The sequence below is a fragment of the Ovis aries genome, chromosome 2 (genome assembly GCF_016772045.2).
Source record: "Ovis aries strain OAR_USU_Benz2616 breed Rambouillet chromosome 2, ARS-UI_Ramb_v3.0, whole genome shotgun sequence".
NCBI classification, from domain to species: Eukaryota; Metazoa; Chordata; class Mammalia; order Artiodactyla; family Bovidae; genus Ovis; species Ovis aries.
The window spans coordinates 188556161-188700339 of NC_056055.1; the positions used below are offsets into that span (position 1 = coordinate 188556161).

Consider the following 144179-nt stretch of genomic DNA (forward strand, 5'->3'; position numbering starts at 1 on the left):
GTAGGCAGAAGTTTTGGTAAACTCTGGGAGTTGGTGATGAACAGGGAGGCCCGGCATTCTGCAATTCATGGGGTCACAAAGAGTCAGACACGACTGAGCAACTGAACTGAACTGAACTGAAATGAGCAATTGATGAAGGCTTTCCAGTTGGTGCTAGTGGTAAGGAACCCACCTCTTGCCAAAGCAAGAGACATAAGAAATGTTGGTTCAATGCCTGGTAAGATAACTCTGGAGGAGGAAATGGCAACCCACTCCAGTACTCTTGCCTGGAGAACCCCATGGACAGAGGAGCCCAGCAGGCTACAGTCCATAGGGTTGCCAAGAGTCAGACAAAACTGAAGTGACTTAGCACACATGCATGATGATGACAACCACCATACCTTCTTTTTTTAGAGTGTTTACTAAAAGTGCAATTGCAAATCTCCCTCTTTTTTTTTTTTTGTACCTTTGAGATGCACATGCATCTCAAAAGTGTCTTTCTTAAGAAACTGAACATGTTACTGCTCTCCTGCTATATAATCAAGAGAAAATTTATCCCCCTTTCTTGGTCTCTGTTTCCTTATTTGTAAAATAAGGGGCATAACTAGATAACATCTAATTTGCCCTGGCATGTTCTCTTATTTCTCAACATAATGGTGAAGAAACGATTTCAGGTCTTCCTCAAATGTGACCCAAATAATGTTTCTTATCATTTCAATTTCAAGCTTATATTTCCTAATTTGCAGAATGAATGAATGAATCTTATCCTTTGTCTTATATCCAATCATATGGCCAAATATTAGATTCTTCTTTGGCTAACCTATCTCCATTTGTGTATCTATTATAAGTGTTAGATGCTCAATTGTGTTTGACTCTTTGTGACCCTATGGAATGTAGACCTTCAGGCTCTTCTGTCCATGGAATTCTCCAGGAAAGAATATTGGAGTTGGTAGTTCTGTCCTTCTCCAGAAGATCTTCCCAACCCAGGAATAAAACCTGGGTCTCTCCCATAGCAGGAAGAGTCCTTACTGTCTGAGCCACCAAAGAAACCCATCTCTATTTGTGCTTATATAGTTTTATTCTAATAAACAGGCAGCAGATAATTCTTAAATTGCAAATATTTTAGGTATTTGCTAATTAAGACAAGGTCATTTTTACAAGTTATGATTCTGCCAAGGTAATAGAAGTCCATGAACAGCAGCAGAGAAAATTTTAGAATTAAATTTACCTATATTGAACATTCTTAGTGCCAAAACACTGAGATTGTTTTCCATGGTTCAGTTCAAAAAAAAAAATTAATGACTTCTTTTCAGAGTAAAATTATATACTGGCCATCATCAATAAAAAGACTGTAAATCTAAGCCTATGGTTAGTGTATGCTTGTGTAGTAGTGCATATACATGTATAGTTTGAATCTGACTTTTCAGAACTCATTCTGAAATGCAAGCCACACTAGAGCAATATTTGAGGGACTCTAAAATTGTATTTATATGAATCAAAGATTTTGTTTATATATTTACCACTGTTGTTTCATAGTGGGATTAAAATTCAAACCAGTCCCATAAATTGAGCCAATACAGAATAAAAGAGGAAATTGATTACCAAACTCTTTATGCATCAAAATCACCTGGGTCTTTGTTAAAATAGCTCCCCTGGCCCCACCTCTAGAGTGTCTGAAGTCTGGGAACAGACACAAGAATTTGTATTTCTAACAAGTTTCTAGCTAATTCTGCTACTCTAGGTGCAACTCTCTGAGAACTACTAACAATGATCTTAGAGAAAAAGATGTATACTCTTGATTATGTTTCATATGCTGAGATATAAAGGTGCTGGTGTCTCAGACTTTGACAGGATATCCAAAAGATAAATCAAGTGTGAATTCTTGCCCATCTGGAAGATGGAGCTGAAATCGTTGCTAACTCCCTGACTCAGCCCACTCAAACCACATGAGGAACTGGAATTGAACTGAATCTGTAAGTAGTTGGGAAAGAGGTATTGACTTGAAGTTCAGGTGGAGATTTTGGGGAAAGAAGAGGTGTTTGAGAGATACTCTGAAGTTTAAAATACTGTACTCCTTATGACTAAGGGCGCAGTAGCAGCTAATCCTTTAAAAATGCAAATGACAGAAACACTGCCAACACAGAAACTTGAAAACTCACTGCAGCAAGAGAAAGCAACCGCAGCAAACTAACTCTGCAATATGAAAGCATAATTTTTTAAGAGTGACATTTGCAGGAAGGCTTAACTTTCAGGGATATATCCTGATTTCTCTTGTGAAGAAGCTGTGGTTTGGGGACAGAAGGCAGGTTCCAAAGTCCATTTTTTATTGACTGAATGGTTTTGGGCAACCTGCTTGACTTCTTCAGTCTTCCAATGATACATGAAATCTTTTTGTACAATGTAATTTGTGAATGATAAGAACAGTTGATCATAGTAAAGGACATATAGACAGTTTGTGAAGTTCAGTTGAAATTACTAAGCTTTTATGTTATTTTCTAGCTGTATGATGTATCAGTATTTTGAAATGTCAGGAGTTAGGGTAAGTAGCCATAGCTACAAGCACAGTATGAATATATCAGTTCTTCCTTATTTCTTAACACTGAGAAGAGAGAAAATTAAGGACAGACATTTATTTCTCCACATGCCTGATTTTCGCAAGGAGTCAATACCATCCTCTAATGCAGTAATAAAAAGAAAATCAACATGACATTCACAATTTACTAGGCAAGTCAAAATACCTTCCTAGGGGGGTTTCAATAATGAAATACAGCCATTTACTTCATCCATTTCAAAATCAGATTGAAGGCCTAAGGGAAAATTTCCCTGAAGAATTCACATTTTTCATGTTGCATATATTTAGAATACAATAATTCCGCACATGGAAGCAATTTTTTCTTCAGTGTCATAAAAAGTGGATGAGAATAAAATGACCATTTTCCAGTTTGTATGAGCATGAAGAGTTCCAAGTTCAGCATCTTCTAATTCACAGTTTCTAAGCTCTATTTACAATGGCGTTCATCTCTCACTGCAAGATAAGTGGCTTTTCCCCCTACTCGTATGGTGGTTAAAGCTGCTTCTAATGATTCCCATCTTGTTAATAATGTTGAAAATAGGTTCAAAACAGGCACTTTCATTGTTCTTTCCCTTCATTTGAATGAGTTCCATAGAGCCCTACACATAGTAAGTATTTTCTACATGTCTACCCAAACTGTGAGACTAGCAACAAGAGAAGACAAAAAAATGAACATTCTTTACTATTTCATTCAGTCCTTCTTGTGGAAGATTCAGATCAAATAAGGTGCCTCTTAAGCAACCTGCTTTCACATTCTTTGTTGTGTCATGTTGTAACGTCTTTCAGTCATGTCTGACTCTTTGTGACTGCATGGACTGTAGCCTGCCAGGCTCTTGTCTATGGAAATTTCCAGGGAAGAATACTGGTGTGGGTAGCCATTCCCTTCTCCAGGGGATCTTCCCAAACCAATGATCACATTTTTTTTTTTTAGAGAAGGAGAAATCTTTTTTAGAGAAAGGGAAAGCGTCTGTGTTTAAAAATACAAAATCATTGCAGCTGATGTTGGACAACTTCATGTTAACAGAGAGAGGAAGAAAGATGGCTATTTTCTTCTTTTCTGGATTTGTTCATAACTGTGCTTTGAAGAAAATTCTGATTTTTGACATGTTAATCATCATCAAATGTAATGAAAGAAAAAAGTCATGGTACCTGCCTTTGATATGCTCATAGATATGACTGAATTATCTTGCTTTTCCCAGAGTTAAACTATTTTATAATACTATGTCTAGAACAAAAGATATACACACACAATCCTGGCATTTTACTGAATGCTAATTTCTATTGTCTGTATGGAAAGAGAACAAAACATATCTAAACTATGAATTATGATTTTTCTGTCTTTTTTCAGTTAATTTTTTATGGTGATGTCTAAACTATTGCAATTACCATTTCTTCACGTGCATTCACCATAATCTTCCCTAAAAACAAAGTCAAAGTCAGAAATCACTCCCTCCCCTCTGATGCAAGTTTTCTTACTCCTATGGAGCCTGCTCACACTCTTTTTCATCTCTCTAAGGAGAGTCCTCTTCTCCAGTTAAAAGCCTTAATTCTGAACACATTTTAGGTGAAATGAAACTATGTAAAAGACTTCAGTCAAAGGAATCCCCTTCCCTCATCTGTCTGATATCCCAGATCTGCTCCCCAGAGGTGGCCAGTTTTTATTTTGGAACACTGAATAAATGACAACTAATTTTATTGTGTTTCAAGCTTTTCTTCCTTCATTCATTCACTCGGAAATATTACTTGAGTGACAATTACATGGCGGCCATTATGTTAGGCACTAGTCATTTGAACCTGAAATAAACCACAGATGGATGGTGACTAAAGGCTATAGAGCAGGGTTTTCTAGCTGTCGTGGGGGAAGGATGAGATGGACTGACACTATTATATATATTATGCCATGTTGAAATAGAAACATGAAACTAAAGACATAAAAATTACAAACAATTATTGCAGTCAACAAACATCCAATCATTCTGTCAATTTGCTGTGCAAGGTTTTAAACGCTACAGAGCAGAGTTCTAAAGCCTTACTCTGCATTTTTTTCCTCCAAGACAGGCAACATGACATTCCTGCACTAGCGAAGGACAAGAACTACATTTGAGAAGCATTTGTATTGGTTCCAGAACATAAACATAGTGGGGGCCAAGTTCCTCTATTTCCTCTTATCTGTTAGGGTCAAGGATATTTTTTCCATTGCTCCTCAGGGTGTTGAGGGCTCTCCTCCCTTTAGAAGATAAACTTGCTAATTGTTTTCCTTTTCTATTAAAAGGAAGGATGTATTCGAATAACCTTAGCAAGGTCTCCTAGCAGAGCCTGGCATTCAGCTTTTGGGAGTTCATAGGCAGTGGAGGTAGACACTTTTAATTAGCTGCAAATAATATTTTTATGCCTTTATTGGTTTATTCATGAATTTAGCAATTATATGTGGATTTTCTTATGAAATTTGCTTAAATGTCCTCATCCCCTTTCCTTAGGTTCCAAATTTGTCACTGTATCTCCACTCTTTCTTCTTCTTATGGCTTCATTATACAATATACATACACCACCATGTAGATTACCCACATGTAATATAATTGTGTATTTCTTATTCTACTAGTTTTATATCTCTTAACCTCTTCCTTTATGAATTGATATATTCACATTCTAACCTATCTGAATCCCTCTTATTCACTGCTTCTACCTCTTGACTTTGTCATCTGCATTTTTTTATTTTAAGGATGACATTACTTACTTAAATACTTAAATATTTAGTTTCATAAAAATTTAATCATAATTAAATTTTCTGCACTTTTAAAATATTTAGTTTGCAACATGAAAATCACTATATGATGACTTATTGTTAGTTTTTTTAGAAATAATGTATATGATAAAGCCAAATATATTCCTTGGATTGCATTTTCTTTTTTATAAATCCAGTGCACAACTCTTATGACAATCAGAATATTTGGACTGCCTTTTCCCTCCACTGAAAATATGACACAGCTTGGTTTGCTTTACTTGAGCAACAAGTCTCTTGTGTCTTTCTTAGCTTTTTTGTTAGTTTCCACCGGAGTTATTTTTTTCAGCTTTGTTTCTCTTTATTGTTGTTGTTCAGTTCCTAAATCATGTCCGACTCTTTACAACCCCATGCACTGCATTATACCAGACTTTCCTGTCCTTCATTTTCTCCTAGAGTTTGCTCAGACCATATTCATTGAGTTGAAGATGCCATCCAACTATCTCATTCTCTGTTGCCCCCTTCTCCTTTTGCCCTCAATCTTTCCCAGCATCAGGGTTTTTCCCAATGAGTTGGTTCTTTGATTCAGGTGGCCCAAAGTATTGGAGCTTCAAATTCAGCATCAGTTCTTCCAGTGAATATTTAGGACTGATTTCCTTTAAGATTGACTGACTTGATCTCCTTGCTGTCCAAGGGACTCTCAAGAGTCTTCTCCAGCACCACAGTTCAAAAGCATTGCTTCTTTGGTGCTCAGCCTTCTTTATGATCCAACTTTCTCATCCATACATGAGTACTGGAGAAACCATAGCTTTGACTATATGAACACTTGGCAGCAAAGAGATGTCTTTGCTTTTTAGTATGCTGTCCAGGTTTGTCATAGCCTTCGTTCCAAGGAGCAAGCATCTTTAAATTTAGTGGGTGCAGTTACTCTCCACAGTGATTTAGGGCATAAGAAAATAAAATCTGTCACCTTTTCCACTTTTTCCCCATCTATTTGCCATGAAGTGATAGGATCTTCATTTTTTGAATGTTTAGTTTTAAGCCAGCTTTTTCACTCTCCTCTTTTGCCCTCATCAAGTGGCTCTTTAATTCCACTTCATTTTCTGCTACTGAAGTGGTATTATATACATATCTGAGGCTGTTAATATTTCTCCTGGCAATCTTGATTCCAGCTTGTGAGTCATCCAGCCTGGCACTGCCCCAAATTCCTCGGTGGCTCAGATGGTAAAGAAGCTCCCTGCAATGTGGGAGACCCAGTTTCAAACCCTGGTTTGGGAAGATCCCCTGGAGAAGGGGATCACAACCCATTCTGGTATTCCCGCCTGGACAATTTCATGGACAGAGGATCCCGGCAGGCTCCAGCCCGTGTGTTTGCAGAGTTGGACAGGACTGAGCAATTGTCTCTAGCTCACGCCCTAGCACAATCTACATATTATTTTTTTTCTTTTTAAAATTCATTACATCGTGGATATCTGGCAACATTAGTTATGTTATCTATTTTACTGAAATCATTCCATTTTTATCCTGACAAACATGTTTCATGCAAGTCTTTCAATTTGCATCCTACCTAAGACCAAATAAGATACTAGCCAGAATTATTGGCACTGGCTACCTGAGATTTCCTCATTAAAATCTGTGATTATAATTTACATGTTTCACTTTGTGACAGTTACTTTGGTTAGATACATCTTTAAGTATCCCCCTAAGAAAGTGTGCATGAATAGATATATCTTTGTAATTGCCACATTTTGAATACATATTTTAGGAAGCTTATGCTCAAGTTTATTTTCAAATTTTTTTCCTCAGACTTTTGTAGGCACTTTATTGCTGGTGGTTTGTGGGCAATGGGGACAGAAACTTTTCAATAATTCTAAATGTTATTATTATAATACCTTTGTTTTTCACTCAGAAACTCTAGCTATCTCTTAAGGATTTTCTTGCTAAGTTCAGCTGCTGATGTTATTCATTAGATGTGAGGGCATGTGTGCTAAGTCACTTCAGTTGTGTCCTACTCTTTGCAATCCTATGTATTGTAACCCACCAGGCTCCTCTGTCAAGGGGTTCTCCAGGCAAGAATACTTGAGTGGGTTGCCATGCCCTCCTCCAGGGTGTCTTCCCCATCCAGGGATCAAACCTACCTCTCCCTCATTGTGGGTGTATTCTTTACCACTGAGACACTGCAGAAATCCATTCATCATGTTGTAGCCATGCATTCTGGGAAACAAACTCACTCAGAAGGACAATGCAGATAGTGAAGTGCAGTTTATTACACTGGTGGGCCCAAGGCAGAGTTTCCTCAGCCAAGAACCCCGACCGGCATTTGTGAAAATCTTTTATACCCCATGTGTACCTGTCTGAACCCATGACTCCAAATTCCTAAAGACTTACAAAACAAAGGAAGGGTAAATACAATCCCAATAACCCTAACATTCATGTGTTATGTGCTCAAACAGTTAAACAATTGCCCAATAATCAATAAGCCTGAGGTTACATTCTGATAGGTACAAAAAATTTTATGAGCTATCTGGAGGTGGGGGGATTAGTGTATGTTTTCTCTTAGGCGATGAGTAACCAGGATACCTTTTCATACTGTTGATACTGTTTATGGCAAAATAATAGGATACTGAAAGAAGAACTTCCCAGGTCAGTAGGTGCCCAATATGCTATTGGAGATCAGTGGAGAAATAACTCGAGAAAAAAATGAAGGGATGGAGCCAAAGCAAAAACAATACCCAGTTGTGGATGTGACTGGTGATAGAAGCAAGGTCTGATGCTGTAAAGAGCAATATAGCATTAGAACCTGGAATGTCAGGTCCATGAATCAAGGCAAATTGGAAGTGGTCAAACAAGAGATGGCAAGAGTGAACTTTGACATTCCAGGAGTCAGCAAACTAAAATGGACTGGAATGGGTGAATTTAACTCAGATGACCATTACATCTACTACTGCGGGCAGGAATCCCTTAGAAGAAATGGAGTACCCATCATGGTCAACAAAACAGTCCAAAATGTAGTACTTGGATGCAGTCTCAAAAATGACAGAATGATCTCTATTCGTTTCCAAGGCAAACCATTCAATATCACAGTAATCCAAGTCTATGCTCCAACCAGTAACACTGAAGAAGCTGAAGCTGAATGATTCTATGAAGACCTACAAGACCTTTTAGAACTAACACCCAAAAAAGATGTCCTTTTCATTATAGGGGACTGGAATGCAAAAGTAGGGAGTCAAGAAACGCCTGGAGTAACAGGCAAATTTGGCCTTCGAACACCCTCTTCCAAAAACACAAGAGAAGACTCTACCCATGGACATCACCAGGTGGTCAACACTGAAATCAGATTGTTATATTCTTTGCAGCCAAAGATGGAGAAGCTCTATACAGTCAACAAAAACAGGGCCAGGAGCTGACTATGGCTCAGATCATGAACTCCTTATTGCCAAATTCAGACTTAAATTGAAGAAAATAGGGAAAACCACTAGACCATTCAGGTATTACCTAAATCAAATCACTTATGACTACATAGTGGAAGTGAGAAATAGATTTAAGGGACTAGATCTGATAGATAGAGTGCCTGATGAACTATGGACTGAGGTTCGTGACATTGTACAGGAGACAGGGATCAAGACCATCCCCATGGAAAAGAAATGCAAAAAAGCAAAATGGCTGTCTGAGGAGGACTTACAAATACCTGTGAAAAGAAGAGAAGTGAAAAGCAAAGAGAAAAGGAAAGATATAAGCATCTGAATGCAGTTCCAAGGAATATCAAGAAGAGATAAGAAAGCCTTCCTCAATGATCAATGCAAAGAAATAGAGGAAAACAACAGAAAGGGAAAGACTAGAGATCTCTTCAAGAAAATTAGAAATACCAAGGGAACATTTCATGCAAACAGGGCCTCGATAGGACACAAATGGTATTGACCTAACAGAAGCAGAAGATATTAAGAAGAGGTGGCAACAATACACAAAAGAACTGTACAAAAAGATCTTTACAACCCAGATAATCATGATGGAGTGATCACTCACTTAGAGCCAGATATCCTGGAAGGTGAAGTCAAGTGGGCCTTAGAAAGCATCACTATGAACAAAGCTAGTGGAGGTGATGGAATTCCAGTTGAGCTGTTTCAAATCCTGAAAGATGATGCTGTGAAAGTACTGCACTCAATATGCCAACAAATTTGGAAAACTCCGCAGTGGCCACAGGACTGGAAAAGCTCAGTTTTCATTCCAATCCCAAAGAAAGGCAATGCCAGGGAATGTTCAAACTACCACACAATTGCACTCATCTCACATGCTAGTAAAGTAATGCTTAAAATTCTCCAAGCCAGGCTTCAGCAATATGTGAACCATGAACTTCCAGATGTTCAAGCTGGTTTTAGAAAAGACAGAGGAACCAGAGATAAAATTAGCAACATCCGCTGGATCATGGAAAAAGCAAGAGAGTTCCAGAAAAACATCTATTTCTGCTTCATTGACTATGCCAAAGACTTTGTCTGTGTGGATCACAATAAACTGTGGAAAATTCTGAAAGAGATGGGAATATCAGACCATCTGACCTGCCTCTTGAGAAATCTGTATGCAGGTCAGGAAGCAACAGTTAGAACCGGACGTGGAATAACAGACTGTTTCCAAATAGGAAAAGGAGTACGTCAAGGCACATATTGTCACCCTGCTTATTTAACTTGTATGCAAAGTACATCATGAGAAACGCTGGGCTGGAAGAAACACAAGCTGGAATCAAGATTGCCAGGAGAAATATCAATAACCTCAGATATGCAGATGACACCACCCTTATGGCAGAAAGTGCAGAGGAACTAAAAAGCCTCTTGATGAAAGTGAAAGAGGAGAGGGAAAAAGTTGGCTTAAAGCTCAACATTCAGAAAACTAAGATCAGGGCATCTAGTCCCTTCACTTCATGGGAAATAGATGGGAAACAGTGGGAACAGTGTCAGACTTTATTCTGGGGACTCCAAAATCACTGCAGATGGTGACTGCAGCCATGAAATTAAAAGACGCTTACTCCTTGGAAGAAAAGTTATGACCAACCTAAATAGCATATTCAAAAGCAGAGACATTACTTTGCCATCGAAGGTTCGTCTAGTCTAAGCTATGGTTTTTCCAGTGGTCATGTATGGATGTGAGAGTTGGACTGTGAAGAAGGCTGAGCGCCGAAGTATTGATGCTTTTGAACTGTGGTGTTGGAGAAGACTCTTGAGAGTCCCTTGGACTGCAAGGAGATCCAACAGTCCATTGTGAAGGAGATCAGCCCTGGGATTTCTTTGGAAGGAATGATGCTAAAGCTGAAGCTCCAGTACTTTGGCCACCTCATGTGAAGAATTAACTCATTGGAAAAGACTCTGATGCTGGGAGGGATTGGGGGCAGGAGGAGAAGGGGATGACAGAGGATGAGATGGCTGGATGGCATCACTGACACAATAGACATGAGTCTGAGTGACCTCTGGGAGCTGGTGATGGACAGGGAGGCCTGGCGTTCTGTGATTCATGGGGTTGCAAAGAGTCGAACACGACTGAGAGACTGAACTGAACTGAACTGAACCAGGATATGATCTTCAAATTTTCCCTCTCTGGAGGGGTTCTTATCTTTCTGTTGTAGTTTCCATAGGCACTAAACACAGAGTTCAGAGTCCGTTGGATAGGTGGCCAAGCATGATCAGCATGAACAAGCCTAAGATGGAGTCCCGGCCCTATGAATTCCCTCTTCAGTCAGATATCTTATATCAAATGTTTCACATTCCTCTACCATGCTAGAAGAATTTTAGGACATCATTTTATTGTGGTAAATTTCATAGCAATAGCCTAACTGTTGATCATTAAGAAAATATTTATCCTCACTGGTATTCAGCCCTTTTGATCTGAAGTCTTACCAGTTGAGAAAGACTTATGACAACAGATATATTATTGTATCTACACATGAGTTATTTAAGCTACTAGAAATTATATTAATTATTTTCTCTGCATTTTTTCTGTTATCTCCTCCCCCTTTAAATTCATATGTGGAGTCATTGGAATCCTTGAATCTCTCCTTTTCTCTCATATTCTGCTTATTTTCTTCTTTTCTAAGTATTTTTGCAAAGACTACTCCTTCTTTTGTGTGTTCACTGAAGTTCCTGTTCTTTAATCCCCTGTTCAGCTAGAGTTTTGGCAGAGATGTCACTCTGCACCATGCAGCTCAATGGGTATTGACAAATGCATAATGTCCAGTGTCTACAATGGTACTGGGGAGGATAGTTTCACCTCCCTAAAAATCCCTGCTGAGCTATGTATCTTAAACGGTTATACTCTCCCAATTTTATCTCTACCCTGATACAAGTTTCGTGTGCTTTTATCTCAGCCTTTTCATATTAATGATTTCCTTCAAACATACATTGAAACTTGTATGTCCACTTTTATGTTATTTTATTTATTTTTAGTGAAGTGTGTTGAAGTATATTATTATATGTTACAGATGTACTACATAGGGATTCACAGTTTTAAAAGGTTATACTCAATTTATAGTTATAAAATATTTTCTATATTCCCCATGTTGTATAAGTAGCTTATTTTATATGTCCACTTATTCTTTAGAGTGAGGGAGTAGGAATCCTATGCATGGAAACTGATATGACAGAACACACAGACCTTATGGACTGGGCTTTGCATTAGTGGTCGCTTGTGCAGGGATCCTGGAACTCTCAGAAAATGATGCATCTAAGTTGGGATTACAAAACATACAGTACCTATTTCAATTTAGATGGGATGGATCAGTTACCTCCCAGATATAGTCTATTATCAAGCTGGGACTTGTGCTTCCAAATTTTGTTGAAATCTCTAATCTAATGAGGGACTACTTTCTCATTGTTTCACATATATACATTTATAAAGTTTTAAATTATTATTTTATATATAAATTTATAAAGTTTTAAATTATTATTTTAATTTCAATAGCATCTTGGTAACCATGAGAGAGTTTTATGTGCAAAGTCTGCCGTGCGGTAAGTAAAATAGTATAGCCTATACCAATTTGTACAATACTTAGCACTCACTGTATGCATTCTGCATTATAAATATGTTTGCTACTATCTTCTATTTTCTTTGTGTATTCAAGACTGAAATTGCTTACACATTAAGACTTGTGGCTTATATATTAAAACTATATGCGTCATCTAGTAAAGGTAGAAATATTATGGGAGTTGTTATCAAGCACCTTTGTACACTCTGTCATCTAGAAGCATACCTTTATGTGGCATGTCTTATTTTTCAAATAAATAATTCATTATTAGAACTGCTTATCCATATTTTATATGGGAAAGAAGAGTATAGTTAGGATGAGATATCTGCTGTTAGTCTTATCAGAGTTTCCATGTACAAACTGAGTGATACTAATCTGGCTACTTGCAAAATTTTCTGTTTGTCCTTCAATATGTTACCAATAATGGGTCTAGGTGTATAACTCTTTGATGTTCATATAACTCCTTTGTTGTTCAGATGGGTTATTTTTATAAAAGTTGAGAACTTCAGCCATTATGTGTCCAAATATATTTTTACTTTTTGCCTTTCTCCTCTCTTTTTGTGCCTCTATTTTGCTTATGTGGATGCCCCTGGTGGTTTTCACATTTCTCTGAGTTTCTGTTCATTTTTCTTCATTTGGTTTTCTCTCTCGTCAACTAAAAAAATATTAGTCAAAACTTGTAAATAGAGAGTTGTTTTATTTGGTGGGGATGTTAAGGACTCCGAGCCCAGAACGCAACGTCTCAGTGCCTGCAGGCATGCCAAGTCTCTTCAGTCGTGTCCGACCCTGGACTGTAGCCCAGCAGCCTCCTCTGTCCATGGGATTCTCCAGGCAAGAATACTGGAGTAGGTTGCCATGCCTTCCTCCAGGGGATCTCCCAAACTGGGGATCAAAGCTGCATGTCTTAAATCTCCTGCATTGACAGGTGGGTTCTTTATCACTAGCACCACCTGAGAAGACCAGCATCACAGTAGCCCGGAGAAAATTATTCTCAGGAGGTAGGAGAGGGAGTTAGACTATACACAAGTTTGCAACAAAGGAGGCAGGCAGTCTAAACAGTGAAGATTCTTAAGTAGCAAGGAAAACAAGATATCAAGTGAAGGAATTTAGCGTTCTGTGTATGGGAAGATGGAAGCCTCTGGGCTCACTGAATTCATTCCTTTCATATGTATCTCAGCTATCTGGAACCAAATCCTGTTTCCTGTCACTGTAAGGGGTTGCAGGTGAGGTGGATAGGTGCCTCTTGCATCCCTCACCCCCAGCTCATTAGCAGGCACCCTGGGGGTAGTGGTGGCATCTGCTGGATTGCAGCCCTTGTGTTCGCTTTTGGGAGCCCTCATTCACATCAGGGCTGCCCAGGTGGCACTAGTGGTAAAGAACCTGCCTGTCAATGCAGGAGACATAAGAGATGCAGGTTAAATCCCTGGGTTGGGAAGATCCCCTGGAGTAGGAAATGACAATCCACTCTAGTATTCTTGCCTGGAAAGTCCCATGGACAGAGGAGCCTGGTAGGCTACAGTCCATGGAGTTGCAAAGAATCAGACATGACTGAAGTGACTTAGCACGCATTCACACTAGGAGGCCAGAAATTGCAGATAGCTGTGGCTTTTTTTTTTTTTTTTTGCCTCTTGATATGGCAGGAAGTATTTCATTTCACACTCTGTTCTTCAGAATGTATATTCTCAATCTTCATATTTGTAGACACTCTCTTCTTTCAGCTCAAATCTACTAGAGTCTCCTAGTGAATTTCCCATTTTGATTAGCATATTGTACTTTTCAACTGCAGATTTTCCATTTGGTTCCCTTTGTAATTTCTAGCTCTTGCTATTTTCCTTTTTATAAGACATTGTTATCACCTTCATTCAATTACACAAACACAGATCCCTTTATTTCTTTGAATATAGCTGTAAAAGCTGCTTTGACATCTTTGCTAAGTTCTACATTTGACACCTTCAAAGGAAGTCTCTATTGCTTGCATTTTGTTTTTCCTATCTATGGATCACAATTCCTTATTCTTTGCATGTCTCTATTTTTGTTGAAAACTGGACATTTTCGATAATGAATTGTAGTCACTCTCTAGATACCACATCCTAGTCCTCATCCTCACCCCAAGGGCCTGTTATTGTTTAAGAACTTGGCTGCAGCCTATTTCCCCCACACTTTGTAACTTCTGATGGGCTTGTGCACAGTCATCTGACCAACAGGAATAAGTGTGGTCTTAGCCAAACTCTCTCAAGAGAGTTCTATCTCTGAAATTCCAGTGAAACTTATAGATGGTCTGCCTCTTTTGGTATGGAAACCCAGCTGTTACCCTCCACAAAGTGCTAACTGACTGTACTATTGTTTTTGAAAACACCCTGGGGATACAAATTGTTCCACAATCTAATCCAATTGAAGTGGCAATTTTGTGTGGACAGAGTGTTGCCTGTCTCTGAGACTTCCTCAGTCTCAGGAGGGGACTTCTTAGCTGTTTCTTTTCCTACTTCTCTTTGCATAATTTTGAGCCAGTTTTACTACATCTTGCTTATTGCCAGCACTATTTCAGAGCTACTAACATTTTCTTCTCTGCTTACCACCTAAATATTCCTTAAGCATAAACTTTGCAAGCGATGTTCTAAATAAAGTCTACCTCCTTAGGAAGAGCTACAGAAATCTCTGTTCTTCCATTATGCCTTGTCCTTGGGCAGAATACCTATGTCATTGCATTGGGCCTGAAGCTCTGGAACAAGGGTCTGCTCCTCCCAGATGAACCTGCTACTCTACAGGTGGAGTATTTCATGGTGATGAGAGTCCCTGATCTTCTTGGTTTACCCTTTCATAATGAAACTACTAATGTATTATACAAGGAAGCTGGGGTAAACAATAAATTCCAAGTATTCTCAAATGGCTGCACCTGGGTTATAGCTTTTTCCCCATGAATGGGGGTTTAGTGGGTGAGGAAATATGGATTCTCTTGGTTCTGAGGCAGGAGATAGATGGGCTCCAGGTAAGGCATTTTCAACTAGTCTGCTGTTTGCATTTCCTGAGGCAGGAGGCAAGTGGTCTTCAGGCTAGATATTTATGACCAGCCTCCTGTCTGTTTGAGATAGAAATAACAACAGGGACAGGATAAATAACTGGACACTTTAAGATAACAGTAATAGCTGGGACAGAGAGATGCTAAACTCTGTTTGGTCACATATTTCCCATCCTAGGCTCCTTGGAGGTGAAGAAAGAAGGGGCACCACCCCATAATAGGTGATGCCAAGACCCCTCCCAATAGGCCTCTGAGCTGGACTTCATCTTGGAAACCTGTTGTGCTTGCATGTTAGGGAAGGTCATAGGGCAAGGCAAGTGTGGAAAAAGAAACCAGATAACTGGTCAACGGTAGCAAAGACCCAGAAGAACTGCCCTATATAAATGACTTAACCATCTCTTTTCTGTGATTCTCTTCATTAGGGGGGATGCTTACACCCTTTCTCTCCAGGTGTGTCTCTCTGCCTTGCTTCTGTGTGTGCTTTCCCACTTGCGCTGCATCTCTAATAATAAACTTTGCCTCTGTTTTTGTTTTTTTCCTCCTTGAGAAATGCATTTTTCACTAGGACAAATAGCCAGGGAATTTTCTTTCTACCTTCTAGGCCCTGATGAACTAGCGACTGGGGTTCCTGGTTTTTATCCAGGCTGCTGCTGCTAAGTCGCTTCAGTCGTGTCCGACTCTGTGAGACCCCAGAGATGGCAGCCCACCAGGTTCCCCCATCCCTGGGATTCTCCAGGCAAGAACACTGGAGTGGGTTGCCAATTCCTTCTCCAATGCATGAAAGTGAAAAGCGAAAATGAAGTCGTTCAGTCGTGTCTGACTTTTCGTGACCCCATGGACTGCAGCCTACCAGGCTTCTCCGTCCATGGATTTTCCAGGCAAGAGTACTGGAGTGGGGTGCCATTGCCTTCTCCCAATTCAATTCCTGGGCAGGGAACTAAGATCTTGCTTCAAGCCACCACTCACTGCTATTTCTTCTGAGATCAGTCCCAGCTACCTAGAATAGATGCAATACACTGCTGAGGAGAAAGACGAGAGATTCTGGCTGCCTATGCCTCCTGGAGACAAAACGTGGCTCTAAACTAGGTGCTGGGAGAACAGGGTGTCGTTGATCATAGTCAAAGTCATCTAGAGTAGAATTTCCTTCACACTGAGTTGGGTATGGGGGTGGGTAGAGGGGTAGATCATGGCTTAAATTACCTCTCTCTCCCAAACAAATTTTTACTATTCTTATACATATTTAGTAGATTTTCTTGATTAAACATTTCTTCATTGTCTATGTGCTCTTAGGAAATGGTTGTTTCACTGGGAGAAGCAGGGAGGGGGTAACTCAGATGGGTAAAGAATCCGTCTGCAATGCGGGAGACCTGGGTTCAATCCTTGAGTTGGGAAGGTCCCCTGGGGAAGGGATTCGCAACCCACTGCAGTATTCTTGCCTGAATAATCCCCATGGACAGAGAAGCCTGGCAGGCTATAGCACATTGGGTCATAGAGAGTCGGACATGACTGAGTGACTAACACTTTCACTTTCACTTCACTGCGAGGTGGGTTGCTGAGCTACTCACATGTCCATTCTGAAGTGAGAAAGCAAATTTTTGATAGAAGAATTTATTCTAAGGGTAGTGAGATTTTGGAAGAAAAATAAAACATATTTACAGGACTTAATAGCTACAAAATTCTCTATAAATGGCTGAGGACTAGAGCAAGTCTTTGAAGATGAGATTGTGATATATAGAGTACTGAAGTCAGCACACACAAAGGGTCATTAAAGCCCTGGATAACTTAGCTCCTAAATATTGTCTTATTGGAAACCATTCACAGTTAGTCCCCTACATATGAACTTTCAAGTTGCAAACTTACAAAGATGCTAATATGTGTTCAAGTGTCCTTTCACGTGCGTGGCTTATATTATCAAGACATGCATCCTTTGCAAGTGGTTGTGCTTTTGTGTACATTACAAGAGAAAAGACAAAGAGAGGGAAGAAGAAGAAGAAGTAACTGATGAACCAAAGAGATTCACCATGCAGGAAATGGCAAGATTTTCTTTATTTGAGGAGGTACTGTTAGTTTTTGAGACATAGAACCTGAATGTAGAATGGTACATGAAACTTGCAACAGCCATTTAGAATGCAATCCATTGCTACTTGCTACCATGTCACCTATGATGAGAAAAAAGACCCACAATCCAGATATTATTGGATCATTCTTTCAAGAGGGTAGATAGAATTGAATCCAGCAAGGAACCGGACAGAACCTGTGTTTTCAAATCAGGAGTGAATGGAATTGCAGCTTACCCTCCATCTCCTGTTTCTTATAGTCCTTCAGCTCTACCATCTCCCACCTCCCTCTTCCAGTTGGTAACTCATCTTGCCTGTTCACTTGATGCCAGCCCCTGTGTGCTGGCTATTCTATAGTACATTTTCAAAGTATTTTACCATGAGATTAATTTTTTCTGTTTTTTTTTTAATATATTATCTGTGTGAAAAGTACTATAAATTTATTATAGTACAGTACTATATAGCCAATTAGAGTAGTTGGATACCTAGGCTAACACTGTTGGACTTACAAACAAATTAGATTTATGAATGTGCTCTTGCAATGGAACGTGTTTGCTTGTAGGATACTTACCATATTTAGCTTATGTAAAATATCTGTAATACATCTAGAAGTAATACTTAGAATACTGCTAGAAACTGCAGGATGTAATTAGTCACAATTATTTTTATAGATTGTGAGAAAAAAGACACATCATACTTAAACAGTAAGGAATGTATAGAGTACATATTTTATTCACATTCATCCTCAATTTGGAGGTTGAGGATGGTGCACTTAAATAAAAATAGATTTCTACGTCTGACCACAATTCTGAGTTTGTGTACTCTGTAGAGGTCATGAAAGACAGTGGGTCTCTTGGGTAAAAGATTCGTGTAGATTAATTCATTAACATCTCATGATTAAAGGTGTGAAAGAACTCATAATATGTGCTTTCATTTCGATTACAATACTTAGGATATGCTCCTGCTGCTGCTACTAAGTTGCATCAGTTGTGTCCGACTCTGTGCGACCCCATAGACAGAAGCCCACCAGGCTCCTCTGTCCCTGGGATTTTCTGGGCAATAACACTGCAGTGGGTTGCCATTTCCTTCTCCAATGCATGAAAGTGAAAAATGAAAGTGAAGTCACTCAGTCGTGTCCGACTCTTAGCAACCCCATGGACTGTAACCTACCAGGCTCCTCAGTCCATGGGATTTCCCAGGCAAGAGAACTGGAGTATAATCACCTATTATTTCAGTTACATAGGTGTTTTTCATGATAGTTTTGTATTTTGATTTTTGTGAGTTTTCAGTTTGGCATAATTATCTTTTTAAATTTTATTGAATGATAGTTGATTTACAATGCTGTGTTAATTTTTGTGCAAAATAGTGATTCATACATACATTCCTTTTCATATTGTTATTTGTTCATTCTATATATAATAGTTTGGATCTGCTAGTCTCAAACCCCTAATCCTTCCTCCCCCGCCTACTCCTTCCCTTTGTCAACCACGAGTCTGCTCTTTGTCTGTGAGATTGTTTCTGTTTCATAGGCAAGTTCATTTGTGTCATATTTTAAATTCCATATATAAGTGGTATTTGTGTTTTCTCTTTCTGACTTACTTAGTGATAATATCAAGGTCCATCCATTGTATTATTTCTTTTATCAGTTTGATAGAATATCTTCCCAAAATTTCTCTTCTTTAGTTATTACCACTAATTGGACACAAAAATGCTGATTTGTCCTATTGTCATAGTTTCTTATTCCTTTCTTTTTCCTCTGGTAACCCTGCCATTGACACTGCTGACTATGTGACAGCTGAAACTGAAAACATTCTGGGGTGATATTTACCCAGTTGTTTGGATTTGGTTTACTTGTGGCTGGGTCCTGGCATTTTCCGAACTCCCAGTGGGCTTCTTCCACATGACTCCCTGAGGCAGCCACAGTTACTGATTCCAAAATACCTACTCCTCTGTGTCAAAATCAATATTTGATTCTTCATCACAGACTCTGCCTCTTCACTAACTCCTACTGACTACTGCCTTCACTTGCCACTCTCCTAACAACAACAGAAATGCCTCCTGTAGCTACTTTTGAGCACACTAAAAGTAAGATAAATAAAGGCATTCTTTTTGTAGTTTCTTTGCCTGCTTGCAATAGAATTCTCTACCATCTTCTAGCTTTAACTTGTCTGAATTTATTGAGACTGTGAGATGGGACAACTGTAACCTCTCAAAGAACCGTTGTCTCTAGATTCTTGACAACTGGAGAAAATGCTACTTTCCATATGGTAGGAGACAGGTGATAGGTAGGGCTTTAGGTTCCTATAAGGTCTTCACTGATCAGAAGTGTGAAGTGGTGTGTTAGTCTTGGCAGATACAGTCTGAAACTTAATTCACATTAACTTTAAAACATAAAGATGGTATGGACCCAGAATTGAATCAAGATAGCTCTAACTCTACAAGCAAGAGAATTTATTTTCCAATTATAGGAATAGATTGACTGAACAAATGGAGAAAAAAAAGAAACCCCAAATATTTAAATTTACAGATGTCTTGGTAAAGAGTTGATCTCCCAAATGTAATCTTAATCTTCTGGCTTGTGGCAACTGTTGAGACTCTTCCAACAAACAAAACACTAGATTGTACTCTAATTGAATCAATGGAATTAACAACTAGGAAGTCTACTTTGGAGGAATTACCCTACGTCCGAGGTCAGGGGCAGCGGCCGAGAGTGCCAGGCTGTGATGGTGCAGGATTGTCGAGAGGAGTCACCCTGTGCCCAAGGCCAGGGGCGGTGGCCGGGAAGAGCCACCCCATATCCAAGGAGCTGTGACTGCACGGGCGCAGGAGGGCCTAGAGGAGCTATCCCACTTTGAAGGTCAGGAAGGGCAGCAGTGAGGAGATATCTCTCGTCCAAGGTAAGGAGCAGTGGCTGTGCTTTGCTGGAGCAGCCTTGAAGAGATACCCCATGTCCAAGGTAAGAGAAACTCAAGTAAGATGGTAGGTGTTGCAAGAGGGCATCAGAGGGCAGACACACTGAAACCATACTCACAGAAAACTAGTCAATCTAATCACACTAGGACCACAGCCTTGTCTAACTCAATGAAACTAAGCCTTGCCCATGGGGCAACCTAAGACGGGCAGGTCATGGTGGAGAGGTCTGACAGAATGTGGTCCACTGGAGAAGGGAATGGCAAACCACTTCAGTATTCTTGCCTTGAGAACCCCATGAACAGTGTGAAAAGGCAAAATGATAGGATACTGAAAGAGGAACTCCCCAGGTCAGTAGGTGCCCAACATGCTACTGGAGATCAGTGGAGAAATAACTCCAGAAAGAATGAAGGGATGGAGCCAAAGCAAAAACAATACCCAGCTGTGGATGTGACTGGTGATAGAAGCAAGGTCCAATGCTGTAAACAGCAATATTGCATTAGAACCTGGAATGTTAAGTCCATGAATCAAGGCAAATTGGAAGTGGTCAGACAAGAGATGGCAAGAATGAATGTCTACATTCTAGGAATCGGCGAACTAAAATGGACTGGAATGGGTGAATTTAACTCAGATGACCATTATATCTACTACTGAGGGCAGGAATCCCTCAGAAGAAATGGAGTAGCCATCATGGCCAACAAAACAGTCTGAAATGCAGTACTTGGATGCAATCTGAAAAAGGACAGAATGATCTGTTTGTTTCCAAGGCAAACCATTCAATACCACAGTAATCCAAGTCTATGCTCCAACCAGTAATGCTGAAGAAGCTGAAGTTTAATGGTTCTATGAAGACCTATAAGACCTTTTAGAACTAACACCCAAAAGAGATGTCCTTTCCATTATAGGGGACTAGAATACAAAAGTAAGAAGTCAAGAAACACCTGGAGTAACAGGCAAATTTTGGCCTTCGAACACAGAATGAAGCAGGGCAACGACTAATAGAGTTTTGCCAAGAAAATGCACTGGTCATAGCAAACACCCTCTTCCAAAAACACAAGAGAAGACTCTACACATGGACATCACCAGGGGGTCAACACTGAAATCAGATTGTTATATTCTTTGCAGCCGCAGATGGTGAAGCTCTATACAGTCAACAAAAACAAGACCAGGAGCTGACTGTGGCTCAGATCATGAACTCCTTATTGCCAAATTCAGACTTAAATTAAAGAAAGTAGGGAAAAACGCTAGACCATTCAGGTATGACCTAAATCAAATCCTTTATGATGATACAGTGGAAGTAAGAAATAGATTTAAGGAACTAGATCTGATAGATAGAGTGCCTGATGAACTATGGAATGAGGTCCATGACATTGTACAGGAGACAGGGATCAAGACCATCCCCATGGGAAAGAAATGCAAAGAAGCAAAATGGCTGTCTGGGGAGGCCTTACGAATAGCTGTGAAAAGAAGAGAAGTGAAAAGCAAAGGAGAAAAGGAAAGATATAAGCATCTGAATGCAGTTCCAAAGAATAGCAGGAAGAGATAAGAAAGGCTTCCTCAGCAATTAATGCAAAGAAATTGAGGAAAACAACAGAAAGGGAAAGACTAGAGATCTCTTCAAGAAAATTAGAAATACCAAGGGAACATTTCATGCAAACAGGGCCTCGATAAAGGACACAAATGGTATTGACCTAACAGAAGCAGAAGACATTAAGAAGAGGTGGCAAGAATACACAGAAGAACTGTACATAAAAGATCTTTACAACCCAGATAATCATGATGGAGTGATCACTCACCTAGAGCCAGATATCCTGGAAGGTGAATCAAGTGGGCCTTAGAAAGCATCACTATGAACAAAGCTAGTGGAGGTGATGGAATTCCAATTGAACTGTTTCAAATCCTGAAAGATGGTGCTGTGAAAGTGCTGCACTCAATATGCCAACCAATTTGGAAAACTCAGCAGTGGCCACAGGACTGGAAAAGCTCAGTTTTCATTCCAATCCCAAAGAAAGGCAAAGCCAAAGAATTCTCAAACTACCGCACAATTGCACTCATCTCACACGCTAGTAAAGTAATGCTCAAAATTCTCCAAGCAGGCTTCAGCAATACGTGAACCGTGAACTTCCTGATGTTCAAGCTGGTTTTAGAAAAGGCAGAGGAACCAGAGATCAAATTGCCAACATCCGCTGGATCATGGAAAAAGCAAGAGAGTTCCAGAAAAACATATATTTCTGCTTCATTGACTATGCCAAAGACTTTGACTGTGTGGATCACAGTAAACTGTGGAAAATTCTGAAAGAGATGGGAATACCAGACCACCTGACGTGCCTCTTGAGAAACCTATATGCAGGTCAGGAAGAAACAGTTAGAACCGGACGTGGAATAACAGACTGTTTCCAAATAGGAAAAGGAGTACGTCAAGGCTGTATATTGTCACCCTGCTTATTTAACTTATATTCAGAGTACATCATGAGAAACACTGAACTGGAAGAAACACAAGCTGGAATCAAGATTGCCAGGAGAAATACCAATAACCTCAGATATGCAGATGACACCACCCTTATGGCAGAAAGCAAAGAGGACCCAAAAAGCCTCTTGATGAAAGTAAAAGAGGAGAGTGAAAAAGTTGGCTTAAAGCTCAACATTCAGAAAATGAAGATCATGGCATCCGGTCCCATCACTTCATGGGCAATAGATGGGGAAACAGTGGAAACAGTGTCAGACTTTATTTTTGGGGGCTCCAAAATCACTGCAGATGGTGATTGCAGCCATGAAATTAAGAGACGCTTACTCCTTGGGAGAAAAGTTTTGAGCAACCTAGATAATATATTCAAAAGCAGAGACATTACTTTGCTGACTAAAGTCTGTCCAGTCAAGGCTATGGTTTTTCCTGTGGTCATGTATGGATGTGAGACTTGGACTGTGAAGAAGGCTGAGCGCCAAAGAATTGATGCGTTTGAACTGTGGTGTTGGAGAAGACTCTTGAGAGTCCCTTGGACTGCAAGGAGATCCAACCAGTCCATTCTGAAAGAGATCAACCCTGGGATTTCTTTGGAAGGAATGATGCTAAAGCTGAAACTCCAGTACTTTGGCCACCTCATGCGAAGAGTTGACTCATTGGAAAGGCCTTTGATTCTGGGAGCGATGGGCGCAGGAGAAGAAGGGGACGACAAAGGATGAGGTGGCTGGATGGCATCACTGACTCGATGGACGTGAGTCTGAGTGAACTCCGGGAGATGGTGATGGATAGGGAGGCCTGGCCTACTGCGATTCATGGGGTCGCAAAGAGTCGGACACAACTGAGCGACTGAACTAGCTAACTAACTTCTTCTTCTGACAATGATATCAATCCCTTGTTCATTCTGAACCCACTCTTATGACCTCATTTTTCTTAGTTAGCTCTCTCAAGGCCCCATCTTCAAATATATTTGCCTTAGTTAGGGCTTCAATATACAGATTTTGAAAGTGAAAGTGTTGGTTGTTCCGTTGTGTTCAACTTTTTTTCACCGCATGGACTATGAGGAATTCTCCAGGAAAGAATACTGGAAGGAGTAGCCATTTCCTTCTCCAGGGGATTTTCATGATTCAGGGATCAAACCAGGGTCTCCTGTATTGCTGGTGGGTTCTTTACCATGTGAGCCACCTGGAAAACCCACAATATGGATTAGACTTATTTGACATGTTCTTTCTAGTGAAGGAAGATCACGCATTCCTCCTAAGTCACTTCAGTCGTGTACTGGACCCTACGGACTGTAGCCTGCCAGGCTCCTCTGTCCATGAGATTCTCCAGGCAAGAACACTGGACTGGGTTGCCATGCCTTCTTACAGGGAGTCTTCCCCACCCAGAGATCAAATTCACGTGTCTTATGTGTCTCTTGCATTAGCAGGCAGGTTCTTTATCACTAGTGCTACCTGGGAAGCCCATATAGATTTTTTGAGCACATAATTCAGTCAGTAACAAGGTCATTGCCTGCACATGGAGGTTGGCTCATTTCTTCACTTTTCTAGTTTCTAGCCAGGCAGAAAATTACTTAAATCCTTCTTTTGATTAATCAGATAACTAAAGGATCTCTCACACCTGCCTTAATTCCCCTTCCCAACTTTTATCTGAATTATTTTGCTAGTGCTGAGTAAGCAGGTAGAAAATGGCTGAGGGAAGGAGGTTCACCAATTAAAGGCAGCATGTTACTGCTGAGTAATACATAATCATATTAACAAATGTTGTTAATTTATTTTATTTCCTAGTCTTAGTGTCTGAAGATATTCACCAGTTTTCTATGTATAGTAATGCAGTGTGCTAAAATGCTTTTATTCAATTTTGTATATCTGAAAACAGCAGTTTGATGGTTACCTGCAATAGCATCTTGGGTGAAATATAAGCACTTATTGACCAAAAAAAAAAAAAAAAAGTGATAACCAGTTTAAAATCTATAAACTCAGCCACACAGTAATATTTTAAATTGCAGTGTGTCAAAATTTCAGATCATGTTACAATCAGATTGCATAAGCCACCATTATATACATAACTTCTAGTCTTCGACAACACTGTGGAGTGTTTTGGTAACCACAGGAAAACTGTAACACTAAACAGTGCTGTCTGCTTTGGAGACCCATAGATCACTGCCATAAACTGTGGTAGGTGCTCAAAAGATGGGTATAGATGAGAATGGAACCTGGCATTAATATGCCTCTGATAAGAGAACATGAACTTCAGGCATACTTGGATGTAGGCAACTAAACTGGGGGTATCAACTCATTTCACTCATACATTTATTCAATAACTTGGGAACCGATTTCATTCCATCTACTAAATGTGTCTACTTATGACAACCCATTCCAGTACTCTTGCCTGGAGAATCCCATAGACGGAGGAGCCTGGTAGGCTACAGTCCATGGGGTCGCAAAGAATTGAACACAACTGAGCGACTTCACTTTCACTTTTCATTTTCATGCATTGGAAAAGGAAATGGCAACCCACTCTAGTGTTCTTGCCTGGAGAATCCCAGAGACATGGGAGCCTGGTGGGCTGCCATCTATGGGGTCTCACAGAGTTGGACACGACTGAAGTGACTTAGCAGCAGAAGCAGCAGTACCATAGAGCTATAATACAGTTTATTAGTTGGAGTCATGTTTTTGTTTTATTCTATAAATTGTTTTTAATCTTCAGTTTTACATTTTGTTTTAAAATATGCTAGAGTTCAGTGATTAGACTTGGAAAATATCAGGAGTACAAATGCATAACACTGAAGATGAGCATAAAGTTGATAATTGTGCAAATTTGCCTCAAGATATTCTACAGTTACCTTAGACTCATCTATTTGATCACACAAATTTACTAATTCAGGGCGATTCTAGTACTACAAAAATCTGTGCTTGGTAGTGAAGATATAAAGACAATTATGTCAAATTTTTTAATGAGAATACAATTAATCTATAACATATTTCTAAGCAAATGCTTCTAAAATCAAACAGAATATGTTTAATTTTATGGTTTATAAAAAGAACTCTAAACATCAAAAAGAGAATTAAAAACAACTGAAAGCACTTTTTTGCCTGTTGGATTAAAGTTCAGTATATAGTTTAATATAAGTTTGGATCTGTATTGCAAAATAGTGATTTATACTTAAATGCATTTCTTGACAATACATGCTCTTAAAAAATAAAAAAAATTCAAAGTAGCACTTGTAATTAAACATTGTATATTTTCCTTTGCATCAAAAAATGTTAAGAATTTTGTTTAAGTGAACTTTGTAGAAAAATTGTAATATATTTTTCTTAAGTATTATTTATTTTTTACAACTTTAACTGTGTGACAGGCATGATTTATATGCTTTAAAATGTAATAAAATGAATCAACTTAATAATATCATAAGACAGGTACCATTTTATTCCCATTTTAAAGATGAAAAAAGGCAAATTCAAACAACTTTTCCAATTATTTCTGTTTCATGCAATAATAATATTTTTAAATCCATATGATATTTATAACTAGAATATACTACAGTAAAAGGGGTATGAAGCTACAATTATTAGGGAAAAACTAGATTTAGATGATCTCAAATACCCATTTATGTCATTCATGGATAATTCATGAATTCTCTGAACTTCTCAGCTGCAAGTAAAATAGTGTGGGAAAAAAACGAAGCCCTCAGATTTGGCATTCTCTGCTTTCTTCTAGAATGTTAGACATCAGATGGTAGGTACTCTGTTTGTAAGAATATATTTCTGCCCTTTATTTTTAATTGAAAGATATTAAATGTGTAAGTACTATATTTAATTAGAAGGAAGATTTGAGCATGTTCTATGAGGATAAGGAATAGCTGCCGTGTCAAAGGAGAATTTCATTCGAGATACACAGTGTACACATCTAATGAGAGTCCTCACAGTTTAGGTCCAAGGAATCCACAACAAAAGTAATAACATGCACACACAAAAACACCCACACACAGAAAAACAGAGATGGTACCTACCACCACAGGACAATAACCCAAAGTTTAAGTTCTTTACTGTCCAGGCAGAGTTGATTTTCCACAAACTATCATTTAGCATCATAATGATTCAAAACAGGGACCCCCCAAAAAAAAAAGCAGAGCAAAAGGAAAAGACTTTTGAAGTGTTATTTGGGGGTCTGTGTTTCATTTATGGGCTTCCCAGGTAGCTCAAAACAGTAAAGAATCTGCACGCAATGTTGGAGACCTGGGTTCCATCCCTGGGTCTGGAAGATCTCCTGGAGAAGGGCATGACAACCCACTCCAGTATTCTTGCCTATAAAATTCCAGGGATAGAGGGGCCTGGCGGGCTACAGTCCATGTAGTCACAGATTTGGACACAACTGAGCGACTGACACTATGGTCACTATAGTGTTTCATTTAACCAAAAGACAGCAAACAATACATATGGCGAACGACGTATGGCACTCTCAAGTTATTTTGCCAAGTGATGAGATGCTGCAAAACTCTGGTCATACTTCTGTTCCTTCCATTGGTTAACTGCTGGTTTGGATAGGTTATTTACTTTCACAAAATATACAAAAAATACTTTTCCACATTTGAGGGATCTCATTAGACAAACCAAAATTTGAAAATTGCTGTCTTAAAAAATGTAGAACAGAACTTAATTAGGAGTAACACTAATAAGTAGAAGGACAAACTTCTCTCCATTATTAAGTCAGGTTTCTATTTTGACCGAAACTTGTTTGGAAATGGTTTAAATTTGTATAGGAAGATGGACATGTTTTGTTTGTTTGTGTTTCATATCTGTGTATGTATAATAAACCATTGTATTATATGAGATATATAGGAAATAATTTGAAATTCAAGTCTGCAAGCATTATTTGTTTCCTATCTTGAGCAAACAATTAAGAATACCCATTTTGTGCACTGTTCCTAGTAAAATAGAAAGTCCCCATCCTCTGGAAACTTATAACCACACAGATGAAAATCACAGAGATAATTCACTCTAATATTTATCAGGGTATAGTAGACAATATTTAATGCATAGATGGTCTGTATTGGGAGACTGCCCCAATTAGTAATTTCATGATGGCTGCAAACATAGCCTCCACTCCAAACTCATGGGAGAGGAAATTGAGGATTTTGAAAATATTCTTGAAAAAGGTGAACACTGAGCTGTTGAACTGTTTGTTGAAGGATAGGCAGGAGTTAATCAGGCAAATATGAGAGGAAGATGATTTCATGCAAAGGTGAAGAAAATAGACGTGGAAACATGAAGACATTGGCATACACAAAATATTGTAATGTTATATCACCTATGAATTTATTTTTACATAGCTAGGCATCTCTCTTTCTCTGAATGTGTGGCAATATGTATTTGAAGCTTTTGAATTTGTCATAATTCACTCGTTATAACACAGTTTGTGTTAATATCCATTATTCAACTTGACCGTCAAAGTATACATATGACTCTCAGAATTCTTCTGTTTCTTTCTTTATCTATTTGTGTTGCCTATTAAGCCAACTTCAAAAGGAATTGTTTCTCTACAAACAAGATCATCATCAATACTAGCACATACAAAATACTTTTTGGTGAGAAGTGGCAAGGAAGTACAAGATCATTGATTGGTGTCTGTATTAAACATAAATATGTCTTTATTGATGGTACATCATTTTTATATATAAAAATTTTCTAGCAACTAACCTATATTTTTAACACTTTAATTCTTACTCCTTACAATACATAGGAAAGCAGCTATCAGAAATCAGATAACACTATTTTCCTTTGCCAACACACATCAACTTACTTTTTGGTGAAAGATGCCATACATAATATAAATTATTACTTAGGTGTTGCTCATATTGTCGGAGAAGGCAATGGCAACCCACTCCAGTACTATTGCCTGGCAAATCCCATGATTGGAGGAGCCTGGTAGGCTGCGGTCCATGGGGTTGTTAGGAGTCGGACACGACTGAGTGACTTCACTTTCACTTTCACTGGAGAAGGAGATGGCAACGCCCTCCAGTGTTCTTGCCTGGAGAATCCCAGGGACAGGAGAGCCTGGTGGGCTGCCGTCTCTGGGGTCGCACAGAGTTGGACACCACTGAAGTGACTTAGCAGCAGCAGCAGCAGCAGCTCATATTGTGTGGAGGAGAAATTCTAAAAGTCTTAGATTTCTATAAGAAGTTAACAGTTAATAGTGTGGATTTGGACAAAGATAATCTTGAGTTTAAATTTTTCTTCTGATACATTCCAGCTGGGTGATATTGTTTAACTTACTTTATTTTGCTTATCTCAGTTTCTGCACTGGATTCCCATCATTAGTGATAGTTTTAGTGAGATTTGAGCAGTTATAGACATGTACAAATCTTTTAGTTTATAATCTGTATATAGCATGGACTTCACACACTGTGGGCTGTGTGTGGGTACGAATAGGCACATGTATGTATATTCTTGCTGCTGCTGCTGCTGCTTAGTCACTTCAATTGTGTCCAACTCTGTGTGACCCTATGAACTGCAGCCTGCCAGGCTCCTCTGTCCATGGGATTCTCCAGGCAAGAATATTGGAGTGAGTTGCCAGGCCCTCCTCCAGGATATCTTCCTGATCCTGGGTCTTCTGCATTGTAGGCAGATGCTTTACCACTGACCCACCAGGGAAGCCCATATGTATGCTTACCCATAATATATTAAGAACAGAAAAAATGAGAAAAACTATAGAGAAAAGCATGATATAAGGCCTGACAAGGAAACCACCAAATACATATGAAATGAATAATTAATTTAAATCCACAAATAAGTGACATCAATTTTTAAAAATAAATAAATAAAAGAATTAGTGTCATAAAAAGAAACAGCAAGAATTTTGTCTGTTGTGATTTGTTTGTCTTTTCTTCTTTTTAACTTTTCCTTTAATCTCTAATCCAGACTCTACAATTGACATATTACCATTCATGCAAGGAAGGTGACACTAAAATTTGCAATCTAGAGGAAGAGGCATGAAGTACACAAGTGATAGGGAGTGGAATGTACGTTGTCTAAACACTAAGTCCATCAAAATTATCAAACTTTGAGTTGTCTGTTGTTACTTGTTTGGCAGTTGTGACTATATAATCATAACTATTACTATAATGCTTTTTAGCTTCAAGCTGTATAAATTCTGAAAGAAATGGGAATACCAGACCATCTGACCTGACTCTTAAGAAACCTATATGCAGGTCAGAAAGCAGCAGTTAGAACTGGACATGGAACAACAGGTTCCAAATAGGAAAAGGAGTACGTCAAGGAGTACGTCACCCTGCTTATTTAACTTCTGTGCAGAGTACATCATAAGAAACGCTGGGCTGGAAGAAGCACAGGCTGGAATCAAGATTTCCGGTAGAAATATCAATAACCTCAGATATGCAGATGACACCACCTTTATGGCAGGCAGAAAGTGAAGAGGAACTAAAAAGCCTCTTGATGAGAGTGAAAGAGAAGAGTGAAAAAGTTGACTTAAAGCTCAACATTCAGAAAACTAAGATCATGGCATCTGGTCCCATCACTTCATGGGCAATAGATGGGGAAACAGTGGGAACAGTGTCAGACTTTATTTTGGGGGACTCCAAACTGACTGCCGATGGTGATTGCAGCCATGAAATTAAAAGATGCTTACTCCTTGGAAGAAAAGTTATGACCAACCTAGATAGCATATTGAAAAGCAGAGACATTACTTTGCCAAGAAAAGTCCATCTAGTCGAGACTATGGTTTTTCCAGTGGTCATGTATGGATGTGAGTTGGACTGTGAAGAAAGCTGAGTGCTGAAGAATTGATGCTTTTGAGCTGTGGTGTTGGAGAAAACTCTTGAGAGTCCTTTGAACTGCAAGGAGATCCAACAAGTCCATCCTAAAGGAGATCAGCCCTGGGTGTTCTTTTGGAAGGAATGATACTGAAGCTTAAACTCCAGTACTTTGGCCACCTCATGTGAAGAGTTGACCCATTGGAAAAACTCTGATGCTGAGAGGGATTGTGGGCAGGAGGAAAAGGGGACAAAAGAGGATTAGATGGCTGGGTGGCATTGCTGACTCAATAGATGTGAGTTTTAGTGAACTCTGGGAGATGCTGATGGACAGGGATGCCTGGCGTGCTGCAATTCATGGGGTTGCAAAGAGTTGGACACACTGAGTGACTGAACTGAAATGAACTACGATTTAGGGCTTCCCTGGTGGCTCAGACAGTAAAACGTCTGCCTACAATGCAGGAGACCCAAGTTCAATCCCTGGGTCAGGTATATCCTCTGGAGAAAGAAATGGCAACCCACTCTAGTACTCTTGCCTGGAAAATCACACGGACGGAGGAGCCTGGTAGGCTACAGTCTATGAGGTCAAAAGGAGTTGGACACGACTGAATGATTTCACTTTGAATGCTTTTTAGGTGGCTCAGTGATAAAGAATCCACTTTCCAGTGCAGGAGATGTGAGTTTGATCCCTGGTTTGGGAAGATCCTCTGGAGAAGGAAATGGCAATGCACTCCAGTATTCTTGCTTGGGAAATCCCATGGACAAAGGAGGCTGGAAGTTTGCAGTCCATGGGGTCTCAAAAGAGTTGGACATGACTTAGCCATTAAACAACGACATTGCTATTATTACATATTATTCCATTAATCAGAATATTTCAGCATGTCTGAGGTCTGGTCCTTTAACAATTGTTCCAAATGATTCAATACAAGTAACCAAAGTGACTTGAAAAGTCACTTTCAAAATGATTTGAAAAACAATGATGTAAATCTCATCCAGAAAATAGATCTATAAGTCCTATGTGGTACTAAGGAAAACTATTTTCACAGAATTTGTTAGCTTCAAGCTGTATAAAATACATTCACTGATATGTAAATTGATTTGTTACAGGAGAGAACAATTTAGAAATCCTGAAGCTGAGTGGAGAGGGACTGCTTGAGGCAGACACATTAAAGAACACACAATGACAGAAAATTTTAAATATTGTAAACTTGTAGTTGAATGGAAATATTCAGCACAGGGACAAACTATTCTGTGTAAATTTGGAGCCCCTGAGTAATTTATTCAATACAGCTTTTTACAAGCATGCTTTGTTTTCAAAAATATGCTTTCCCATTTATTATATTTGCTAAAACTTTACTGGAAAGACAATACTTAGCAGTCTCGGCTTTCAAGGTGCTTATAAATTGAGAGGTAAGAAAGTCATCAACAGTTAATTTGAAAATCAAGCTGCTGATTAGCAGTACAAGACAACAGGAGAACAGATGTCATAAGTAGTAAGTGATTAATTGCCCCTTGAATTACATTGACAGTATTTGATAGAGGACTTCAAAGAAAGAAGTTATCTGATGACCATGAGTCATTCCAAGGTGAACCTATGCCAAGGGCCTCTTGGTTTTAAAAGTAGGCAGAAGTATGCAAGACAGGAAAAAAGACACAGATGTGTATAACGGACTTTTGGACTCAGAGGGAGAGGGAGAGGGTGGGATGATTTGGGAGAATGGCATTCTAACATATATACTATCATGTAAGAATTGAATCGCCAGTCTATGTCTGATGCAGGATACAACATGCTTGGGGCTGGTGCATGGGGATGACCCAGAGAGATGTTATGGGGAGGGGAGGTGGGAGGGGGGTTCATGTTTGGGAATGCATGTAAGAATTAAAGATTTTAAAATTTAAAAAATAAAAAAAATAAAAAAAATAAATAAAAATAAATAAAATAAAAGTAGGCAGAAGGAAACAGCACTGCAAAGCCCTCCAAAGGTGTCTGTAAGATTTAAAAAAAATAATAATAATAATTCCTACTATGTGATTGGTGGGGCTTCCCTGATGGCTCAGATAGTAAAGAATCTGTGTGCAATATGATTAGAACTATGCCATATGCTATATACATTAGTTTATACATGTATACATTTATATACATTTATTTAATCTTTAAAACCTGGGAATCATATACCAGCACCTAGTTTACAGATTAGACAAGCAAGATTAACAAAGTAAGTAACTAAGTAATCCAAAGTCATGTGACAACTGAGTACAAGATTTAAATCCTGACTGGTAACTCCAAATCTTGTTCCTGTCACATTACAAATCCGCCTGAAATGCAGGCACTGTAGGAGACAGGAGTTCAATCACTGGATACAGAGATCCCCTGGAAGAGGAAATGACAACCCACTCCAGCATTCTTGCCTGGGAAATTCATGGACAGAGGAGTCTGGTAGGCTACAGTCCATAGCATTGCAGAGTCAGACATGACTGAAATGACTTAGCATATCTGAACAGCAGGTGTAATTTCTTCGATTAATCAGAAGAAATAATAATATGGAAACAGGTGATTATGTCAGATCAACAAATTTTAACTATAATTCCAGTTGGAGTGCATTTTGATACCACCAGTTTTAGGAGTTTAGAAGTTTTGATTTTTCTCTCTGTGTCCTGTCCTCTGACAGAGTCAGTTTTCTTTTTGGCCACCGATTTAACTATTGTTGTAGTTACCTAAAGGTTCTATCTGGTTTTAACTGTGCTGAAATGCTTAAGATGTATTTTTGTGGCAAAAAATATTATTGCATTTCTTCACAACATTGTAAAACTACTTGAAATGAAATAGGGAGAGTTACTTAATAGCAACAACAGCAAAAGCTTGATTGAAGAAAGAAAAATGCATTTTTCATTTTTTTTAAGATTTTTTATCTGGACCACTTTTTAAAAGTCTTTATTGAATTTGCTACAATTTTGCTTCTGTTTTGTGTTGCTTTTTCTTTTTGGCCGTGAGGCACATGGAATTGAACCCACAACTCCATTCACTGGAAGGCAAAGTCTCAATCACTGGGCTACCAGGGAAGTCCCAAGAATGAATTTTTCTTATTTTCTTTTGTGATTTTATTTAACTTTTAGTGCTGTAAATTATATTTAGTTTTAACAAGCCAGTATTATCTAGTGTAAGAGAAACGAATGTTTTGGTACGCTAGGACTATAGATTCTGATCAAAAGTTTCAAACAATGTCCTCAAGTTTCATCCATGCCAAAGACATGAAGCTAAATGAAACAAGCAAGTCAGAGAAGCACAAATACTGCTTGATTCGATTATCTGGGGTATCTAAAATAGTCAAAATCATTAAAACAGAAAGCAGAATGGTCATTTCCCAGGGATGAGGGTGGTGAAAGAAACAGGGAGGTGGTTTTCAGTCATGCAAGATGAAAAGTTCCAGAGATCCATGGAACAACGTTGTCTGTATAGTTAACAATATGTTAATGCATGCAAAGTTAATGCATATATTGTCTTCCCCACTGCATGGTATTGTTGCAAGCACAGCAATAATGAAACAGGAAGTCAAACGGCCTGAGCACAGCATTTAGCTGTGTATTTGAAGGAATTATTTTGCTTTTCCCTCTAGTGGGAAATTGTGAAATCTTTGACTAAATAAATACCCAAATGGATTTCTGTTTATTGTCTTCTTGGGAGCTCAAATGCACAGTCTGTTTCTTCTTATCTTCAGATGCTTTTTTATGTGTTTGTTTAAAGTCATATACAATTTAATGAAAATAAAAATACCTAATTTCAGAACTATGGGGAAGTGTTGCCAGGATGTTTGGTTTAGAATAGTAAAAGCTACAGGCTCAGTATAAAGAGAAAGACTGATACTTGTTTTACTTTTCAAAATTTGCCCAATTCTCTTTCAAATCTCACATTAACTACAGAAACTATTAAAAAAATGTGGCTCACCACTCATGATTGATGGCGTTCTTATGTTTTTTGTTTTCAAGGGTAGTTGACTTACAATGTCACCTTAGTTTTGGGTGTACAGCAAATATATATATTTCAGATTCCTTGTCTTTATAGGTTATTATAAAATATTGAGTATAGGTCCCTGTGCTATACAGTAGGTCCTTGTTGTTTACTTATTTTATATATAGTAGTGTGTATATGCTAATCCCAAACTCCTAATTTAACTCTCCTCTCTTTACCCTTTGGTAACCGTAAGTTTGTTCTCTATGTCCATGAATTCATTTCCATTTTTGTAAATAAATTCATTTGCATAATTTTTTAGATTCCATATACAACTGATATCATATTTGTCTTTCTCTTTCTGACTTACTTCACATACTATAATAATCCCTAAGACCAAGTGTGTTGCTGTAAACAGCAGAGTTGTTATAGTTTTAAAAGGAGATAGTCTCAGAATGGGTCTGTAAACCCATTCTAGGTTTATCTCCCAGTTCTTAAGCATATAGTTGGATAAATGTAGCCAGTATCTCAGAGAAGGCAATGGCAACCCACTCCAGTACTCTAGCCTGGAAAATCCCATGGCCAGAGGAGCCCGGTAGGCTGCAGTCCATGAGGTCGCTAAGAGTCAGACACGACTGAGCAACTTCACTTTCACTTTTCACTTTCATGTATTGGAGAAGGAAATGGCAACCCACTCCAGTGTTCTTGCCTGGAGAATCCCAGGGATGGGGGAGCCTGGTGGGCTGCCCTCTATGGTGTTTCACAGAGTCAGACACGAATGAAGCGACTTAGCAGCAGCAGCAGCAACAGCCAGTATCTAGCTGAATCCTTATCTTGGCTCCAACTCATGAAGTGAAGCTACTTAAATTCATAAATACCACGCTTAAGCCTACAGAGCTCTGGCAACCTACAAAGGTATTCAATGAAAGTGAAATTACATTACTGGGACAATAGTGAAAAAATGATTGATGGCAATTTCCAAAGGCTATCTAAGGACCATCATATAGTTAGGAACTTCAGGAATCTATCTATAAAACAATTTCATAGTGCCATAAGATACCAAAAAGATTTCTAGGCCAATCTCCTGACTTTTAATTATAAGGAAATGAATGAAACTTTTAACAAAGACTGTACCCATTGATAGTTACTGATTTTATTTCCTGAGAAATGAGTTGGGGCAGGAACTGTTTTAGGAAATGTTATCACTAGCTCCATTTTTTAGACAAGCATACTAAACTCATCTCACAGATCTAATAAGCAGGGAGCTAAGTTTCAAACCCAGGTCTTCTTGACTATCTGCCTGCAATGCAGGAGACCTGGGTTTGATCCCTAGGTCAGGAAGATCCCTTGAAGAAGGGAATGACAACCCAGTTCAGTATTCTTGCCTAGAGAATTCCATGGACAGAGGAGCCTGGTGGGCTACAGTCCACAGGGTTACAGAGTTGGACAGGACTGAGTGACTAACACTTTCACTCTTTGACTCTAAAAATCTGTGCTTATTCCTTTACATTATACAGGTACAGTTTGGTATTATGAAGAAAAGTAGAAAATGTATTTTTTCCTCTTAGCCTGTATTCTTATGCTTGGGGAGTAGGCAAGCATGGCATTCTTCTTGTCTTCAGGCACAGGGGTATACGTTCACCCTCTTATGAGTGGATCAGTGTGGAATCTTTCAGTTGGATTTCTCCCAGTGTAAATGTGGGTGGGTGGGATGCTGTTGTTTCACCAGGATGTAGGTATGTGTGTTTTGTTGGTGGCATTGGGATGGTCAACAGGTTTCAGCAGAGATATGAGGGAGCAAAAAATAACTAGTATTCATTAAAACGATGATACCAACTCACATTTATTGAACATTTCATGTGTGCAAAAGGAGAGGAAATCACCTCCTCTCTATATGGTCTGCATTAGTCCTAGGTTACATGGCTTAGAAACTCTTAGAAGATAAGAGCCATAAGTAAATTTGTGACTCTAAAGGTATTTTAACAGTATTCAGAGAAAGTGATCGTTGAGTTAATTCAAAGTGAATATAAGAGGCATTCCACAAGATCAAAGCAAAGGATTCACATTTGTACTTATTTTTACTTAGCAAAGTTTCAGTAGTCTTGGATGAACGTTGATTAAATAATAGCAGAATAAAATGATAGCAATACATCTCTTTTCCTTATCTGTGCTCAAGAAAGAAGACTCATAGGAGACAATGTGTAAGAGCATGTGGCTTCTATTTGATTTAGCAATTTGCCCCTGGAATCAGTTGCTATGAAAAGTCAGCTATGATCATCTTTTCTCCTTCTTAGTATTGTTAAATGCTGAAAAAGCACCTCTGCCTCAGTTCTCAAGAACTAAGGTAAGCCCTTTTCCTTGTATGTCCTCTTTGAAGCCTATAAGCATTCTGCAAAAAGAAAAATAATATGAGCTTTGGGCTCAGAAATAAACTGTCATCTCAGTGGTTTAGCAAGAAAGTCAGCAGTTTGAGGAGAAAAAAATTCCCATGTGGCAGATTCATACGTGGCAAAGTCTTGCAGAATGAATGTAAATCATTTCTGGAATCATTCCACATGTTGATTTAAAAGGGACTTCACTTCACCTTTATTCTAATATAAAATATACTTTAGTGTATTTAGTGGGTAATTAGAATATGAAAGAAAATGACACTGAGAGAAACATCCAAAGATAAAATATTTCTCTTCCTGATAAAAAAATGTTTGGAGAAAAGCTCAAACTCATTACACAAGTGAATCTTGCTTTTAGGGGTGGGTGAAGGACCCATTGATGATGATCAGCCACTTCTAAAGGAGTTCACTTTTAGGAGGCTTTCTGATTTTCCATTGACCCACTTCCAGGATCTCTTTTCAATTATCAATCATGTAAGATAAGCATCTTAGCCTGGAACATGAGCAGGAGGTAGAGAATTTTCTTCTCTAGAAGATATTCAGGTTTTCAGTTCAAATGGTAATATCTGCTTTTAAAGGTTTTTTTCTTTTTTTAATTAAGGAAATTATATTCTTGGTGTATATTTGAATACAAAGATTAATTATATTTAACTTTGTGTTGTGATGGCTAATTTTATATGTCCATTTGACTGAGCCACAAGTGTCCGAGATTTGGTCAAACAGTACTCTGGATATTTCTATGAGGGCGTTTCTGGATGAGATAAGCATTTCAATCAGTGCAATAAGTAGAGGAGATTGCTCGCTCCACTGTGAGTCTCCTCCTAAACAACAAGACCTGAATAGAACCAAAAGCCTGAGTAAGAAAAATTCTTTTTGCTCAAATGTTTTCACTGGGAAATCAGTCATTGTCTGGCTTTGCCCTGAAATTGAAACACTGGATCCTCCCGAATTGGGTCTCCAACCTGCTGGCTTTCAGACTGAAGCAACACTATTAGCTCTCCTGGTTCTATAGCTTAGTGACTGCAATCTGTGAGACTTCTCAACGTCCATAATCATGTGAGTCAATTCCTTATTCCAAAGGAAGAAAAGTACACACACACACGCACATACATATGCTACTGGGTAATAATAGCGTGTTTATAGGATTATAGGGTACACATTTTTATATACATATGTTCAATGTAATTAACATTTACATTAAGGAATGTAATTATGTTATACATAAGTGTATCATAATATACTTTGACTTGTACTGATACTGAGAAACATGTTTTTCTCCCCCAAGAGCATCTTTTTTGACCTGCCCATGGTTTTCATGGGAGCACATAGAAAAACTACAATCCAGGTATTAAGTAAAGTGGAATCAGAGGTGAATATCTCCACCAGGACTTCCAGTTGCTTCATCAAAGTCCCCAGGACTGATGCACAGTACCTGCTTAGAACTGCCAAAAGGCTCTTTGGAAAAAAGTCTTATTTCCTCTCATCTTTCAAAGATTGATGCTGCAAATTCTACCAAGCAGAGATGGAAGAATCTGACCTTAGCAACTTTAAAGAGGAGTTCAGAAAACACAGACATACCTGGCTCACCAAGAAATAAAAAGTGAAAATATAAAGTTGTCATCTGCAAATTCAGTTAATTCAGGAACTAATCTGATTCCTGTGAAAGCCATCTAATTCACAGGAAACTAAGATTATCAGTTTAACAAAGTTCAGACAAAGGAAAAACCATTGAAAGTCTGCAAGAATGAAGACAGTTCTGTGTAAGTGATGTTTGAGGAATCTACCTTTGAAAGGACATATATAGAAGAACTATTTACCAAGAATTTGGTGCTTCTCTTAATTGGCAAGAAGCTAAATAGGTATAACGTGCTTCCAAAGAAAAAGACCAATTGTGCATGGGGTGGAAAAATAACTTACTTCTGAGAAATTAATATAATTGATAAAACAAGGCATGATGGATGAATAAGAGATGGAAGACTTCCTCCTTAGACTTAAGCTATAGAAGAAACATGAAGATGCTCTTCACATCCTGGGAAGGACTCATCTGGGGCTTCCCTGTGGTTCAGACAGTAAAGAATCTGCCTAGGGAAGATCCTGATTCAATCCCCTGGGTTGAAAAGATCTCCTGGAGAAAGGAATGGCAACCCACTCTAGTATTCTTGCCTGAAGAATTCCATGGATAGAGGAACTTGGCAAGCTAGAGTCCATGAGGTCGCAAAGAGTCAAACATGACTGAGCGACTAACCCACAGCAGTTAATGATGTTGAGCACCTTTTCCTGTGCTAGTTGACTGTTTTCATATCTTCTTCAATGTCTGATGCCTTCTAGCAGGCCAGGGCTTCTCTTCTTGGGTGTCATGAAAAAGAGACTTGTACCTGTCCAAGGTGCTACAGGTCAATGAGAAAGGCATGGAGGCCACGGCCGCTACTTCTGCCATATGTAAGAATCATCCCAGGTTGTGCGCAGACTACCCTTTCTTCTTGTTTGTCCAGCACAGCAAAACCAGTGATCTTCTTTACCATGGCTGATTTTCCTCCCTGTAAGAAAATAGTTAACCATAACCAAAATAGTTAATAGATAATGATAACCATTATCCTGTCTCCTACTGATTCACTTTTCCTCTGATACTTCACAATGTGTCTGCAACCCCAAATGACCTTTGGTGACAATTCAAAGATAAGGAACAAAAAAATCTAAATAATTAAATATAGCTGATTTTGTTTCTCTGGAGAGCCTCAATACATGTGTAGATTCACTTAAAAAATAAATGTGTTTAAATGTATACAGGTATTTATTTGCACACATTCATATATGCAATGCATTATGCATATCAAAATAAATATTTAAAACCGTATCATATATTATATATAGAGGACAGAGTGATAGAGAAAGAAAATGACATTAAATGGTAATGACTAAAAAGTCATCAGAATTTATGATAAAAGTAGAGAAGAAACAGAAACTTTTAAAATTCACCATTGTAGATTCCATTTTTAGTTTCACCTTTACTGGTAATTAAAATCCAGGTATGTTGTTGAGAGTTTGGGCAGGGTGGCTAAAAGTATCTCTTTTAATTCTATGTAGGACATTGAAAAGAATTCAAATGTTGGATGATGATAGCACCGGGAAACTGAACAGTGAGAAAATCTTAGGCAGTCAACAGCAGTCACCATTTTGCCTTGGTGGTAGAATTCACAGAAGGAACAAGCTAGACTTAAAAGAAATAAGAATGCAGGGCCTCCCCATCACCCACTGAGGTCAGAAGAAGGTTTTGGTTCTAGAGGCCTCCAAGGTAACCGAAAAGGTTTCCATGCTTTATAATGCTACCTGGGAAGAAGGCAGTCCTGAAGCCCAGAGTCAACGTTTGGCTATTTGGGAGAATATCTAAAAGTTGCATAATGTACTAGATTCCTGTGCTAAGTCACTTCAGTCATGTCTGACTCTTTGTGACTCCATGGACTGTAGCCTGCCAGGCTCCTCTATCCATAGGATTCTCCAGGCAAGAATACTGGTGTGAGTTGCCAATTTCCTAATCCAGGGGATCCAACCCAGGGATTGAACCCATATCTCATACATCTCCTGGATTGGCAGACGGGTTCTTTACCACTAGCACCACCTGGGAAGCCCTCCTGATGTGGCCAATTCAAGGTCATGATTTGACTCATAGTTATTATCTTTTCCATGGAGAAAACTTCTTTACTTCTACTTAGAACTGACCATTCATTTTATTTATTGTTGTTCAGTCATTGTGTCTGACTCTTTGAGACTCCATGAATGCAGCACATTGGGCTTCCCTGTCCCTCACCATCTCCTGGAGTTTGCTCAGACTCATGTCCATTGAGTCAGGGATGCCATCTAACCATCTCATTCCCTGTCATCCACTTCTCTTGCCCTCAATCTTTCCAGCATCAGGGTATTTTCCAGTGATTTGACTCTTTGGATCAGGGTGCCAAAGTATTGGAGTTTCAGCTTCAGCATCAATCTGCAATGAATATTCAGGGTTGATTTCCTTTAGAAAATCAAAGAATACTGGTTTGATGTCCTTGTTGTCCAAGGGACTCCCAAGAGTCTTCTCCAGCACCACAATTGGAAAGCATCAATTCTTTGGCGCTGAGCCTTCTTTATGGTCCAACTCTCACATCTGCACATGACTATTGGAAAAATCATAGCTTTGACTATATGGACCTTTGCTCGCAAAGTGATGGCTCTTTTTTAACACACTATTTTTATTTAAGATGTATTAAAAGTTTTATTTATTTTACTTTAGTTAAGATATGCATCTTAGAATTCACATATATGGATTTTTATGCTTTAACAGCATGTATGTACTCTTTTAGAAGAAGGCAATGGCAACCCACTCCAGTACTCTTGCCTGGAAAATCCCATGGATGGAGGCGCCTAGTAGACTGCAGTCCATGGGGTCACTAAGAGTCAGACACGACTGAGGGAATTCATTTTCACTTTTCATTTTCGTGCATTGTAGAAAGAAATGGCAACCCACTCCAGTATTCTTGCCTGGAGAATCCCAGGGACGGGGGAGGCTGGTGGGCTGCCGTCTATGGGGTCGCACAGAGTCTGACACAACTGAAGTGACTTAGCAGCAGCATGTACTCTGTTGCTGTTATATTACATGTCTCGTGACTCTGGCTCTGGAAATGTTTTATTTTTATTTTGCAGTTGTTTTCCTTACTCTTTCCAACACTTTACTGTAAATCACAAAGAACAAACATTATCATATATATGTGTGTGTGTATATATATATGTATGTATATAATCTTCTTTACCTTAGCTATATGCTTCTAAAATTTTATTCTACAAAGAATTACATGAATAGCTTAATGAAGCACATGTTGCTGGGCCCCACCTCAGAGCTTCTGATTCAGTAGATCTGGGAGATGCAGCTGTGAAACTGACGTTTCTGACTGTTGTCATCTTAGCAACAATGCATTGAACATGATTGTCCTATTATAACACCTGACAATTGGTAAGGTCAAAATTAAACTCCTAATAAATGCATGGAGAAATGATAATTTCAATATAACTTGTTTTTTGGCTCTAGGCTTAGAAAACAAGATCAGCTTTCATTTTTGAGTAGAGAACCTTAGAACATTATTTGAAGGAGATTGAATACAACAGGCCATGTTTTCTTCCCCTCCTATTCACATACAAATTGTATGTACACATGGGCATGACTGTGTGTGTATAGTGCTAACTTTTAAGGTGAAGATATAACCTTCTACCTTTTATATTTCTGCATGTGGCTTTTAAGAATAAATTCCTACATAACCAAAGGGATATCATCCCACTTCTAACATTTCAGTTAAATTCTGTTATCACCAAATATCAATTCCACATTCACATTTCCTCATTTACTCTGAAAGTGGATTTCAATGTCTTTATAAAAAATTCAGGATTCAACCAAGGATTATATATTGTATTTGATTATTGTCTCTAATCTCTAATTTTAGAACAGTCCCCATTCTTTTCAGTATATGATTCTTTTAAGGTTTCAAATAAAATCCCATTATACTGTATAATCAGTCATATTCTGTATTTGCCAGGTTATTTACTCATGATCTATTTTGCATTAAACATTTTTTGACAAGAGAACTCTGCAGAGTTTTCTTTTTGATGTAGAGTACACTTTTTGCATTGTGCCAGAAGACATATGACTTCAGATTCCCCCAAAATTGGTGATGGTAAATTTAATCAGTTGCTTAAGCTGATAGGCACCAGATATCTCCATTTTAAAAGTATACTGTGCCTTCACAGACTTCCCTGGTGGCTCAGATGTTAAAGAGTCTGCCTGCAATGCAGGAGACCCAGGTTCCATCACTGGGATGGGAAGATCCCCTGGATCAGGAAATGGCAACCCATTCCAATATTCTTGCCTGGAGAATCCCATGGATAGAAAAACCTGGCAGGCTACAGTCCATGGGGTCGCAAAGATTCAGAAACAACTGAGCGACTTCACATTCACACCTTCATAATTACAATTTGTAAGCAGTTTATGAGGTGATATTTTGAGATAATAATATTGTCTTGTGGCCTAAATACTTACAACAAATGATTTTACATGCATGATGATGCTTGCCTAAGTGTTACTTTAATCATTACAAAATGATAGCTTTCTTATTATGACATATTTTCCTTTCAGGTGTGCTCTCATTAGTCTTTGGGGACCTGCTTGCTTTCTGGCCAAAGTGCTTGAAGCTGGTACTATATTTTTCCTGCCCCATACTCAAAATAACCTACTTTTGTAATGGTTCAGGAACTTTCAGAAGGAAATGGTACTTAGAGCAAATAACTGTGTTAGATGAAAAAACTAACATTTCATTGGTTAGAGTTAGAAAAAAACATGTATTTATTTTTATACTTATAAATATTTGAGTTCATGTTGGCATTTCTAATTCAAATTTGCCACTGGAAGATTTTCCCTTTCTTCACTTTTTAATTTTCTCTTACAGAGGAAATCTTGGATCCTATGAATATTAATATATTTACCTACTTATTTCATATTACAATGTTCATAAAATAATTTCAGAATTACAATACCAGTATTACTTCTACAAATAAACCACCTAATTGAAGTTTAAGATTTCTCTATGTTTGTCCTTAGAGTATGTCCTTCTAAGGATATAAAATCATTTTGCCATTTTAAAAATTTAGTTGAGAGGAAGTTTTCACCTTTGAAATGTAGAGAGAGCAAGCAAAAGCATTGCTATCACCTTTATAATAAGGAAATCCTGGAAAAAATGCAAATCAATTTCTTTTCTAGAATCCATTAGAAAAACAAGGTTGAAAGGTATACAACTGTCATGAGATCTGGAGAGAGACAGGAACCTTCAGGGAGATACAGGACCTGAAGATTTGCTTGTTTGGGCAGATATTGCCAGACTATGCAAGTTTAAAATGAGATTAAGCTAGAAATTGTTAATAAATTGCTAAAGTCTAATCGATGGCTAGCAAAGAGATCTTGAACAAAGAGGAATTTGATCCTCTTGTAGGCTTTTCATCACGAGGAAAAGTGGTAGTATTTTGAGAAAGATTCTCTGATGATGATGGTTCAGAGGGGATATTGGCCCAGATCAATCTTGTCTCTTTTATCTATGAGCCAAAACCTTTACTTTGCAGAGGAAAGGGAAAATAAAAATGGTAGTTTTTGCTTAAGAAAGTAATGAGGAGGTTAGAATAAATTCCATCATACTGATTATAATTAGAAATCAGCATACACTCTAGGTAATTTTATCGTACATAGATAAAGGGAAATAAATATAATTGTGTCTACATGGGTTGTTATACATACAATTTATATGTTTTTTCTCTGTTGTGATGGTCTAGATACAGATAACATAGTGAGTCAGTTCAGTCACTCATTCGTGTTTGACTTTGCGACCCACAGACAGCAGCATTCCAAACGTCTCTGTCCATCACCAACACCCGGAGTACACCCAAACCCATGTCCATTGAATCGGTGATGCCATCAAACCATCTCATCCTCAGTCGTCCCCTTCTCCTCCTGCCCTCAATCTTTCCCAGCATCAGGGTCTTTCCAATGAGTCAGCTCTTCGCATTAGGTGGCCAAAGGATTGGAGTTTCAGCTTCAACATCAGTCCTTCCAATGAACACACAAGACTGATCTCCTTTAGGATGGACTAGTTGGATCTCCTTGCAGTCCAAGGGACTCTCAAGAGTCTTCTCCAACACCACAGTTCAAAAGCATCAATTCTTCTAACTCAGCTTTCTTTATAGTCCAATTCTCACATCCATACATGACCACTGGAAAAACCATAGCCTTGACTAGATGGAACTTGTTGGCAAAGTAATGTCTCTGCTTTTTAATATGCTGTCTAGGTTGATGATAACTTTCCTTCCAAGGAGTAAGCATCTTCCAATTTCATGGCTGCAATCACAATTTGCAGTGATTTTGGAGCCCAGAAAAATAAAGTCAGCTACTGTTCCCACTATTTCCCCACTTATTTGCCATGAAGTGATGAGATCAGATGCCATGATCTTCGTTTTCTGAATGTTGAGCGTTAATCCAACAATTTCACTCTCCTCTTTCACTTTCATCAAGAGGCTTTTTGGTTTTACTTCACTTTTTGCCATAAGGGAGTGTCATCTGCATATCTGAGGTTATTGATATTTCTCCCGGCAGTCTTGATTCCAGCTTGTGCTTCCTCTGGTTCAGCAATTCTCATGATGTACTCTGTATATAAGTTAAATAAGCAGGGAGACAATATACAGCCTTGACATATTCCTTTTCCTATTTGGAAACAGTCTGTTGTTCTGTGTCCAATTCTAACTGTTGCTTCCAGACCTGCATACAGGTTTCTCAAGAGGCAGGTCAGGTGGTCTGGTATTCCCATCTCTTTCAGAATTTTCCACAGTTTATTGTGATCCACACAGTCAAAGGCTTTGGCATAGTCAATAAAGCAGAAATAGATGCTTTTCTGGAATTCTCTTGCTTTTTGGATGATCCAGCAGATGTTGCTAATTTGATCTCTGGTTCCTCTGCCTTTTCTAAAACCAGCTTGAACATCTGGAAGTTCACAGTTCATGTATTGCTGAAGCCTGGCTTGGAGAATTTTAAGGATCATTTTTCTAGCATGTGAGATGAATGCAATTTTGCAGTCATTTGAGCATTCTTTGGCATTGCCTTTGTTTGGGATTGGAATGAAAACTGACCTTTTCCAATCCTGTGGCCACTGCTGAGTTTTCCAAATTTGTTGGCATATTGAGTGCAGCACTTTCACAGCATCATCTTTCAGGATTTGAAATAGCTCAACTGGAATTCCATCACCTCCACTAGCTTTGTTCATAGTGATGCTTTCTAAGGCGCACTTGATTTCCCATTCCAGGATGGCTCTAGGTGAATGATCACGCCGTCATGATTATCTGGGTCATGAAGATCTTTTTTGTACAGTTCTTTTGTGTATTCTTGCCACCTCTTAATATCTTCTCCTTCTGTTAGGTCCCTACCATTTCTGTCCTTTATTGAGCCCATCGTTGCACAAAATGTTCCCAGTATTCTTGCCTTGAGAACCCCATAAACAGTATGAAAAGGCAAAAAGATAGAGCACTGAAATTGAACTCCCCATATCACCATGTGCCAAATATGCTACTGGAGATCAATAGAGAAATAGCACCAGAAAGAATAAAGGGATCCAGCCAAAGCAAAAACAACACCCAGTTATGGGTGGGACTGGTTATAGAAGCAACGTTTGATGATGTAAAGAGCAATATTGCATAGGAACTGGAAAGTTAGGTCCATGAATCAAGGCAAATTGAAAGTGGTCAAACAGGACATGACAAGAGTGAACATCAGCATTCTAGGAATCAGCGAACTAAGATGAACTGGAATGGGTGACTCTAACTCAGATGACCATTATATCTACTACAGTGGACAGGAATCCCTTAGAAGAAATGGAGTGGTTCATAGTCAATAAAAGAATCTGAAATGCCGTACTTGGATTCAGTCTCAAAAATGACAGAATGATCTCTGTTCATTTCCAAGGCAAACCATTCAATATCGTGGTAATCCAAGTCTATGCCCCAACCAGTAACACTGAAGAAGCTGAAGCTGAATGATTCTATGAAGACCTACAAGACCTTTTAGAATTAACACCCCCCAAAATGCTCTTTTCATTGTAGGGGACTGGAATGCAAAAGTAGGAAGTCAAGAAACACCTGGAGTAACAGGCAAATTTGGCCTTGGAGTACAGAATGAAGCAGGGCAAAGGCTAATAGGGTTCTGCGAAGAGAAGGCACTGGTCATAGCAAACACCCTCTTCCAACAAGACAAGAGAAGACTCTATACATGGACATCACCAGATGGTCAACACCGAAATCAGATTGAGTATATTCTTTGCAGCCAAAGCTGGAGAAGCTCTATACAGTCAGCAAAAACAAGACCAGGAGCTGACTGTGGCTCAGATCATGAGCTCCTTATTGCCAAATTCAGACTGAAATTGAAAAAAAGTGGAGAAAACCACTAGACCATTTAGGTATGACCTAAATCAAATCCCTTATGACTTATACAGTGGAAGTGAGAAATAGATTTAAGGGACTAGATCTGATAGACAGAGTGCCAGATGAACTATGGACAGAGATTTCTTGACATTGTACAGGAAACAGGAATCAAGACCGTCCCCAAGAAAAAGAAATGCAAAAAAAGCAAAGTGGCTGTCTGAGGAGGCCTTACATATAGCTGTGAAAAAAAGGAAAGGGAAAAGCAAAAGAGATAAAGAAAGATATACCCATTTGAATGCAGAGTTACAAAGACTAGCAAGAGAGAAGAAAGCTTTCCTCAGGGATCAATGCATAGAAATAGAGGAAAACAATAGAATGGGAAAGACTAGAGATTTCCTTAAGAAAATTAGAGATACCAAGGGAACATTTCATGCAAAAATAACACAGTAGAGTGAACAAAACCTGGGACACAGATTTGGTTTCTAAACACTAAACACCATTCACCATACAGATAACACTATTTACCAAATAGAGTGAGGTAAGTCAAAAAGAGAAAAACAAATGCATTAACACTTATTTGTGGAACTAGAAAAATAGTATAAGTGATCTTCTTTACAGAAAACAAAAGGATGGACACCAAGGATAGAAGGGGAGCATGAAATGAATTGAGAGATTGGGATTGACATATACACATTATTGATAGTATATATAAAATAGATAACTAATGTAGCTAATGAGAACCTAGTGTATAGCACAGGGAACTCTACTCAACAGGAAGAAAATCTTAAAAAGTGAGCATATATGCATACATATAGTTGATTCACTTTTTTGTACAGTAGAAACTTATACAACATTGTAAAGCAACTATAGTGAAAGTGAAAGTCGCTCAGTCATGTCTGACTCTTTGCAACCCCATGGACTGCCCTTGGAATTCTCCAGGCCAGAATACTGGAATACTGGAGTGGGTAGCCTATCCCTTCTCCAGGGGATCTTCCCAACCCAGGGATTGAACCCAGGTCTCCAGCATTGCAGGCAGAATCTTTACCAGGTGAGCCACAAGCAACTATACTCCAAAAAAGTTTAATTTTTAAAAAAGGAACAGAACTCAACAAAATAGCTAATTCTAGCAATAAAGCAAGAAACATGAGTCAGACACACCTAGTTCTCGAATGTAAGGAAGGGGAAAAAAAAAAGAAGGCATGTGAAACAGCTTCCAATGGAACAATCTGAGTAGCAATATAAATCATGATAATTATATTGAATTACAATCAAAATAATAAAGCAAGTATCAGGGAGTTCATGCTGATGTAAATTAATAGTAGCATAAATAAATAAATGAATGGGGAGAGGGGACACATTGCCTACAGAAAAATTCCAGATTATGAATGGTAAATGAGTGAGGGATACAGAAAGTGATTACAGTTAATGCTGCAGGGGAAAAAAATGTACTGATGAATGCTGTAAAAAGTGTGGGAAACTTTATGATAAGAAAAAGACTATTTGAATAGAATCCAAATATCTCCTCAAATTATTTGTTAATTGATATACCAACTCATTGGACATGAGTTTGGGCAAATTCTGGGAGATGATGGACAGGAAAGTCTAGTGTTCTGCAGTCCATGGGGTCACAAAGAGCGGACAGTACTGGAAAACAACAATGTTGATTTTAACAGCTAATTAGTATGTCCACTTATTACTTGATAACCATCCTTCTGAAAGGTGAAATTTAACTCCCTCCCCTTGGATGTCAGCTGGATTGTATCTCACTTGTAAAAGAACAACTTCTAGCAAGAGAAATGACTTTTTTTTTTTTTTCAGTAGAAAAACTTAGCAAGTACCACTTTAGCCAATAGTCAATGTTAAGATCACCAGAATTAACTCATAGTGAGTTCATATACCCCTGTTTGACACAGTGTGGAGGACCCTTATCATTTATTCTTCCTCAAAATCTATAGCCTCAACTGAATCATGACAAAACCTTAGACAAACCTAAACTGGGGGATATTATAAAAAATAGATGGCCAGTACCTTTCAAAACTGACAAACTCATGAAAGACAAGGAAAAACCAAGAAATCATCCATGTGTTAACCTTGAAAATGGAATCGTAAAGACCAACTGCAATGGATATCATGGATTGAGATTTACAGAAAAAGGGCATAAAGAGAAAAACTGGTGAAATTTGAATAAAATTAATAGTATTTTGACAATGTTACCTTCACAGTCTTTGTAAATATACTAACATTACATGAGATAATGTTAGGGTAAGTGGGGCAAAATTAGTACTACTTTTGCAATTTCTTGGATTTCCCAGGTGGCTCAGATGGTAAAGAATCTGCCTGCAAGGAGTGAGATCCAGCGTCACAGTCAGTCTATGGGGTCAAAAGAGTCAGACACAACTGAGGGGCTAACACTTTCATTTTCTTTTCTTTTGCAGTTTCTCTGTAAACCAAAATGATTTCAAAATTAAATGTCTAAAAAAATAGCAAAAACTGTGGTGGGTTGTTGAGATCCTTTAGTGGACCAGAATCTAGTGGTCCAGAGTCGATGATAAGAAAGTAAAGGAGAGAGAAAGAGGCTGATATTCCTTGGTTTCTGCAGAAAACCAATGAAGTCCCTGACACGGGGCTTGCTCTGTCCATGAAGGCCTCAGGCACTTCTAGATGGGGTGAAGGCGTAGAGCGCCTTCTCGAGAGTATCTTAGAAGCCCAGGCAAGAAAGTGAACTCAGAAGGCCTCTGTGCTCCAGAGAATTAGCCTGAAAGAGAGAGAGAGAAAGAGAGAGAGAGAGAAAGAGAGAGAAGGGAAGAGAGAGAGAGAAGACACGGGGACCAAAGCTCTGATGGAGCAAAGATGTTTTATCCAACATTGTTTGAGTATTTAGCTATTTTCAGCAGAGATAAAATCAAAACTTACAAATTATTAAGGAAAGATGAGGTCATCCATATGAAAGAGAGAGGGTTGTAAATAATCACTTTTACCGTATGGTTCATAAGAAGGAAGAGAGTCGTAAATAGTTACTTACCACCATATGGAAAAACTAACGAAGGAAATACATACATTCCTAAGCCCCCGGGAATAGCTTGCTGCTCCAATTAATTCCTGAATATTCAGGAATTAATAAGGGACAGAGGATTCATGGCAGATCCAAAACAGCACACAGGAAGCCTCCTGTTAAATGCTTCCTGACAGTGGGTCATTTTTTTTTTTCTTTCTGTAGTTTTTAATATCTGGTTTATGTACCTAGGTCTCTTATTTTCCAATTTCATTTCCATTTTTGAGACTGTAAATAATTTATGTTCCCGAATTCAAAACTACAAAAAGCAACAGCACATAGTGTGTTTAGTTCTGTCTCTTTAACTCTGTTCTCATCTATCCCTTCAAGCTAATGATTTTTATTCATTTCTAGTTGATCCTTCAAATACTACATTTTCTTTTAATTGTATTTTGTTTTACTTTCTGGTGCCTTGATATTTAGAAAAATCTAATTTTATAGTTTTATATTTAATTAAAAATATTAACTATGCTGGAGTCCAGTTTTTATTAGTTAAGTTCAGTCACTCAGTTGTGTCTGACTCTTTGTGACCCTATGGACTGCAGCACACCAGGCCTCCCTGTCCATCACCAACTCTCAGAGCTTACTCAAACTCATGTCCATCAAGTCAGTGATGCCATCCAACCATCTGTCGTCCCCTTCTCCTCCCACCCTCAATCTTTCCCAGCATTGAGGTCTTTTCCAATGAGTCAGTTCTTTGCATAAGGTGGTCAAAGTACTGGAATTTCAGTTTCAACATCAGTCCTTCCAATGAATATTCAGGACTGATTTCCTTCAGGATTGACTGGTTTGATCTTCTTGCACTCCAAGTGATTCTGAAGAGTCTTCTCCAGCCCCACAGTTCAAAAGCATTAATTCTTCAGTGCTCAGCTTTCTTTATAGTCCAACTCTTACATCCATACATGACATTCTTCCAGTTTTTATATTGTTTTGTCTATTTATCGGCTGTGCCATGCAGCATTGTACTTGTACTCAGTCATATCGGACACCCTGCAATCCCACAGACTATAGCCCTTCAGGCTCCTCTGTCCATGGAATTTTCCAGGTAAGAACACTGGAGCGAGTTGCCATTTCCTACTCAAGAGGATCATCCCAAGGCAAGGATTGAACCCATGTCTCTTGTGTTGGTGGGCGGATTCTTTACCACTGTGCCAACTGGGAAGCCTCCTATCCCTTGGCATGAAGGATCTTGTTTCAAGGACAAGAGTGGAACTCATGACCTCAGCAGTAGAAGCATGGAGTCGGAACTGCTGAACCACCTGGGGAGTCCCCGTGGATAATTTTATACAACATTTTATAAAACAAAGTTTCCCTCGGCCTTTGATTGGAAAGGTCATCTTCATTAGATTTCTTAGGTCAGATTAACAAACAATAGTCTATAAATTGTTGCATGTTTAAAATTGTTTTTCTACAACTTGGATGATTTAAATTAGTTTGTCTGGAGATGACATGTATTCTTAATTAAGTTCATTTTTCATTTATCTTTTCTTTCCCCATTTTATTGTCCCTCCTACAGGCATATCACAACATGGCACAATGCAGAACAGCCAGTTTCTCCTTGAAAAATCATTGAACTAATTACCTTTATTTTATTTTTGTTGTACTGAATCATGTCCTGCGGGATGAATCTCTTATGTTGTTACATAAAAGCTTTTCATTATGCAAGAGTTATTATGGGTGACTAAGATGAGGGTGAGCATTGTACAGCCTGTCTATCATTCTGACTCTTGTATTTCAGTTTGTTTTTTTTTATCCTTCTTCCTCTTCATTTCCCTACATTCTTTTATTTTAAAAATATATATTCCTGGGACTTCCCTGGTGGTCCAGTGGCTAAGAATCCACACTCCCAATTTAGGGACCCCAGGTTCGGTCCTTGGGCAGGGAACTAAAATTCCACATTCAGCAACTAAAAAAGGTTCCATGTGCTGCAAATAAGACCTGGCACAGCCAAATAAATAAATAAAATGAAAATACATATGCAGTCCTTTTATTTCATCCTTACTGTTTCTTCCAAAACTTTTGGATTTAGAAATTTATCTCACCATGGTTCTTTTTGTTTATTTAAATGCCTAAAAGATATTTCTGTTTGATTAATAATTTGAGTTTTCCTATAAATACTTACTACAGAAATCAAGCAAAGGTACAATATCTCATTAATCAATCAAAGGATAACTTAATTTAAAAAATGCACAACATTGTAAATCAACTGTACTTCAATAGAAAATTTTTAAAGATAAGTGTTAAAAAAGAAAAAAAGGGTGGTGAAGCCATTCACATGTTTTCATTTGATGCCTATATATCCTTCTGAGACCCAACATAGACCATCTTGTACTTTGTTGGCACATATGAAAAACATTTGTTTAATTTCTTTAGTGCATATTTACACATCCAGACACTGAGAATTTTACTGTGATTTCTTATTATGTTTTAGATCCAGGGAATATGGCAGTGAACAAAGAGAACAGTTAATCTCATAAAGAAAAGCAACACACATCAAGAAGGGAACCAAGTGAAGTCAATACTGAAAGCAGAGCATTTGAGAGGCAAAAACTATGTATTAGGTTCCCCTGAAAACTCCTATTTTTATAAAAAAAGGAGCAGAGGAAAAAGCTCAAGAGTAAACTAGGGTCCTTCAGTAAGAACATTTGTAAGGAAAGTAGATAGCATGTATTACCACACCTCACATTGGGTGGGATTCATGAAGAATCTTCATATATACTGATTAGATAATAAAAAATATGTAACAACCTCTCTTTTCACACTGTCATATATATCAATTGGTAAATCAGTATACTTTATATGGGCACATTAAATCGATTATATATAACATGCTTTGTATAATATGCATTATTTATAAAATTATATGTTTATAATGCACATGCATGTAATATGTATGTATATAATTTATATCAATATGCATTATTATTTTGGAATAATAACAGCCTTGTAGAAAGTTGCAAATATAATACAGGGACATGTGCCATACCCTTCATCCAAGTTTCCCCAAGTGTTACATCTTGTATAATTAGAGTACAATATCAAATCCAAGGATTTGTCATTGTCTTTTTACTACATGCATAAGTTCATGTAATCACCACCACACTATATCAAGATTCAGAACCATTCCATCACCACAAATTTTTCCTCATTATCTTTTTTACTAAATTTTATTAGAGTACAGTTGATTTATTTCTTATTATTATTATTAATTTTATTTTAATTTAAATTTTATTCTTTTACTTTACAATACTGTATTGGTTTTGCCATACATTGACATGAATCCATCACAGGTGTACATGAATTCCCAACCCTGAACCTCCCTCCCACCACCCTCCCCATACCATCTCTCTGGGTCATCCCAGTGCACCCGCCCCAAGCATCCTGTATCCTGTATCGAACCTAGACTAGCGATTCGTTTCTTACATGATAGGATACATGTTACAATGCCATTTTCCCAAAGCATCCCACCCTCTCCCTCTCCCGCAGAGTCCAAAAGTCTGTTCTTTACATCTGTGACTCTTTTGCTGTCTCGCATATAGGGTTATCATTACCATCTTTCTAAATTCCATATATATGTGTTAGTATACTGTATTGGTGTTTTTCTTTCTGGCTTACTTCACTCTGTATAAAAGGCTCCAGTTTCATCCACCTCATTAGAACTGATTCAAATTTATTCTTTTTAACGGCTGAGTAATACTCCATTGTGTATACATACCACAGCTTTCTTATCCATTCATCTGCTGATGGACATCTAGGTTGCTTCCATGTCCTGGCTATTATAAACAGTGCTGCAATGAACACTGGGGTACACGTGTCTCTTTCAATTCTGGTTTCCTTGGTGTGTATTCCCAGCAGTGGGATTGCTGGGTCATAAGGCAATTCTATTTGTAGTTTTTTAAGGAATCTCCACACTGTTCTCCATAGAGGCTGTACTAGTTTGCATTCCCATCAACAGTGTAAGAGGGTTCCCTTTCTCCACACCCTTTCCAGCATTTATTCCTTGTAGACTTTTGGATCGCAGCCATTCTGACTGGTGTGAAGTGGTACCTCATTGTGGTTTTGATTTGCATTTCTCTGATAATGAGTGATGATGAGCATCGTTTCATGTGTTTGTTATCCATCTGTATGTCTTCTTTGGAGAAATGTCTATTTAGTTCTTTGGCCCATTTTTTGATTGGGTCGTTTATTTTTAATGCTATGTTAGTTTCAGGTGTACAGCAAAGTGAATCAGTTATATGTATATCTACTCTTTCCTAGATTCGTTTCTCATTTAGGCTATTACAGAGTATTGAATATAGTTCCCTGTGCTATACAGCAGGCCCTTATTAGTTATCCATTTTATATATAGCAGTATGTATATGTCAATCCCAATCTCCTAATTCATCCCGACTCCCTTTCCCCAGTTTGGTAACCATAGGATTGTTTTCTACATCTGTGACTCTCTCATGTTACCTTTTTATCCTTATATACACACCTCTCCCCCAACATTTCATAAATCTTGGCCATCACTAATTCCTTTGTCAGCTCTATAATATTTTTTTAGAGAATGCTATATAAATATACTTAAGTAGTGTGCGGCCATTTTGAGATTGACCTTTTTCACTCAACACAATGCCCTTGAGATCCTTTCAAGTTGGTAATTCAATCAATTTTATTTCTAAGTGAAATTCCAGAGTATCACAGATGTTTAGCCATTAATTTAAGAGTTGTTTCCAGTTTTGACCACTCCAAATAGGGCTTCTATGAACAACCATGTGTAGGTTTTTATGTGGACATAAGATTTCATTTTGCTGAGATAATTGCCCAGTGAGTCTGAGTGAATGTTGCTCAGTCATGTCCGACTCTTTGCGACCTCATGGACTGTAGCCTGCCAGGCACCACTGTCTATGGAATTCTCTTGACTGGAATACTGGAATGGGTAGCCATTCTCTTCTCCAGGGATCTTCCCAACCCAGAGATTGAACCAAGGTATCCCACGTTGCAGGCAGACTCTTTCCCATCTGAGCCACAAGGGAAGCCCAAATAATTGCTGGGTCATTTGTTAAGTGTAAGTTTAACCTATTTTTTAAGGGAAGGTCAAACTATTTTCCAGAATGGTAGTATTATTTCACATTCCCATCAGCAATGTATAAGAGATCCTGTTTCTCTGTATCCTTGCCAGCATTTGATATTTAGTCACTGTTGCTAATTTTAGCTGTTCTATGAAGTGTGTGGTGATATTCCATTGTGATATAAAATTACCATTCTCTTTGGCCACCTCATGCAAAGAGTTGACTCATTGGAAAAGACTCTGATGCTGGGAGGGATTGGGGGCAGGAAGAGAAGGGGACGACAGAGGATGAGATGGCTGGATGGCATCACTGACTCAGTGGACATGAGTCTGATGAACTCCGGGAGTTGGTGATGGACAGGGAGACCTGGTGTGCTGTGATTCATGGGGTCGCAAAGAGTCAGACCCAACTGAGCGACTGAACTGAACTGAATGGCTAGTGATGTTAAACATGTTTTCTTGTGTTTATTTACCATCTAAAAATTCTCTTCAATAAAATGTCCCTTCATGGCTTTTCCCATTTCCAGTTGGATTAGGTTTATAATTTTGATAAATTTAGATTCTATTTTTTAATTAATAGATTATGGTTTTGGTGTCATATCAATGAACTCCTCACCAAGTTCTAAACCTTAAATGGATTAAGTTTTTAATTTTGATAAAATCAAATGTCTATTTTTTCATTGATGGATTGTGGATTCTATGTCATGTCTAGGAACTCTTCAACAAGCCCCGAGTCCAGAATATTTCCCTGTGTTATCTTATCTCTTAACTTTTATACTTTTATAGTTTTACACTTAAATCTATCATTCATTCCACGCTTTTTGTATAAGTTTTGAAGTTTAAGCTGAAGTATAATTCTTTAGTATGAGTATACATTGCTCCAGCACAATTTGTTAAAGTGTTTTCACCTTTGTCAAAAATCAGTTGGTTGTAAATGTATGGAACTGTTTCTGAATTCTCTATTCTGCACAATAGATCTGTCTATCTATCCCGAGTCCCATCCTGACTACTGAAGCTATGTAATAAATCTTGAATAACTCTGTTAATCTACTTTACCAGAATATTGGCTATTATAGCTCCTTTGACTTTCCATAGAAATTTTAGAATAAACTGTAATTAACCTCCAATTAAAATAAATAAATTTATATTTAAAAAATTAAAAAAAAAACAAGTTTGCTCACATTTTGATAGGATAAACTTGTATAATAATTTTCAAAGAATTGACATCTGAACTTTGTTGAATCCCTTCAATCCATGGTATGTCTCACCATTTATTTAGGTTCTTTTTGAGGCGTAATGTATTTCATCTTTCAGATAGTATTTTGTTTCCTTCATTCATCTTTTATAGTTTTTAGTTTACCTGCATGTGTTTTGTTAGATTTAAACCTCTGGGTTTCTTTTTTTCTTTTTTTTTTTCTTTTGAGTTGTAAATGGTATTGCATTTTTATTTTTGGATTCTGCAAGTTTATTGCTAGTATATAGAAATGCAATTAATTTTAGGGTGTTGATTTTATATCTTGGGGTTTTGGTGGACTCAATTATCAATACTTGAGATTTCTTTCTTCAAAATACTTTCCTGATCACCGGGGTGCAAGATGGCTCCAGGGGCAGTGCTCCCCCTGTGCCCTCAGTGCTCTGAGGCAAGCACTGGGCCCCAGCCCCCAGCCCCTCTGGCTCAGCCTTGGCACTGGCCCCACGGAACACTGTGAGCCTGCTAGAGACCCCAGAGCTGGGCGTCGCCGAGTCTAGCAGACCGTGAGCCCCACTGTTGCTCCGTGCACTGTGCCCCGGAGCTGCCGTCCCGCCTCCTGCTGCCGCTGCTGATGTTGCTGCTCTTGCCTGCAGCGAGTGAAGGTCTTGACCACTCTGTTGAAACGGCATTTGCTGTGGAGCCAAGCAGTGATGTTGCAGTTCCCGGGTAGCCCGTTTTTAATGCTGGGCTGTGAGGTGGAGGGGACTCCTCCAGTGCTAATCACCTGGAAGAAAAATGAGGTGGAGCTGCTGGACAGTCCCCACTCCCCTGTGCTGGACAATAGGTCCTGGATGATCTGCCACTTCCTGCTGGATGGAGGAGGCAGCCCTTCAGATGAGGGGGACTATACTTAGGTGGCTAAGAACCGCTTTGGGCTGGTGGTCAGTCGGAAGGCTTGAATCCAGGCTGCAACCATGTCAGACTTCCAAGTGTATCCCTAGGCCACTGGGAATGAGGAAGGCAGTGTGTTCTGCTTCCAGTGCCAAATCCATGTGCTCCCCAAACCCCTCATCACTTGGGAGAAGAACAAGGTCCTCAGTGACATGGACGAGGAGAGGTACACGCTGCAGCCCAAGAGTGTGCTTCAGATAACCGGACTTCGATCCAAGGACAACGGAGTCTTCACCGTGACAAGCTTGGGCTCTGGGGCCGCAAGGAGCCTACAGTCCTCGTGGGGCCTGAGAACCTCACCCTGACTGTGCACCAGACTGCCGTGCTTGAGTGTGTTACCGCGCCCATTGTGTCCTGGATTCCCCTGCATGAACACCCCATCGAGGAAGAGGGCACCCAGGTGCCAGGCATGGGGAACTTCATCATCTCAGAGGTGACTGTCCAGTGCTCAGGCGTCTTTATGTCTACGCTGCCAAAAGGCCTGGCACCTGGGTGAGAAGGGCCCAGAGCCGGCTGGTGGTGCAAGCCCCAGCAGAGTTTGTCCAGCACCCTCAGTCCATCTCCAGGCTGGCTGGGACTACAGCCATGTTCACCTGCCAAGCCCAGGGTGAGCTGCCCCCTCATGTGATGTGGTTGAAGAATCGACAGGTGCTCGAGACCAGAGGCCCTGACCATTTCTGGAATCGCCTGGAAGATGAGGCCATTTACCATGAGAACAGTGGCTGAGAACAGTTTCAGCTTCTCATAGAACAGTGTCAGCTTCTCAAACTGACTCTGCTGTGGGTTGAGGGGCTGCAGGCCCCTGTTGTCCACTGAGGTCCACGTGTCCTGGACCTAGCCCCTGGTGAAGACCAAGGAGATTGTGGGTCTATACATCAGGAAGGCTGCCGACTCCCTAGAGCTGAGCATCAGGAAGTCATCAGCAAGAGCACCTTCTAGCACCTGGTGAGCCACCTGGAGCCTTCCACTGCCTACAGTTTCTACATCAAAGTCTACACACCTTGGGGTGGAGGGAGGCGGGTGCAGTTCAGCCTTCACTCCCACCCTGACCAGCACTCTAGGCGAACTGCGACTCCCTCCTCAAATGTCAGTGAGGGTCCTGGGCAGCTCCACCCTGTAGCTGCTGTGGGAGCCCTGGAACCCACTGGCCTAGCAAGAGGGTGGCCTCAAGGTGTTTTTACCACCCAGCAAGCAAAGCCCCCTTCACAGGTCCCATCCTGCTGCCTGGAACTGTCTTCTCTTATTGCCTAAGCCAGCTTGACCCCACTGCAGTATACCATGTGAAGCTGCTTGCCTATAGCCAGCATGGGGATGGCAATGCCACAGTCTGCTTTGTGTCTTTGAGGGGAGCATCTAAAAGGGCACCCCTGAGCCCACTATGTGACTGTCGGAAAGAGGAGGCCACAACTAGACATCCACCGTGGGCATTGTCATCAGCATCCACATTGAGGTCACCTGCATCATCTTTTGTGTCCTCTTCCTTTTATTTGGCCAAAGGGGCAGGGTCCTCTTGAGTAAGGGTGTGGAAAACCACCTCTCCCCAACTTAGGGCCCCTGGAGCCAGAGGAACCCTGGTGTCCCAGCACTGAATGGGGTGGGACAGGGAGAGAGGGGCCAGCTGGGCCAAGGCAGGAAACGTATGGACACGAAGGAACTGGAACAGCTGTTCCCCAAGGCCCTGCCTCTGTGTGAGGAGACCCAGCTCTCCATGCTGCTGCTTCAGGGGTTCCACCTTCTGGAGGAGATGACATCAGAGCCAAGGCCCCCACTTCCCTGTCACTCTAGGGGACATAGGCCCTGGCCTCCTGAGTGGAGGACTGGTTGTCCAACGAGCTCCCTCAGGACAGTAGTCAGTGTCCGGCAGGTTCTGGAGGGAGCAACCCCGCATTCTCAGGTTAAAGGCAAGATTTCTCCTTTTATGTGGAATTCACCTAGGGGCTTCTCTGCGTTTCTGTCCTGACTGACCCTCTTATTGTCAAGACCTAAAGTAGCCTCAGCAAGAAACCCCTCCAAGGACCCAGAGTGGTTCCTTCAGGAGCCCCCACCTTGGGCCAAGGCCCCATTTCACCTCTGCTTGTGCTCACATGACTTGGAACTGAACTAATGTTTTCCTTAAAAAAAAAGAACAAACATAAAATCAAAAAAAAAAAAAAAAGAGAAAGAGAGAGAGGAAGGTGAATTAGACAAAAATAATGCCCCTGCTGTGGCTGGGTGCCTGACACTGTCACTCTCCACGACTTTATTTTCTCAGGATGGAGTTTTGCTGTTTTGGTTTCCAGCGCTTACCTCAGCGGGAATGTATGTCCTTGGGGGAGCAGGGCCATGGCCTCAGCACCCTGCTCCACAGAACCCTGAATGCATTCCTGCTTTAAGTCCCTTTAGGGGCACCCCTTCTTTCCTCATATTGTAGTCCAGAGTTAAAAAAAAAAAAAAAACCAACCAAAAACATGTCCCAATTTCCAGGTGTTAAAGAAAACGTCTACCTTGAGGTTCACTGGTTCTTAGTCGGCCTGTGTTGTATCACTGGACCTTCCTTCCTGGCTCCTCTCTAAAAATAAGAGGAACATTTGTTCCTGAAAGTATAGATTGTTGCTCTAGACTAGAAACTTCTCAGCATGCTACCAGGGCTCCATCTCATCTGCCCGTCCACTCCCATTTTGACCCTCTCAGCCAACTCATCCTTTACTGGGACCCCCCAGGGCCTTCTCTGAACCTGGGCCTTGGGAGGGTGGGCCATCACCCCACAGCCCACCTGCCCCTTGTCTTGCCCGCAGAGCTACTGGAGCAGACTGGCCCCTGAAATGTACTGTGTGTGCCAGTTGTGTGCGTGTGGGTGTGTGTGTGTTGGGGAGGGGGGGCCAGCTCTCTGTTCCCTGGGACACTGCCGGCTTGACTCACCCCCTGGGCAGTGGAGCAACCACTATCAGCAGTTATGGCTGGTAACTATTTTTCTATAAGGTGTGTTTAAGAATTTATGTTCTTGCGACTTCTTGTTTTTCTTTTCTGTTGTATTGCTTTTTGAAAGACTTAGAGATGAGGAAAAACTAAATGGAAACAAATATATATTTTTGGTTACACTCAAACATATTTTTAAATAGAAGAAACAAAATGTTTTTTAAGAAAAAATGTATATTCCTTAAGTATAGATTAGAGCATAAAATCCCTGACTCCCAACCCTCTAGGAACGCCTGCCCCAAACTTTAGTGAATTTGCTGAAGAAGGTATTCTCTTTGGCATTTTCGTGAAAGGTTGCAGTCTTGCACCTGTGGACTTGGGGAAGGGCATCGTCCCTTCTCCCCAATGCTGGACCTGAGACCCAGGCACCTCAACCCTCCCAGGCAGTGCCCCTGGTCCCTGCAGTACCGTCTCCATACCCCCTTCCTCCTGGAACCCCCTCCCCCTAAGAAGCTTGAATCTGTGGGAGGGGATATGGGGGCCACCTGCCCCACCTTGGGTTTTGTCATACTCGTTTTGACTGAATAAAAGCCGTGTGGCCAAAGTGGAAAAACATAAAAAATAAAAAAAACACACTCCTCAGAGGTGTTTATATGTAGACCAAATTCCTTCCTATCTAGGCAGCCACTTATACCAACCTGGCTAGGAAGGACAGAGATGTACTTTTACTGTTCTACATGTGGCCTCCACTGACACCATGGAGAAGGTAGCACTGTTCTCAGTAAGCCTTAGCAGAAATGGGACTCTCCGTAAGAGCCCCTCTGCCATCCCTCCATGCAGGCAGGAAAGAGGCGTTTTGCTACTCATAGGCGGGAGAGACCTATAGATTTCCTTTACGCTGTCAACTTAGTCTGAACAGAGCAGCGAGCTTGTTAAGACACTCCAAGACCTTTGGTGAGGAGAGTGCTGGCTCCTGACCATGCCTTCTCTGACATCACCCTGACCAGGAGTTTGGGACACCTTATGAAATTTTGGTTTTCCACTCAGTTTTTGCTGATGGAATTGAGAGTGGGGTCCTTCCTTTTTTTTTTTTTTTAATGTGCTGTTTTACTGGAGTAGAGTGGTTATTTCCAAAACTTTTTGCTCTGCATGTCTACCCTTTCTTGGCCTTTTAACAGAGAAAGCATGCTTTTCTTGTTTATTTTTTATTTATTTTTCTTAAATCTGTGTCCATTGACATTTCTGTGTGGTTGGCTTCACAGTCTGGTATATACAAGACAAAGAGAAAACCGAAAGAATTTATACCTTATATCATCCCTTTGTTGCCATATTCCTAGACAGGCTATCTACTTTTCTTCACCATTCAGCATATTTCTATGTTTGTTTTATATTTAATAATCAGGATTTTAAGTTGCATTCATCAGGAGAAATAGGAAAAATATGTCTAATACAGCTCACCAGAAGTCTGTAATATATTTTTAATCAAACTGTTTATAGAAAGAGAGGCCCACAAAACACTTGCTTGGAGCCCTGAACTACTGAGGGGTGGCCCTGTACAGAACTGTGCAACATTGCTGTTACCTAGCAGCCAGATGGCCTGGTAAAAAGCATATTTTTAGCAAAGCATAATGTCACCCCAATTAGAACTGGGGCTGTCTTAGTAAGCACAAAGAGAAAATGGGTATTTAATAGGCAGCCTGCTGCGTCTGCTTCAAACTCCTATAGTTTAACAACTTACTTTAAAATCATGAGTGTTATAGAAGGCCCAATGTGCTTTAGGTTGAAATTACATATATATGTATATGTATACACATATGTGTATACATATACATAATTTATATATGCACATTTAAAAAATATATACATATTTGTGACAAAATACACATACAAAAAATATGTTCATGCCATGCTGCCATGCAGAAGTCAAACTAAAATATTGGAAAAGTCCAAGAGACCCAATGTATGTCTTAGAGCAGCAAAGATGAAGTGATGGCCTCAATCCAGAGTCCAGGTGACCTACTTGGAGAGATGCATGGTTACCTGAGCAAAGTTTACTCAAGTAAAGCCCTTGGACTTTGGAGTCTCAGAAATCCCTTCTTCACTCAGGTATAAAAAAGTCATAAAGGAAGCAGAGAATGTCATTCTGAGCTTAGCAAACTATAGGAAAAATGAAAGGAATGGTAGAAATATTGGAAAATTGTAAGACATTTGATAAATAGTTTAGTTTGTATGCAGATCAATGAATATTTCTGACACCCTAAGGAAGTTCTGGGAATTCACCAAGAATTTTGGAAGGATGATAATAATAAATAAAAAATTTAATTAGCTGATGGATCTTAGAAGGAACTCTTTAATTGTGATACTATTAATTAGGTATTGAATGACTACACTATATACATTTTATTAATACATCAAAATACTTTCCAATATTATGTTTTCCCTAACTGTGTTATTAAAATTCTAAATAGACATAATATAAAGTAATGGAAAATATTTTGAAAACTTTAAGTTGAAAAGCAAATCTCCGTTTTGTTACTGTACCCTATCTCTCTTCCAGGATAAATACTGTTTGTGGTTTTTCTCTACATATCATTACAATAATAATCATATATGTGTGCATGAGTGTATTTAATTTTACTCAAATGGCAGCATAATCACATACAATCATTTGTATCTCTGCATCTTCATAATAAAATACTTTAGAGATTTTTCTTATCCCAACATTGATGAGATCTCATTTTTTTAACATTTTACATAATCTTTTTTCATACTGATGGAAAACTTCATGTAGGTAGTGTGAGATAATATACATATGAAAATGGCCTTTTGCTTCCATCTCCAAGTTCAGTTGTATTTGTTATATTAAAGCCTTTACAATTAATGTGTTATAATTCAATAACTTGATTAAAATGTGGTTACATAGCTTTTCACTAGTATGTTTTTCTACTGTTTCTTCAGACTTGGTATGTGTTTTCATTATGGTTCATTTCCCTAGTATCTGATATGATACTGGAATATAATAATGACATCAACAGTCATTTACTGAGCATCAAGCACTAGAAGCATGGTGAAGTACTTTGTAAATGCTTGCTTATATAACCTGCCAAATAAATTTAACAAAGAGTAAAGTTATTATTCCATTTTTAAAGATGATGAAATCAAGGTTTACAGAGGTCAAATCACTCTTTTATAGGTATAGCATTTATGCTTGTTGTCCATCATTCCTTTGAAAGTTTAAATCCTAAACACAGATCTCTGTAATTTCACTGTATGTATTTTTTGCATCATTTAAAAAACAAATTAATAAAATATTTAAGAACCAGAATCCATATGTGTCAAATCATGAAAACTCCATTTAAGCATGTCCTTTTTTTTCTCATGTGTATTTTTTAGTAAAGATAATTTTTTTAAATGACTAAGTATGCAGTACACATCATAGCAGTAAAATTTACTCAGAAAGGTTAAGGAGAAACATTTTCTATAGATTCACATGACATCCAGTTTATCTGGTTCCTAGCAATTCACACACACAAAAATGCTTTTATCCTCACACAGTACCTTTCAATTTAAATACTATGTTTTTCATTAAATTTACATAAAACTTGTATATCTTGTTTACTGCATAAATCCAAAGTCTTATATGAAATCAATATGTCATGTGCTCTATTTTACACATAACATGAGTAGTTTTTCATTTTGTCATAACTCTTTTTATCATCCTGGGAAACATACATGGAATTATGTTTCTTTCAGCCAAGTATACCCTCTTTAGTCTGTGTCTTCTGCTAAGCAACTGGATAAGAAGCAAAAAATCAACTACCTGAGGACCCTTACAAGTAATCTATAGATAAAAGTAAAAAATATGAGAACAAGCTGTATGTGGGTTGGATTCTCAATTTTCTGTTTCTTTTGTGCTTTACTTTGAAGGAACTCCCCAGTCATGAGGCTGTGTAGCAGTGAGTATGCTGTCAGCTAAATCTCCAATTGAAATCCCATCTTTCTAGCCACAGGAATAAGGGAAAACAGACCACATGTTCCAAAGAGGGCAGGGGGTATCCATATTTTATTTTTATCTTTCCTCGTGCCATTTCCGATAGTGAAACTCAACTAGGGAGTTCCATGACTTGGGTGGGAGTGCTTCGGTCAATATATAACTATTATTTTTATAATATTTATGTGCATATTTTTTCAGATATGCACATGTGCATGTGTGTTTAAGTCTCTTTAGTCATGCCCAGCTCTTTGCAACCCTTTGGACAGTAGCTCACCAGTCTCCTCCGTCCATCGGATTCTATAGGCAAGAATACTGGAGTGGATTGCCATGCTCTCATTTAGGCGATCTTCCTGACCCAAGGATTGAACCTGAGTCTTCTGCGGCTCCTGCACTGCAAGCAGATTCTTTACCACTGAGCCACTGGGGAAGTCTCTAAATATACGTATAAATATTTAGTTCTCAAACTATTATATCTAGCATCCGGTCCCATCACTTCATGGGAAATAGATGGGGAAACAGTGGAAACAGTGTCAGACTTTATTTTTTGGGGCTCCAAAATCACTGCAGATGGTGACTGCAGCCGTGAAATTAAAAGATGCTTACTCCTTGGAAGAAAAGTTATGACCAACCTAGATAGCATATTCTAAAGCAGAAATATTACTTTGCCGACTAAGCTCCATCTAGTCAAGGCTATGGTTTTCCAGTAGTCATGTATGGATGTGAGAGTTGGACTGTGAAGAAGGCTGAGTGCCAAAGAATTGATGCTTTTGAACTGTGGTGTTGGAGAAGACTCTTGAAAGTCCCTTGGCCTGCAAGGAGATCCAACGAGTCCATTCTGAAGGAGATCAGCCCTGGGATTTCTTTGGAAGGAATGATGCTAAAGCTGAAACTCCAGTACTTTGGCCACCTCATGCGAAGAGTTGACTCATTGGAAAAGACTCTGATGCTGGGAGGGATTGGGGGCAGGAGGAGAAGGGGATGACAGAGGATGAGATAGCTGGATGGCATCACTGACTCGATGGACGTGAGTGTGAGTGAACTCCGGGAGTTGGTGATGGACAGGGAAGCCTGGCATGCTGCAATTCATGGGGTCACAAAGAGTTGGACACGACTGAGAGACTGAACTGAGCTGAACTGAACTGAAAATAAAAACCTACTGTCAATGTGGTAATTTTTATTTTTAATATTTATGTGTATATTTAGAGTGAAAGTGAAGTCACTCAGTCGTGTCCAGCTCTTTGTGACCCGTGTACTGTAGCCCACTAGGCTCCTCAGTCCATGGGATTCTCCAGGCAAGAATACTGGAGTGGGTTACCATTTCCTTCTCCAAGGGATCTTCCCAACTCAGGGATCGAACCCAGGTCTCCCACTTTGCAGGCAGACGCTTTAACCTCTGAGCCACCAATATACACATAAAATATATTTAATATTTATGTGTATATTCAAAATTTTTATTTTTTATTTGTAAATATATGCATAAATATTGAAAATAAAAATTACCACACTGACAGTAGGTTTAAGTGTATATAGATATATTTGACAACTATAAAATAAAGGAGAGTGATAATAGTAAGGAGTCTTACATGTTTTTAAGACACCTAAATTTCATGTGAAGTATTAAAATATTAAGCCAATTAGGTTGCAAAAGGCTAGACATATGTATGTTGTAATCCTTAAAGCAAAGAATGAAGCAGTAATACAAAGAAATATCACTAGAAGCTTAGTATATAAATTAAAATGAAATGCTAAAACTTATTTATAAAATGAAAAATAATAAAGTGGCAATAAACAGGCAAAAAAAAACATAAAGAGAAAAGAGAAAATGAGTAATAAAATGTAAGATCTAAAGAAACTGATATAAATAACTGCATAGAAAGTAAATGGATCTAAATAGATATTTAAAGATAGATTTTACCTGACTGTGTAAAAAATAAAAAAGACTCAACCAAAAGCTGTATAAAAGAAACTCAGCTGTAATATAAAGTCACGTAAATGCAAAAGTCAAAGAAAATGTAAAACTGTATACCCTGCAAACAATAATCAAAAGAGGTCTGGAATAACTATATTAGTATGGTAAGTGGTAGGCTTTAGAACAATGACTATTACTAAGGATAACAAGAGACATTAAGCAGTTATGAAAAATCAATTGTCCAATAACTGTCATGGTTCCTAAATAGCACTTAGTAACAGAGTTTCAAAGTAAATGAAAGAAAAAATGATAGAACTAAAATAAGAAATAAACAATTCCACAATTATAGTTGGAAACATCAGTATCTCTTTCCACAATCAATAGAGCAAGTAGATAGAAAAGTAATAAAAGTATAGAAGATTGAATCAACGTGTCAACAAATGAACTAAACTGTCATTTATACAGCACAACTATGGAGAGGCAAAGGCAACCCACTCAAATACTTTTGCCTGAAAAATCCCATGAACAGAGGAGCCTGATAGGCTGAGTCCATGGAGTCGCTAGGAGTTGGACACAACTGAGCGACTTCACTTTCACTTTCATGCATTGGAGAAGGAAATGGCAACTCACTCCAGTATTCTTGCCTGGAGAACCCCAGGGACCTGGGAACCTGGTGGGCTTGCTGTCTGTGGGGTAGCACAGAGTCGGACACAACTGAAGCGACTTAGCAGCAGCAGCACCAGCATGACATCAAAATAGAAAATATTTTCAAAAACACCTGGGACATTCACCAAGATAAATCATATTCTAGGCCATGAAAACCACTAGTGAATCTAAAAGACTAGAAACTATTCAAAGTCTTTTTTAGACTATAGTATATAATAGCATTAATACAAAAGTAATATTTGATAAGCTTAAAATATTTGGGGATTAAATAATTTATGTCTAAATCACTGAAGGGTTAAAACGGAAGTAACAAGGGAAGTTATAAAATATTTTAAATTGAATAAAAGTGAAAGCTCAAATGTGGAAAATAGCAGAAGCAGTGATTAAAGGGAAATTTATAACATTAATACTTACTAAAGAAGTACAGTGTTAAATAAATGATATACGTTCCAAACTTAAGGAACTAGGAATAGAAGAATAAGCTAAATTTAAAAAGAGAAGAGAGTGAATACAAACAGGAAAAGAAAATATTAAAAGAACAGAAAGGAATAAAATTAGGTGAAGGGGTCAGAGATGGCAGCATAGGAAGGTCCTGAATGCATCTCTTCCCCTGGACACACCAGATCTACATCTATATGTGAATTATTCCTCACTGAAAAAGATCCAAAAAAAAAAAAAAACAAAATAGATGAACTGCTTCTTCACAAGATAGGGATAAAGGACCACATCAAGACAAAGCAAAGACAGTCTCACTGTGAACCCCTGGTGTGGTGACACACGATACAAAATATGGAGGGATCTCATCAGTCTGTTGCTTTCCCTGGAGGAGTGAGGGGTTGATGCTCTTGGAATCTGTAGTGGAGAAATGAAGCCCCAAAATATCTGCCAGAGAAAAGGAACAGAACTAAAATTCAAGGGGCTTCCTTGATGGCTCAGTAGATAAAGAATCTGCCTGCAATGCAGGAGACACAGGAGACACAGCCTCAGTCCTTGGGTTGGGAAGATCCCCTGGAGGAGGAAATGGCAACATATTCCAATATTCTTGCCTGGAGAAGCCCATGGGCAGAGGAACCTGGCAGGCTATAGTCCACGGGGTCACAAAGAATTGGACATGACTCAGTGACTAAGCACCCACAGAAATACTTTAAGAAAATGAGACCCTCTTTTTAAAGGGCTCACATGCAGTCCCACTTACTCTGAGATCCAGTGAGAAAAAGTTTGAAAGCTTCTAAACTCTATGTGAAGGAAACTCATCCAAAAATATCTGTTGAGAATCAAGGGATAGTTGAAACTCTCCTGGGTGACAGGGGTACTAGCAGATACCATTATTTCACTCTTCACATGCCCTACAAGGATAGGTAAGTGAGCTCGGAGGTAACACCATTTCACAGCCTTGAAAGACATAGAGGGGCAATGGATTGGGATGCTATCCCATTGCCTTACTAAAGCTGGAGAGTACCCACAGATGCAATACCGCCTCAATTCCTTATTGGAACTGACTGATCATGACATTTTCCCCCTTCCAGCCTAAAATTCACACGTGCATAGGCAGAGCACTAACCCACCAATGCATTACTGAAACTCGTAGGTGTACACAGTCAAGACATTTTCCTGCTGCTTTTCTGAAGCTAGTGAATGTTCAGTGTCCCCTATACTCTCCGGCTGCCTAGCTAAAACCACTGGTCACATACAAGTCCACACAGAGGCTACTTGATTGCCTTACTTGGTGGCCAAGGGGGCTGACATTCTTGAGTTGCCCAGACTGGGACAATCAGAAAGACAGTACTTGGCAGGCCTCCATCCCCAGGGTATTGCACACACAGCTGACTAAAACATAACTCCTGTTTTCCTGTAAAATGAATAAATAACAAATGAAATAATGAAAGGCCTGTTTATATAGCCTAGAGCTGTAGCCTAAAGTATAGGCTTCAGCTTTCCAATACATCCAGAGGCTAAGGAGGCATTCTAGAGAATGTAAGCAGTAAGATATCATCCTTGTGCACCCCTGTGGCCTTGCTACAGCTAAAATTTCTCCCAGAAAGGATCACTCATATATATATATGTTTGGTGTCACAATTTTTTACCACTGTCATCCAGGAGACACCTCCAGATTTCCTGGACTGAAGGCCAGTAGGGATTATAATTGAAAACCCATAGGACTGTATATATATATATATATATATATATGTATATATATATATATATATATGGCTTTCAATAGTCTGAAACTAGGTGCTGAATGCACATCCTCTTCTTGGTGAACTGATAGGTCTCAGTGCACCCTCAATAAGAGGGACATGTCAGAACTAATAAAGTTCAGAAACCAAGGACATTACTGGTAAATTCTATTAAACATTCAAGATGAAGAAGAAGAGTCAGAGTGGTTATATAATGTGTCCAAGTCCATATGACCAGAAGTTGTGGGGCAGGGGTGCAAGCTCAGAGTCTCAATCCAAAGTCTTTACCACAAGACATTCACTGAGAGAAATCCCTGTGAACTTGCTAATGATTTCTCCCATTCATACATGCCATTAATTTTGGAAATCTGTGTTATACAGATTTGTGATCTATAGTTGGAGAGTCCCCTTACAGGACTTTCTTGTGCCCCATTTGAGCACTACTGCCTTTAGAATCTCTTCCAAATACTCCATCAGAGCTGGTTTTATAAGCATTGTGCCCATGGGCCGCAAGCATGATACTGGTGCTTGCTTCAATGCCATACTTTTAATGTCTTAAAATTTGCACTAATTTTCCAAAAGGCATTTCACATTATCATTTTGCACTGGGCCCTACAAATTTTATAACTAATTCTATGTGTTGTGTCTCATAAGTCCTTCTATCATTGTTTTATCAGTGCTAGGAATAGTATATTCCCTTTCTTGTTTCCTTTGAGTCCAAGATAAAAAGTAAAGTGGTATTCTACTATGTTATTTTAAATCAAATTCAAAAGTTTAAATAGTTTCTCTATGGCCAGAAAATTTTAGGTGAGGATTCAAGTGAGAATGGTTTTATTCCAGAGATCTTGCTGTTTTCACATGACCATGATGCTATTCTAAACAAAGTCTTTCCAGGTGGCTCAGTGGGTAAAGAATCCATCTGTAATGCAGGAGAGGCAGTAGACATGGGTTCGACCCCTGGGTGGGGATGATATACAGGAGGAGGGCATGGCAACTGGCTTCAGTATTCTTGCCTCAAGAATCCCATGGATAGAGGAGGCTGACGGGCTACAGTCCATGAGGTCACAAAGGATCAGACACAACTGAAGCAACTGAGCACACATATCCTAATAAAGACCTTATAAAATTTAAAACTAATTCTGGAAAAATATCCACATTAAAATGATATATACAGTCAAGTCATGATTTTGAGTGGGATGACTGACTGAGTACATACAGATGTCTTTCCAACCCCATCACATTGAGATGCTGAATAAATTAAAATGACAAAAATCATTACATCACTGAACTTAAAGAAATGCAATAAAAACCTGTCTGAACTAGAGAATAAAAAAGGGAGTGATGGATGTAACCACTGCTGTGAACTTCCAGACGTTCAAGCTGGTTTTAGAAAAGGCAGAGGAACCAGAGATCAAATTGCCAACATCCGCTGGCATCGGATCATCGAAAAAGCAAGAGAGTTCCAGAAAAACATCTATTTCTGCTTTATTGACTATGCCGAAGCCTTTGACTGTGTGGATCACAATAAACTGTGGAAAATTCTGAAAGAGATGGGAATACCAGAACACCTGACCTGCCTCTTGAGAAACCTGTATGCAGGTCAGGAAGCAACAGTTAGAACTGGACATGGAATAACAGATTGGTTCCAAACAGGAAAAGGAGTACGTCAAGGCTGTATATTGTCACCCTGCTTATTTAACTTATATGCAGAGTAAATCATGAGAAACGCTGGGCTGGAGGAAGCACAAGCTGGAATCACAATGGCAGGGAGAAATATCAATCACCTCAGATATGCAGATGACACCACCTTTATGGCAGAAAGTGAAGAAGAACTAAAGAGCCTCTTGATGAAAGTGAAAGTGGAGAGCGAAAAAGTTGGCTTAAAGCTCAACATTCAGAAAACAAAGATCATGGCATCCGGTCCCGTCACTTCATGGCAAGCAGATGAAGAAACAGTGGAAACAATGGCTGACTTTATTTTTCTGGGCTCCAAAATCACCGCAGATGGTGATTGGAGCCATGAAATTAAAAGACACTTGCTCTTTGGAAGGAAAGTTATGACCAACCTAGACAGTATATTAAAAAGCAGAGGCATTACTTTGTCAGCAAAGGTCTGTCTAGTCAAGGTATTGTTTTTCCAGTGGTCATGTATGGATGTGAGAGTTGGACTGTGAAGAAAGCTGAGTGCCAAAGAATTGATGCTTTTGAACTGTGGTGTTGGAGAAGACTGTTGAGAGTCCCTTGGACTGCAAGGAGATCCAACCAGTCCATCCTAAAGGAGATCAGTCCTCAGCGTTCATTGGAAGGACTGATGTTGAAAATAAAGATCCAATACTTTGGCCACCTGATGAGAAGAGCTGACTCATTTGAAAAGACCCTGGTGCTGGGAGGGATTGGGGGCAGGAGGAAAAAGGGACAACAGAGGAAAGATGGTTGAATGGCATCACCGACTCAATGGACATGAGTTTGGTTGAACTCCTGCAGTTGGTGATGGACAGGATGTGCCTGGCGTGCTGCAGTTCATAAGGTCACAAAGAGTCAGACAGGACTCAGTGACTAAACTCAATTGAACTGAATGTGATCAATGCTCAAGGTGTTGTCATACACTGTACTGAGCCAAGGGTAGGACACTGAGGTCCAAGTGCTAGGACAGGAGACTGGTTGACCATTCAACATGAGGAAGCTATACCTAAGTGCCTCTTAGAATCTGAAACCTCAAGAAGATATTTTTTTTTTATAAAAAAAATTCATTTTTTATAAAATAGAAAAATTTCAAGTCAAAGTTAGTGAAATGGTGAGAAATCTTGACACTTTTCTACAGCATTGTGTAGAAAAATAAAATATTATCAATGAGAAATTGAAAAGCCAAACATTTTTTCATTAAGATTCATAATCCAAATGGAGAATGAGTTTACTATGCATCAATCCGCAAGTTTCCAAATTAAATGAAAATTGATCCTGGATTGCTACAATCTTTGGAGGCTTGACTTGGAATAAAGTTAAAACTCCTGTATAATAAACTGTTCATTTTCCAGGCTTTGCAACACTCTACAGAATGATCAAATTCCATTGAAGTAAGTTCACAATAAAAATAAATAAAAATGGAATTTTATTTGGAAGAGTTAGTGTACACAATAAACAGAATTAATGTACCAAGAATGATAAATAATGAAATCATTTGGAGAGGCTACAAAATCATTGCTGAAATGATTAATGATTTCAAGAAAAAGAAAAAAAAAGTATGCATAATGAAGGAATAGAATGCTATAAGAAAGAATAGTTTAATTGAAAATGAATCAACTAGAACAATTACACAATGAAAATTCAGTTTTGAATATATAAAGCTTACTTTCAGTGGGTAACCACTGATTACACTCAACTGAAGAAAGAATTCAAGAATAGGCTAATTGATTTTTAAAAATTTGTTACAGCTTGCTAAAGAAATGGAAATTATGAGAGAAGGGGTTAAGAGATATGAAAGATGGAATCAGAGGTTCCAGAGGAATAGATAAGGAGATGAAATAAATAAGTGCATTCTTAAAGAGCTCAAGTCTAAGGATACTCCAGGATTTAAGAATGAGATAACTATCCAGATTGTATACCGTATACCAAACAAACTAAATAAAATTAAATGCACTACATATCTCACTAAGATTGCAGAACACCATAGACAAAGACAAAATTTTGAAAGAAAACTGTCAGATTCCACATTATAGTTTGACATGTTTAGACTTTTTGAAGGGCATCACTCCATACTCAGGTAAGAAAAAATTCTGAAAAAATTAAAATCAGCATCTCTTCTTAAATTTTTCAGAGAACTGAGGTAACAGGGTGAATCACCACTCCAAAACCTAGAAAGACAGAACAGAGAATTCAGCTTTCTGGGAGCAGAACCTGCTTAAATGATAAGCACTTAAATAGTAATTGACTAATTTTTTGACTTGAGCACTTGGAGTTGGAAGGAAAAAGCTCCTGGAGGCCCAACCTTAAAAGGACCCACACACTATCATGAATTTTACCATTTAGCCCTACCAGATTCTTGGGGTGAAGATCAAAGAAAAATTCCATCTTGCTTCCAGCTGTAGGAGGAATAAAAATATCAAAATATGCACAAAGTATCATGCTCTTAACAAATGCCTGACTTCAAATAAAAATATTTTCCCAAAGCCTAACTGACTTGGAAGAATGGATATACCTGCCTTAAGCGCATTCTACCCTTCTTGTTTCAACTAAAAATGGAGGGAAGGGGGAACCTCAAAATCTCAGACTTTTGTGAAAGTCACAGCCCATGGACCCAGGCTCACTGAAGATTTATACCTAATTACAAGATTAGCCACCTGATGCAAAGAGCTGACTCATTGGAAAAGACCCTGATACTGGGAAAGATTGAGGGCAGGAGGAGAAGGAGACACAGAGGATGAGATGGTCAGATGGCATCAATGGACCGACTCAATGGACATGAGTTTGGGTGAACTCCAGGAGTTGGTGATGGACAGGGAGGCCTGGTGTGCTTTGGTTCATGGGGTCTCAAAGAGTCAGACACACCTGAGTGACTGAACTGAACTGAACTGTAATGGATCACGAAAAACTCTAAGAATCTAAAGGAAATGCTAGAGATAAGAAAAATATATAAATAATGTCTTGAATATACTTCTCAGTATATTGAATAGGAGAAGTAAAGAATCAGGGAACTTTAAGATATATCAGTAGAAATTTATCAAACTTAAAGAAAACATGTAAAAAGAATTATAATAAATAGAAACAAAATGCTAGAAGAATGAGACTATTACAAAGAATGGAACAGATATATAGTGGGAATATAAGAATAACATAGAACAAAAGCAACAGAAGAAGTATTCTAAAGAAAAATTGTTGGTTTAAAAAATAAAAAACTAAAAAAAAAAAAAGAGAATTTTCTCATCTAATAATAGACACCAAATAATATTTAAAAATCTCAGAGAACATCAAGGACAATAAATATATTTTTAAAAATCTATACTTTGGTATACTTTATTCAAACTGCAGAAAACCAAAGAGAAAGGAAAAATCTAGAAAGAAGTCAGAGAAGAGAAAACATTTTCCATAGAACACCTTCAGTTCAGTTCAGTTCAGTTAAGTCGCTCAGTCGTGTCTAAACACCTTCAGTTCAGTTCAGTCGCTCAGTCGTGTCCGACTCTGCGACCTCATGAATCGCAGCACACCAGGCCTCCCTGTCCATCACCAAATCCCAGAGTTCACTCAGACTCATGTCCATCAAGTTTGTGATGCCATCCAGCCATCTCATCCTCGGTCGTCCCCTTCTCCTCCTGCCCCCAATCCCTCCCAGCATCAGAGTCTTTTCCAATGAGTCAACTCTTCGCATGAGGTGGCCAAAGTACTGGAGCTTCAGCTTTAGCATCATTCCTTCCAAAGAAATCCTAGGGCTGATCTCCTTCAGAATGGACTGGTTGGATCTCCTTGCAGTCCAAGGAACTCTCAAGAGTCTTCTCCAACACCACAGCTCAAAAGCATCAATTCTTCGGCACTCAGCCTTCTTCACAGTCTAACCCTCACATCCATACATGGCCACAGGAAAACCATAGCCTTGACTAAATGGACCTTAGTCAGCAAAGTAATGTCTCTGCTTTTGAATATACTATCTAGGTTGGTCATAACTTTTCTTCCCAGGTACTGCAACTAAATATCCCAAGTGCTTCAACTAAGACTTGTCACAGTAGGGAAAAAAAAAAAAAGATCAATGTGGGCCCCTGGTGGTGGGTGCTTACTTGTGTGCCAGCCCACTGGAGAGTAAGTTTGGGTCCTGCATAGATGTCTGTGTGATCTGGGTGGCCCAGGACTTGTGACAGCCCACTGGTAGGCAGGCAAGCCCAAGTCCACAGGTTAGTGGGAGGATTCCAAAATGGCTTAAACCAGGGTTATTATAGTAGAACAATTTCCCTAAAATGGCTACCATCAACATCTCTACTCCCAAAGGGAGTTCAGTTTCCTCCTGTCTCTTCAGGACACTCTGTAAGACCAGCAGGTAGGTCTGACTTGGACTTCTTTCAAACTTCTTCTGGTGCCCTGGGACTCAAAGTCTGTGTGCCTTTTAAGAAGAAAACTTGTTTCCTATTGCCCTCTTGTTCTTTCATACACAAGCCCTTCTGCCCTGTAAGCCAGATGTTCTGGGAACTGGTCTTTCTGGTGAAGGATCCCTAGGCTGGGGAGTCTGATGTGGAGCTTGGACAACTCATTCCTTGGGAGGACTCAGAGGCTGGAATATTCCTCCTATTTGTAGGTCATCTATCTGCCTGGGAGTGTTGATTCTGACTCTACTGACTCTCCACTCATTGTATCTCAATTGTTTTGGTCCTTCTTTAAGTCTTTAGTTGTAGAAAATATTTTCTTCTAGTCTTCAAGTTGTTCTCATAGGTAGTTGCTTGGTAAGAAGTGTAATTTGGATGTGTTTGTAGGAGGAAGTGAGCATGGAGTCTTCCTCCCCTGCCATTGAGGTCTGCCACCTGCTTCCAAAATTCTTTGTTTCATTAAAGTACACTTCAAGAGCAAGTCTAAATAAAGGTATATTTTGACAAAACTCCGCAGATTTACCACACAGACTCTTCTTGGAAGAATTACTAAAGGGTATATTTCAATCAGGAGTAAATTAAACCCAGAAAACAGAAGCTGGATGCAAGCATTAATGCAGGAAAATATTAGTAACTGTAAATCAAAAATTGCACTTGCTCAAGCTTGTTTTATCAGCATAATAGTAAAAGCCAATCTTTTTCATCCTTTCAGTGCAACAAACACCAGGATTTAATATTTTTTAATTTATTTTTTTTTTTAATTTCAGTGCAACAACCCCAGGATTTAATTTCATATGTCTAGAATATGGTAGACTTTGGATATGTGAATATACACACTTGAAAAACTAGTTTGTTATTTTCATATATCATTAGATACTACCAGCTTTATATTAAGCTCCTGTGCGAACCAGAAGCTATCCAGAAGACAATATTATTCAAATATGTGTATCCTTTTGTTTATACTGTCATATCACACTAGCAACTTTTGTCCCTACCAGCTAATTGTGACAAACTGGTAATGGCCCCCACTGTCTGGGCATATTAACTATAGCAGAAAGGGTACTCAACTTAGGTCAAACAGGCAGTATGATGAGTCATTTTCTTTGGCACAATAAAAGATTTGTCAAGGATAAACAGAAGGCAGCCATAAAGACACTTCTTCCCAGATGTGCTTGCATATGGGTTGAGCAGCACATATTGAAAATACTTTAATTATTATCTAACTAAGCAAATTAATTACTCTACAGCCTTGAGGACATCTTGGAGGTAGAAAAAGCTTGGAGGGTTGTGGCATAGTTTTGCAATCTCCTCCAGCCCTTCTCTAATGAAGATGTAGTCTCTGGTACCCTTATAAATCTTCATTTTCTGAGTTACTTCAAAATCAGTCCTGGTCTGAAAATTGTCAGACCACAGATTTGTTTGAAATCTAATTTAGTTTAAGCCTATAAGCATATATCACCAAGGTTTATCTTCAAATTCTGAATGAAGCACTCTATGTTGATGTGGTTGAGTCACTGAGTCGTGTCTGACTCCTTGCGACCCCATAGACTGCAACACACCAGGTTCTCCTGTCCTTTACTATCTTCCATAATTTACTCAGATTCATGTCCATTGAATCGGTGATGCTATCTAACCATCTCATCTGCCACCCTCTTCTCCTTTTGCCCTCAATCTGTCCAAGCATCAGGGTCTTTTCCAATGAGTCAACTCTTTGTATGAGATGGCCAAATTATTGCTTGGTAAAGAATTCGCCTGCAATGCAGGAGACCCAGGATTGATTCCTGGGTGGGGAAGATGCGCTGGAGAAAAGATAGGCTACCCACTCCAGTACTCTTGGACTTCCCTGTGGCTCAGCCAGTGAAGAATCTGCCTACAGTGAGGGAGACCTGGGTTAGATCCCTGGGTTGAGAAGATCCCCTTGGAGAAGGGAAAGGTGACCCACTCCAGTATTCTGGCCTGGAGAATTCTCTGGATTGTATAGTTCATGGCGTTGCAAAGAGTCGGACGTGACTGAGCAACTTACACTTCAGCTTCAGCATCAGTCATTCCAGTGAATATTCAGGGTTGTTTTCCTTCAGGATTGGCTAGCTTGATTTACTTTTAATGTCTAAAAAAAAAAAATCAGAAACAAAAACATGAGGGAAAACAATAAAAAACAAAGAGTAAGGGTGTGTTAAGGAGGTAGCTATTTGGGGTAAGTTTAGTTCTGGTTTCACTGTGAACTCAATAAGGGTCTCCAGGTAATTTATTTAATTTTTTTCTACTCAGTCTTCTTATACATCACAAGTGAAAAATAATAGCTTCTTTAGTCATTTCATAGCATATGTTGAGAGTCCAATTAGTAATTAAAAAAAAAAGTTTTTGAATGTGTGAATTATCTTACGGATGTTATCATCATTACACTTATTTTGCTAATTAATATGTCTTGGAAGACTTTAAGTTTCCCAGTGGTTTAGTAACCATGACAGCTATCATTTTTCATCATCTCATTTACTGACTGCCTCCAAACCTCTAGCATAAGGGCTCATGCACAGATAGAACTACAAACATTCAGCATACACAGGAATGTACACACCAGATTCACACACCTCTGTGCTTACTTAACTCCTTTCCTGGTTTGCTCTGTAGAGAAGATTTGTATTTAGAAGCCAGAAAGGTAGAAATGTGTTTGACTAACAAGATGGGAAAAGGTGAAATTGGAAGATAACTGAGTAGAAAGCAGAAGAAAAGTCCTAGAAAAGAAATATAAAAGCTAATTGTACTTACTAAGGATTTGCTTATTTCCCTGACCTCAAAATGAGCAAGGTCTTAAAGACTGAAAGCAATTATTCAAAAACCAAAAATAAAAAAGTATTTGCTATGCTAAATTATTTTTGGCTTTTGGAAGTTCAGTAAAACACAAGTATAGCAGATTTTCACAAAAGATTTAGGATGTTGTCCAAGGGAGTGGGCAGTTTTGCACACAGAATCACCAAGTGTTTGTAGGTTTGGATGGGGAGAAATGTGCAGTAGGGCTTCAAGACCAGGAGTTGAAACCATTTTTACTTAGAATTTTACAAAAGACTTAGAAAATATCTGTCTACATCAAGAAAAAAAAATGCATCTCAAAGATGGAGATTGTATGTGTGGGGGTAGGACTGCTGTGTGGAGATCTTGCACAGATATAGTCAGGGCCTCAGAATCCCACAAAAACATACCTATGCTTCCCTATAACTTGTGTTTTTTGTTTTTATTTTTTGGTTTATTTTTGCTTCTGTTAAGATGATTTAAAATGTACAGTTTGAGTGATATATAGAAACTTTATTGAACACTTCTTGAAGGGACCCACGTGGAGAACTGCAAAGGAAGGAAGAAAGTGGCAAGCTTTTATAGAGGAAAGCATAAGAAATGCTAAAAATAAAAATAGAAAATGAAAAAGGAACAAGGAACTAAGTACAGATCTTCCAAGATTTGCCATGGGGTTAGGTGCTGATAAGGCGCTTCCCAGGTAGCTCAGCTGGTAAAGAATCCACCTGCAATGAAGGAGACCTGAGTTCAGTCCCTGGGTTGGGAAGATCCCCTGGAGGAGGAGATGGCAACCCACTCCAATATTCTTGCCTGGAGAATCCCCATAGAGCCTTACAGGCTACAGTCCACGGGGTGGCAAAGAGTCAGACATGACTGAGTGACTAAGCACAACACACAGCACATGCACTAATAAATCTACTGTAAGCTAAAAATATCAAAAGTCAAAAATGCATTTGAAAAATATTTAGAAATTTGCTGTTTGAAGCACCACTTTTCCCTCCTTCTGTACTTTCCAATGTACTCAAGAAAATGAAAAATTTTAATGAATCTAAAATTTAAAATCATTATTTCCAAAAAGCGCTTTTTTTTTTTTTGGCGTTTTTTAATATGCAAGACTTTTCTCCTTTGATGGAGGAGACAGGTTACTATCTGAATCTAAGTTGAAAAGTTTATGTAAAAAGAAATTATAGTAAAAGGGATACTGTGCTTTTCCAAAAAAAAAAAAAAAAGAAAAAGAAAATATATATGATATACCTAACTTACCAAACAGCATAGCTTAGCCCAGCCTACCTTAAACATGCTCAGAACACTTAGATTAGGCTACAGTTGGGCAAAATCATCTAACACAAAGCTTATTTTATAATAAAGTGCTGAATATTTCATATAATTTATTAAACTCTGTGCTAAAAGTGAAAAACAGACTGATTGTATGGGTATAGAATGGTTTTAAGTGTATGGATTGTTTACCCTTTCCATCCTAATGATGACTGAGAGGGTGAATCACTGACATTGTCCAGGGTCCTAAGACAGCATGCTACAACATATCACTAACCCAGGAAAATTTCATAACTCAAGAGTCAAAATATGGTTTCTATTGAAAGCGTATTGCTTTTACAACACTATAGAGAATTGCTAAGTTGAACCACCGTAAGTTGGGACTGTTTGCATAACATTCAGTGTTGTCTTGGTATCTGGGGATTGGATGACTGGATACAGTGCACTTCTTGTCTAGCAGAGCATTTATCATTGAAGTAAAACTAATAACAGCAAATATTACTGTCATAGTCTATCAGAAAAACAGTTGTCCACTGCATGTTTTTCTTCTATATTTATTCTTCCATAAAGAGATAATTCTCTTAGACTGAATAATGAATGTTCTAGGCCTCCTGGAAGAACTTTTGAGTCTAGAAATGACCTATTTCAATATTTAGGGTGGTTTTTCTTTTAAAAAACTTCTAGATCTCTAAAGAAAAATGAAGACTTTTGCTCATATTTTGTTTTGCAGACATACCTCTCTGTCTGATTTCTTAGGTGTTTAGATGACAGCTACTCAATGAATACATAGATAGATGAATGATTGATTAGTTATAGAATCTGTTCCCCAGGGTGAATTACACAACTAAGGAAACTGAACTAGACAGAAACAATGATGGATGTCAGACATAACAAATGTCCATACTTTTTTACTGCATTATAGACCTTAAAATTTCCCACAGGAAAGAACTGCAAAGGTTCAAAAAATAGTAATAAAAATCCTTAAGAATGTAAAATTATAAGATAAATGTTATCATAAAATTATGCTTATTAATTCTATATGATTCTCTCATATCCAGTTACGTGTATTTAGAGTAACTTGACAAAATCCTGTACAGCTGCTAGGTATTATGTGGTCTTCACATGGAAAGATTACATCCAGTGAATATCAATTTTCTTTCCCATGCTGGAATTAAAAATTCAGACAGAAAGATATTTTATTTTGATCATCAATATTTCTATTGTGATTATAACAAGATCCAAGCAGATCTACTTGAAGCTATAGTCAACAGACAAATGGGTCTTTTACATTTAAAAATAAATTTGGAGAGATTTGAAAATCACTATTCAAAGCTTCCCTGGTAGCTCAGTGGTAAAGAACACGCCTGCTAATACAGAAGGCATGAGTTCAATGCCTAGGTTAGGAAGATCCCCTGGAGAAGGAAATAGAAACCCGCTCCAATATTCTTGCCTGGAGATATCTGTTAAGAGAGGAGCCTGGCAGGCTATAATTCATGGGGTCACAAAAGAATCAACACAACTTAGTGACCAAAAATCACAATTCACTACATTTCACAGACATATCTACACTAATTTGTAGCACCAAAGGGCCTCCAAAATTGTATTTCCAGTTAATATTTAATCTGATTTCATTTCATCATGAAAGGTCTATTTAGAAAAAAAGGGGTGCTAAAATACAACTCACATGCTAGCAAAATAATACTCAAAATTCTCCAAGCCAGGCTTCAGCAGTACTTGAACCGTGAACTTCTAGATATTCAAGCTGGATTTAGAAATGGCACAGGAACCAGATCAAATTGCCAACAACCACTGGATCATTGAAAAAGCAAGAGAGTTCCAGAAAAACATATACTTCTGTTTTATTGACTATGTCCAAGCCTTTGACTGTGTGGATCACCACAAACTTTAAGAGATGGGAATACCAGATCACTCGACCTGCCTCTTAAGAAATCTTTATGCAGGTCAGGAAGCAACAGCTAGAACTGGACATGGAACAACAGACTGGTTCCAAATCGGGAAAGGGGTATGTCAAGGCTGTATATTGTCACCCTGCTTATTTAACTTATATGCAGAGTACATCATGAGAAATGCTAGGATGGATGAAGTACAAGCTGGAATCAAGATTGCCAGGGCCCCAGATATGCAGAGGGCACCACCCTTATGACTGAAAGTGAAGAAAAACTAAAGAGCCTCTTGATGAAAGTGAAAGAGGAGAGTGAGAAAGTTGACTTAGAACTCAACATTCAGAAAACTAAGATCATGGCATCTGGTCCCATCACTTCATGGGAAATAGATGGGAAACAATGGAAACAGAGGCAGGCTTTATTTTGGGGGGCTCCAAAATCATTGCAGATGGTGACTGCAGCTGTGAAACTAAAAGACACTTGCCTCTTGGAAGAAAAGTTATGACCAACCTAGACAGCATATTAAAAGCAGAGACATTAATTTGCCAACAAAGGTCCATCTAGTCAAAACTATGGTTTTTCCAGTAGTCATGCATGGGTGTGAAAGTTGGACTATAAAGAAAGTTGAGCGCCAAAGAATTGATGCTTTTGACCTGTCTTGTTGGAGAAGACTCTTGAGAGTCCCTTGGACTGCAAGGAGATCCAACCAGACCATCCTAAAGGAGATCAGTCCTGAATATTCATTGGAAGGACTGACGTGGAAGCTGAAACTCCAACACTTTAGCCACCTGATGTGAAGAACTGACTCATTGGAAAAAACCCTGATTCTGGGAAAGATTAAAGGTGGGTGGGGTAGGGGATGACAGAGGATGAGACTGGATGGCATCACTGACTCAATGGACATGAGTTTGAGTAAACTCCAGGAATTGGTGATGGACAGTGAAGGCTGGTGTGCTGTAATCCATGGGGTTGCAAAGATTCAGACACAACTGAGTGACTGAACTGACCTGCTGCTGCTGCTAAGTTGCTTCAGTCATGTCTGACTCTGTGCGACCCCAGAGATGGCAGCCTACCAGGGTTCCCCATCCCTGGGATTCTCCAGGCAAGAACACTGGAGTGGGTTGCCATTTCCTTCTCCAATGAATGAAAGTGAAAAGTGAAAGTGAAGTCACTCAGTGGTGTCTGACTCTTGGCAACCCCATGGACTGAAGGCTATCAGGCTCCTCCGTCCATGGGATTTTCCAGGCAAGAGTACTGGAGTGGGTTGCCATTGCCTTCTCCAAACTGACCTGACTGAACCAAAAATACATCAATCGATTTAGTGTGATGATTATAAAACTTCATTGTGCATTCTAACAGGACATATTTTCCAGTTATTACTTATGTATTTGCAATAGGTATGGATGGCCAAAACTTTAATAAAATCCAGGGTTACTAAGTCTCAATTCTAAATACTCTATACTCTCTCCAAAGGACAAATAAAACAGCATATCATCTAAAAGGTGAATTTCAGAAAATATTGTATTTGTAGAAAAAAAATATCAAAAAGCTCATCTGAGTAAAATTCAAATTTTGAAGTACTTATTTACTTATTCAGATTGTGACCTCATTAATTGACCTTATTTATGGAATAAGGGCAGTACTAAAGCGTGCTCAAACTACTGGACCATTGTACTCATCTCCTATGTTAGTAAAGTTATACTTAAAATCCTTCAAGTTAGGCTTCAGTATTACATGAACTGAGAACTTCCAGATGTTCAAGCTGGGTTCAGAAAATCAGAGGAACCAGAGATCAAATTGCCAACATTTGCTGGCTCATAGAGAAATCAAGGGAATTCCAGAAATATGTCTACCTCTGTTCCATGACTACACTAAAGTCTTTGATTCATAACAAACAAAGGAACATAACAAACAACGGAAAACTCTTAAAAGATAGGAATACCAGACTACATTACCTGCTTCCTGAGAAATTTGTATGCATGTCAAGAAACAAATCAGAACTTAACATGGAACAACAGACTGGTTCCAAATTGGGAAAGGAGATGTCAAGGCTGTGTATTGTCACTCTGCTTATTTAACTTATATACAGAGTACATCATGTGAAATGCCGGGTTGGATGAAGCACAGTAGTCAAGAATACTGGGAGAAATATCAATAGTTTCAGATATGCAGATGATACCACTCTTATGGCAGAAAGTGAATAACTAAAGAGCCTCTTGATGAAAGTGAAAGAGGAGAGTGAAAAAGTTGGCTTAGAACTCAACATTCAGAAAACTAAGATCATGTCATCTGGTTCCATAACGTCATGGCAAATAGAGGGGGGAAATGTGGAAGCAGTGACAGATTTCCTCTTCTTTGGTTCTAAAATCACTGCGGATGGTGATTACAGCCATGGAATTAGAAGATTTCTTCTTGGCAGGAAAGCTACGACCACCCTAGACAGTGTGTTAAAAAGCAGAGAAATCATTTTACCAACTGATAAATGTCCATATAGTCAAGGTTGTGGTCTTTCCAGTAGCCGTGAGAGCTGGACCATAGGAAGGCAGAGCACCAAAGAATTCATTCTTTAGGACTGTGGTTCTGGAGAAGACTCTTGAGAGTCCCTTGGACAGCAAGGAGATCAAACAAGTCAACCTTAAAGGAAATCAACCCTGAATACTTATTGGAAGAATTGGTGCTGAAGGTGAAGCTCAAATATGTTGGCCACCTGATGTGAAGAGCCAACTCATTGGAAAAGACCCAGATGCTAGGAAAGATTGAAGACAGAAGTAAAAAAGGGTGACAGAGGATGAGATGATTGGATGGCATCACCAATTCAATGGATATGAACTTGGGCAAACTTCAGGAGATGGTGAGAGGTAGGGAAGCCTGGCATGCTGTAGTCCATGGGGTCACAAAGAGTCAGACATGACTTGGTTCCTGAATAACAGTTTATTCATTCAAATTGTGACCTCACTAATTGATCTTATATATGAAATATTTAGTTTTAAATGTGATAGACCTAAAATCAGAAGCAAATGTGGTATTTTTTTGTTATAGATCATCATTATTAAACTAACATTTTTACTAAAGAAAAATTAATTTAAATAAACAGGGCTGGATCATCACAACACTTTTATTTTATTAAAGAATCATAAAACATTATAATTAAGAAATATACACCTTAAAAGCTAATATAATTAATAGACATGTTTTCCTTAAGTCCTTCATAGTAGGAGATGGGTACATAGGTCTACATATGTACATGTATGACAGTCTTTACTGTCAAGACTTATGCTATGTGGTTAGCAGATGCATTTTCCAATCTGTATAAAATGCTGCCAAATAAGGAAGAAATAAAATAATTAACTTAGAAGAACAGAAATGAGCATGTACTCCTGGCTAGAACCCTCAGGTTACAATTGAAATGATTATTAAGATATGAAGGGAAATCATAGAATATGCCATAAATTAAAATCCAAATATATTTTAAACATATTCATTTACAAATATGAATGCTTATAAACTATTTAATTAAAATGCTCCCTAGAAATTCACACACGCTATGTATATCCAAACACATTAGATCTGTGAAATGTTAAAGAGTGATACCACTCCATAGCTTTCTTCTGAATGCACGCTCAATTCTCTACAAACAATACCCCTGAATGAATATAAATGAAGGAAATATTCCTCTATCTGCTAGTTTGACTGTTCATGAAAAGAAAAAAAAAGGAAAAAAAACAAAGTTTTATGGAACTAGTGCAACCTAAATTCCATTGTATTTCCTATCTCAGTGAAAGGCTAACAGTCTTCTCAACTGGATTCTTCATGAACCATGATACTAATCTAAACACCCATATTTTTCACACTTGTTAAACAAAAGATCTAATTTTAAAAACAATTATTACTGAGAAAAATCTATTTCTCTACTTCAAAAGTTAATAATTTTTTTAAAGGTAAGATGTATTGATGCTGTCTTTTCAACTGCCTTTAAATGTGATGCATACCCTGTATTTACCTAATAAATAAGAGGTATTGATTTAGTAAGTGAGCTTCTTGCCCCTGGATTATGGAAACAATGAATGGAAACATATGTTAATATCACCCTTGATACAACTTCAGTTATAATATCTAGTAGGGCTGAATCAGACAAGGTATTCTGGATTGAGAAGCTTTAACAACTCCTAATAAATCACACTAACATATTCAATTCAATGCACTGTTACTAATACAGTACACCCTCTACATGTGAACCTTCAAGTTTTAAATTTTCAAAGGTGCAAACATGCATCTGGGTTCAGGCAAGGAACCAGAACCCGGTGCCATCAGCATTAGGTGTGAGTTAAACTGCAGCTTGCCTTCCCTCTCATATTGCTGATGATCCTTTGTTCCACCATCTCCCACCTTCTCTCCCTCCTCAAGTCTGTAATTCATCTAGCTTGTTCACTCAACACCAGCCAATGGATGTCAACAGTTGAACTGTACTACTGTACTTTTCAAGGTACTGTGCTGCAAGGTTTAAAATGTTTACTTTTTATATATTTTTAAAGTATTATTTGTGTGAAAAGTATTATAAACCCATTACAGAATAGCACTATATAGCCAATTATGTTAGTCAGTACCTAGGCTAACATTGTTGGACATATGAACAAATAGGACTTACCAGCGTGCTCTTGGAACAGAATTCGTTCTTATGTAGGGGACTTACTGTATCTGCAATATGCCTAAACAATGCATATTCAGGGATTAAAGGAAGCTTACCACATTCCCCAGCAATTACTGTAAAGAAATAGAGGAAAACAATAGAATGGGAAAGACTAGAGATCTCTTCAAGAAAATTAGAGATACCAAGGAAATATTTCATGCAAAGATAGGCAGAATAAAGGACAGAAATTGTATGGACCTAACAGAAGCAGAAGATATTAAGAAGAGGTGGCAAGAATACACAGAAGAACTGTACAAAAAAGATCTTCATGACCCAGATAATCACGATGGTGTAATCACTCACCTAGAGCCAGACATCCTGGAATACAAAGTCAAGTGGGCCTTAGGAAGCATTACTATGAACAAAGCTAGTGGAGGTGATGGAATTCCAGTTGAGCTATTTCAAATCCTGAAAGATGATGCTGTGAAAGTGCTGCACTCAATATGCCAGCAAATTTGGAAAACTCAGCAGTGGCCACAGGACTGGAAAAGCTCAGTTTTCATTCCAATCCCAAAGAAAGGCAATGACAAAGAATGCTCAAACTACCACACAATTGCACACATCTCACATGCTAGTAAAGTAATGCTCAAAATTCCCCAAGCCAGGCTTCAGCAATACGTGAACCGTGAACTTCCAGATGTTCAAGCTGGTTTTAGAAAAGGCAGAGGAACCAGAGATCAAATTGCCAACATCTGCTGGATCATCGAAAAAACAAGGGAGTTCCAGAAAAACATCATAATTGCTTTATTGACTACACCAAAGACACTGGCGATGTGGAAACTGGAAAATTCTGAAAGAGATGGGGACACCAGACCACCTGACCTGCCTCTTGAGACACCCATATGCAGGTCAAGAAGCAACAGTTAGAACTAGACATGGAACAACAGACTGGTTGCAAATTGGGAAAGGAGTACGTCAAGGCTGTATATTATCACCCTGCTTATTTAACTTACATGCAGAGTACATCATGAGAAACACTGGGCTGGAAGAAGTACAAGCTGGAATCAAGATTCCTGGGAGAAATGTCAATAACCTCAGATATGTAGATGACACCACCCTTATGGCAGAAAGTGAAGAAGAACTAAAGAGACTCTCGGTGAAAGTGAAAGAGGAGAGTGAAATTTAGCTTAAGGTGCAACATTCAGAAAACTAAGATCATGACATCCGGTCCCATCACTTCATGGCAAATAGATGGGGAAACAGTAGAAACTGTTTTATTTATAAAAATAAATACTGTTTTATTTATAAAAATAAAGCTGACTTTATTTTGGGGGCTCCAAAATCACTGCAGATGGTGATTGCATCATTGGAATTATAAGATGATTGCTCTTTGGAAGGAAAGTTATGACCAACCTAGACAGCATATTAAAAAGCAGAGACACTACTTTGTCAACAAAGTTCCATCTAGTACAAGCTATGGTTTTTCCAGTGGTCATGTATGGATGTGAGAGTTGGACTATAAAGAAAGCTGAGCACCAAAGAACTGATACTATTGAACTGTGGTATTGGAGAAGACTCGTGAGAGTCCCTTGGACTGCAAGGAGATCCAACCAGTCTGTCATAAAGGAGATCAGTCCTGGGTGTTCATTGGAAGGACTGATGTTGAAGCTGAGACTCCAGTCTTCCACCTGATGTTAAGAGCTGACTCATTGGAAAAGACCCTGATGCTGGGAAAGACTGAAGGTAAGAGGAGAAGGGGATGAAAGAGCATGAGATGGTTGGAAGGCATCACCAACTCAATGGGCATGAGTTTGGGTGAACTCCAGGAGTTGGTAATGGACAGGGAGGCATGTCATGCTGCTGTTCATGGGGTTGCAAAGAGTTGGAACACGACTGAGTGACTGAACTCAGCTGAACTGAACTACCACATGGGTCCTATGAACTTGGCAATTGCAGAAAAATTACAGACTTCTGAGGGAAATGTGTCTTCTATTGTTCTGTCCTTGATCTCACACATAACAAATAAGTGTATTAATAATCCTTTTAAGAGTCATATGAAATAATATATAAGGGTATATATTCATACATATATATTCATGTATTGATAGGTAGATATAGATATGTATTTGGTATATACAAATATATATAGAGAGAGGGAAAGAGAGAGAGAGCAAGATCCTCAGTCATGAGTGGCTCCATTGACCACTGTCAAATCTGGATGCCAATTTCACCTTCTCACCTGTTCTCATTCTCTTGACCCCTGGTACCCTACAAACCTACACTTCAGATGAACTGAACAGCAAACAGCTCTTGAAAATGGGAAACTTTCTAGGTATTCTGGTTTGGGTGTGGAATGGCTTTTAGCAGAAACAGGAGTCAGAGAAGAAGCAGTAGTGATATTTATTCATAAACCTCTCCACAATCTCTGCTTCTCTTGATTCACTGATGATTTAATCTTTAGATGAAGCTATGATTTAGGTTTTCTTTTTATCAAATAAGATTCTCAGCTAGAAGTTGTTCTGTTTTGTAAGGAAGTATTTGAAAACTTAAAGGCACATTATTGTTTGTCCCAAGGAGTGAAAAATGCCCCTGCCATTTGGTGAGCACAAGGCAGAGTTGCTAAAGGCATTGGAGTGTCCTGTACAAGGCAGAATTGCACATCCAGATTGTTGATGATGTGCCTTTGAAAATCCCAGAGGAATTGGGGAAGGCCATTCTACACAGTTGCCAAGAGAAATATCAACAACCTCAGATGTGCAGATGATATTACTCCATTGGCAAAAAGTGAAGAGGAACTAAAGGGCCTCTTGAAGAGGGGGGAAAAAGAGCATGTAAAAGCTGGCCTGAAACACAACATTTAAATGAAAAACAAAAAGTTAAGATCAGAGCATTTGGCCCCATTGTGCTAATTTGATTCAGTCTTCTCCAACTCTTTGTGACCCTATTGACTGTATCTAGGAGTCTCCTCTATCCATGAGATTCTTCAGGCAAGAATATTGGAGTGGGTTTTTATCATGCCTTCTGTAGGGAATCTTCCCAACCCAGGGATCAAACCTGCATTTCCTACGTCTCCTACATTGGCAGGCAGATTCTTTACCACTAGTGTCACCTGGGATTCAGTCCCATCACTTCATGGCAAATACAAGGGTAAAAAAATGGAAGCAATGACAGATTTTATTTTCTTGGGCTTCAAAATACCTTCAGACTGTGACTGCACCCATGAAAATTAAAAGACACATGTTCATTGGAAGGAAAACTAGGACAACATAGATAGCATATTAAAAAGCAGAAACATCACTTTGTTGACAAAGGTCTGTACAGTCAAAGCTCTGGTTTTTCCTGTAGTCATGTATGGATGTGAGAGGTAGATCATAAAGAAGACCAAGTGCTGAAGAACTGATACTTTCCAATTGTGGTGGAGAAGATTCTTGAGTGCCACTCTAACTGCAAGTTCAAACCAGTCAACCCTAAAGGAAGTCAACCCTGAATATTCATTGGAAGGACTGTTGCTGAAGTTGAAGCTCCAATATTTTGATTACCTGATTCAAAAACCTGACTCCAGGAGCTAGTGGATGACAGAGGAACCTGGCATGCTGCAGTCCATGGGGTCACAAAGAGTCAGACATGACTTAGAAACTGAACAGCAAGGACAAGTGCTACACAGAATCACCAAAGTCTATAAGACCGTTGTAGGGCTAAGGCATTAAAAACTGATTTATTCTGATATTCTTTAGCTCCTGAAAAACTGTAGATTTTCACAAATTGACTGTAGAGTGAACAAGTGAATAAAGGGAAATTTGAATAATTTCCAGCCCCTTCTTAGTGTCAGTGTCCCTGCTTTGTCCTCTATAGGTATCAGGTGCTTAACCTTAAATATAATTATTTAGTAATTACCTCCAGCTATATATATAGCATTTTTAAAGATGATACAAAAAGTAATGGGCTTCCCAGGTGGCCTTAGTGGTAAAGAATTTTCCTGCCAATGCAGGAGACGTGGGTTCACTCGCTCGGTTGGGAAGATCCCCTAGAGAAAGAAATGGCAACCCACTCTGATATTCTTGCCTGGGAAATCTCATAGACAGAGGAGCCTGGTGGAGGTACAGTCCATGAGGTTACACAAGAGTTGGATATGACTTAGTGACTAAACAACAACGATGACAAATAATCATGGCGGAAGTATGAATAAATACATAAATACATTTCACACCCAAAGAAGATCTGTTTAAGAATGTATGTAGTTTGTACCTTATACTCAGAAATGTTTATTAAGTACTAATTCTGTGACAGCCTCTTTTTATAAGTGCCTGAGAAAATCAGTGATAAAACAGACAGCATATGAGGTTGGTTTTTGTGCATGTTGTTTGAATCCTGGACTCCTTGATGAGCCAAAATTATTTCAAAATACTGGCAGAGCTTCACCACACAAAGAAATCTAATTATCTAGATTTGAGGATACCTCACCTCTGTATGCCCCCAGCATCACTTAAATCCTCTTCTTACAGAAATTCACATTAAACTTTATTAACAGAACTTCATCACTAGATTTCTGCTGGTAAAATCCATCTCTCCATCTTTCTGTGCTAAGTCAATCCTCAGATATTTCAGACAGAGGGAGAATTGTAAGGTTGCTTTCATACCATGTGCCAGGGATGACAGAGAGCTAGACTTTGTTCCATCTTGTGTGACTGACTACTACTATGTTGAAGAAACTGTCACATTCGTGAGATCAGTGAATACTTAGTGTCCTGTGAATGACCTAACTACACTGGATTTTGCTCAACAAACTTTTCAAAACTTTCCCTAGTTTTGAAAGGAATAGTTGACTTTAATTGACTACAATTTCTGGATTAGTGGACTTTCAAGCTTTCTAGCCCCGTTTTCTGATATTGTCTTTAGACTGTAAAATTTGAAGTCAAACAGATTTGATTGTGAATTATGACTCTGATGTTGGCTTTGTTATTTTGGATGTACAACATGAGTCTATACTTTTTATGAAACAAATGAAAATAATGTTTCATAATTGAAAAGTGCTAGGCAGAGATTTCACTTTTGGGTTTCAAGCAATTCAAGACTTCACTGAAAACATAAACTTGTGTATCAATCTCTCACATGTCCTTTTACTATTTTTTATTAAGATAAAATTAATATATAGCTTTATACAAGTTTCAGGTGTGCCACATTTGAATTTGACATATATAGAGACTATAAAGTGGTCCTTTACTCTTAAGACTATGCTTGATTTGTGGAAATGACTGGGAAAGAGATACTCGAATGTGAAAGTTGGACCATGAAGAAGACTGAGCACTGAAGAATTGATGCTTTCAGATTGTGGTGCTGGAGAAGACTCTTGAGATTCTCTTGGACAATAAAGAGATCAAACTAGTTAATCCCAGAGGAAATCAACCCCAAATATTCATTGGAAGGACTGTTGTTGAAGCTGAATCTCCAATACTTTGGCCACATAATGGGAAGAACCAATTCATTAGAAAAGAACCTGATGTCTGGTAAGATTGAGGACAGGAAAAGATGGTGGCAGAGGATGAGATGGTTTGATAGCATCACCGACTCAAAGGACATGACTTTGAGCAAATTCCAGGAGATAGTGAATGACAGGAAAGTCTGGCATGTTGCAATCCATGCTGTCACAGAGTTGGACACAACTTAGCAACTGAAAAACAACAGCAGAAAACTATATTAGGCTAAATTATGGAATAAGTCATGGAATAACTAAGAACCAAATCTCTTTCTATAAGATTGTTATCAAATAGTGTAATATCATTTTTTATATACCTTTAAAATATAAAATGGCCATAATTTTTTTTAACTTTTCTTGAGTATTAGAAAACACCTTTAAATGAACACAATTGTTAAAGTATGCTCTTATCTGAATTAACTACTCCTTCATGAGAAATATCAGTGACCGTAATTTCTTTAAAAAAAAAAAAAGAAAAAAAAGAAAGTTTGCAGATATTCTGGACCCAGATTGGCCAAATTTGAATCGTGATTCTGTTTGCTACTAGCCCTATGATGCTGATAAATCATTAAAAATCCCTGTGTCTCAGTTTCCCTCTCTGCAAACTCGGTAATGACAGTAAGCAGCTACATCACAGTGTGTTACAAGAATTAAATATAGAATGTTTAGAAGAGTGTCTGACACATAGTGAATGCTCATGCTCATTGTTTTCTAAGGACACCTCAATTTGTGGTCTTACTCAAACGTTTCAGAATGACCCACAGATGCATCTTGGAAATCTACAACTGTCATTACCTTTGTTTGCCCTGCTGTGACTTAGTTTGGACTAAGTGCAAGTAATCTTCATCAAAAGTAAATAATATATGTCTTATTTGTGTGTTTTCAAGATCTAATGCAAGCATGTTATTTGAAGCACTTAACAGTTATTTATTCATAGGACACACATTAGAAAAGAAAAAAGTTAGAAAATAAATCTCCTTTTCCTTTCCATATTTTTCCATGAAACTGGCATGGCTTTATTTCTGAATGTTGGTCCATTTTTCTACTACTCATTTTTTACCATACCCAGAAGCAGATATGAATCTAGTTTATTTAAAAAATGAAGGAGAGTTTAGAAAATGGCTATGCTCCATAAAATGGCTGGATTGCTCTGAAGGACAGCTTGCACCCAGCTGTGTTCACAAGATAGAGTTTCCTCCAACTACCTGCTCCCTTTCAGTCTTCTCTAACAACAGAAAGAGCAGGAAGCTGGACTTGGGGGGGCGGGGAAACGGCAGGAACAGATGGGCAGGGATTCTTCTGGCAACAGATCTTGTTTTCACTATGTTTTTGCTTTGATTGAATTTCAGAGTTCAAGACCTAGAAGTTCTGGGGACAACTTTTTCATTTAAGTCATTAAAAATTTATATTGCAGAACTTCACCTTCTCATTCTGCCTGGTTTTAAGACTGATGAATGAGGTGCGCTGAGGGTAAAACTCTCTGATGAGCATGTGTGGGTGTGTATACAAGCTCAGATTATGGAAGCTGTGTGATTGATTTCCACCAGAAGCTGATATGGTGGAGCAGTGGGTTGATTGGCTGGGATGGAGTCAAATAAAATATTTGTGATTTAAGCAGGCAGACACGGTAAAGGAAGAAACTAATTTGGAGAGATTTAATCACTGTTAAGATTGAGTGAAAGAATAGAAATGATCAGGTCTTTCACTGGCTTAGAGAATGTTTTAAGTCATGCTGCCTTTACTGCCTGTTTTGGGGAAAAATAGAGTGGTTCCACTGGGTTAATTGACTATTTAGTATATCAGCTGCTAATCCCACTTCTTTCATTATCACTCTTTTTGTGTAAGTCCTGTATTAGAGATCACTGAAGTGGACAAGATAGGCACTTGATGAAAACTGGAAAGGAGAATTTCAAGTGCGTTAGTGGTGACTGTTCTAGCTTGCAAATGTACAACCCTAATTTGAAATATTTGAAGCAAAAGAAGATTTTCCCAGCTCAATGGTTCTGAGTTGGACGTCTTAATGTTTGTTCCTCTTGATCCATTCATGGTTTTTTCTACCTGCTCTATTCTTGGGATGCTAACCCATATGAATTATATCTATGATATCCCTGTTCTTTGGCCTCTTGTTGGTGCTGGCAGGAGATCATACAGATGAGCAGAGTGAGGTTAGTATACTCTTCTTGCATCACCTGGTTTTGGCTATGGTTCTTTATTACCTTAGATTTACTGTCATAAATCCTTCTCTACAGAATTTTCTTTCTGCCTTCTGGTAATTTTTCCCCCCTCCTTGCTCCTATAACCTTAGGAGAGGTGATCCATTCAGTTCAGTTGCTCAGTAGTGTCCAACTCTTTGCAACCCCATGTGCTGCAGCACACCAGGCTACCCTGTCCATCACTAACTCCTGGAGCTTACTCAAACTCATGTTCATTGAGTTGGTGATGCCAGGCAACCATCTCATCCTCTGTCATCCCCTTCTCTTCCTGCCTTCAATCTGCCCCCAGCATCAGGGGCTTTACAAATGAGTCTGTTCTTCCCATCAGGTAGCCAAAGTATTGGTGCCTCAGCTTCAGCATCAGTCCTTCCAATGGGTATTCAGGATTGATCTCCTTTAAGATTGACTGGTTTGATCTCCTTGCAGTTCACAGGACTCTTAAGAGCATTCTCCAACACCAGTTCAAAAGCATCACTTCATTGGCACTCAGCTTTCTTTATGGTTCAACTCTCACATCCATAGATGACTACTGGAAAAACCATAGCTTTGACTAGATGAACTTATGCCAGCAAAGTAATGTCTCTGCTTTTTAGTATGCTGTCTAGGTTTGTCATAGCTTTTCTTCCAAGAAGCAAGTATCTTTTAATTTCATGACTGCAGTCAGCATCGACAGCAATTTTAGAGCCCAAGAAAATAAAATCTGTCACTGTTTCCACTGTTTCCCTATCTATTTGCCATGAAGTGATGGGACTGGATGCCATGATCTTAGTTTTCTGAATGTTTAGTTTTAAGCCAGCTTTTTCACTCTCCTCTTTCACTTTCATCAAGAGGCTCTTTACTTCCTCTTCGCTTTCTGCCGTAATGGTGGCATCATCTGCATATATGAGGTTGTTGATATTTCTCCTAGTAATCTTGATTCCAGCTTGTGCTTCATCTAGCCTGGCATTTTTCACAATATACTATGCATATAAGTTAAAAAGGCAGGATGACAGTTTATAGGCTTGACGTACTCCTTTCCCGATTTGGTAGCAGTCCGTTGTTCCATGTCCAATTTTAAATGTTGCTTCTTGACCTGCATATAGACTTCTCAGGAGGCAGGTAAGGTGATCTGGTATTACCATATCTTTAAGAATTTTCCACAGTTTGTTTTAATGCATACAGTCAAAGACTTTGGCATAGTTAATACAACAGAAGTAGATGCTTTTCTGGAACTCTCTTGCTTTTTCAATGATTCAGTGGTTGTTGGCAATTTGATCTCTGGTTGCTTTGCCTTTTCTAAATCCAGCTTGAACATCTGGAAGTTCTCGGTTCACGTACTATTGAAGCCTGGCTTGGAGAGGCGATGGCTCTCCATTATTACTCCCGGATGCCTTGTATTTCCCCTGCTCTAATAATTGTATATATTCTCTTGATAAAATTATCCTCAGTTACCCAGCTTAAAGGAAGCATGTCTCACTCATCTCTTTGAATTTGGGTTAATCATCATCTTGATTGTTTTAAATACTGTTAATCTTCAGTTCCAGGGTTACTTTTTTTCTATTTGAATTCAGTTTTCTTGTAATGGTGTTAGATGAAGCAGCTTATGTCATGACTATAGTCTGGTTATCATATCATTAACTTCCTCTACCTGGTGGTGTTTCAGTATCTACAAGACAGCTCACAGGATATTGCTCAGAATATTATATAGCTCCTGAGGAGGAATTAAAGGTGTTGGTTTTGTTTAATAGCTAAATTTTGATTATTTTGTCTTGCCTGACCATTTTCCTTTGCTTTTGTGTTTTTGTGCTTCTCTGATTAAATTTATTCTTTAGAAATAGGGGAATCTTTAGGAGGCTAAAGTTTTTCTGCAAACAAGAGATAGGCAGAGGACATGGCAGGGGAATGTCTTGTCCCAGGAAGGCCCCATAGAGGTCCTGCTCAGTTACAGTCTCATCAGTCATATCTATTTATAAGAAATCAGAAGTCTTTCTTCATAGCCTCACTTTTGCCTATGTGGTTGGCCTGGCTTCTATGTCCCTGTTTTCTGCATCACAGCTTATTAGTATTACCTGTTCTCTCTGGACTGGCTCAAGTCCATACATTTCCTGATTATGCTTCATCTTAGTGTTCTCTCTGCTGAGATTTTAGTGTGCTTATTATCTGGGTTAGTAAATTGCTACTAATACTATGCTTTGAAATTTTTACCTTTTTTATTTTCAAAACTAGATGTTTAGGCTTTTGAGTATAAAATGAATCATCTAGCATTAATACACTAATTTTGCTAACATCTAACACTGGCACAACTCTTTCTATTTCCAAATGGAAACAACCTGAAGAAATTCCATAAGCTCTCATGAGCTTGACTGTGCTATCTTCCCAAGGGAATTTATCAAAGCTACACTCCAATGTGACTTCCACTGACCCCAGTGATCTTCAGCAATGGCAGATATAGGGAATCCCTGATTTCTCTCTACTTCTGAAATCTGAGAAGTCAGGTGGCTCAGATGAAACTTTAACCTTGCAAGATGACTTTCTAGAAGCCACCTGGAGGAGTTGGGTTACCCAACCTAAAAGCGTGGGGAATCAATCACTAGGGAGTGAACCTTGTCAGATGAAACATAGGTATGCAGGACCAAGCAGATATATTCTCTATCCTTGCTGTCTTTAAAGGACTGTTTCTAGTCCCAGTGACTTCACAGGGCCTTTCTGGAGAGTGCACCATGGAGTCAAGCAATGGTTTGTGTTCTCTCAAGACTGTGTACCTAAATATTTTGTGAACTGCTTTGTAGTCCTTCTCTCTCTCTCTCTCTCTCTCTCTCTCTCTCTCTCTCTCTCTCTCTCTCTCTCTCCCTCTCCTGCTTCAAATCCCATTTTTCCTCCTCTTGCTACCCTGAGATTGCAGTCTTCAACCTGGATGACACGGCTCAAAGCTCTGTTTTCTAGGGGTCATGCTCTGTAACTAATCTATTATCAATGTTTCTGAGACATGAAATGGAAGAACTAAAAGAAGTAACTTTAATAAGGAATCAACAGTATCACAGATTGTTTCAGGCATTTACAGAATTTCATGTTTACAAGAGTATTCTAAGATATTATTGCCTTTCATAAATGAAGAAAATGAGTCTCAGACTGTTAAAAGGATTTCCTCAAAGTACTATGATTTGTATCTCAAATTCACTAACCCTACTTCAAAGCAAATAATACTTTCATGATTGAAAAGATGAAATTTGCTCTTATTACTTGCATACCATCAAGGATGGGACTTGGGGCACATAGTTCTTACATTCTTTCAATGAGATAGGAGACGCTCCCTGGATGAGTGTCTTTCCTAGAGAACCTTGGGGCAGCCTTGGCCACTTTATACAGCCTTATGTGATTAATTACCATTCAACAGTTGGGTAGGGTATCCTGACATTACCCTCATGTCTCTATAGGCCTCCAGAGTTTTGGCCATTCTCTTAAGCTGGCCAATCATTGGGTTTTACAGAAGATTTAGAGGCTTTGAATAATTAGGATATAATTGTATACAACTTAAGAGTCCTCTTTTTTCTTTTTTACAGACAGTTAAAAATTTCTAAATCATCACAGGCACACTTAGCCTTTTATGAAAGATCTCTTAGGAAGATAACTTCAAAGCTTTCTCAGTAGCTAATTCAGAGGCTAATAACCTTTCCAGTCAGTTTTCCCTGCAGTTGAAACTAAATTTCTGTGACAAGAAAAACTCATTTCTCTTTGGCGTCTCAGCTGAGACACAACATAAACCTGCAAAGCATTATAATAGATTATGAATTTCAAAAACACCAATAGTAATAGACTTATAATTTAATAATAAGACCAAGGAAAAAAAGTACTTGAAGCAATAGCTTGTGAAAAGCTGCTAATTGAAACTAGTGCCCCAGAAGGCACTCACCAAAATGGGAAACATACAAGATTAAGTACCACAAGAGAAAGGAGAGAAAGAGAAGGAAAATATTTCTACAAATAACAAGAGTTCACATAACCACCATGCTTTAGGTCTGACACAGACCATGGAGGGCAAATAAGTTGTCCAGGATCTCTCTGCTCTGTAGATCAAGAAATAATATTTGAAAACACTATTTCTCACAAATGAAGGTAAAGCACTTCCTAATGATTTCACTCAGCAGGCCATAATAAAGAACAACAAGAGACATCAGGTCAATAGGAAATTTGGCAACCTCTCACTTCTGTGACATATCCCACTCTAGTCATGAGAGGGCCATGGCAGACACTGTCAGCTTCCAGGGCAAAAGATATTTAATCTTTTTCCTTTGAAACAAAACCTTATTTTCAAGTATTGGGGAAGATCACACAATTTTCAAGTGAGTATGTGTTCATGTCTAGCCCAAGAGGTAAATCTGGATCCATCTAAGATAATCATGATTATTATATGTTCCACAACAGGATTTAGGATGGGCTTGGGGTGAAGTTTGGGTCAATAAGACAAAAAGTAAAGTCCCCAAGAAACACTCCTATCCCTCTTTAAAACTAGTTGAGGGTGACATTTTTTTCCCTCATCTTGTCCTTGGACCTGGCTTCATAAAGCTGTGGTAACCTGGAAGAATAAGGGCCATCATACAGCCATACGAATGTAAAACCCGAAAACCATACCACTGACTTGAGTAGGCATGGTGAAAATCTGGAAATAGAAGACTTGTCAGTTTATGAATTAACTACACTGGGAACCACAGGACCTCCAGAAAAAGAGCTGCATTAAATGTTGAGTCTCTGAAACATGGTTTTGGTGAGTAGAGCCAGTGGAAAAATTAGCAATTTTTTTTTTTCCCTTGCTTCCTTCCTCCTTCCCTGCCTTCCTTCTTGCCTGTCTTCTTTCTGTTCATCTTTTTATTGACAAGGAATTGGTAGAATAAAGAATGTAGATAATCAGCATCAGCTCATTCAATTCAAAATATGTTTTATAAGCAAGGGATAAGATAAAAACATGATGCAGAGAAAAGGGGGAAAAAAGTTAAACAGTGGTTGAGCAGTAGTGGAGGAGAAATAAGCATCTAAATGAAAAGCTTCCATTATAAAGGATTTATATTTACTGACAAGGGAAGGATGAGAATCTTTGAAGAACACATATAATTATACCCAATAAGATGGAAATATGATGCACTTATAAATCAATTTATTAGAAGAAAAAAAGATGGGGGAGAAAGTAAGTAAACTAGAAGTGATTGACCTTTGTCCTATTTCTCCCATTCAGTCATAAGCCAGGACAGAACTTCCTCTCTGTACATGGTAATAATAATGCATGTTCTACTCACCCTCAAAATATCTTTAATATTAAAATAAAATAATGAGAAAATGCTTGGAAAAGCATAAAATAAATTATCATCATGGTAATAACATGAAAAAATACATTCCATTTATAGGATAACTAGTTTATCATATTTGACACATATTCTTGCAAAGAAATTATATGGATGACATTTTCAGATGAGAAGACTGAGGCTTAGAGAAATTCTTATTTGTCTAAGTGTACACAGGTAATCAAAGAGAGAACTCTTCTAAGCTACAATTTCACATATATACAAACTAAAAAGTTATACCTCTTTCATCCCCTTCCCTTTCCATTTACATTGGGCTTGTCCTAAATTGCTGTCTGTAATTTCCATTTACAATAGGGTTGAGATCGACATTTTTACTGCAAAATATTCTTGATAAATTCAAGGGTGATTGACACAGTGGAGGTTAATCATAGCCAATAGGCACTTATTCCCTTATCACTTCAGAGCACTGCAACAGTCTAACTTTCAAAAACACTGGACACATTTCATGTTCAGCGAGAATAGAGTGGTCTTCTGTCTGAACACAGGTCTATAGGAGTCTAAGTCTTTTCGTTATTAATCTTATGATATGGAAAGTAGTTCATTTGTATGGAAATAGCTGAATTGGGATGATGTGTTCCTTGTTCAGAATGAAACAGAGATTTCTGATTAAAAGCCAAATCATTCTTTGAAAAGGTCGAAATGATGACTTCAAATGAAACTATTTCAGCTCTATTTTCTGAGGGTCACTGATGAAATGCCCTGACAAAATATGACCCAGTTATCCGGTGTTTCTATGTGATTGCAAATTTTAAATTCTTCTTCCATTCAAAAGTTTTGCAAGTAGATACACATTGAATGCCTACATACATTTTGAATGCACACATTTTGTGCTTTGTGAGAAAAAAATAAATGGTATGTTAAATTGTGACTGCAAACTGTCAGTACTATAGACAAGGATTACATAAATCAGAGTCCTGGTGGCCATTATATACATTACTTTGTAAGGATGAGCATGTTATTTTATGATCCAGCATTTTTTCTCAAAACAGAGAGATGTACATACCTACAAAAATGACTCTATATACCCTAAAAACATGTGCATAAATTGTGCATGGAAAGAATACTCATAAAAGACCTGAAAAAGCCCCAAATGTCCATTAACAATAAATGAAAAAATAAAGATGGGTCACACAGATATGATATGCAAATAAGTTACACCCAACAGAGGGCATATGCATGACTTTATTTCCATAAAATATAAGAATAGACAAATATTACCTATGGTGCTCTGGAACTTTCTTGCTTGAAGGCAGGAGGATAAGGGGATGAGAGAGGATGAGATGGTTGGATGATATCACCAACTTGATGGACATGAGTTTTAGCAAGCTCTGGGAGTTGGTGATGAACAGGGAAGCCTGGCATGCTGCAGTCACAGGGTCACAAAGAGTTGGACATGATTGAGCAACTGAACTGAACTGAACTGAACCTATGGTGTTAGAAGTTAAAAAAGTATTTGGAGGTTTTTGAAAGATTAAATTACAGGAGTTACAAGAGAATGTGTGGGCTGCCAGAAATGCTCCCTTTTATCCATCTCTGTACTTAACATCTGTAAAAGTTCATAACACTATACATTTAGGAATGTGCATATTACTATAGTAATTGGATACCTAATAAATAATTCAGAGATAATGGTTTCTCAATTCCATATTTAAAAGAAAGAATTGCACAGATGTTTTAGATCTTTTAAAAAGTGTATGAATGGGCTCTTCTGAGTTGATTGGTTTATGTTTCCCAGAACTAGTTCTGTAGTGGCTAGTAGAACCAGTTTCCAACTTCCTGTGAATTAGGATAGATAGCCAGCAGTCAATTTGAATTCAGATTTTAGGCAGATTTATAATAATGAGCTCTTCTTACATTTCATTCCAATAGTTGTCTTGTTAAAAGAAAATATATGTTCACAATCTCAAAATCCCTTTTATTAGAAAAATACTATCAAGGTTTTTTTGGTTCATATAAATCTCCTTTATCTAGAAAGGGTATTCTAATCTGCAATTGCATTCCAACAGTAATAATGATTATAATAAAACTATTTAAGTATAATTAATAAGTATAATTATCATTACATTCTGGGCTGCTTTTCTTAACTTTACATGAAAAAACATGAAATCCTTTATGATTTCATTTATGAAAACACTGGCTTTTTGAACTTAATTTTGTATTCTTGGTGCCATGTACAGTGTACAGTGTACAAGGAAATCTACGAATCAAGTTCTGTTTCATAGGTTTGTTTTTTGTTTTTGTTTTTGTTTTGCATAGCTGGACTTTGAGGGATAAATTGGTTTTATTTAAGAAGCTATTTTTAAATTCCTATATTCCTTATATTTTTTCACCTATGTCCTTAACTACATGATTTTGAGTTCCAGATAATGATTTATTCTCACAGACCAGAGAGATCCAATTTTAGTCAAATATTTTATTTGTTCACCTCTTATTGCATTGCCTTTTGATTTAGAAAAACTTTGTTTTTAAGGGCATTTACTCAATTATATAAGAACTATTCTAGTTGATTGTGAACTTCCAGATGTTCAAGCTGGTTTTAGAAAAGGCAGAGGAACCAGAGATCAAATTGTGAACATCTGTTGGATCATGGAAAAAGCAAGAGAGTTCCAGAAAAACATCTATTTCTGCTTTATTGACTATGCCAAAGCCTTTGACTGTGTGGATCAAAATTAACTGTGGAAAATTCTGAAAGAGATGGGAATACCAGACCACCTGACTTGCTGCCGGGGTCCAGCCCCTGTGGATCCAGGGAATTCGAAGGTGGGGACGTCGTCGGCGTCCTTGGAAAAATACATATTTAATTACAGATATATAGAGAGATTAGAAACAGATAGGGTAGTAAGAAAATTCGTGGAGAAAAAGAGGCTAAATAACTTGGTTTACGTGGAATAGCATCCATGCTCCAGATAGGAATTCAGCCAGAAAAACGAGGAGCAAGAAAGAACAACATAGGGGTATCAGTCTTTCCAGAAACTGATCCGATTTCTTTATTTTGGGGTTTGTTTATATACCTTTTGTTACATATAGGGATGAATACAGAGTCACGCGGGGGTCAGTAGTCCTGACCTTTATCAAAATCAGGTGCTTCACATAAAAAGGTCTTAGGGATTTTACATCATCTGGCCATGAGACCTGCTGACATTTTATGATCCTTTCTTTCTGATAACCAAAAACTTATTTTTCCAAGGATGTTTTTTTCTTAAACCAGGTACCACCCTCCAAATAAAGTTGCATTCCTACAGGGTGAGGGTGAGTTACAGTCAAGAAAGGCATTTATTTAACCCAAGGTTAACATGATTAATCTTAAAGGTTAATGCTTATTTCTCCTATATGCTTAAAGGTTAATACTTATTTCTCCTATATGCTAGTTATATTCATTATAAGGACAGGGAATATGGAGATTTAGCAGCAAACATCAACCCAACAAATGAAAATCCTTTCACCAATGTTCCCCTTAAGATCTATTTAGTCTTAAGGTAGTGATAAAGTTACATTTTTACATAGCAAGGACACTGTGATTTATAACAAAGTACAGTGATCTATTACAAAAGAGAAAATTCATTAACTCAAAAAGTCTAGTATTGCTAACCTTAAAAACTACTATATTTCCTTTTCTATATTCCAAATACATTGATTAATACATTCCCAGATGCCTAAGGATATGGAGGCCTGGTGGCAATCATTGACTCAACAATGAGAAAAGCCCTATGCTAATTAAGACTCTCAAAATACTCCAAAACTCTCGTGCTGTTTATGGTTCAGAGGTAGTAAACAGTCATGTGCGTAGTGGCAGGAGTATGGATAATCCTGTCAAACAAGCAGAGAAGTTTGACCTAAGACACCCTTGTCTCACCCAGGGCGGGGAATTAGCAGCAATTATTGGCACAACAAATGAAAAACCCTTCACCAATATAATTCCTAACCAACCCACTATGCTAATAATTTCCAACTCCCCGAAAGAATTTGCCTTTAGTAAGTCTAAAACATCTCGTGCCTCTCAGATTGGGAGGCTGTAAACAATCACATGTGGCTGGACGAACCTATACAGGTGGGCTAGATAACCTTCAGAGGAGTTCGTAAGCTGAAACACTCTTGTCACACCCAGGAATTTTTATTGCCTTGGAGCTGCACGTTTACTCCTTCTCTGAGAGAAACGGTTATGGGGGAGAGCATAAAACAGACTCTGGTTTTGGGGTAGATGCTCGGGAACAGGGGGTTTCTTGAGGCTTGATCATGCCTTTACGTATGCCAAGCCTCCTTCCTCATGAACTTTGCCGTGGGCGGAGTTCCTCACGCTGGCCCCCGGCATATCCCCCTTTTTTGTTTTTTTAAATTAATCAGGAGCATCTGAGTGCTCTGCCGAAGAATCCTGACAACAAAAGGAAGAATAATTAAAAGAAGCAAAATTAAAGCACCAACAGCAACATAACTGAAGACATTAGACAGAATGTTTTTTCCAGAAATAAAGTTAGAGAAGGTGTGGAAAAAGTCATTAGCGGCTCCAGCGGCAGTAAAATCCAAACGAGAGTGTTCCAAGGTCTGTATCTGATTATGAAGTTTCCCTTAGTCTAAACTAATATCTGAGCTATTCCAAACACCTAAAATATGATTTTTTAACATATTGGGCATTTGCAATTGTTGAGTCAATGATATTGCTGCCACAGTAACAGTAACAGTAATAGTTGTTGTTATTAAAGCTGAATTCCCTAAAATTAGTAAGCCCACTAACCATCCTGATCACATTAAATCTTAACAAGATGAGAGCATACATTGTTTACAAGACACTACATTAAGTCCACCTGTGTAATTCATATGACCATTAAGTTTCCCAGAATCCTTAACAAAGAGAAAAACATAAGGAGAGGATAGACAAGCTAAGATAGAATAAGTAGAATCATTTTTTCTGGTCAGAGTTTGTGCTGCAGCAGCTGTCAGTCCCCCCAGGATCTCGATACTTATCTTGCCTCTCCTGCCAGCGGGCACCAGGTCGCCACCCTCTCTCCCTCACTGAAGAGGCTTCAGGCTCAGCGGTGCACTGGGCCCCAGCAGCCAGGCTGGCCCCGCCCATGGCTCCTGGTGTGCGGCTATTTGTGCGGCAGCAGCGGCGGCAGGGGCAGAGGAGTGCCCTTCGAAGCAGTGGGGGATCAGTCTGTCTGAGATCCAAATCGGAGAATCTGTGTCCTGTTGAAAAATACAAGCACACCCTCGACCGCTATGGGTCGGGACCTTTCCATTGTCCGGAGAGGAGATCCTTCCACTTTACCAATGGCTTTGCATTTTGTATTACAAAGAGAGCATGTTGTAAAATCTGATGGGGAGACCTATACTTAAACCTGCCTCTTGAGAAACCTGTATGCAGGTCAGGAAGCAACAGTTAGAACTGGACATGGACCAATAGACTGGTTCCAAATCTGGAAATGAGTATGTCAAGGCTGTATATTGTCACCCTGCTTATTTAAGTTATATGGAGAGTACATCAGGAGAAATGCTGGGCTGGAAGAAGTACAAGCTGGAATCAAGATTGCCGGGAGAAATATCAATAACCTCAGATATGCAGATGACACCACCCTTATGGCAGAAAGTTAGGAAGAACTAAAGAGCCTCTTGATGAAAGTGAAAGAGGAGAGTAAAAATTTGACTTAAAACTCAACATTCAGGAAACGAAGATCATGGCATCTGGTCCCATCACTTCATGGCAAATAGATGGGGAAACAGTGGAAACAGTGGCAGATTTCACTTTTTCGGGCTCCAAGATCACTGCAGATGGTGACTGCGGCCATGAAACTAGAAGACTCTTTGGAAGGAAAGCTATGACCAACCTAGACAGCGTATTAAAAAGCAGAGACATTACTTTGTCAACAAAGGTCCATCTAGTCAAGGCTATGGTTTTTCCAGTGGTCATGTATGGATGTGAAAGTTGGACTATAAAGAAAGCTGAGTGCAGAAGAATTGATGCTTTTGAACTGTGGTGTTGGAGAAGACTCTTGAGAGTCCCTTGGACTGCAAGGAGATCCAACCAGTCCATCCTAAAGGAGATCAGTCCTGGGTATTCATTGGAAGGACCTATGTTGAAGCTGAAACTCCAATAATTTGGCCACCTGATGCAAAGAGGTGACCCATTTGAAAAGACCCTGATGCTGGGAAAGATTGAGGCAGGAGGAGAAGGGCCCGCAGACAATGAGATGGTTGGATGGCATCACCAATTCAATGGACATGAGTTTGGGTTAACTCTGGGAGTTGGTGATGGACAGGGAGGTCTGGTGTGCTGCGATTCATGGGGTCACAAAGAGTCGGACACAACTGAACAATTGAACTGAACTGAACTCATTCTAGTTTAGTTAGCTTACTTGAATGGAGTATGTAGTAATAAAGTCAAGTTTTGAGTTTTCATATCTGAAAGGAAAATAGGCTTTGCCCTTTACCCATAAGTCAGATGAGCTGTTCTGTAAATGCCTTTCATGGGCCCAGGGACCTGAGTATCTGGGATCTTTCACCTTTAAATGAATGAGTGAATAGATGGGTAGATGACAGATACACAAAATTAAACCATTTTCTCAGTTGATAATCTGCTTATCTGTAAATATCTGATTTTTCAGAATTTTAACAGTGTTAATAACATGTTATGCCTTGAAATATGTATATTACACTCTTCTACATATTTTGAACTAAGGCTCAAATTAAGAGCCTAAAATAAGGCAGACACTTTTCACTGAGCTTAACATGTAGGAATAAATATGGCAAGTCAAATACTCAGGTAATTCATAGCTAATTGAGGAAGGGGGCTGTGTATGAAGATACTTGAATCAAGAATTAACATTTAGAAAGTGAGGAGAAAGTGAAGTTACTCAATCGTGTCTGATTCTTTGTGACCCCATGGACTGTAGCCTATCAGGCTTATCAGTCCATGAGATTTTCCAGGCAAGAGTACTGGAATGGGTTGCCATTTCCTTCTCCAGGGGATCTTCCCAACCCAGGGATCAAACCTGGGTCTCCCACATTGTAGGCAGACGCTTTAACCTCCAAGCCACCAAGGAAGCCCATTTAGAGTATACTGGAAAAAAAAATTGATATGCAAGAAGAGATTACAGAAAGAAGAAAGTGAGTAACTTTATATGAATACTTATGTGTAAATGTGGAAATCAGAGGAAGCTTTTGGAGAAAATCAAAAAGTATCTATGATAGAAGACCTTTCCAGTTTTCTACTTTCCTCTCACCCTTCTGTTTTCTTTTCTATCCTAAGGGAATAAGCATCTTCTTATATCCTTCCCACATTTGAAAAGTTTGCCTCTTCCTTTAGGGTATGCATGTGGCCTCCTTCTACATCCATCCTCTTACTTCACATACGTTATGCTTTCTCTTCACCCAGAAACTTCTCAGTTTTCTCAAAAAATTGAAGCAACAACTATAGTGAAACACTTCTTAATTTCCATCTTTGACTCTATTCTTTGTCCTATTTAATTCCTTCTTTACTTGAGAAGTTGAAATTACCCTGTCCACTCAGTTTCTATGTCTTCCTCCTCCCTTTACTTACTAGTCCGCTGTAGAACAGATGCTGCTTTTACTAAAAATCACCCAATAAATCCCATTTTCAAAATATTTTGAAATATCTCTGCACTTTCTGGCCTCTCTAGTGCTTTGCTATCCCTCTTTCTTAAAAGAGTCCCTTCCTTTAATTTTTGTGTGAAAATATCTCCTGGACTTTCTTCTATGTCACAGAGAAATTTCTCTCATTATCTTCTAATGGTTTTCTTTTTGTTTCTTCCTAAGCATGAGTAAGTGGAGAAGGCAATGGCAACCTACTCCAGTACTCTCGCCAGGAAAATCCCATGGACGGGGGGAGCCTGGTAAGCTGCAGTCCATGGGGTCACTAAAAGTCAGACATGACTGAGCGACTTCACTTTCACTTTTCCTTTCATGCACTGGAGAAGGAAATGGCAACCCACTCCAGTGTTCTTGCCTGGAGAATCCTAGGGACTGGGGAGCCTGGTGGGCTGCCGTCTATGGGGCTGCACAGAGTTGGACACAACTGAAGCAACTTAGCAGCAGCAGCAGCAAGCATGAGCAAGACACTTTGATTTTAACCCTCCTCAATCTACATATTCTTAACTTAAATGACTATCCTTATGATTCCCAAAGCTTTTCTTCAACATAAGCCTTATTGTTGATTTCAGACTGAACTTTGGAAAATGTTTTTGAAATCCACATACAAACACACACACATTTGATGGAGGGATGTTAAATCCAAATTTTAAATGATAAAGAGTTGACAAATGGAACAAAGATACAGATATACATATACTTATTAATATACATATACTTATATAGATATATATATAAGTATATACATATACTTATAAATGCAGTATAGGTAACAGAAATAGAATGTGCAAAACAAATATTTTGGGATGAAGAACAACTTTGATTGTCAGCATTAAAAAAATTAGGGACAAGGAAATAAAAAAGTCAGAAAGATAAAGAGAATAAAATTATAATGAAAGCAAAGCAATACAAAACAAAATGTGTATAGCATCCTTATGAATTTGTTATTTCTTTTTATCTTGCAGTGGGCTCAGCATGTGAAGGCAAATTTTCGGAAAAAGTAAGTTTAGTCTGCTCTGGTTGTTATGTGGACCACGAGGTAAGGTGTGTAATAGATGGAAATAAAACAAATGTGAGGGAGCCCAGGAATGATTGGAGGTGCTGTTGCCTCTGATGCTGTCACTCTGTGCCCACCAATCTTCCCCATCAGGACTATGCATTGTCTTCTGTCTTTTATATCTCTTCATCTTAGGCTCAAAGAAATGCTCTCCAAACTTTTGAGTAGCATACCTGGTCAGTAAAGCAAACCAAGGAACAAAATTTTAGAGGACTTCCAGTAGAGTCATAGTCATTTGTATATTATATGCATGTCCTATTTTCCTCATATGAAATAAACCTTATAAAACATGCACAAGACAATTTTTTAAATTATAAAGTTGAAATCAAATGTTTTGAAATGTTTAATGTCTTTAAGTTCAAAAATCCTTTCAGCTTGAATGGATGTGTGTTTATATACATTATGTTCACATATATATGAAGCATACATATGTGTGATTTATTTTGCTTATTTTTAAAACATTAGTAACATTTTTCATACAACATTTCAAAGACTTGATTTGAAGTTTAATTTATATGGATACTGTTTTTAATTATTGTCATACATTAAAAAAAAAAACCTTCACCAAGGAACAACTTATACATTATTTACTTAGGTAAACTTCTTGTTAATAACAGTGACTATTGATTTGTATCCATATTTCAAGTAGGTTTTATGACTTTAATATTTTTGCTGATCTTATTGCTATATCTGATTACATCCTCATTTTTTTAACCTCTGTGTTTCAAGTGAAGAAAATGTCAGTTCTGCTAAGTATTTTATTGTTGGTTTAGCTTGTTGGTTTAGATCATTACTATAATCCTTATAGTTTCCTTGCAGGTATCTCTTGAAATTACAGTATATTTTTTAACAGTTATTTTTGTTGAAATTAGATTGCATACTTTGCAAATTCTTTTAACCACACAAAGCTGCAATAAAGTTGAAATATACTATAAATAAATACATGAATGAAGACACCATTCTGAACCCTTTCGACCTTCTGAACAATAGACCCCAGAAAAAAGGAGGAGCTTTAAAGTATAATTACAAAGAGTTTCAAAAATTATTCTATAAATACAGAATAAACTCTTGTCAAATATGTTATTTAATTCATTAATTAATGACATAAAGAGTTAAAAAGGGAATGGTAGTTCAAAGAATAGTTAAGGAACCGAGTACTTATAGGCAATATAGTAAGAAATGTTAGAATAAGATAAGATCTTTTTGTTACCTGTCCTATAGGACAAGAAACCATATCTCTTAGGGTAACCTTCTGTGCCTTGCATTTGCTTTTCTACGAGCAAAAATGTTGATGAATGAAAGTGCAGTTTCATTACGTCTGGCACATTTAATTAAAAAAAATAATAGTGATTTGAACAAAGTACATTTCAGTAAATGGTAATTCTTAGGTGTACTTGTACCTACGGTTGATCAACTTTAGTCCAATTTCTAAGTTATAAATTGTTTTCCTTAACACTTGCAATGTGTTGTTTTCAACACTGTTCATAATAAGGATAAAATGCACAAACAAAGCCAAAATAATCTAAGAGACCAAGGCACAGTTTGGCACAATCAAAACCACTAATGATCAGTGTTCTATTTCCCTCAGGGCTGTTATCTGAAATAGCATGCTCACAAAAGATATTCTATAGCACGTATTATTGAGATGAACAGAGAAAGAAATGTAATATGAGACATTTTACTATATCAGTCATAAGTTTAACTGAGAGTAAAGAACTCTCTTAGGTACCAAAATATAAGGACAAAGGACAGAAAATATTCCTAACTCCCTGGAAGATAATGCAGGACGTGCAGAGAAGAAAAATTGAGGCAATGTCCAGAATTCTGTTTTACAGATTTCTGTTGTTTTATCAACAATTTAATATGAACTGACTTTGTCTTTGTTTAGAAATCAGATCTTAATCTGTATTCTTACGAATTTATTTATATTGGGGAGAGAAAGAGACAGAGAGGGTAATGCAATGAGTTACAGAGTTAACGTCATAGAAGTGTATAAGAACAGAACAGAATATGGATAAATCTTCCTGGGCACATGTTAGGAGAAGATTCATAGCTGAGGAGACACTTAAGCTCTAAATCTTAAAAGATTACAAAACATTTTCCAGGTAGACAAGGTGGAGAAAGGCATGCCAATTGGACTTGGCAGTGTAGACAGTAGTGGGACTATAAAGAGTATTATGAGCTTGGAGAGATGAATGTGGTTTTGGTGTGAGATGGAGTGTGTGTGAGGAAAAAGTCTGGAGATCACAGAGGGCAGAATAATGAATCTTCTAGATCATACGAACTATTTTGTATGTCATCAATGACAAACCTCCCTTACACACGGCAGGTCATGGTCAGGAAGAATGGAAAAGCAAAACCATCTACTTCCATCAGAATCACTGGTAAATTTCCATTATAATAATGAAAATAATGCCCTGATTCACCTTTGAGGTATAGGTTCCTGCCAGTGCTATTAGCTTGGCCCCTTCTACTTTCCTGTCAATTGTTATTAGTAATGATCTCCATTATTGCTATAAGCTAATCAGCATGTTATAAACTGAACTAAACATTTGCTTATTTTATGCTCTTAATAGAGCTTACTTGGTAGCTCAGGTGGTAAAGAATCTGATTTCAATGCAGGAGACCAGGGTTTGATCCCTGAGTTGGGAAGATCCCCTGCGTGCTCAGAATAAGAATGGGTTAACCAAATGGACGATAGTAATTTAGCTAACAGCAAAATCACTTTAAAGAAGCCAGGATGAAGGGCAAGCAAATGACAAGTAAACCTTTAATAGTCAAAGAGCCAGCTGCTTCTCCAAGGACTGACCAAGAGAGGTGAGAACCTTGTTGTGAGTGGATACATCAGACCTTCAGAACCTGAAGCAGGCAAATGTCTTAAATATATATCCATTAGCTTTTGTGTGAAAGCCTCTGTTAGCCTTGCACCTTTGAGTTATTGAATATAATGTGACTTCTCAACTCTTTCTCCACAAGGAGAGAGACACAGCTGCTGCTGCTGCTAAAGTACTGTCGAACTCTGTGCGACCCCATAGATGGCAGCCCACCAGGCTCCCCCGTCCCTGGGATTCTCCAGGCAAGAACACTGGAGTGGGTTGCCATTTCCTTCTCCAATGCATGAAAGTGGAAAGTGAAAAGTGAAAGTGGAGTCGCTCAGTCGTGTCTGACTCTTAGCGACCCCATGGACTGCAGCCTACCAGGCACCTCCATCCATGGGAGTTTCCAGGCAAGAGTACTGGAGTGGGGTGCCATTGCCTTCTCCAGCGAGAGAAACTATGAGCCCCCATAGATTGTTAAATTCCCAAACAGCTATGTTTCTCATGTAAAGTGACAAAACTGGTAGTGTAAGCTTAAATCTTGGCTACTAAGTATCTACCATTGTGAAACTGATTTTTATCTTGCTATATTAACATGACCAAATATTTCTCCTTGTTAGTGAAGACTATTCTTAGTAAATGAACCACATGAATTTTGTGATGGCAGGCTTACCTCAAAGCCTGTGTACATGTTTTCTTTCCATTTCAGGAACAATTGTATCTGTGTTCATTATTTTACATGATTAATAGAAGGACAAGTGTATATTGAAAAGTAACAAAGAGCTGAAGTATTATTTCCACTGATTTTCAAATTTTAAGATATTATAATTTACATATTACATCTAAGCCACTATTATTTGTGGTAATCCAAGGACAAAAGAGCAGATAAAACCAAGGAAATTCTTGGAATGCAGGTATCGAAAAACCAGACCCTTATCATCCTATGTTGTAATTACATTACATTATATTGCAATAATGTTGTAATGTAATTACGGTTGTAACTATTACTGGATTTCATGTCCTCCTGAGCAGTATAACCTGTCTCCTCTTCTACCCATAGGGAGAAGGTATTTGCCTTACTCTTCCCACTCCCCAGGATACATGCCTCATTCAATCAGCAAATGACCTGCAAGACCCCTATCCTACTCCTTGTACCCTGGCTATAAAAGTGGACTAAGGTCCCCTGTTCAATGTCAGTTCTCCCGTGAGCTGGCCTGCTGTACTAACAGCATCTCCCACTCTAATAAACTTTATTTCCTTCTCATTCTGTTTCATGTCTGGAAATTATTTTCCAACATGTGCCCAGACCACGACATTATTCACAATTAAAAAAATTGATGATTATTCTACTACTCTAATAAATACATGCCAATTAAAGGAGTTTCCTACAAACTTAATTGCTAAATTTAGAAAAATAATTCTATTGTGCAATTTTAATCCCCAAATTAGTGAGTCGATATGAGAAAAATAAGTGACATAATCAGATACAAATTTGATTTACTTACAGTCTAACCAAGGTTCCATTCAAGTTCTGCAGTCTTTCAGTTTTACAGAATAGATATTTTGGAAAGCTTGGAAATAACAAAATATATATACCATCATTATTACTTTTGAAAATTCTTAAGAAAAATTATCTCAAATTTGTAAATAAGGTAGTGATGGTTAGGCAAAACTCTTTAAATATCAAATAATACTATCTTACAGTAAGCCCGATAAAATATTATTTCTTTCGGAGGATATATTTGGGTTCAAATTTATAATTTACCATTTGACTAGAGCTCAGTATTGTGAACTTGCATGCTAACTTGCAAATTTATTTTCAGTAGTAAAGATAAACTCCAAGATTATATTCTTATTGCCTTATATGGGATTATCCAGTTTTATTCTAACATTCTTCTTTCTTTTTTTAATGCTGCGAACTCCCAGTTTCTCCTCAAATGTTCTTGGGACAAGCTCTATCATTTTTACTGGTCCTTTTGCTGTTGATTTGAATAAATTTATAAACTGTGCATTTTTTCCTGTTGTTGTTGAAAGTCATGTTTCTATATATTTTCTAAAAATTATGTCAATATATGTAAAACATATGTAAACACACAAAAATGTCAGCTATTAATGTCATTCTCTTGGTAATATAATTCACAGGTTAAGGATATAAATTTTAGCTTGAGAAATATTGGGTCAAAAATTCAAGTTTGTACTATATTAAGCATGTGACTTTAGACAGATCTCATAACCACTCCAAATTCCCATGACTGCATATTACACATATGACAGCAACTGCATTTTTGTTTCTTGTAAGGACTAAATGTTGTCTAGTCACAAAGCTGTGTCTGACTCTTTTGTGACCTCATCGACTATAGCCCAACAGTCTCTGTCCATGGGATTTCCCAGGCAAGAATACTGGAGTAAGTTACCATTTCCTACTCCAGGGGATCTACCTGACCCAGGAATCTAACATTTGTCTCCTGCATTGCAGGTGGACTCTTAACCACTGCGCCACCTAGGAAGTCCGAGGACTAAATAGCATAAAGCATTTTGAAGTTCTTGGCAAAAGTCGGACACTCACTAAATGCACAATAGTCACTGGCTTTACTATACAATTCAGTTAAAAGAAACTTGTTCTTGGAATATGGATGAATAAACAGTGGCCATGATGGACCGTGCAGTTCCATATTTGCAAGAGGGTGGAGGAGGACAAAGCACCCTCTTATACATCTACTGCTGTAACAAGTGGAAGAAAATTGCCTGTGTTTTACTGGAGGATTCCCCATCAAATGCCAGTGAAATTGGTAAAGAAACATTTCCCATTTCCTTAATGTGTAAATTGCTGAAATGGATTTTCTGAAGTGAAAGATTTCTACTCCTAAATCCTTTTAAGTGTGTCCTAGTTTTCAGAAGGCAGGTTGGAAATTGCTCCCTGGCACCAGACACACATTTCAAAGTGCAATATTCAGTGAACCTTTCAGAATCTGCTTAGTAATGAACACTTGTATGTTGACATGAGACTAATATAGGTGATATATTGATTATAGTCTAACTGAAATATGAACTTTTCCTGCAAAATGAGGGTGTTCAAATAAGAAATGTGGACTCTCTGCCTGGACCAATTAGCAGTTGCATGAATTTCACTTGTCCTATTACCTCCCAGAGTTAATATTAATAAAAGAATTGGAGATACTAATTCAATTTTTTTTGTTGTTGTTTGCTTTGCCGTGCAAAGCAAGTAAAAAATTATTAGCCAAGCACCATGCCTGTGATTAACTGGTAAAAACATTTAAAACAGCAGGGACTTCCTGGTGGCCAAGTGGTTAAGTATCCACCTTCTAATGCAGTGGACAAGGGTTCAATCCCTGGTCTGGGAACTAAGATCCCACATGCTGCAGGGCAACTAAGACCATGCACCACAACTACTGGGCTCACACGCTCGAAAACCCTTGCACCTCAATAAGAGAAGCCCATAAATGGCAACAGAGACCCAGCACAGTCAAAATAAAATTAAAAAAAAATATATAAGAGCAGTGCTAATCAGTGGGGACTCAAACAGTTCAAATAAATAGCTTTGTACTCATGTTGCATAAAGTTATAGCCAGGAAGAAGGTAGCATGAAGAAGAAAAGAGTGACTCCATCATTCACACTTTCATTGCCATCCTTGGAGAATTCTTAAGTCCAAAATGGTTTTCACTGAACATCCAGCACATTCACTGCCGACTGCTGTGTGTGTGAGAAACACCAACTCTAACATTATCCCAACATAAGAGCAATCAGAAAGGTAGCCTACCACCAAAAACATATATGTATGTGAGAGAGAAAGCACATGTTACTGAAGACATTTCCAAGAAGAAAGTGCTATATGACAGAATGCTTTAAAAAGAGATTGAGATTTTGAGGAAAACAGACTTTATTCCACACAATTGTGCTGTTACATATGCTCATTGCAACACTGATTAAGTCTTTAAACTACCTAGACTCAGTTTCCTCATCTGTAAAATGGGAATAAAACTACCAAAACTTGCAGGGACAAGAATGCTTTTAAGTCTGATCCAATGAAATAGTGGATGTTGGTGTTAATTTCCTTCATTAATCAGTTAGTGCCTCTTACTATTAATCTTAATATATATTTTTGTCCCCTAATAATAAGCATAGACCATACTGAAGACTTTTGCTGACTATTTGCTCCTTGAGAGAGGTCTTCCAAGATGGTTGGTGATCTGTAACATCTAATTCTTCCCTACTTGAGAGACTTTCAACATGGAAATATTTCATAGAGCAGTAATGATTTTTTCTATGTTGATAACAATGTTGATTTAGCTAGAACAGAAATGTTTCTGGAAGCATCACCATCAAGTCTTTTTATGACAACTGTAGTTTAGATGGTCTTAGATGGATATATTTTTGCATTTAAGAATAATTTGAAAGTTGGATACTTACAGGAGCAATTGGGAATTTAAGTGGCATCTGGCCCATTGGAGAATGTCAAACCATGTAAATCCATTGTTTCTACACCAAGAAAAAGGCAGGTTAGACTGAATCATCTAATGTGCTTCTGCTAAATAATTTTAAAAAAGGAAGATCAGTGGCCAAATTTTGGAAGGAATTCTACTCCTACCCTCCAAGTTCCTTTAGCTCCTCTGACTGAAATGAACGTCAGTGCATTGAAATGAATTGATTCCAAAAATGTCAAAACTCTCTGTTTTAAACTACTATCTTTGTCAGCTAAATCCAGGATAAGCCCATAATCCTGCATCTGATGATGACTTTTAATATTCATCATCTACATGGATGTATTCTTTTAAATGTGATACTTCTTAACATATTACATGTATTGCCTGGGTCTTATGAAATACTTGGGTGAAACAAGTCAAAGGGGAAACACACACTGTACAATCTCACTTACACTGATGATCAAGTGGCTGTTCTATTTTAAATCTTTTGAAGAACCTTCATACAGTTTCCATACTGACTGAACCAATGTATATTCAAACAACAGTGAACAAGGATCTCCTTGACACCATATCCTTGCCAAAACTTATTATTTCTTATCTTTTTACTGATAACTAATCTAAAAGTTATATGGTGATATTCTGTGGTTTTTATTTCCATTTTGTTGATGATTGATGATGTTGAGCATATTTTTATGTAACTGGGGGCCATCTATATGTGTTTCTTAGAAAAGAAAAAGTATATTCAGAACCTCTACCCATTTTCTAATTTTATTTATTTATCTTTCTGGCACACCATGCTAAATGTAGGATCTTAGTTGCTGGACTAGGGATCGAACCCCTATCCCCTGCATTGGAAGTGTGGAGTCTCAAGTACTAGACTGCCAGGGAAATCCTTGCTCATTTTTAAAATGGATTATTATTGCTATTAAATTGTATGAGCTCCCTCTGATAATTGCTGGCATTCTGAAGCACAGCAGAGGGAAAGTGAAAAGATAATGCCTACTCTCTGAACTCTCCGGAAATGTTTACAGTCATCTGATGTGTGTTTAATTAGAAGCCTGCCCTCAGGCTGTTTATAATTATAAGCTATAATCTAATAAGCCTCCTTCCAGATGGACTGAGCTCCTCTTTTGTTGCCTAGTACTCTGCTATGGCCTGGAACTCTTTCTTTGTTGGTTAGGGTCATGGGAGACCTGTGAGCTGTAGTCCCACTGTCCACCAGAATCGGGCAACACAGAATTGTTCTCTGGCAGCATCCCATTATAAGGGCACCAGAGAAGGGGCAATAAGCTTCTTTCTTTATGTTACTGGTGAGCTGGAATGAGGCAGAAGACAAGCACAAACACTGGACTCTCTAGTCTCCATTCCTTCCTACCTCTTTCATGTTATTGTTGCTGTTTAGCCACTAAGTCATCTGACTATTTTGCAACCCCATGGACTGTAACCTACCAGGCTCCTCTGTCTATGGAATTTCCCAGGCAAGTATATTGGAGTGGGTCATCATTTTCTTCTCTAGGGAACTTCCCAATCCAAGGATCAAATTTGTCTCTCCTGCATTATAGGCAGATTCTTTACTTCTGAGCCACCAGGGAAGCCCCCAGTCCCATATATACACATACATAGATACATAGATAGATACATAGACATCTATATATTTGCCAAACCAAAAACCTGCCCCACAGGCCAGAGCCCCTGAACAAGCAAATAGGTGTCTTTCCCAGAAGGACAAGTGGTGTATTTTAGTCAACTATCTGTGTAGTGCCCTAAGTGTGGAAGTCATCTAAAGACTATCTCTCTGATGATTACAATCCCAGGGGACCCAGGAACATATGCCCCTCTGCTCTCTAGAGACAGGTGATCAAGGAGTATCCCTTACTTGGAGACCACAAAAAATCAAGTCACCAGATGTAAAAATTAGGACACCAGACACATGTAAGTGCTTCCTTCACCAGGAGATACTGGGCCAAAGACAATGGGGGAAAATAAGAAATATTTAAAAAAAGGAAGATAAATTAAAAAACAAAAAAAGATTGTACCTACAAGCTGCAACATAAAAGTGGCACCTGCAGGAGAGAAAAAGAAAAGATAGTACCTGAAGCTTCAACACAATTGAAAGAGAGCATGGATGGCTCCCACTGGCTGGAGGGAGGCAGAAAGGGAGTATGAAAACTCAATAAATATATAAGAAAAGAAACAAGAAAAATAGAAGGGAAAGAAGAACTAGGAGAGAAAGGCAAATAAAAAAATAAAAGAACAAAAGAAAAATAAAAATTAAAAAAAAATTAAAGATAGTACCCACAAGCTGGATCATAAAAATGGCACCTGTTGGGGGTAAGGATACATGATTGGTACCTGCAACTTCCTCAAGGATGAAGGAGAGGGTGAAGGTACTGCCTGCCAGCTTTGTTCCCTGGAGACTATCACCACAGGTGCCCCTGCCCCTTCGGCTAATTCCTCACAATTAGGAAATGAAACTTTTACCTACAGTCTGGGTGCTTTTCTGAGAGTTATCTCTGTGCTGGACTCTGAACCTGATGAGTCCCTGCCTGGGCCCTTTAAGAAACATTCCTCCTTTTGCCGCAGTGTCTTGGATCTCATGAATGGGAGCCCCACTGGCCTTTAAAGTCAGAGATTTTAGGGGCTCTCCTTTCAGATGCTGGTCTTCAAAGTTAGGGTGCCTGATGAGGGATGAGCCCTTTCTCTTCAGGGAGAAATCCCAGGTTTCTAATTACCTCCCCTGCTGCTGAGATCTACAGCAAGATGGTCTCTTAGCCTTCTCACCTGCTTTATCGTGTTTCCCCACTCACTTCCTGATGTGAAAAGGTCCTTCCACCAGTTTTTAGGGTTCATGGCAGAGGAAATTTTTCCATATGTAGCTATAGAGTCAGTGTGTCTGTGGGTTCAGAATCTCCCTTCATCTCTTTCTTGAACCAGAACTCTCGCTGATTTTTTTTTTTTTGAAACAACTTAAATTTGAGACTTGCAGAGATATCCCTAGCTATCCAGTAGTTAAGACAGTATGCTTCCAGTGCAGGGGGTGGGGGTTTGATCCTTGGGAGGGGAACAAGGATACCACATGCTGCAAGACACAGCCAAAATAATAATAGTAACAAAATAAAATACTTGGGGGAAAAAAAAAAAAAAGACTTGCACGATGTTGCAAAGAATAGAATAGAGGGACTTCCCTGGTAGTCTAGTGGTTAAGACTCTTCTTTCCAATATAGGAGGTTGCAGGTTCAAACTTTGGTAAAGGAGCTAAGATCTCACATGACTCAAAGCCAAATAAAAGCAAAACATGATACAGAAATAGTATTGTAGCAAATTCAATAAAGACTTTAAAAATGGTTCACATCAAAAAAATCTTAAAAAAAATAATAGAGATAATAGCATGCCTTTCACTCAGATTTCTACATCTCATTGATTCTTAAAATTCAATAATTGTTTTTTTCCAAATTTTACTGTTTTCTTTATATATCCACCTATTTTTCCATGATATTCCACCCTTTCATGATGTTTTACATACCTTTAATTCTCTATTTCCATATACCAAATATGTTTATTTTATTGTGGTTTACACTATTAAAAACATTTGTAAGGCATTCAGCCTCAAGACTGATGTTATGATTCTCACTAGTCATCTAGTCTATAATTTCTGAGTAAGGGTATAAAGTCATATTTACCTCTGTTTCTCCTTCAGGGCCTGTTCCCTTTGGTAGAAAATGTTCCTGCAGCATGACAGTACAATACCTCTGCTAGGTGCTCTGAAGAATCACTGGACTGAGTCCAGGTTTTAAAATAATATCTCAAGTTGGAGTGCTCCAAAGCATGTGGATAATGCAAAGTTTGATTTTATACACTCGGAGTTTGTATTTCCCAAAAGACATTTCTCTTGCCAGCAGTGACCTGAGGCAGCAAAAAGCTGCCTTGTGGTTCCCTAGCACAGTGAACTCCTCCATAGGCCCTGATCCATCAGAGGGCAACTCTTTTTGGTCTCAGCTTTTGTTGTGATTTCAGTTTCAGATCCCTGTTTTGCAGGTATCTAACTCCAAAATTTCCTTTCCTTGTAAGATCTCTAATTTCTTAGTTAAATACCCATTTCCAATGCATTCCCAACTTCCTTTACATTAGTATGGAAGTTGACTGTGCTGTCTTCAAGTCTCCTTTTGTCTGATACCAGGAAATCTATTTTAATTATTTAGACTCATATATAAATTAAATATTTAAAATATGTTATCTAGAATTTTTATATGTTGGTGCATGCTAAGTCACTTCAGACATGTCTGACTCTTTGTGAGTCCATGGACTGTAGACTGCTAGGCTCCCCTGTCCATGGGGATTCTCCAGGCAAGAATACTGGAGTGGGTTGCCATGCCCTCCTGCAGGGCATCTTCCCAACCCAGGGACTGGACCCACATCTCTTATACCTAATGCATTGATATGTGGGTTCACTAACACCACCTAGGAAGCTTCTATATATTGGTAGAATTGCATATATTTTGTTAACTTTCTAAGTGTAGGAATGTACAAGGGGTAGAGGTTATTGACTTTAATTCCAGTAAAGTATTATTAGATATTTACCCAGCCACATGCTATATACTTACATTGTAGACTGACCTGACACTTTGTGTAAGACTGAATGTGTGTTTGTTTGTGCACCTTAGATTATTTTTTTTTTAATCAAGAATGAGACTCTTGATTTTTCTTTTGGTTTCTGTCAAAAGGCCCAGGGAAAATTCCATCTCAATTTCCTCACATTTAAAGAAAGGAGCATTCCTTCCCACATCTTCCTAAGTTAGCATCCTGTGTTACTCTTAATTATTAGGCACTTACATCTTTGTGCTCACATCACTGAACTGAGCACTGCTGTGAGAGATACAACCATAGGGCAGCACTCTCCCCCTCAAGTCTTTGGGAAGAGGAATATCCACAAAGAAGATACACTTTGCTGAGGGTTCTAATAGAGATAGAATGCTTTACAGGGGCAGAGCAATGTTATCACCAAAGACTGCACAGCAGCTAAGAAACTTCATGAGAGAGCAAAATGACATGAAAAGGATTCTAGGAAGGAGAAAGACAAACAAAAGCTCAGAGGATGGAAAGGACAGCAGGGAATCTAGGAATAGTGAAGAACCCCTAGTGTGTAGCCCGAATGACTGTGTGGAATTGAGAGAAAAACAAAAATGATCCCAGGTCCTGGAGAATTTCATTTATTCAAAGGAATAGTTTTGAATCTTAGAACAATGAACATAAGATTGAAGCAATAGCAGAAATATAAAGTTGTCTAAGTATGGTCTGGGGGGTTAGAGATTTATTTCTTATAAATAACAACATTTTTGTTCAAACAACATGTATACTGTCATAAATAGCTAGTCCCCAACTTATACAATTGGTGGTTGACGTTAAACTAGGGAAAACACAATTATCTATTCTACTACAAATGTGAATTCACAAAAAGAGATATTTACCAACACCTGCATTGTGAAAGTCCAGTGTTTGAGGAGCAATTATAATTATTATTGCTACTTTGCACTTATATTGCTGTATTTTATTTATAAGAGCTTTACAACTGTGTTTGTATGTGTGCTTTTATTTGCTTTCTCTTTCTGCAGCTCTGTGAAGTGTGTCAAGGTTATTGGCCTTATTGTGTAGATTAAACATCTGAGGCAATTAAGATTTGAAGGTAGTTTCAATTTATTTTTGGCTTTGGAAGAACAGTTCACAGGTAACAAGAGGTCCATTTACAAGTGCAAAGGATGTGTTTACAGAATATAGCAATAAAAGAAAAACAAATACATTCTGCTTCCAGTAAATTAAGATAAGCCCCATTTCACATTAAAAGCATTTTTAAACTCTGAAGCTTCTTTTTCATTAATCAGTAGAATATAATGCACCTGTTTAGACCAAAAGCTTTTGATTCAAGGAGACTTAGGCTTAAATGCTATTTGCTAGCTGTGTGGTTCTGATACAATCCTTAATCTCACTGAGTTTCTAAGTATAAGGCATAAATAATAATGTATTCTTAATTGGCTTTCATGAATATTAATGTCTTGTTTGTACGATATCTAACAGGTATAGAAATATTATAAGGAAAGAATGAATAGCATTCATCTTTAACTTAATTGTCATCATGAATAAGTATTTATTAAATATTCAACTTCAGTGTCCTCATAAGAATAATAGAATAACATAGAACATTATTATACACTAAAACACTCTACAGCATTTTTAAAGATTATATAATGTTTTCTTTAAATATTTGTCATAATGTTTACAAATGTCAATAACATGCATGTATATATCATTGCCTCACTTTTAATACTTGGTTTATCAAAACTTTAGATTGCAGTCAATAATGTATACCAAATTGTACAAATATGTGCAACAAGTACAGATGGCTTTAGAATTCAGAGCTTGATTCTTAATAAAGTAACACCTGGAACAATTTCCAAAAATGGTGTTATTAAATAGCTAATTCCCAGAAGAAATGAAATAATCAATAACCTGAATAGCATTGTAGAAAATAAGACTAAAGATTGAGCGTTTAAGTATAAGATTTTGTCATATGTATGAACTATACTATAAGAGGAAGGAGGTGGGGATAGTTCATGATGAATTATTGCATGTATCATGTCAATATCAAAGGGTTTCTTTGAAACCTGAGCACATTCTCCATTGTTTACCCCAATTGAAACGGTCAGCATGGGAAGGGCATTTCAGACCACTCTGAGAAAAATGAGACCTCTGGACATGTGAGAGGGGTTAATAGACCTCACTCAAAGTCAGTTATCTATGTCCAAATCTCCTAATACATTTTGTACAAACTAAACATATAAACATTACTTTGCTAACAAAGGTCCGTCTAGTCAAGGCTATGGTTTTCCCAGGGGTCATGTATGAATGTGAGAGTTGGACTGTGAAGAAAGCTGAGAGCCCAAGAATTGATGCTTTTGAACTGTGGTGTTGGAGAAGACTCTTGAGAGTCCCTTGGACTGCAAGGAGATCCAACCAGTCCATTCTAAAGATCTGTCCTGGATGTTCTTTGGCAGGAATGATGCTAAAGCTGAAACTCCAGTATTTTGGCCACCTCATGCGAAGAGTTGACTCATTGGAAAAGACTCTGATGCTGGGAGGGATTGGGGGCAGGAGGAGAAGGGGAAGACAGAGGATAAGAGGGCTAGATGGCATCATCGACTCGATGGAAGTGAGTTTGAGTGAACTCTGGGAGTTGGTGATGGACAGGGAGGCCTGGCCTGCTGCAATTCATGGGGTCACAAAGAGTCGGACATGACTGAGCGACTGAACTGAACTGAAACATATAAAGGACAGAAAATAAAACTGCATATAACCCATGCCTAAAGCAGAACTAAAAGACACAGAGTGCTACAAACTTTAATTCACTTACAAATGGCTGAGGGATAATCTGAAGTTACTAGAGCCAGGGCTGGAATACTTCCAGAGGAACGTTGAGATGAGACTACATTGAAAAGAATCACGCCATGGTATCTGTGATGTGGCCCTGATCTTGTTAACCTCACGCATGATCCGCAGAGTGGGAAGATAATTAAAAACAGTTTGGAGATGTGATGGGTCAGAGCAAGATCTACTGAGGCTTAGAAATTGTGAGAAATGTACCAGGACCTCTGGGAGGCAGAGATTCTGGGAGTAAGTGGTACAAACTAAACAAGAAAACTATGTCTACAGGCTTAGCAAGAAAGAAAAAAAGAGAGCATGAGGTGCAAATTAATGAATCTACTACAAAAATGAAAATTCCAAAGTCCATATCTATTAAAAAAATAGAAAAGCATGAATTCCCTCATTTCTTCTTAATAAATAAATAGTTAAATAAGTAAACTGTACTCCACAGTTCCAACATAGTGGATGGATTTTGGCTAAGAAAACAATAAGTTGACTCATGTGCTTAGTCATATCCACCTCTGTGACTCCATGGACCATAGCATGCCAGGCTCCTCTGTCCATGGGCATTCTCCAGGCTAGAATACTGGAGTGGGTTACCATGCTCTCCTCCGGGGGGATCTTGTCAACCCAGGGACTGAATCCAGGTCTCCTGCAGATGTATTCTTTGCCAGCTGAGGTACCAGTAAAGCTGACCTACTGGACAATTTGACTCATATGTTTACCAGTTCTCATAAACAACTTGGATATTGGTGACCCAAAAAAAGACAGTCAACAGCACACAAACAGACACACACAAACACACACACAAATTCTCAAACACCTGTTAAAACAAATAGAATAAGATGAGCAATATAAGGGCTAAAGTTTTCATGATGAAAATACTCTTCTCAATTAAAATAGCCCCAAACATAATAAAACAGCAATTATATGCAATTATTAAACAACTAATTGAAAATATTTCAGAATATCTAAACTTGGAAATTAAAAAAAATCAGAATAGAAATAAACAGAAGAGGAGAAAATTTTAGGATAAAAGTTGGTGGAACTAAGAAAAAGAAGAGGACTAGGTCTTCTGAGATGTGAAGGTTGAAATTCCAAGTTATTAAAATTAAGATAAGTTTAACTAAAAATAAAAACTAAGGTAGAGAAGATAAAAGAAAATATTTGGAAACGTTAAAGCAAAAATATAAAGGGAAAAATAAAGATTTTTAAAGTAAAAGTTAAAAGGGGCATACTCAACACACATAAAGAAATAAAATATTGGAATAGTAAAATGACATATATGCAGACTATCATTACAGATTTTTGCAAAAAAAATAGCTCTCTAGAAGTAAAGGGAGAATAATTTACATATTAAAGGGCTCAAATATCTATCTGAAAAACTGGACCAAGAATCAGTCAGTTCAGCTCAGTCGCTCAGTCATGCCTGACTCTTTGCAACTCCATGAATCGCAGCACGCCAGGCCTCACTGTCCATCACCAACTCCCAGAATTCACTCAGACTCACGTCCATCGAGTCAGTGATGTCATCTAGCCATCTCATCCTCTGTCATCCCCTTCTCCTCCTGCCCCCAACCCCTCCCAGCATCAATCTTTTCCAATCAGTCAACTCTTTGCATGAGGTGGCCAAAGTACTGGAGTTTCGGCGTAAGCATCAATCCCTCCAAAGAAATCCCAGGGCTGATCTCCTTCAGAATGGACTGATTGGATCTCCTTGCAGTCCAAGGGACTCTCAAGAGTCTTCTCCAACACCACAGTTCAAAAGCATCAATTCTTCGGCACTCAGCTTTCTTCATAGTCCAACTCTCACATCCATACATGACCACAGGAAAAACCATAGCATTGACTGGATGGACCTTTGATGGCAAAGTAATGTCTCTGCTTTTCAATATGCTATCTAGGTTGGTCATAACTTTTCTTCCAAGGAGTGTCTTTTAAAAAATGTCATGGCTGCAATCACCATCTGCAGTGATTTTGGAGCCCCAAAAATGAAGTCTGACACTGATTCCACTGTTTCCACTGTTTCCCCATCTATTTCCCATGAAGTGATGGGACCGGATGCCATGATCTTCATTTTCTGAATGTTGAGCTTTAAGTCAACTTTTTCACTCTCGTCTTTCACTTTCATCAAGAGGCTTTTTAGTTCCTCTTCACTTTCTGCCGTAAGGGTGGTGTCATCTGCATATTTGAGGTTATTGATATTTCTCCTGGCAATCTTGATTCCAGCTTGTGCTTCTCCAGCCCAGCATTTCTCATGATGTACTCTGCATAGAATTTAAATAAGCAGTGTGACAATATACAGCCTTGACGTACTCTTTTCCCTATTTGGAGCCAGACTGTTGTTCCATGTTCAGTTGTAACTGTTGCTTCCTGACTTGCATATAGGTTTCTCAAGAGGCAGGTCAGGTGCGCTGGTATTCCCATCTCTTTCAGAGTTGGTCAACCATAAAACACATTTTAGTAGAATGAACAGATGTAAAGTTATATTTTTAAATCTGTGGAAGCCCACACTAGAAGAACATGTTACAAAAAACATGTAGTAGCAGATTTTGCAAGGGCATCTTAGAAAGCAAGAAAACAGTATGAAAACATTTTCAGGAAACTCAAAGAAAGGTATAAGGCAAAGAATTCATGAATTGAAAATAGAATAAGTATCATGAGTACATCTTCCCAGTCATTACTCCTGAAAACGTTAATGACTATCTTGATTTCTAGACCCAGAGAAAAAAATTTTCATTTTGAGTTTTATACAAATGGAAGCATACAATATTCAATCACTTTTTCTGGCTTCTTTTTTTCAACACCATGTTTGTGAGATTCATTCATGTCTTTTGGTGGCAATAATTTGTCTTGCTATTTAGTAGCAGTTGGTTAGTCTATTCCAGATGTTCAAGTTGGATTTAGAAAAGGCAGAGGAACCAGAGATCAATTGTCAACATACATTGGATCATAGAAAAAGCAAGAGAGTTCCAGAAAAATATCTACATCTGCCTTATTGACTATATCAAAGCCTTTGACTGTGTAGATCACAACAAACTGGTAAATTCTTAAAGAGATAGGAATACCAGACTTCCTGACCTGCCTCCTGAGAAATCTGTATGTAGATCAAGAAGCAATAGTTAGAACTGGACATGGAACAATAGACTGGTTCCAAATCTGGAAATGAGTACATCAAGGCTGTATATTTAACTTTTATGCAGAGTACATCATGAGAAATGTTGGGCCGCATGAAGCACAAGCTGGAATCAAGACTGCCGGGAGAAATATCAATAACCTCAGATATGCAGATGACACCACCCTTATGACAGAAAGTGAAGAGGAACTAAAGAGCCTCTTGATGAAAGTGAAAGAGGAGACTGAGAAAGTTGGCTTAAAGTTCAACATTCAGAAAACAAAGATCATGGCATCTGGTCCCATCACTTCATGGCAAATAGATGGGGAAACAGTGTCAGACTTTATTTTTTGGGGGCTCCAAAATCACTGCAGATGGTGACTGCAGCTGTGAGATTAAAAGAGACTTGATCCTTAGAAGGAAAGCTATGACCAAACTAGACAGCATATTAAAAAGAAGAGACATTACTTTGCCAACAAAGGTCCATCTGGTCAAAGCTATGGTTTTTCCAGTAGTCATGTGTGGATGTGAGAGTTGGACTATAAAGGAAGCTGAGTGCTGAAGAATTGATGCTTTTGAACTGTGGTATTGTAGAAGACTCTTGAGGGTCCCTTGGACTGCAAGGAGATCCAACCAGTCCATCCTAAAAGAGATTAGTCCTGAATATTCATGGGAAGGATTGATGCTGAAGCTGAAACTCCAATACTTTGGCCACCTGATGTGAAAGACTGACTCATCTGAAAAGTCTCTGATGTTGGAAGAGATTGAAGGCAGGAGGAGAGGTGATGACAGAGGATGAGATGGTTGGATGGCATCACTGACTCGATGGACATGAGTTTGAGTAAGCTCTAGGAGTTGGTGATGGACAGGGAGATCTGTCATTTTGCAGTCCATGGGGTCACAAAAAGTCAGACACGACTGAGCAACCGAACTGACTGACTGATTAGCCTCTTATGATCCTTTGCATTTATGCCATATCAGTTGTTATGTCTCCTTCTCCATTTATACTATTAGTTATTTGGAATTTATGGTCAATTAATCTATGACAGGGAAGCCAAGAATATACACTGAAGAAACAATTGTCTTTTCAGTATATGGTATTGGGAAAACTGGAAAGCCACGTGCAAAAGAATGAAACTGCAACCTTGTCTTTCACCATACACAAAAGTCAAGTCAAAAATCAATTAAAGACTTAACAGCTGAAGTCATAAAACTCCTAAAAGAAAAAAAATAGCAATAAAGTTTCTTGGAAATATTTTTTTAATACCAAAAGCCAAGGCAACAATAGCATAATAGTAAGCATAACTTTATTAAAGTAAAAAGATTTTTTAAAAGAAAAAGAAAAAGACACCTTATGGAGTGGGAAAAATATTTGAAGTCATCTTACTAATTAAAAAAATATATAAAGAACTCACACAAGTCAGTAGCAAAAACAAAAGATGCAATTAAAAATGGACAAAATATCTAAATAGACATTATTCTAAAGAAGGTACGCAAATGGCCAACAGATACATGAAAAGGTGCCCAGCGTCACTAATCACCAGGGAAATGCAAATCAAAGCAACTGTGAGCTCTCATGTCACACATGTTAGAAGCAATGGTAACAAAAGAAAAGGAATAACAAGTATTGAAAACGATTGTGCACTGCTTTGGGAGTATAAATTGATGCAACAATTACAGCAAAAATGAGCATACAGGTTTCTTAATATATTAAAAATAGAATTACCATATAATACAGAAATCCTACTTATAATTTATTACATTGTTCAGTTCAGTTCAGTTGCTCAGTCCTGTTCAACTCTTTGCAACCCCATGGATTGCAGCAAGCCAGGCCTCCCTGTCTATGAACAATTCCCGGAGTTTACCCAGATTCATGTCCACTGAATAGATGATGCCATCTAAACATCTCATCCTCTGTTAGCCCCATCTCCTCCTGCCTTCAGTCTTTCCCAGCATCAGGGTCTTTTCAAATGAGTCAGCTCTTCGCATCAGGTGGCCAGAGTACTGGAGTTTCAGCTTTAGCATCAGTCCTTCCAATGAATATTCAGGCCTGATCTCCTTTAGGATGGACTGACTGGATCTCCTTGCATTCCTTTGGACGTGTCTTTTCTTGTCTTCTCCAACACCATAGTTCAGAAGCAGCAATTCTTCGACACTCAGCTTTCTTTATAGTCCAACTCTCACATCCATACATGACTACTGGAAAAAGCCATAGCATTGATGAGACAGACCTTTGTTGGCAAAGTAATGCCTCTACTTTTTAACATGCTGTCTAGGTTGGTCATAACTTGCCTTCCAAGGAGTAAGCATCTTTTAATTTCATGGCTGCAGTCACCATCTGCAAAAGTCTGCCACTGTTTCCACTGTTTCCCTATCAATTTGCCATGAAGTGTGGGGCTGGATGCTATGATCTTAGTTTTCTGCTTATCTGGACAAAACATCACATGAAAATTAAATTGTAGGTGAATATTCTTGATGTGCAAAGATGCAAAAACCCTCAACAAATATTAACAAACTGAATTCAGTAATGCAGTCAATGGATCATACAACCTGATCAAGTGAGAGTTAGTCTAGGAATGCAAGGTAATTTCAACATCCACAAATTAAGCAATGTGATACAGCTAATTAACAAAAAAAAAAAGGACAGAATCATATGATCATTTCAATAGATGCAGAAAAAGCATTTAATATACTTTTATCATAAGTGCTCTCAACAAATTAAGTATAGAATTAATGTACTGCAACATAATAAAGGCCAAATATGACAAATCCACAGTTAACATTATACTCAGCATCAAAAACCTAAAAATTATTTTTCTAAGATTAGGAACAAAACAAGAATGTTCACTCTCACCAGTTGTATTCAACATAGCACTGGAAGTCTTAGCCTGTGAAACTAGGCAAAAGAGGTGAAATAAAAGACATTCAAATCAGAAATAAAGTAGTACTGTCTTTATTTGCTGATGATACAATATTACACATAGAAAATATGAAAGTCTCCATCAAAAAAAAACTATTAAAAGTTATCAATGAATTGAGTAAACAGCAGGATATGAAGTCAATACACAAAAATCTGTTGCGTTTTTATACTCTAACAACAAACTGTCACACGGAGAAGTTATGAAATAATCCCTTTTATAACTGCATCAAAAGCAATAAAAGAACTACAAATGGGTTTAACCAAGGAGGTTAAATATCTGCCACAGAACATCATAATACACTGATGAACAAAACTAAAGGAGAATCAGGTAAATAGAAAGATAGTCTGTGTTCACAGATTTGAAGAATTAATGTTGTTAAAGTGTCCGTACTACCCTAAGCAATGTACAAATTCAGTACAGCCTCTTTCAAAATTTTAATGGCATTTTTCACTGAACTAGAACACATATTCTTAAATTTGTATAACCAAAGCAATCTTGAGAAAGAAGAGCAAAGCTGGAGCTGTCACTCTTCCTGATTTCAAACTGCAATCTTAAAGTAGTTCTCATATTTGACCTACTTGCAATTTGTAAGCTTCTAAATCCTCTGATTAAAATAGTTACTATTTCTTCTAGAAGATGCAAATATGAAATAACATGCAGAAAGCACATAATGCATGCTTGTATAGAAGATGTAAAAGAAATGTTAGTCTTTTCATTTATTTCTTCACATATTAATGTGTAAAGTATGTACATAAAACTGAATGATATATTTTAAATCACCTTATAAATTCTATGTCTTTCTGACATAGTTTCAGCTTTACAAAAATGTTGTTTTAAATCATGAATTCAAGAAGTTTGTGATTAAATAGAGTTTCAAAAAATTTAATTAAAGAGTTTAAAACATAGATGTAGATATTGGAAATATGCTTTTCCTACTTAGGATATTGTCAGTGTTATAAACTTCTGTTTGTTGAACATATTCTGCAGAAACTCAATATTCCATCTCAAAGTAAATTTTAAGGAACTTACAACAACTTGAAGAAATTCAAATTTGTGAATATATTATTTAATACAACTAAAATACAGATAAAGCAATAAATAAAATAAATTCTTTGAAACACTAAAAAATTTTATTGAATCTTGCTACTTTGAAAAGAAGTAAATAAGATAAATTTAGATATTGTGATGATAATAAGGTATCAATAGAAATCACACACTCACCAATGTTACACAGAAAGAGTGAATATTCAAAATACAAAAAAAAAGAGGAGGAAGAAGTACATTTTTTATTTTGGAGGGAGTAACATCTTTTTTAATTTTGATGACAAAATTTGATGTCATTAAAATTATTTGATGAGACAGTAATATATGCCAAGTTTTTTCCATTGGATTATTGCAAACTTAAAAGCAGCATTAAAAGGTATGCATTTTTATGTCATCTTATATATCTGAACTGCACTGATACATATGAAAACTAAAACTCAAGGAAAATTAAACTGTCAAATTTACACAGAAAGAAAGTAACAAAGCAAATATTGTAGTAGCATTTTACTGTACCCAAACTTGTGATTTCTCTATTCTTCCTCACTATCACTTATTCCTAAAATTCCAAATAAAAGATAATCTTAAACTTTTCAATCTGAAAATAAATCATGCTTACATAAAACTATTATTTTAAAAATAAATAGAACATTTGCTTAGGTAAAGGGTGATTAGACATTTTGCCTTATTCTTCCCATTAAGTACAATTTATAATCCTGAAAATTATACATAAAACAAGTAGAAGACTATGAAAGTTAGAGATGTTAGAAAGTTAGGGACCACATGAAGAGCCTGAAATGAGGTACCCTGGTATCAGAGGACATCTAGTCAGGTTGAGGTAGAAGGTAGATGTACTCCCCCGCCATGCCCCCCACCCCCCCACCAACAAGCAACCAGGATAAAGCAATTGGAGATTCACTCTCTGTGGCCCAAGATGAAAATAGCAGGACAATTGAGAGAGGGGTCTGGGCCCTGCCCAGATAGAGGATAAGAGACCACATATTTCTCATTCTAGAAGTCAGGAGACCTCCTAGACTACACTTGGGGAGAAAGATTCCTTGGAGGTCAAAAGGAAAGTGATGCTAACTGATGCCAGGCTACCTGTAGGCCTCTTCAGTAGAACCCATCTTGGCTAAGAGATGCATGTGCACAGATGGGAGGATCCTGAGCTAAACCAAATATGGACTCTGAACCAGACAAAGTAAAATGATGTGCCAAAGGCAAACCAGAAGAAATGCCCCATATAAATGACTCAACTACCACAAGCCCTGACTTTTCCTTTGAGTCCACTAGTGCGTCAGACTTCACACACTGTGCTCTTTCATTCTTAATAAAGACTCTACCTGTTTCACTGCTTTCTCTTTGTGTGGGAATTCTTTTCTGTAAAGCCAAAGGGCCAGGGCCTTGACACTGACCACTGGTATAGTGGCTAGGATTTGGCGCTCTCACCACCGTGATGAAACCTTAATCTCTGGGTGGGAATAGAAACTCTGCTTCAAACCACTGCAGGTCAAGACTACCTGAGATCAAGGTCCAGACAGGCTTGTTTCTTTGGGTGACGGTGATGGGTGATTTCTGAATCTAATCTTATGCATCTTAAACTTCATCTATTTATATATAGTTGAAAAGTTATCTATTCTTAATATAAATAATGAACTTTCTGCTGATTAGTTCAGTAAGTGAAGGCTTTTTTTTTTTTTTTTTAATACTCTAACTTTGTAAATGGAAATTTGGAAAGTTAAAATTTAGTGTTTGTTTAATTGGCAATTTATTACAAGGTTTCTTCAGTCAGTCAGTTCAGTCATGGACAGAGAAGCCTGGGGTGCTGCAGACCATGGGGTCGCAAAGAGTCAGACAAGTTTTCTTATAACCTTATTATCATGTGTATGTAATTATTTGATTCAGGAGAAGGAGACATGATATACACATCAGTCCTCTTTCTAAGCTTTAAAAGGTACAGATGACATTTTTATTCCATCTCCACAGGCTTTCAGTTTAGCACACTTCCCTGTGTCTAATCTCTTAGAGTTTCCAAACAAATTATATAAAGTTACAGAGCCATCTTCCTTAAACCCTGTCTTCAAATTGACAGTCTTGTGCCTAAAGGCCCAAGTGTTTCCTTTGCCTAAAATTAAAAAAAAAAAAAAAATCTGCACGTGCTAACCTAAAAAACAGTTCCATTTTGATTGACATATAATTAGCTAATGTGGAGGAAATTTGTTTTAATTCATAGTTTCATCAAAATGAGCTCTTTGTGGGAAACCATCTTCAGCAGGAAACCCATTTTCTTGTCACTTTATCAAAGCTATATCGTAACTAGTTTTTAAACCAGGCACCTCCATGCTCTCCTCTTCTCCAACACAAGCACAACTTTCAAATCTTTTAATCACACAATACCTTGCCTAACGTGTTGTTGCTTTCTATAGATCAAAGATGTAGGAATGAAGAATAAATAATTAACAGAAGACCAGACCTCTTCTCCAGATTCCCTTTTAGTAATCTTGCAAACAACTGTGTGAATAAGAGAGCATCTAAAGAAAGATCACAAGAAGTTGTCAAGCCTGCACACAAGCCTGCACGCCATGAGGAATGGAGATAAATATGACCCAGTCTCCTACCTTCTTTTCTCATCTCCACAAATTTCCAACATGCTGATTAAAGACAACTTTCCTTTCTGTCAACAGTCAATTTTGTAAGTGGTAAGCAGCGGGTTCCAATTTGACAACATCATATCATGCTTTGGAAAGTTCTTGTCGCTAAAATTGAAAGTAGATATTTTTCCTAACATTTCTGATGTAAGTTTTGTATGAACTGGGATCCAAGTTTTAGTTCAAACCAGAAATTTTTGTTAGACTTTGTCTCATTTTAAATAATTTTGTCTTGCCAGTTCTGTCATTTCTCCTTGAATATTTGTAATAATAGTTAAAACCTGCATTGAGTATATCTACTGTTACAGCAGGTAGGTGGCTAGGTATGAGCAAAAAAATGGGCCCAGGGGCCACGTGGCAGGAAATCACACATCCTTTGGTAGATGAAGAAAAGCAGGAACCCCCAGACTGACAGGAAATCACACATTTAGGTGATAAGTGTCTTTGGTGCAGACAAAAAAAGAGGAGGAAAGGCAAGAATCTTCTGCATCCCAGTGCAACCTATTGCTCACTATACTCTCATTACTATAAAATTAGCCTTGTAGATAAGAAATATCCATCATGCACTGATGCCATGACCCTTCTGACCTAAGGTAAATAAAGATAAAAATTTCTCCTCTCCTCAGGAAGTTGGAGCTGGGATGAAAATCAGGAAATATGATCCGCAAGCTTCTCCTTCACCACTAAATATTCTACCCCTTCATTTTTATGCCCCTCAAGTGCATGCGTGGTAAGTCCCTTCAGATGTGTCTGACTCTTTGTGACCCTATAGACTGTAGCCCACCAGGCTCCTCTGACCATGAGGATTCTCCAGGCAATGATACTGGAGTGGATTGCTATGCTTTCCTACAAGGGATCTTCCCAACCCACCTGTACCGCTAGCCAAAGAAACCCAAGACAGCAGCTCCTCACCTGTCTGCCTGTTTTCCCTCTGAGAGTGCATTATTGGCTTAAATAAACTCTCGCTTTACTTTTTTGGGCTTCCTTGGTGGTTCAGATGGTAAAGAATCCACCTGAAATATGGGAGACCTGGGTTCCATCCCTGGGTTGGGAAGATCCCCTGGAGAAGGAAATGGCTACTCACTCCAGTATTCTTGCCTGGAGAATTCCATGGACAGAGCAGCCTGGCAGGCTACAAGTCTATGGGGTCACGAAGAGTTAGACACAACTAAGTGACTTCACTTTTCACTTTACTTTCTTAACCTCCTTGCTTTGTTTCCAATTTTTTTCACCACGAGGCAGGAGCCTCAGATTCGCTGTGAACACTACTAGTATATTTCATTTTATCCCTTTCTCTTTTATTTTCAGGTTCTGGGAGGCAGGGGTCAGGTATGATCCACTGAGATAATTTTTTGAAGATGAGGTAGTTAAGGCAAATATATTTGATTCTGCATCTCCTGGCTCTATTCCAAGCCCAGAATGGTCCAGAGAGATCTCAAACAATTTGAGTTCATTTATTTTCAAGGAAAGTAATTCCTATTTGGAAGGAAGGTTATTACATCTGCTCTAGTGTAAGAAAATCAAACAAAATAACACAACTCTTCCAAAGAAAGAAATGTAGAATGAAAAGGGACCAGGGTAAGAAAAGTTGGCTGTTACAGCATGTACATGATAGGATATTACTGGCTTCAATGGTGGACATTAAGATTTGTCTAAATGATAATCATCAAATTCATTGTCCTCTCTTGGACTTGGTCAGACTCACTTCAAGCTATTAGCCTGGCTGTAGATTCTGTGCAACTTGGAGCCAAATAAAACCAGTTATTCATGATTGGAAGACATTAAACAGCAATATGTCCCCTGATGAGTAGTTTTCTGTGCAATCTTACATTGATAATTTAAAATAGTGTTTTGAGAATTGCCTGCCAGTCCAGTCATAAGGACTCTGCATTTCCAGTGCTGGAGGCATGGATCTGACTCTTGTTGGGGGAACTGAGATCCTACATGCCATGTGGCACAGTCAAAGGAAAAAAATAAAAATAAAATGGTGGTTTGAATGCTATTGTGTTGAACAATGTGGTGGTTAGGACTTTATGTGGATAGATAAGCTGTTCTACAGTATCTCACTCTATTGCCAGACAATAGCTCCTCAAAAATATTAAATATAGTTAATATTTGATTTTCCAATTTGGCAGACCAGGAAGCTATTTTCCTCCCAATTTTCTACTTATGAAACTATGAACATATATGCAATGTTATAGATATATGAAATTGTAAAAACATAAGAATTTTTCATCTATTAGTTATATATTCCAAATTAATACTTCACTTTTTTGCTTTGCAAAGTGTTTTTAATCTCTAAATTTTATGATGGATGTGGAAATTTTGAGCCAATTATTTTGGGAATGTAAGTTATTATCTTCTTTTTACAAATAAAAAAAAAATTGCCCATTTTTTATTGTCAGTGATAAGTACCAATAGAACTATTTTCTCAATCTAAATTGTATGTTTTATTTAGTTATTTTAAAATACAGATTTGGAAAAAAAGTTAATAATATTTCCAAATCTTATACCATTCTTTTGAAAATGTGTATTTAATGAAATTTTCCTCTATATTTTGAAAAGGCAGAATCAAGTGCTATATAAGAAAAGAAACATCATTTTTTATTAATAATAATATATTAATCAAGGTTTCTAACTCTTCAAATAAAAGATGTATTGAGAATTCAAATTAAGAACAAGATAGAATAAAATGTGTCTGCTCTAATGCATATTATCTCCAGTAAAAGAAACATACTTGCCAGCATATTGGGGAATATGAAGTTTTTCATCAAGTAACAGATAGTGAATGGTAAGTATTTGCAGAACCTTTTATTACTAATCCAAGGGCTAAATGTCTTGGATATAAATGTCTATGAAATTCTTTATATGATGCTGTCTAAATTCATTGATTTAATGGACATTAAACAAAAATGAAATATTTATAGGTTTAAATAGTTTTTTTTAAAGTATCTTTATAACCAAAATTACAATTTTGTAACATAATCAACTCTTTAAGAATAGTAGGAAAAAGAAGACCTCTAAAAACTGGACAAAAGACATAAACAATTATTCATTAAAGAGTAGTATAAGTATCCATTAGACATATTTGAATCATTTTCAAGCTCATTGAAATGAGCTTATAAATATAAATAAAGTGAAATACATAGTGCAAGAATGACATCAGAATTTCACTGAGAATTCTGGAAATTGAATGTTATATCTGACTGGTGACTTTCAGAAAGTATGAATCAAAAGTCTGAACTGTGTACACTCTGACTTAGAAATTACACTTTTATATTTGCATTAATTTAATTAAACATATTAAGTTAATATATTTATGTCAATTTAATTATAGAATATATGCAATTATAATTAGTTATAGTGATTATATTTATTATAGAGAAAAACCATAAGTGTTAGGCTTTTCACTCAGTGGTACTCCACCATGGATCTTGGCTCCCAAAGTTACAGCTCTTCAGGGGCCCACTTTTACTGATTTTTGCTCTCCTATGCAATCCATCTTCCTAAGGTTTGGCCGCAGTCTCAGGATGATTGAGTCTGAAGGGTTCTAATCACACAGACATCCAGGACCATGAACCATATCTAACTCCTGACCTCCTAGCGACAAATGTTTAAGAGAGGAGAAATCCATTCTCCTTTCCCATTCCAACATAACTGGCCTTCTTCAAGGTAAAGATCCCATTATCTCAGACTAAGTTGGTACCTTCTTTCTAGTGATACTACGGGAGTTAAATGGTGTGTGCATCTGATGAATGTAGGAGGTTTGGTTGTTCACTTCTGCCACTCAAGAGGAAGTGTTTGGTTGTTGTTCAGTTACTCAGTCATCTCTGACTCTTTGTGACCCCAAGGACTGCAGCACACAAGCTTTCCCTGTCCTTCACTATTTCCCAGAGCTTGCTCAAACTTACATCCATAGAGTTGGTGATGCCATCCAACCGTTTCATCCTTGTCACCCCCTTCTCCTCCTGCCCTCAATCTTCCCCAGCATCAGGGTCTTTTCCAATGAGTTGACTCTTTCAATCAGTAGCCAAAGCATTGGAGCTTCAGCTTCAGCATCAGTCCTTCCAATGAACATTCAGGGTTGATTTCCTTTAGAACTGACTGGTTTGATCTCCTCACAAAGTTAATGAGGTATGGGGTGGAGACTATAGCAAAAGTCAGTTCTAAGTTTGACAAAGATAAATATAATATTGTCACAAAAATTTCATAAACTTCTCAATACATACTTGTTATTTTAGAAGTTTTAGATTTATTAGAAAATTGCAAATATATTAAAGTATTCAAATGCACACTACACCCAGTTTATTCTATTAACAACTTAAAACAGTAAGATATGTGATTTGAAATTAATAAATCAATATTGCTACACTGTTATTGACTATGTCCAGAGTTTATTCAGATTTTTTTAGTCTTTAAAGTTTTTTTTTTTTTCTTCCAGTTTCAAGATCCCATCCTGGATAGTAACTTAAAATGTAGTTGTCATGTCTCCTTAAGTTCATTTTGGTTGTAACAGTTTGTTAAATTTTCCCTGTTTTTGATGAGCTTGACAGTTTTAAGTTATGCTTATCAGGTATTTTGTGAAATGAGCCTGAATTAGGATTTGTTTCATATTTTTCTCATGATTAGGCTGGGATTATGGGTTTGGGGGAAGAGGATGGCAGGGGTAAAGTACTGTTTTCATCATATCATATCAAGGGTACCATCTACAAGATTTATGACTGTTGCTGCTGACCTTTATCACCTGAGTGAGAGTGTCAGGTCCTTTAAAGCACTTGTTTTCTTCCTTGCCACTCTGTACTGTGGCAGGAAGTTAGTATGTACAGCCCAGTCTCAGAGACTGAGGGTTATGTCTCTTCTCTCCTGTTTATTTGTTTAATCATTTACATCAGTAGGTACTCATGTATTTATTTTATACTTTGGATTATAATAAAATAAAAGATCATTTATTATAATATTGGACTTGGTTAACTCCTATGGACTTTGATTCACCATTTCTTGTCTTTCTGCCACATACTTTGAGATGCTCCATGAAGTTCTTACATATTTCCTACTTCAGTCCTAGAATCAGGTATTTTCCTCATGGAGCCTTGATTCTTAGCATTGGAGACTTGTGTGAGAAACAAAGGTCTGGGTGCTAGGAGTGCTTATTGTAACTGAGGTATCATTGCTTCTAGGTCCTCACAACTGACAGAACAAAGGACTATGTGTTTGTGCATCCTATCTCATCTGTGTGATTATATCTGTAAGTGTATATTTATATATGTAAGTATATATATATATGTATATGCATATATATTTATGTTATGAAAAGTTAAAACATAGAAATGAAAAAATAGAAAACAAACATGGTTACTGAAGGGGAAAGAGCAGAGCAGAAGGGAGATAAATTAGGCGTTCGGATTTAACATATACATACTACTATATATAAAATAAATAACCATCAAGAGCCTACTGCATGGTACAGGGAACTACACTCAATATTTTGTAATAACATATAAGGGGAAATAATCTGAAAAAGAATATATATACTCATAACAAAATCACTTTGCCGTATACGCAGAACCAACATAACATTATAAATCAAACAAACTTCAATTTAAAAACTAAATTGACAAAAAAGGTAACTTACTCTCAACAGAAATGGACATTGGTCTTGAGTATTTAAAACTTAAAATGTAGGTGCTCTGCTAAAAAAAAAAAATGAGTTAATATAAAAAACTAGCATTAATCCATTCTAACCTCTTTCCTTTGCTTATCTGTAAGCTTTAAGTCCAACAGTGAGAAATCTGTCTCCCTCTATCCAGCATCCATTTACCTAGTTGCTCAATTCCAGGATACAGGTAGAGTGATATCAGAATTATTGGCCTCTAGCTTCAAGGTGAATACCTGCATCAACCCAATTAAGTAGCTTTGTATAGTTTTATTTGCTTTTAGGCTTACAAACTTCATTCATCTCTAGTTAGGCGAGCACCTTTTCCATTGCCCCGTCAGTGACATTGTCTTAAACATCTGTACTATTGTTAAAACACTATGTTGAAAGTCTGCATTCTGTCCTGAAGTCCTCTGACCTCCGAGAACTATGCATTTCAATTTTGCTTACATTAAGATTCTCTGTGCTGTAAAGTTCTATGAGTTTTGAAGAAAGCATAGTGTCATAGATCTACCTATAGAAAATAACTTCAGACCCTACAATATTTTCTATATTTCATCTATTTAATAATCCCTCTTCCACTTAAAGCCATTGAAACCAGTGATATTTTTATGTCTGTATTTTTGCCTTTTCCGGAATATCATAACCTGATGGGATTTCTGAAAGAAAAATCTATGAATGTCTTCGTGCCACTCAAGTCTGCATACCCCAGGAGATTTTTACTCTTACGATGGTACAAATGCAATCTGCAACAGTTTGCCAAAAATGCCATTAAAAGTGTTCATATTAGTTTATGTTTCCAGTAACTTCTCCCCAGATGCACAGAGCTCCACTGTGACTCTCTGGATTTGCCTAGTCTTCCAGCTTCTGAGGTGGCAGTTTGCCCTGAAACTTCAAATTTCTCATGATTCTAAGTATTGTTACTGCTTTTTAGTTTGTCTAATTTTACCTTGTTATAAGGATGGGAATGAAGACCTTCTAGTTCTTTACATGTTGGAATTGAAACCAGAATTCTCAGGGGCTTTTCCAACATGTAAGTAAAGATGTAGGGAGTAAGATAAGTGAATTTGGAACTCTATGAAGAGATCTGGATTATTGATGTTTGTATGCATCTTGGATACAGGTGGCAATTAAAGCTAATGGAATGCATAAGACTGCCTGGGGGAGAAATGTTCAAATAGGAGCCAGGATCAAGATCGATACATGTCAAAATTTAGTGGCGAGTAGGGCTGCCGTCTATGGGGTCACACACAGTCGGACACGACTGAAGCACCTTAGCAGCAGCAGCAGCAACAGATGAACCAGCAGAGGTGCTGAGGTATCAAAAGTGTTGAAAGGAAATATAAGACATTGTGATACCACAGAAGAGTGTTTTCATGTGAAACAAACCAGATGAAGACTAAAGAATATAGCCATTTAATTAGAATTCCACCCAGCTGTAATATTGGAATTATTTTAGTAACGGATTGTGTTGACTAGTTTTAAACAGTTAATGGATCATTGAGAAAGAGTAAATGATAAAAATGTTGAAAATAGACTGCATTTTAAAGGTTGGAGTTAATGGATATATTTAAGTGTATTGGAAAGGATGTAATTATAAAGATTTAACAGTATGGAAGAGAAAAATCATAATCAATTTAGATGGATGCTGATGAAAATATTTGTGAAATTAGGCCTGGGAAATCATGTTTGTAAAGGAAAATATAAGGACAAGTACATATCCAGAAAGAATACCCCAAAATATTAGCAAAGATCATTTCTGGTTGGTGAAATTATCTGATTTTTTTTTTTTTTTTACTGAGCTCTTTTCCCCAAATCATCTGTCATTGATTGTGTGCTAGTTTGTAGTTAGAAAAAGAGAAGAAAAAAAAATGACAAAAACAAAAGCAATAAGAAGGAGGGGACATATGTGTACCTATAATGGATTCATGTTGATGTATGGCAGAAACCAACATAATATTGCAAAGCAATTATCCTTCAGTTAAAGATACATAAATGAAAATCAACTGAGTCTCATCCATAGCTTTTCTCTGACTTGAAATTATGTGAATGATAGACTCAGGTCCTCCTTTCATGTAGTTTGTATCCTATGACGGTGAAGAATATGAAATCTTAATATACAGTGATAGGTACTACTTAAGATTTGCATTTGGAAGCTATGAAAATAGTCTGATTAGTCACATAAAAGAGCTTTTTGCATAATATGAGTGCTGATCCATAACAAAAATAGGAAAATCATTTACTTTCATAGTGGCTATTTTGGTGAAACTCCTTACTTTATGGACGTCCAAGGAATGAGTCTGTCCTTGTCCCTATATTGTATATTGATTTGTTCCTCAGCAATCTCAAGTTTGACATTGACTACCAAGAAGAATTTAGACACTATATATAAAAAAAAAAAAAGCTATGTTTTTTCATTATTGAATTCATGGCTGCAGAAAGCAGGTCTTATTCAAAATCCCATATTCACATAGTAATTTACTCATAAGTTTTGCTTGCCTACTCCTTTTTCTCTTTCAATTCAAATTTTAGTACTTAGAGCTTACCCAAAAGACAAACTTAAGAAATCATGAAGTGGGATTTTTCTTTTATTCACAGACTAAAGTATGAATAAATGTATTTTGTAACATACAATGTTTTTAGTAAACAAATTTAACCAAAAATAAAAGAAAGAAAAATAACTTCATTGTCTTTCCTTCAGTCTTGTTTGTTTAATTTGTTTAATTTGTATGTTAATTAAGATAGTAAATTATAGATAATAGTCAAACAAAAATGTCTTGTGCTTTTCTTATTTATGGACTTAGTTTTGCCTACAAGGAATGTATTTTTTCACTTTCAAATTATTTATGACATATTTACATAGGTATTCCAGTCAAATTTAATAAACAGTAGTGAGGATTGGAATGGAGATAAAGTATTTTTCAAGCATTCATATTGTCCATGGGCAACTAAGAAACTAGTATATTCAAGGTGGATTTGTTGACAGATTTCTACGTGAAAATTTGAAAAGACTAATGATTTGATCAAAGCTTTTTGGATGTGACCTCTCCTTTCCAAAATAAACTCACTTCCTAGCCTGGAATTAGAGATTCTCTATAATTTGAAAATAAATTTTTCCCCTAGCATTGTTTATCACCATTTCCTTTCATATGATATTAGCATCAAATTGAACTCAATCTCAGGCACTATGGGGATTATCACACATGTGGTGATAATAAGTTACAATTAATGCAGTTTTACTGCATAATCAAAGAAGACTTGAGTCTCAAAATTCAAACCATGGCAGTGTCATCTCAAAAATAGTATGTAAACAGAATGAGATTGCAACAGGAAGCGCAAACCACTTTATTAATCAGTGCTATCTTCATTTAATTCACTGTTAAGTGTCTCTGTTAAATAACATTCCCTCTCTGGTGTTCATCATGATCTTGGATGATTAAAAAGCATTTGGATAATATCTGTAATAAAATTAGGCTCACTGAGCGATGTATACCACTGAGTTCTGGGGACCAAATGAGACAAAAGTTCCAACTGTCAAATTAAGCGCAGTAAGTTAAAGGAAATTAAAAATGTGTTTCCCCAGAGATGCAATAGATACAACTTATTGTCATGTTTTTTCCTTTATCATCTCTGAAGACAGATGCTGTCAGCCGTTTGTGAATGAGCATTGAAAAGTGTCTCTGGAGAGGTAAAGAACAAATCCAGATAGCACGTATGTTCCATTAAAATCAATTCCCAAGCAGTCCAAATTGAAGTTGACTAAATACATTTTTTTTCTTTTTGTATGCTTCTCTTAGTTTCAAAAAGGAGATTTTTCTCATATAAGCATCTACATATTTGAAATAAAAGTATTGAATATGTTATATCCTCTGTTTCAAAAGGATAGGCATTCATTTCACTGTGTCCAGAAGGCAACATGTTCCTTTAACCTCAAAATTCACATAATTCATGATCCAGGGAAGTTATGGGTGGCACCAGAGTTTAAATCAAGGCAAACATTTTGTTTCTCTTCAGAAATGCAAGAATAAGATGACATCTAAATAATACAATTACAAAATCAATAATAATAATAATAATGCAAAACTTGAGATCCCAGAAAATTCTTTGCATTATAATGCCACATTGAACTGGGAGCTGAAAGTGGAGAGAGAAGAATTCTGAAGCATATGATCTTAAGGTTTATGAGGAAGTTCATTTTAGAGAGTCATTTGCTTAGTGATTGGTCATGTGGTGGCAAATACGTGTGATATCCTGGCAAGAGAATGCACTTGAACTCAATAAAGTGCCTGTGTTTAAGGCATTAAATATTAGTTAGCTTTGAAGGCAAGTAAAGGCTAATTTAAATCCCAGTATCCCAGGTGACGCAAGTGGTAAAGAACTCACTGGCCAATGCAAGAAAAGTAAAAGATGTGGATTTGATACCAGGTCCGGAAGATCCCCTGGAGGAGGATATGGTAACCTCTTCCAATATTCTTGCCTGGAGAATCCCCTGGACAGAGGAGCCTGGCAGGCTACATAGTGCCACAAAGAGTCAGACACGACTGAAGCAACTTAGCATGCACACACAAGCACATGATTATGGATCATCTTTCTGAATGTGACGTTGGACAGGATGCATAAACTCTCTGACCTTCACTTTTTTCATTTATAAAAAGAAATTTAAAAAGGAGTGAAAGTCATCCTACCTCATGGGATTATTATGTAGAATAAATGAACTATGATCTTAACACATGTAGGATCCTCCATGATTAAGCTCTTAACAGATATGGTTTTCTTTTCCCACTCCCTTTGCTTTTCCTTTCTCTTTTCCCCATCATGATTCAACTGAAGATGGGATTACTGTCTTCACAGAAGTGCTTGTGAGCATTAAAAAAGTCAAAGATTGCAAGTGATACTATTTTATAGTGTTAGTTATATTACAGAGAATCGTGAGGCAACCTGATTATGAAACAGTGCAGGTAAAGAAGAGAATTAAATCCACTCAGATAGAATATTTCGGGCTTGAGGCATAATCATGTAGGATATATCATGACTGAGGGGTTGGTAAATATCTGCATATTTCATTTTTATTCATCTCCACTCAATCTCCTTTCATCCTAACCCACAGTCCATCCGCCCCCAACTATTAAGGAGCCTAAAGCAATAGTTATTATTACAATTACCTCTGGCCTTTTTATGGCCTTCTGTGATTGGGTTTGGGAGATAGTTTCATTTGGTCATGGGCAAAACACACATTTCTTATCAGGACTTGCCCAAAATATCTTCCCCATTGACATTCTTAAGAATCAGAGTTTTTATTTTTATTATTTTTTAAATTTCTGGTGGGAATTTAACTGATAGCAATCTTATTTTTTTTTTCCTTTGGCATGAATTCATGTATTCAAAATGGGAAGCTCATTTCAAATAGTTTTAATTATAGAAAACAGAGGTTTGTAACATGGCCCCTGGCCAACTTTAGATGTAATGTGATACATACATATACATGTAGACCTGTATATAATATACATTACATATATTAATCATAACATCCGTCTCTGTATATCATAACGAATTTGCAGGGAGACCGTATGTCCAAGGTCACAGAAAAAGTGATTAGCAAACAGAGTGGTAGATTTCATCTCAGTTTTATCTGGCTACAAAATTTGGGCTTGGCATATTAATTTTAATTTTTAGGGACATCTCTCCATAGTTTGGATACTTGATATGTAAAACTTGCTTTTGTAATAGAGAGAAAGTGAAAGATCAGACACTTTTAAGCACTCAGTTGTGGGAATTTCCTCCCAAACTTTAAAACACAAGAAATAAGGGAACAGGTCACAAAAGCTTATCATTCCAGATGTTGATTATAATCTCACGGCTTGAAAAGATTTTAAATTGAAGTGCCTTGGTATTGCATGATAAACTACAGAAGACCAACTAAATATTTCTATTGAATGTTTCCTTTAAATGAAATGTTAAGTTTATACGTTCAAGCTGTCTCTATTTGTGGATTTTCAACTACAGAAATTCTACAGATAATATAGGCCTTCAATTTGTGAACTTTCAAAGATTTGAGCATGTGTTCACATGTCAAATCACATAAGTTAGTTCATGTTTCTTGGGTACCTTGTTAGATGTGTGCGTACTGCATGTGTGCACAAACACAAAAGTGGTTGTGCTTTTCTGTACTTTACTATACAGTACCATGTGGGATACAGTTAATACAGCATCATTAGTACAAGTCCAGGACGTACAGACGCAAGTGAAAAAGCAGTGGTGATGTAGCTGGTATTGCTAAAAGCACCAGCTGTTGTACTGTAATACTATACTTTTCAATGTATTATATTATAATATTAAACATGTTTTCTTTACTTTCATATTGGTTTTTTATGTATTATATATGTGAAAAGTATTATAAGCCTATTACAGTAGAGCACTGTATAGCCGATTATGTTACTTTGGTGCCTAGGCTAACTTTGTTTGGCTTATGAACAAATTAGACTCATGAATGCATTCTTAGAACAGCACTCATTCTTATGGAGGGGACTTACTGTATTTATGAGCCACATAACATAATTTTTTTCATTAAAAATAAAAAGAAAATTCAAGCAACATTCAAAGAATACACAGCTGGAGAGAGGCAACCAGAGACTTTCCTCCAATTATTCCCTAGAAGATGATGATTCCATTTAATGCATGTTTTCAACAAAAGGGTTTATGACTGCCACTAAATTGAGTGCTTTGATAATAGGTCTTATCAAACTTTAATAATAGGTCTTATCAAATTTTAATAATATGTTGGAAAGGATTTTTCAATCTGAACACATAAAACAAAACATTAAGGCAGTGGAAGAGAAAAAAAAAAACAGTCAACTTACTAGCATTATTTTCTATAAAAGGTTAATCAGAACAGTTCTATGATTTTTTTTTTCCAGTTCTAGATTTAGCCTTTGATGTGTACTGCAAGGTATACTGAGATATAATGAAACAGAAACCCCCAGAATCCAGAGCTGGTTTTTATACAGGCCTTCTGCAGTTGAGGCTACTGACTTTCAACACCCCCTACAAGAAGCTCAGCGTTTGAGAACAGAAATGAGGCACTCTGTACTTTGGAAACGGGTCTTCAGATAGTCAG

The 144179-nt window shown here is 37.9% G+C and overlaps 1 pseudogene; it reads left to right on the plus strand.

Annotated features, from left to right (window-relative positions):
* The first annotated feature begins 12225 nt into the window (after nucleotides 1–12225).
* On the plus strand, nucleotides 12226–109210 carry LOC101121835 (immunoglobulin superfamily DCC subclass member 3-like; annotated as a pseudogene).
* Nucleotides 109211–144179: the final 34969 nt, after the last annotated feature.